This window comes from Pinus tabuliformis, chromosome Q, assembly GCF_031772625.1.
Source record: "Pinus tabuliformis cultivar Carrire ecotype Pingquan chromosome Q, CPIR1, whole genome shotgun sequence".
Lineage (NCBI taxonomy): Eukaryota > Viridiplantae > Streptophyta > Pinopsida > Pinales > Pinaceae > Pinus > Pinus tabuliformis.
Genome location: NC_142296.1, coordinates 779,269,170 through 779,413,348, shown reverse-complemented (window position 1 = coordinate 779,413,348; position 144,179 = coordinate 779,269,170). Strand labels below are relative to the sequence as shown.

At 38.2% G+C, this 144,179-nt stretch overlaps 1 protein-coding gene across 2 annotated transcripts; it reads right to left on the bottom strand.

Annotated features, from left to right (window-relative positions):
• Positions 1 to 72,848: 72,848 nt before the first annotated feature.
• Positions 72,849 to 136,274, bottom strand: LOC149221799 (uncharacterized). 2 transcript variants are annotated; one of them, XM_089383041.1, is made up of 2 exons: positions 134,986 to 136,274; positions 72,849 to 73,117 (listed from the first exon to the last, which is right to left on the bottom strand). In XM_089383041.1, exons 1-2 carry the CDS (start codon positions 135,622 to 135,624, stop codon positions 73,103 to 73,105), a joined length of 654 nt encoding a protein of 217 aa, XP_089239167.1. In that variant the 5' UTR covers positions 135,625 to 136,274; the 3' UTR covers positions 72,849 to 73,102. The 2 variants fall into 2 exon arrangements, with proteins under 2 accessions (XP_089239167.1, XP_089239166.1); XM_089383040.1 differs by having other exon boundaries at positions 72,849 to 73,183; positions 134,986 to 136,273.
• Between the last annotated feature and the right edge of the window lie 7,905 nt (positions 136,275 to 144,179).

Below are 144,179 nucleotides of genomic sequence, written 5' to 3'. Positions count from 1 at the left end.
ATATATATCTCTGAATAACCCTACATACTAAGTTATGTAACTCATTCATGTGTTAGTATTTGAGGTCTCCATCATTTCATACTCAAAAACAAATACCCAACAATGGATCTCTGTAAAAAAGGTTCATACATGTTAATCTCTATCAACTCATTAGAAACATTTTGAGGTCTAAAATGGGTCTCAAAACAAAAATGTACAACAAAAATTCAATTTATAAGAACCAATATTATTTAAGATGATGATGTCAACCATGGGGGATGATTCACTATTTCTGGAGTAAAAAAGTAAAAACTTTAAAGAAATAAATAAAAAATAAAAATAAAAAATATACTTTTCCAACTCGTATTTTCAACTTATCTCCCTATGGTATTACTCAAATTTTGAGTGAGGTCACTCACTGGAAGTAGAATTTAATTCCTCATGAAAGGAGTACCCATGTTTCATACTTCTGATGGACCCTGCTACAAAAAAAAATGAGAAATACATAAAAAAAAACGTTATTGCAATCATGTTTTTTCATGCATCAAATTTCATCAAAAGTATGCAACATGGGTACTCCTTGGATGAGGAATTAAATTCCACATCCAACGTGTTCTCATGCTTGAAATTTAAGTAAAATTATGAGATAAGTTGAAAATATGAGTTGAAAAAGTAGTTTTTTCTTTTTTCCCTCTAAACTTTGATGATGTAGTCTAATATTATTTTATTATTTACACTATTATTTTATAATATTCCTTAGGAGGCCCATTTTAGACCTCAAAATTTCTCTAATGATAACCCTTGGAAACACAAGTCATTCATGGCATACCCATACTTCTACTACAAGCATCCAAGAATAGATCACAAAACATAGCTTCTACATTAATAATTAATGGAAGGTCCAAATATCTCTCTTTGTCACTAAAAGGAATCAAAATATTATGTTCTACATACAATATTTAGTCACCAAGATCACTATGATTTCAACATATATTTCATTCAAAACTCTGCCTACTTAAGTGCATTCCAGATACACAAAAACTCATATTATTAAGCATGAAAATGATCTGTCAAATATGACCAATAAATTGATTCATTTTCACTTCCATACATCATGCAACCAAATTTGTTAGTGAACCATCAAATCTTTCATTCACACATTTAGGTCACTGAGATTCGGATCTCCTCCTACTCCTAGTGCACACTTGCTTAAACCATATCACATGAAACATCATAAATTACACATGCATTATTATTTGATCAATCCTCCTTATATAGTTCTCGATCCTCCAATACCTTAGGTCACAAACCAAGGTATTTCAATAAGCACAGGTGAAAAACTTGGGTAAAATTGTTGATTGAATTCAACTAGTCTCCTGCACTTTTTTTTTTCATATATAGGCTCAATTGTGCCCACATGATTTCCTCCATGCGGATAGGAGGTCTTTGGCTGCACCCACAAGCTTGCTTCCTTGCAACTAGAGATTGTTGGTCGTACTCATAATCCCTCCTCCAAGAAACTATGGTTTAGGCTAAGAAAAACAACTTCTTCTACTACCAAAACACCTACAATATTTTTCCATTTGTTCTTCACCTCCTCTACCTTCCTATGAAGTCTTTGTAACTCAACGATTCAAACCATTAATCCATGATGACAAGTTCCTATGACCTGATCCTACACTAACATATCCTGCACTCTACCCTAGAGGTTGACACATTAAACATTAATCATATCACTTTTGACACTTCTCTTCTATAGTGCAAATGTTGTTCTCCATGTAGACCTAGTGTGATAGAAACATAAATAGGTTTACATTAGTATAGGTTTCCATCAAGGACAACACCAGAGCCATAATGCCAAAAATCTCCCTCTTTAGACTTGACGGAAACCTTCTTTAAACACCAAGTCTCTCTCCCCCTTTGACATCAAGTGAAATTGGTTGATATAAACCAAGATAAGGACTCCCCCTGTCATGTGCAACCTAAGTATGATATTCTAATGTGAAACAAGATTATAACTAACCATGCTCCCGCTAAGAATGTGTTGGATCTTCTAGAGATATGCAATAAAACTACAATTATGAATGAAACATGCATAAATACATCCATAAGCATGATTAACCATTCATTTCCCAAGGGAAAATGACCATATATCCATCAACAAGTATTATCACAAGACCATATTTATTATCATCATGATATCCATAAATGTGAAGAATTATATCAACTAATCATTAACTAAGATAACCATATCAAGCAAAAAACCATTTTCCAATCACCATTAAGAGATGCAATAAGACTGATCAACAACAATAATCAACCATGGCATCAATAAGAATACTGACAACAATAATAGCAATACATCATCATGAACCAATAATGAACCATTGGAATCATAAGAGAGGCCCCCTTGAACTTATGCAAACTGTTTATCACCAATATAGATCACAATATATGCATCAACAATCACAACCATAATGCCAACAATGAGCTGTTAGAAGTAGATGAGTAGTTGCCCCTAAACATGGCATACCTTATCCTGTTAATCATAGATGCAACATTAGAAGCATAAATCAAGAACGCATGAGATCATTAATAGAAGGCTCCCCTTGATATCATCCACCACTGATCCTATGGACTTGACTGTCATATGAGGCTATTTCCTTTTACTTTGAATCTGGAGAAGAGGAGTTAGACCACTTTTTTATTCCTAGAGTCTTCTTTAGTACATATAATTTATTTGAATTTAGGTAACCTTTTGTCATAACATCTCCAGTGTTTTCTTGTATAACCCTATATCTAGTTGATATAAAAATAAATGCATTCCCTTTATCATCTATTTTTCCTACACTTAAGATGTTTTGCTATATCCCTTTAATCAATAATACATTAGATTCTTCTCTATTCTTAACATAAATATTAGAATTACCCATTTCTAGTACCTTTGCAAATGAACCATTTCCAAGAATAACCTTACCACTTGTTCTTATTAAGAGAGATAGATTTGTACTTATTTCCATATATGCAATGATAGCATACAATATCAATGTACCATTGGTATTCTTCTTCAAATGCACATAGATCAATGCCAAACCTTATGTGTTCTTCTTTCTACTCAACAATGTTCTTGTCTATCTGTGTGCTTGATTGTTTGTATGAGTTCATTGTTTTGTTCCTACATTTTATTGTTACATGTCCAAACTTGTTACACGTATAATGTCTTACATGACTAGAGAATGGAGAAAAATAATCATAATATTTCGGCTTCATATTTCTCCTATTGCAATCAATAGCTTTGTGACCAAATACATTGCATGTAAAAAAAATTCCATTAAAGAAACATGAGTAACTGGGAGTTGATGATTTTCTTGCGAATCTGCTTCTGCAATTGGATGCAATGTGTCCAAAGTTATGATAGATAAAACTTTCAATATCATTGTTAAAAAGTATATAAATGATCATTTTTTCTATTATTGGAAGCAAACGATTTCCTTTGATAATTCACATTTTTTGGTTGTTGGTTCAGTTGACCTTTTGATTATTTACCAAAATTTTCAATGTTTTCTTTGTTAACCTCAAGATTACTTGCACAAGCTTGTGAGATGGATTCTCCCTTTACAGTTTCATGAAAGCCGAGACCATATTTAACAGATGGAGACCTTTGACTCTTAATAAGATTATCCAATATCTTTGAGCTATCTTGAAATCTCAATTGCTTATCTTTGTCTTCTAATTACCTTCTAACATGCTTACCTCAACTTATTTTTCTCCTTTTGACTTTTCTAATTGAGTTCTCAGCTCGATGATCTCCTTTTTAGGCTTGTTTTCTTGTTCTTAAAATTCTTGAAGTATCTCCTCATATCATTTGTTTGAATTTTCAAGATCATATTTAAGAGAGATGATTTATGCTTCAAGTCCTTCATAGTGATTGGTTCTTTCTTTAATCTCCTTGATTGTTGCATCTTCTTCAGTTTCATTGCCTCGTATAGCTGATAGTTTTTATTTCCAAGTTCATTTCTCAATGAAGCTACTTCATCCTCAAGTCTTTGACACTAATATTCCTTTTCCTTATACGCCTTCCTCATTCCTTGTTCAATTTGTATTCCTTATTCTAGCTGGTTCTTTAACTTGATAATATCTTCTTTGTAAGCACAGTCCCTTTCATCAAAAAGTTGAGGTAACTTTCGATGATCTGATATGTGAGCCTTTTAATTTCTGCTTCTGGGACCTATTACCCACCACCTGCGGGTAGTATGGATAGGAGAAAAAGATTCTCCTAGATGGTCCTCAACTAGCAACCAACAACCCCTTGTAGCCACCAGATAGATCGATGTGTCATTATCTCCGCCACCTAAGCCAACCATGTGGTCCCTCGCCCATCTATTATGATTGTATGTTTGAAGGTGAGCTTCCCAACCCCAAAGGTATGCCTTTTCATTGGTATAGTTGAGTAATGTTCCTTACTTTTCATGGACACTTTTGGGCATGGATTGGTGGGGGGGTTCGGCAGAAAGAGTGGGCTAGGTATGTACTCTTGTCTCCTCTACTCGATACTGTGGTTGCCCTTGTATCCTAGACCCTTGGGATCTCATTTATTTTCCATTAGCTTCAGGGTTGACACTACATGAGAAATCCTTATTTTGGTTGCATTTTCCCACTTCCCGACACCATATACATCACTCCCTTCCACTCATTTTGACCCCATTCATCATTTTCCCATCTGGGTCCACATAGGGTTAGCATCCCCTACCCTTGTCCACACTTTGGTTCAGGCCTAGAATGATGCCCCAGAGGTTTATCTAGCTAAAAATAAACGAAAAAGCATAATTTGGCCACTCTCAACAGGAAATGTATCACAAATGAAAAAGATGGTCTAGAAATACAAATTTAGCATGTGTGTTAAAGTCAAACATGATTTCTACCCCTTATACGTGGCCATCACCCTCATTGCTATGGGCCCTCGATGAGCCCCATCCATCTTTAAGAAACCCATGCGTTTCCAAACCCCTGGTGAGAAATGAAATGCCCTAGCTCAAAAAAGGGTTACAGACTGCTACACATCATGCTCTCATCCCTTGTAGCCCCAAGCAGTTATGAAGAAAAATCAATCAAAGTCAAAACAAATATGAAGAAGGGTAGAAAAATAAAGGTCAGAGTAACTCATGAACCATTATTTTCTCCCTCCTACACTCATATACCCAAGTGTGGGCTTCCCTTATTATAGCTACCATTGCACCATGGCATGTGGCTTGGAGCATCCCCCTTATCCCCACTTCATTCCATCACTATATCATTTGCCACCTACCACTTGATGGATGTACCATGGACATGTCACTCCCTTTAAAGGTTTAAACCACCTCGTAGGGTCCTTGATTCACCCCCTTACTAAGCTTAGAGACACTTATACATGCCAAAGCCCGTTGTGGAAGGGCATGCCACTATGAAGTGTATTGTTGATTCCATGACTTGTAAGCTCTTTTACTTTATTATTACTAATTATTTTTTGTATTAGAGGGCAAGGAGATGTTATCACTCAGAATTTTCTCTAGAAGTTATCAGAAGAAAGAAAATGACCGAGGTAACCACAAACCAACTTTTAAGCATAGGCTCTAGCCAACCTATGGCTCAGAGAGGGCTCTCTCTATATGATTTAGCTTTGTTTGCTGGGATTTCAGGCTAGTTCTGAAGGTTCAGGGGGTTTTTTATTTGTATTGAAGATTGGATGGTGGAATCCTTAAAATAGATGGATAGAATGATGTCTTTGGACCATTGGGCTATGGAGTCAACAGAAGGGCAGCAGAACTGGAATTAACTCACTAAAGGGAGTGTTCAAAGGGCAAGCTATCAAAGTACAGTGCAAGTCTTTGGGCCATATGGGTGAAATGGTCTTAACCAAGGTGAGAGAGCACTAAAGAATTCTCAGACCGGGATCAAAACAAGGAACAAAGGATAATCGGAAACAAAGGGCAATTAAGAATCCTTTGCTATAGATTACAGGGAGACAACCTAAAGTAAGGAGAAATTAAGAATTCCTTAACTTAGATAATCAGTAGAAAACATTTAAATGCATAATAGCTAAAACATAGTGCAATGAAGCCAATTCTGAGGTATCATTCCATGTTAAAGCATTAATATACATAAATACATTAAATATTGCGAAAAAACTTTAAGAAAGATAACAACAACAAGAAAAAATACTTGTCTGCACTTCACTCTACACATGAATCCTATGAAATATCTTGTCTTTATTCATTAATTCAGCTTGTTGGTCTAGTCAGTGATACAATAGCTTTACAGTCTTTTGATCAAAAAGTTCTATAAAAATGTCTAAGAATCCACCCTACATATTTCAAATTGTGAAGTATTTATACAAAAATTATTACAAAATATCTCAAACTATCTTGAGATTTAATCTAGGAAATACAAATATCTTCTTGCAAGAAGATAGAGACAGCTATTGAACTGTTTTCATGTTGTCCCTTTTATTGTGGTGTTGCTGGCCTTTATAGTTTGGTTTGTATCCCTTTATGTTGGCTTTCTATTGTGGTCTTTTACGCTGGAATATTCTTTAACTTTTAACTTTCACTTGATACTCTTTGACCCTGATACACTTTGGCATGCTGACCTACTTTCATCTATTTACCTGGCTATTCTACTTTTACTGTACAATAACCCTTTTACTGTAAATTTCTTACAGTAAATTAGTCATCATTTCCCACCATTTATTATCAAGTAACTTGACATTCATCATGCGCCTATATATCTCATCAGCCTTGATATACTTAGCAAAATTGGGCTTGGTGATGAACAAGTGTTTTATCTCATTCTAGAGAAAAAACAAGCTCTCAAATGTATTATACAAAACTTTGCTTGTTGGCAGTGCTTTTATCGCTGAAGTGCTAGCTTGTTCTTTAGCCAACTGCCTGAGTCTCTTATCATATTCCTCCTGTGTCATAAGTTTGTCATTAACGACCGATGGACTGGGAAATCCTTTCTCCCTCAAAATTTGAAATTTATCCATGAATCTATCAATGGCTACCTACATGTTCTGGCACTTTTATTCCAAGTTTAGCATTAGGTTTCTCTTGGAAAGGACCTTCTTTATTTCCAAAATGGTTTCATTTCTATCTTCTATTTCTAGCTTATGAAGCTCATACCTATTTTTGCTGTTAAGGAAGTGGATGAGTCTATTGACATCCTCAGGCATGTCTCCCAATTCCTCCTTGACTTTTTGGATAGCTTCTGTAGCTATCTTTATCAATTTTGTCTGCCCAAAAATAACTTGAATATATGGCCAAATATCCTTGACAGAGTCAATGATATTGGCTCATAACAATTCCTTGGCTTATCCAAGGGGTTTCTCCAATGTTAGGTCCTTCTCCATAGCTTTGACTCTTTCACTCATTCTACTAGCCTTTTGTGCCTCTTCCTTTTGCATAATTTGGGCAAGTTTGTAGTCAGTTTCTAAACTTGCCACCTTTTCTCTTAGTTTGTTCATTTTTGTAGCCTGAATAGACATTTCATTCATGGCTCTGATTAATTTGTTTGCCTCTTCTCCTGATGTACTTGTTGCTGATGTAGACTTTGTTGTGACTGGCAATGTTGTGGTAGGTGGAACTGTAGGTGCTAGTGAAGCTGCTAGTGTGGAAGGGACTGTTGTAGATATTGTTGAGATGACATTTGCCGATGTAGTGGCAATATCACTTTGCTTCAATTGAATTAAAGTGTCTAATTCCTTCTCTGTCTCCCTTAACTGATCATTAAGATTTAAGACCAAGTCCATCAACTCTTCATGTCTGGTTTGGCTCTCTATGACTTCAAGTGTTTGAGGATGTTGCAGCTGGGGTATTTTTAATTGCTTCTTAAGTGCAACAATATCATTATTTTTCTTCTTTATGAGCTGCTTTGTAGCTTTAATATCTTTGGGATCATGTCCCAACTCAATAACTAAGTCTTCCAAAGACTTAATCCTTGTATCCTTGGCCTATGAGGAGGCCTTCTCCAACTGAAACTGTGCCGAGATATTATTCAATGAGTTTTGTAGTTGATGGGTAGCTATGGATTTACTTGTAAGGGTGGAGTATATCATCTCTCCAGCCTGTTTATGCAGTTCTATTTGGTCTATGGGATGAATATCCCTTGCTAATACTTCAAAGTCAACCCTCTTGAAGTCTAATGATGTCTTGGGCTGCTGTGTTGTAGGTTTGATAAAGGACATTTGAAGCTTTCCCTCCTTCATGTCAAACGCTGACATTAGCCTTATTTGATTTGTGGGAGTGATTTTTATATATTGAGCATATGTCTGAGCTTTGAGCTTCTCATTCCTCATTTTGATTTCTTTATATTTGTCCTTTATGTCTTGGTCCTTGTCAGCAGGCCTACTGAACGAAGATACTTCTACACTTAGTTGTCTTTCCAAAATTTGGGTCTGTGATGTGGAGGGCCCCTGTGTTTCTTCAGATAGAGTTGTGTCTTTACTTCTATCCAAATCAGTGTTGGTCACCTATGCTGATCCTTCTGTATCTTCCTGTTTAGAAACAAGATTGAGCCTTTGCCTTTTGTTGTGACTGGTTTCACATTGTACATTAGATGTATCCATGCCTGAAGTGGAAGCTCCCTCTCTGTTCCTCTTAGGATTTCTTTCTTCATTTTGGGGAGTCTGGATGATAAGAAGGTTACTCATGGCAGGTTCTTGCTCTTTAGGTACCTGCAGAAATGAGCTCTCATCAAACTATCTTTCTAAGTTACATAAGGCATTCTCTACATCTATGTTTGTACTGTCTCTGTCTACAAGAGTGTTTTCCACCCACTTAGATTGATTTGCATATCTTTCTATCTCTGGTATGGGGTGGTGGATATAAGGTCCCAACTTGGCCTTTTTTCTCAATCTAGTCATGAATTCTTGAGGGTCATACCTCCACATGAAACTCTGTTGGAACTTCATTTGCTGCAAAATTTGGTCTGCTTCCTTCCCTGCCTCTCTAGAATTGTAGATGAAGGGGCCTAACTGGTTTTTTACTTTGAATTGTGATCTCTTCTTGGCCGAGACAAAATTTATCTCATCAGAGTTCATTATTTGCCTATAGTACTCTAGAGAAAATAACCTCATGGGGAGGTATTTGGGAAGTTTATATGGTCCAAGCTAACAACCATAAATCATTATCTCTGTGTGGTTTTGGTAAAGGTACCAATCTCCCACTTTTCTTTGTTTAGACAACTGAAGGACCCTTTTGATCTCTGGACTTATCCTGGGTGGAGGGCTTCCTTTCAGCATAGTCATGACTGGATGAACAAAAGAATCTATGAAATCTGAATAGGTATATGGTGAGTCATACTTATGGAATAGTGGGGTCCAAAAAATGACAGACTTGGGCTGGCCTCTGGTATCCAGCTTCTGGAGGGGAAAAGGAAATTTGTTTGGTTGATAATATAAGAACGTATGATAGAGGACAGATCAATATTTGAATACTCTTTCATTTTTCATCCTAGTGAACTGTTCATGCATTCTCTTAGCTATGAATTTAGCATAGTTGTACACAATAGGAGGAGGTTGTCCTGTGGTATAGATTGACATGACAGCCAGGACAGGTTCATCAACAAATTCATCAGCGGAGCAGCCTAGGACACATGATATCATGGTGATGATTTGTTTTCCCCTTTCAGAGAACATGGCATAAAGATATGGGGGGGATTTTTAGGAATGTACTGCTCCTCAACAATGAAATCTTGGAATAATTGGCCAGTCTAGAGGGACTTAATTTGGAATATTGGTCTAACAAATCTCCAATTGAGAGTGGAGTTAGGTTTGGTCCAGGTTGGATTTGCAACATTTCATTAATGGATTCAACTGTGATAGTAAACAACACCTTTTGGTTATGAGACATTACGATTCTATGACTAGTGATGTAGCATGCATGGCACATATGGTCAATTTCTAAGAAGATATGTACTTGGGGAACTAATATTTTGGAAAATTTGACTCCCAAAGGCCAATATCATCAGCATGGTTGAGGTATCTGTCCCCACTTTGACAATGGATTTTAAGCAGGTGGCCATGGGTAGATGTATCCTTAATTTGGAAGTCCCTGTCAACCAAGGGAAGGTGGTCGAGGTCCAAATGGGGAGTTGTGATAGGTCTAACGTCCAAGGTAACAGGGGCAGCCATTATTCAGTTCTTGTGTATTTGAATTAGGCGTTGGGGGTTTATTTAAATGTTTTAAATGGAAATTGGAAACTTATCAGAGAGTTTGGCCGCAGGTTTTCAAATTTAAGGTGTTTTTCAATTAATTTTACATAATGAAAATACTTGACAGGATGAACGTTTCCAAATTTGAATGGGGAGTGGTATTCTATGGTGAAATACCTGGAATTGGGCGAATTGGATTCAAGTTGATAGTTTACGGCAGCTGCAAAGGTTTGTACGGTTTTGGTACGGACTAAGAGGTCAGTTGGGTTGTCTATAGCGTCTTCTAGAGTGAATTTGGAGGTTTGTCAGCCAATTCGGCATTTGTAGGAGCCGCGAGGGTTTTCAAAGTTTACAGAGAAAAATGAGTAAAAAGGGCAAAAAGAGGGCTTCATGGTCTTTTGTTAAAAAAACAATTATTTTTGGCAGGTTCATTTATGAATGAATAGTTGGCAATTTTTTTGGTTAAGTGGGGAAACAGTTTTACTTGGTCATCACATTGCTTTTTTGGCGTGGGTGGTTTCTAGGAGGGGTCGCCCAATCTACCTTAGAGTGTGACATGTAGCATTTGAGGGGTGGGGGAAAACCGCTTTATCGGGCGGGTAAACGTTGGCGACCGGGTTCAGCTGATATGGCTGTGGGCCGTCGGATGAGGGGGGTGATGATCAAATGGGAGTCAGGTGAGGGAATTGCATGGGGGATAAAGCAAAGGCTTTCAGGGGGGCCCATGGCTTTAATATTTGGCTGTATGGGATTAGTTTAGGAATTAATCCTGGGTTAAGTGATCGAGCGGGGTTTTAATTGCAGGATTAGGGGATCGAGTGAGGTTAATGGCGGGATTAACTTAGGTTTACCGGGATTAGGTAAATTGAGTAAGGTCGTATCGGGATATGGATAATTTATATAATTTTTATTAAAACTAAGGTTTGGGATATTTAATTTAGGGGTTTAATTAATATATGAGAAAAAGGTAATTATAGAGGATTTATACAATAAATTAGAAATTAATATGAAATGAATGAGCGGGGTGGTTAATATTCCTTAAGCATAACGTAACATGTAATATTTATGCGCTTTAAATACACTTTAATACTTAGGATAAAAATCTTTTGTGGGTTTTTGGATGAAATATGTTTTAACGTGGGGGGTTTACTTTTCTTAGGTAAATGAAGTTTAACCTTAGGAAAAGGGGTTTTATTAAACTAATGAGGGGAAATGAAGGGAGATGAATTTTCATGAAGGGGATTCTAGCACTTGTGTCCATAAGCCATTGAGCTGAGGGTTCGTCCCTCTAAAAGTCAGAGAAATGCTCTGAGCCTCTTTGACTTAAAGGATTTAAGTACTTAGAACTTATATATGGGAAATTAGTAAGTAGAGGGGTGAAATGATTGAGGGGATGTTAATAAAACAAGTTGTAAACCATTGTCCTTGCTTTGTTTATTGCTTATGCACATTTGAAAGATGCATTTACACATGACATAAGTTATTTTGTGTAATCACTTGATATTTCTACAACCTTTCTTCTACTTACCCATTTTACTTACCCTACCATTTTTTCTTCATTTTATTTAGGTTCGTTTAGCCTAGCAAACCCTTATCAATCATTTTTCTTTTACAAAGTAGACTATCTAATTCTAACCTTATATCATACAAGGGCTTAGATTAAACTGATGAGCTCCTTTTATTTTCTCCACCTATCTAATGATCTGCCAAAGATTAAACTGTTTGGTTAGATTTTATTCTCTAACTATAAACATAAAATTCAAAGCATGGTATAATCAAGATTAAACAGTTTGATTACCATGGATTGTGGCATGAATAGCAAGCTACACACAGTCATTATTATGCATAAAAATAAATAGTAGTGCCATTTTGACTTGCACACTTTCATGGTCTTTTTTGTTTTTGGGGTTCATATATTTTCATTTTTTGACCTTTTCTTATTATTTTTGTCCTTTGATTATTCTTTTAAGACATACCCTCTTTACATTTTTAAATTTTTTAATATGGAAAAAATTTGCAGAAAGCAAAGGTATGTACAATATTACAAAGCTTAACCTTAGTCATTCAAAATTATGGCTCCTATTGGTATAGGAACCTAACAGTGGCTCCATTTGGGGATGGAATTTTCTAGTGAAATGTCAAAAACTTTAAAGATCAGTGGCCTTTGAATTGTTGTTGATGTTACCTTGCAAAGTGTTTCTCTATGCATTTGCAATATTGATACTTATGACAGTGAATCATTTAAAGCTTAGGGCCTTCTCTTCGGGCATCAACTTCAAAAATCACCATCCAATCCAAACTAGACTTTTGAAAATAGAATATGTACAAATGGGAAACGAAAATTAGTAACTAGGTTCAAAGTAGTGTTTTAGCATCTGACCATTCACTAGCCCACCTTTTGCTTCTGTACCATCAATTTATCTCAGGAAGAAATCATTATTTCCTCTGTAATCATAGATGACATAGGGACATTTCCATAGTAAATCAAATTTCCTATGTTTACCTTTGTCTTCCCTCCTTGAATCCCACTTGAGCACCTTGTCACCAAGGTAGAAATCTTTAGCCTTGGTTCTCTTATCAAAAATATTTTTAACCCTTTCATGCACAACTTGAGACCTGATGTATACCTCTTCTCTGGTTTGTTGAAGATGAACAGTTTGATTGATTCTTCTTTGGATACTATTTGGTTCAACCTGCAATTATTGAATTATCTTCATTATTGGTACTCCCAAAGAGGATGGAAAGACAACTTCTATCCCATAAACTAGTTGATAGGTAGAAGTACCAATTGATTTCTTAGTAGTCAATCTGTCTGCCCATAAGGCATTGACTAGCTTCTTATTCCAAGTTTTCTTATTGTCTTCTAGTAACTTCTTGATGATGTTTACCAAGCTTTTGTTTGAGGATTCTGCCAGTCCATTTCCTTGAGGGTAATAGGTTGTAGAATGGCCCAAGGTGATATGATACTTATTTCATAAATCTATCATTCTTTTGGATTTAAAGGCTACTGCATTATCAGTAATGAGCTTAGTTGGACATCCAAATCTTGATAGAATATTGGTTTCAAGGAAGGTTATGATAACAGTGTTTGTGGCTTGCCTTGAAGGTATGGCCTCTATCCATTTTGTGAAGTAGTCTGTGGCTGTGAGGATCCATTTGTGCTGGGCAGAGGAGGGTGGGTGAATTTCACCAATGAAGTCTAAACCCCATTGTTGAAAAGGTATTTCAGTAGAGATTGGCTTGAGGGGTAAAGGTAAAATCTTTTTCTTCCCCTCAAAAATTTGACATTTGTGACAGGAGGTCACATATTTTTTGACATCAGAAAACAAGGTAGGCCAGTAGAAACCAGCTCTAAGGATTTTATCTGCAGTGGTCTTCTAGTAAAGGTGTCCTCCACAGTCACCTGCATGAAACTCTTCCAAAACTTTGTCAGATTCATCTTTTAATAAGAAATTAAGAATAATACCTTCATGATCTCTCCAAAATAGAGCACTGTCTAATATACAAAATTTCAAGGATTTCATCTTTAAAAACCTGCTTTTAGTCCTAGATAATTTAGGAGGAGCTTGTAAGTTCTGTAAAACATAAATAATATCAGCATACCAAGGTGATTCAATAAAGGCCTGGCTGATTAGTGGAGTCGCCATCTCCTCTTCATTATCTATTGTTGCAATAAAGTTTATATCCAAGGCCTGACAGTTTGATTCAGCCATGAATTTGGCTAAACCTTGGCCCTTGATTAACTTAGTAGGTTTGATTTCTATATCATACTCTAAAATAGTAGCAATCCACTTTCCCCTCTTTCCATCTAGACCATCCTGAGTTAGGATGTCTTTGACTACTGAATTTGGAACGTAGGCTACTATATGAGAATATAAGATGTATACCCTAAATTCCTTAATGGCTTTGACTAAAGCCAATGCTTGTTTTTCCATTATATTATATTTCAAGGGGGCATCTCTCAGGGCTTTGCTAAAGAAAGCAATGGGTTGTTCATAGCCCTGGTCATTTTTTTGCAATAGAACTGCAACTATTGTGTGCTCAGAAGCAAAGGAAAACAAGATGAAATATCTGTCAAATTTAGGACTGATTAATACAGGTGTTTTAGTTAAGGCCAATTTAATGTCTTCAAAGGATTTTTTAGCCTCAACAGTCCATTTTATGGTCGAATCTTTTTTCAGCATATTGTTTAGTGATCTAATTAATTCTTCCATATTAGATATAAATATTCTAAGAAAATTAATTTTTCCTAAAAAAGCTTGTAACTCTCTAATGTTCCTCAGGTGTTGTATTTTCCAGATGGCTTCAATTCTCGCAAGGTATATTCTTATACTATCTTTTGAAATTATGTGACCTAACAACTTTCCTTCTTCTAACCCAAACAAGGACTTTTTGGGGTTCAAGGAGATTCTAAATTTCCTGCATTTAATAAAAACTTGTCTTAGATGATCCAAATGTTGATTGTTAGACTTTGAAAATACAGTGATATCATCCAGATATATCACAAGGAAATAATGAATTTCTTTTGCAAAGGTTATATTCATAGCCCTCTAGAAAGTGGCTCCTTTATTCATTAGCCCAAAAAGAATTTTCACATACATAAATGTGCCCCAAGGAGTAGTAAAGGCAGTTTTGGGTTGGTCATCTGGATGAACCAAGATTTTATTTTAACCAGAAAACCCATCCAACATGTGATTTTGGTTGATCCATTTACCCTCTGTAAAATGTGATCCATTTTTGGGAGAGGGTAATTGTCTTTTAGTGACACTTTGTTGAGGTTTCGGAGATCCACACAGAGTTTGATCTCACCAGTTTTCTTTCTAGTTGGCACCAAGTTTGAGACCCAATCAGAAAATCTGATTGGTGCAATAAGACAGCATTGATCCTTCTAAGTTTTTGTTTGAAAGGCTTTTGATTTTCTTTAATAGGAATTGTATGCTGGATGATGTTGGTGTCATAGGATTTGAGTTCCTCATAACTCCAAGCAAAGACATCCTGAAATTCTTTCAATAACTCAATGTATTTTACTTTTTCAGTTGGAGGTAATGATTTTGAAAGTTTGAGCAGTTTAGTATTTTCATCAGTGCCTATATTACATTCCTCTATATCAGACCTTAATGGTTCCATCTTAGGTTTCCTAGGAACATCGCTTGAATCAAATAAATATTCCAGAGGGGTTAATCCCTTTGGTAAGAAGTTATCCTTGAGATTAATTACTTCAGTTTCTTCACTGATTATTTCATCAATCTCAATTTTCTCTAAGTTATCTACATCTGATTTAATAAATTTAGTTGGGTTGACTCTATCTAGTTCGTCACCTTCTATCTCATTTATTTCTATCTCATCCTTAATATAAGGATCTATTGATGTATTATCTATATTGTTATTTACAAACTCTTCTTCTGAAAGTAAAAAGTTATTTATCTGTTCGTCATTAGAAAATATTTTCCAATTCTTCAAATTATTTGGAATTGCAGGTTTGTGCCTAACTTCAGCAGTGTACTGATGGTTAGGTTGGAAGGGTAATTTGAAAGTGCTAGAAAACATTGCTAAACTATGTGCTTGCATATTGTGTTTTCTAGGGATTACTACAAGCTTTGTTTCTAGGAAAGTGTTAAGTATTTCTACAATAGTTCCCCTATAACAACTTAATCTAGGGTCCTTTGTCATATATACAACATCTATCTCTTTTAGCACCTAGATTCCTAACTAGCTTAAGACCTAAAATTAATGCTTCATACTCGGCCATATTATTAGTACATTTAAAATTCAATCTATATGCATGGCCTTCTGAGTGATTATTCTCCAAATTATATATCCACACTCCTTCTCCTGCTCTTGCTCCTAGCTTATTGACTGATCCATAAAATTCTAGATGCCATAATATCTCATGCTCATAATTTTCACTATCTGGTGCAACAAACTTTTCATCATTTACAGCAATTTGACCATCTTTTTCATTGAGAAGTTCTGTAATTTGGTTAGTTTCATTTTGTGTAGAAACTGCAATTTCTTTTGGTTCTGTATTAGTATTGTCTGAAATTTCTTCTTGTGTTTGATCAGCATTATACAGGATAAAAGAATTGATATCTGAGTGTATGGAGTAGATGGGAAAGTTTTGAGGCCGATCCTAGCTACTTACCATATATTTCATTAAGGTCTCTCGATATAGTTTCTTAGGTTGTCCAAAAACAGAGATTGTTGCATATGACATATCTAGTTGTAAGGATCCCTGAAGTTTGGCTCCCCATGATCTGGATAACAGCATGACATACTTTGGTGGGATGTTAGCAATATCCATAAGGATGCTTTTGGTAGGATATTGGACTAAAGTGACACACAAATCTTTAATCAATCCTAAACATTGTACCTGACTGGAGTCAAATGAGAATAAGTCTTTGTAAGGCCTCGTAATGTCTAGGTTTAATTTATCCATTACTGATTTGGGCATTAAGTTGTGGGAAGCCCCAAAATCCAACATTGCATTGTGTATAATTTTTTCATGGATACTAAGGCTAATGTAAAACAGTGGAACTCCTTCTAATGGTTTGCCATTAACATCTGGACCAAATATGAGTTCTGGTTGGTCCTCAAACAAGTTGACAAAATCCTCATTTTCAGCAATGTTTAAGGTCTGATTTATCTGTGACTTGTAAGTTTCATTCTTGATTAGTTCTGTTAAAGGACCTGAAATCTTTAGCTTTGTTATCTCTGCTCCCAGATTGAATGGCAAAGAGACTTTTTCTGTTTGAAGGTTTTGGATTTTTGAAGCAGGGATTTGAGTAGGCTTGTCTTCTTTTCCTTTATTGGGATCTCCTTATGTGGATCTTTAGATCTAATGTTTTGAGTTTTGTCCACTAGTTTTTTAGGTGGAATTGAAGCGGATGGTGGATTATCAGAAGGTTGATTAGAGGTTATATCTACAATTGTGGGGCCAGAACGATTTGGGTTCTTCCTAGGGAGAATTTGGAGGATCTTTGAAACAGGGGCTTCTTTTATTTTCTTGGGTTGACTTTGCACTGTTTTCTTGGTTTGGTCAGGGACATCAGCATTCTTTCTTCTTCTTAGATTATACTATTTATGTACTTCAAAAATGGCAGAATCATATCCCTGTTTGTAATCAAATGACTCTCCATACTGGATTTGTAATTGCTGCAACATATGCAGTTCCTGCTCATCTTGGGTCAAAAAAACAGTGTCCTCATCATTTATTCCCAATAGGTTAATTTGTGTATCTTGTTCTGGATCTTCAAAATGGGATGTCTCTGTATAATTTTCTTGAAAAGGAGGCCTAATGTTCTAATCTGGTCCATTTTTCCCAATGTTTTCATTTTGGTTTTTTCTAAAATTCAGGTTGCTAACTGGAGGTGCTTGTTGGTTAACCCATTGGGGTTTCCTTTCTATGTTATCTATTCTATCGATTAATATTTCCATTCTTTTGGCTAAACTATCTATTTTGATTTCAGATGGTGAAGTTTCATGCTTAGCAGTTCCTCTTTTTTCATTTCTAACTCTATCCCTTTTAGCTAACAAATTAGCTTCAACACTAACAGCTACACTTTGCATTTCTTCTAATATTGGGGGGTTTCTTTCCATAAGTTGTTATGCCATATCTGTGTCAAAACCATCAGGGGATTTTATTAATGCTAAGTCAGGTGGGGGTGTTAGATTAACTAGGATGGCGTTATATATACTGTTGAATCTAGTGTAGTAATCTTGAACAGTCTCATTAGGTCCCCTTCTAATATTCTCATATTCTAAAAGGATTTGTAGGGGATTCTTTTTCTTTTCCCATCTGTTCAAAAATTGCTGGTGAAGTGCATCTAAACTATCATACTATTAGCAGGGAATGCTCTAAAGCATTTCCTAAAATCACCAGCTAAAGTCTGGGCAAAGAGTCTCATTTGAACATTATATGTGTCAATCTCATGCAACTCAAGGTAATATGTTATCTTGTTGACATGCTGCTGAGTAGTGTAATGTCTTGTGCCATCAAATTGAACAATTTTACTTTGTTATTCTGTTGGCATAGCACCAATTTGAGCAGGTAAAACAAGAGGAGCATATCTATTTGCCATGGATGTAAGCTCGGAGGCGTTAAGAGGTGGATGAAGAATGGATGAAGAACCCGGACTAGTAGGTGATGAATGGGAGATGATAGGTTGGTGAGGAAGAGTAGATACAAATGGTGGTGAAGAATTGACTTCAGAAGGTATTATTGATGAAGTTCAAGGGAACAATGGTGAACTCAAAGTAATGGACGATTGTTCAAAAAGATCAGGGGCTGTGGCAGTATTGATGGCTGATTGTGGAGATTTCAGAATGTATTCATCAATGGATTTATTGGCCTGTTGAAATTCAAGGTCTGCAATAAAGTCAAGATCTAGAATAGTTTCACTGAGTGCATTTTCAGATTTTTTTCTAAATAATGACTAGTTCAAATGGCACATCAAAGGGGAGTTCTTCTAAAAATAACCACTCATCAGGACATGAATTAGCTTTAACTAATGGTATCTGGCTAACTGAACTTTCTTCTTTTTTGTATTTTATTGAAATTAGGTTGGGATTATCAACTACTAGGGCAGGGTTTGGGTCTAGATTAACCCTAGTAAAATGAGTCTTCATGGAAGCCAGAATTTCAAGCTTTTTAGTTGTTTTTGTGAGATTTTTTCAAGAAAACTTCTAACAAATAACTTTAAGAGGCTTAGAATGAAGATTTCGGATTCTCTTAAAACTTTATTAGGATTGAGAATATGATGTCCCCAGTGGAGTTGCCACTATTTTATCACTCAGAATTTTCTCTAGAAGTTATCAAAAGAAAGAAAATGATCGAGGTAACCACAAACCAACTTTTAAGCATAGGCTCTAGCCAACCTATGGCTCAGAGAGGGCTCTCTCTATATGATTTAGCTTTGTTTGCTGGGATTTCAGGCTAGTTCTGAATGTTCAGGGGTTTTTGATTTGTATTGAAGATTAGATGGTGGAATCCTTAAAATAGATGGATAGAATGATGTCTTTGGACCATTGGGTTATGGAGTCAACAGAAGGGTAGCAGAACTGGAATTAAATCACTAAAGGGAGTGTTCAAAGGGCAAGCTAGTAGAGTACAGTGCAGGTCTTTGGGCCAGATGGGTGAAATGGTCTTAACCAGGGTGAGAGAGCAATTAAGAATTCTCATACCGGGATCAAAACGAGGAACAGAGGATAATCGGAAACAAAGAGAAATTAAGAATCCTTTGCTATAGATTACAAGGAGACAACCAAAACTAAGAACCAATTAAGAATTCCTTAAATTAGATAATCAATAGAAAACATTTAAATGCATAACAGTTAAAACATAGTGCAATGAAGCAAATTCTGAGGTATCATTCCATGTTAAAGCATTCAGATACAAAAATACATTAAAGATTGTGAAAAAACTTTAAGAAAGATAACAACAATAAGAGAAAAATACTTGTCTACACTTCACTCTACACATGAATCCTGTGAAATATCTTGTATTTATTCATTAATCTAGCTTGCTGGTCTAGTCAGTGATACAATAGCTTTATGGTCTTTTAATCAAATAGGTCTATAGAAATGTCTAAGAATCCACCCTACATATTTCAAATTGTGAAGTAGTTATACAAAAATTATTACAAAATATCTCAACCTAACTTGAGATTTAATCTAGGAAATGCAAATATCTTCTTCCAAGAAGATAGAGACAGCTATTGAATTGTTTTCATGTTTTCCCTTTAATTGTGGTGTTGTTGGCCTTTATAGTTTGGTTTTTATCCCTTTATGTTGGCTTGCTATTGTGATCTTTTACACTGGAATCTTCTTTAACTTTTAACTTTCATCTGATACTCTTTGACCCTGATACACTTTGGCATGTTGACCTGTTTTCATCTGTTTACCTAGCTATTCTACTTTTACTATATAGTAACCATTTTACTGTAAATGTCTTACAGTAAATCAATCATCATTTCCCACCATTTATTATAAGGTAACTTGACATTCATCATTCGCCTATATATCTCATCAGCCTCAGTATACTTGGCAAAATTGGGCTTGGTGATGAACAAGTGTTTTATCTCATTTTGGAGAAAAAACAAGTTCTCAAATGTATTATACAAAACTTTACCTGTTGGCAGTGCTTTTATTGCTGAAGTGTTATCTTGTTCTTTAGCCAACTGCCTGAGTCTCTTATCATAGTCCTGTTGTGTCATAAGTTTGTCATTAATGACCAATGGATTGGGCAATCATTTCTCCCTCAAAATTTGGAATTTAACCATGAATCTATCAATGGCTACCTGCATGTTCTGGCACTTTTCTTCCAAGTTTAGCATTAGGTTTCTCTTGGAAAGGACCTTCCTTATTTCCAAAATGGTTTCAGTTTTGTCTTCTATATCCAGCTCATGAAGCTCATACCTGTTTTTGCTGTTAAGGAAGTGGATGAGTCTATTGGCATCCTTAGGCATGTCTCCCAATTCCTCCTTGACTTTTTGGATAGCTTCTGTAGCTATCTTTATCAATTCTGTCTACTCAAAAATAACTTGAATATATGGCCAAATATCCTTGACAGAGTCAATGATATTGGCCCATAACGGTTCCTTGGCTTGTCCAAGGGGTTTCTCTAGTGTTAGGTCTTTTTCCATAGCTTTGAATCTTTCACTCATTCTACTGGCCTTTTGTGCCTCTTCCTTTTGCATAATTTGGGAAAGTTTGTAGTCAGTTTCTAAACTTGCCACCTTTTCTCTTAGTTTGTTCATTTTTGTAGCCTGAATAGACATTTCATTCATGGCTCTAATTAATTTGTCTGCCTCTTCTCCTGATGTACCTGCTGCTGATGTAGACTCTGCTATGACTGGAAATGTTGTGGCAGGTGGAGCCGTAGGTGCTAGTGTGGAAGGGGCTAATGTACATACTGTTGGGATGACATTTTCCGATGTAGTGGCAATATCACTTTGCTTCAGTTGAATTAAAGTGTCTAATTCCTTTTCTGTCTCCCTTAACTGATCATTAAGCTTTAAGACCAAGTACATCAACTCTTCATGTCTGGTTTGGCTCTATATGACTTCAAGTGTTTGAGGATGTTGCAGCTAGGGTATTTTTAATTGCTTCTTAAGTGCAGCAATATCATTGTTTTTCTTCTTTATGAGCTGCTTTGTAGATTTAATATTTTTTGGATCATGTCCCAACTCAATAACTAAGTCTTCCAAAGACTTAATCCTCATATCCTTGGCCTATGAGGAGGCCTTCTCCAACAAAAACTATGCCGAGATATTATTCAATGATTTTTGTAGCTAATGGGAAGTTATGGCTTTACTTGTAAGGGTGGAGTATATCATCTCTCCAGCCTGTTTATGCAATTCTATTTGGTCTATGGGATGAATATCTCTTGCCAACACTTCAATTTCAACCTTCTTGAAGTCTGATGATGTCTTGGGTTGTTGTGTTGTAGGTTTGATAAAGGACATTTGAAGCTTTCCCTCCTTGATGTCAAAAACTGACATCAGCCTTGTTTGATTTGTGGGAGTGATTTTGTAGATATTGAGCATATGTCTGAGCTTTGAGCTTCTCATTTCTCATTTTGATTTATGTATATCTGTCCTTTATGTCTTGTTCCTTGTCAACAAGCCTACTGAACGAAGATACTTCTACACTTAGTTGTCTTTCCAAAATATGGATCTGTGATGTGGAGGGCCCCTGTGTTTCTTGAGATAGAGTTGTGCCTTTACTTATGTCCAAATCAATGTTGGTCACCTGTGCTGATCCTTCTATATCTTCCTGTTCAGAAACAAGATTGGGCCTTTTCCTTTTGTTGTGACTGGTTTCACACTATACATTAGATGTATCCATGCTTGAAGTGGAAGCTCCCTCTCTGTTCCTCTTAGGATTTATTTCTTCAATTTCGGGAGTCTGCATGATAGGAAGGGTACTCATGGTTGGTTCTTGTTGTTCAAGTACCTGCAAAAATGAGCTCTCATCAAAGTGTCTTTCTATGTCCCATAAGGCATTCTCTACATCTATCTTTGTACTGTCTCTATCTACAAGAGTGTTTTCCACCCACACAGATTGATTTGCGTATCTTTCTATCTCTGGTATGGGGTGGTGGATATAAGGTCCCAACTTGGCCTTTTTTCTCAATCTGGTCATGAATTCTTGAGGGTCATACCTCCACATGAAACTCTATTGGAACTTCATTTACTACAAAATTTGGTCTACTTCCTTCCCTGCCTCTCTAGAATTGCATATGAAGGGGCCTAACTAGTTTTTTACTTTGAATTGTGATCTTTTTTTGGCCGAGAAAAAAATTATCTCATCAAAGTTAATTATTTTCCTATAGTACTCTAGAGCAAATAACCTCATGGGGAGGTATTTGTGCAGTTTATATGGTGCAAGCTGGCAACCATAAATCCTTATCTCTGTGTGGTTTTAGTAAAGGTACCAATCTCCCACTTTACTTTTTTTAGACAACTGAAGGACCCTTTTGATCTCTCGACTTATCCTAGGTAGAGGGCTTCCTTTTAGCATATTCATGACTGGATGAACAAAAGAATATATGAAATCTGAATAGGTATATGGTGAGTCATACTTATGGAACAATGGGGTCCAAAAAATGACAGACCTAGGTTGGCCTTTGGTATCCAGCTTCTGGAGGGGAAAAGGAAATATGTCTGGTTGATAATATAAGAACATATGGTAGAGGACAGATGAGTATTTAAATACTCTTTCATTTTTCATCCTGGTGAACTGTTCATGCATTCTCTCAGCTATGAACTCAGCATAATTGTACACAACAGTAGGGGTTGTCCTGGGGTATAGATTGACATGACAATGAGGACAAGTTCATCAACAAATTCATCAGCTGAGTAGCCTAAGACACATCATATCATGGGAATGATTTGTTTTCCCCTTTTAGAGAACATGGCATAAAGATATGGGGGGGGGGGGGGATTTTTAGGAATGTACTGCTCCTCAAAAATGAAATCTTGGAACAATTGGGCCAGTCTAGAGGGACTTAATTTGGAATATTGGTCTAACAAATCTCCAATTGAGAGTGGAGTTAGGTTTGGTCCTGGTTGGAGTTGTAACATTTCATTAATGGATTCAGCTGTGATAGTAAACAACACCTTTTGGTCATGAGACATTATGGTTCTATGACTAGGGATGTAGCATGCATGGCACATATGGACAATTTCTGGGAAGATATGTACTTGGGGGAACTGATATTTTGGCAAATTTGACTCCCAAAGGCCAATATCATCAGCATGGTTGAGGTATCTGTCCCTACTTTGACAATGGATTTTAAGCAGGTGGCCCTGGGTAGATGTATCCTTAATTTGGAAGTCCCTGTCAGCCAAGGGAAGGTGGTCGAGGTCCAAATGGGGAGTTGTGATAGGTCTAATGTCCAAGGCAACAGGGGCAGCCATTATTCAGTTCTTGTGGATTTGAATTAGGCGTTGGGGGTTTATTTAAAGGTTTTAAATGGAAATTGGAAACTTATCAGAGGGTTTGGCCACAGGTTTTCAAATTTAAGGTCCTTTTCAATTAATTTTACTTAATGAAAATACTTGGCAAGTTGAACGTTTCCAAATTTGAACGGGAAGTGGCATTCTATGGTAAAATACCTAGAATTGGGAAAATTGGCTTCAAGTTGATAGTTCACGGCAGCTGTAGAGGTTTGTACGGTTTTGGTACAGACTGAGAGGTTAGTTGGGTTGTCTGTAGCGTCTTCTGGAGTGAATTTGGAGGTCTATCAGTTAGTTTGTCATTTGCAGGAGTCGCAAGGGTTTTAAGAGTTTACAGAGAAAAATGAGTAAAAAGGGTGAAAAGAGGGTTTCACGACCTTTTATAAAAAAAAAAAAGAATTATTTTTGGTGGGTTCATTTATGAATGAACAGTTGGCAATTTTTTCGGTTAAGCGGGGAAATTATTTTACTTGGCCATTGCACTGCTTTTGTGGCGTGGGCGATTTTTAGGAGGGGTCACCCAATCTACCTTAGAGCGCAACACGTAGCATTCGAGGGGTCGAGGAAAACCGCCTTATCGGGCAGGTAAAGGTCAACGATCAGGTTCGACCGATATGGTTGTAGGCTGTCGGATGAGGGGGGTGATGATCAAATGGGAGTCAGGTGAGAGAATTGCATGGGGGATAAAGCAATGGCTTTCGGGGGGGACCATATCTTTAATCTTTGGTGGTATGGGATTAGTTTAGGAATTAATCTTGGGTTAAGTAATTGAGTGAGGCTTTAATCGTGGGATTAGGGAATCTAGTGAGGTTAATGATGGGATTAACTTAGGTTTACCGGTATTAGATAAACTAAGTAAGGTCATATCGAGATATGGGTAATTTATATAGTTTTTATTAAAACTAAGGGTTGGGATATTTAATTTAGGGTTTAATTAATATACAAGAAAAAGGTAATTATAGGGGATTTATACAATAAAATTAGAAATTAATATGAAATGAATGAGCGGGGTGGTTAATATTCCTTAAGCATAATGTAACATGTAATATTTGCGCATTTTACATACACTTTAATACTTAGGATAAAATTCTTTTGTGGGTTTTTGGATGAAATATGTTTTAACGTTTGGGGGGGGGGTTACTTTTCCTAGGTAAATGAAGTTTAACCTTAGGAAAAGGGGTTTTATTAAACTAATGAGGGGAAATGAAGGGAGATGAATTTTCATGAAGGGGATTCTAGCACTTGTGTCCATAAGCCATCGAGATACGAGTCCAATACCTGCAAAAATCAGAGAAATGCTCTGAGCCTCTTTGAATTAAAGGATTTAAGTACTTAGAACTTATTTATGGAAAATTAGAAAGTAGAGGGGTGAAATGATTGAGGGGATGCTAAATAAAACAAGTTGTAAACCATTGTCCTTGCTTTGTTTACTACTTATGCACATTTGAAAGATGCATTTAAACATGACATAAGTGCTTTTGTGTAATCACTTGATATTTTTGCAACCTTTCTTCTACTTACCCTACCATTTTTTCTTCATTTTGTTTGGGTGCATTTAGGCTAGAAAACCCTTATCAATCCTTTTTCTTTTACAAAGTAGACTATCTAATTCTAACCTTATATCATCCATGGGCTTAGATTAAACTGATAAGCTCCTTTTATTTTCTCTACCTATCTAATGATATACCAAGATTAAACTGTTTGGTCAGAGTTTATTCTCTAACTATAAACATAAAATTCAAAGCATGGTATAATCAAGATTAAACAGTTTGATTACCATGGATTGTGGCATGGATAACAAGCTGCACACAATCATTATTATGCATAAAAGTAAATAGTAGTGGCATTTTGATTTGCACATTTTCATGGTATCTTTTGTTTTTGGGTTCATATATTTTCATTTTTTGACCGTTTCTTATTTTTTTTGTCCTTTGATTATTCTTTTAGGACATACCCTATTTACATTTTTTTTATTTTTTAATATGGAAAACATTTGCAAAAAGAAAAGGTATGTACAATATTACAAGGCTTAACCTTAGTCATTCAAAATTATGACTCCTATTGATATAAGAACCTAATAGGAGACACATTGGATCTTATGCAAGATTATAGGTGGGTTTCTATTTGGGGCTTGATCTCCCTATACAGGGTCCTAGACCTTTAGAGGGCCAGATTGGAAATTGCAGGGCAAACATTGAGAGTCATGGGCCTCCAAAATAGCTTAGAATAATTCATGTATCCCCTACACCACTCATTTATTTCTCATGTTCCACCTTTTGGATGAGGATGATCCATGTGGTAAAACATTCCCAACTAGCTCCACACTTGCACCATACACTTAGTAGATGTTCCAAGGTCTAGATGAGGATGTGTCTCAGAATAGGAGATAAATGGAGGGCTTATGTCACCATACCAGACCTTACAAATGGTTTATAGGAATTTTCAATCCACTTGGAGACCCATGAGGATGGCCTTGTGCCCCACACCCACTTGGGAGCACCACAATGACTTGCTTGGGAAACAAGGGGCCAACCCCTTGTCAACTATGTTTGGAGTCCATTTTCTCACCATGACACACATTGGACTTCATTATGCCTCCTCAAAGTCCCAAACGACTCATTTTATTGATAATTTTCCCCTCTTGAGAGGCTTATTTCTATGATAGTGAGCTATCTTGTTGGGCTTGTCACCAAGGGATGTTATTATGGTACATTATTTTATTATTTCGGTTTAATTAGGCCAATTAGATAGCAAATCAAACTCATTATAGATGGTATAAGTAGATGAGAGGTGATTTATTTCTCTCATCGCCACTTGGATTTGGGTTTATTAGCTACTTGAATAATTTCAATTCCCTTTTGGAGGATGAGTATGGTTTCATTGATGAATTTTGATGTATGGATATTATTCTCTTGGTCTTGGAGATTCATTATTGTCATGACTTGATGATTATATATACTCTTTGTATATGTAAGTGGTCTATTTTTCATGTTTATTCGTATGTTTATCATATCACATGAATGTTGTTGGGATTTTCGCTATCTAGATATGACATTTATTGTTATTTACTGCAAAATTGTGGGAATTTTGATCTTTTGAATCATTACATCATTTCATGTATCATATATGAATGGGTGAATGTTCCTAGAGGTTATTTTATTTGAATATATCTTGATGAGTCATCAAAAATTGCACATCAAAGTATAAATTCCTTGGGTAGCTACTCTCATGCCCTAATTGCCATGCGAAGTTGCCCAAAGGCCTCCTTGATTGGGTATAGTCTCTCCAAATAAAAAATTCACCTTGACTCCATCTCTCCCAAAGGAAAGCCATTGATCCAACCATTAGTGGTCACTTAAAAGAATATATTTCTTGTCTTCTCCTTCTCTTTCTAGGCCTACCCCTAATCGGTCACCCAGGGAATCCAATGAAATTTATTATAGCCATCCAAAAACCTCAATTTTCAATCCACCGTTGCACTAGGGTTACCTCTATAGGCCCTCCAAATTTGAAGTGATTCCAACAGTGGGATCCCTAGATATAAAAAACCATAGGTCATATACCATTTCTTGCCCTAGGTTTCCCTTCGCTAGTGTCCTCATTTGGATCATTATATTCAAAATAAGATTTGTCCTTTGATCCTCTTCTCTTCCCTAATTAGGTTAAGACCCTCCTTGGTTGATCAAATCCATACCCTTGACCTAATTTTGGGTATACTTTGTTGTGTGTGGTCCCACAATTTGATAACTTTGATTTCACGAAGATCACATAAATGCCAATTTTCCATAAGGATCCTGAGGTCTATGAATCCCCTTGTTAAGTAGAAACGTCCTATAACACACTTGTATATGCCTGTTTTGCCCCTGTTTTGCCCCTGTTTTGACTTGTAATGCCAATGTAGCTTAGTTTATGAGTAGTTTGATCCCTCAGCTTGGACTCCATGATCAGAGGTACCACCTAGGCCATTCTCTCCATTCCTTTTCCTTTACTGCAAGAGAAAATAACATTACTTTCTTCATTAAATATTTGGAAGTTAGGAAATTACTTAATCTGCAAGTGTGAGTTAGATAAATGATGCTTGAATTCTTGAGTTGTGAATTGGTAGTATAATCTTTTGTTTTCAAGTGAATATGATAGCTAGATGGTTGACTACAATTAGGATAGTTTCCTTTTTGTAGATAGCCTAATCCTTGTGTTATTTCATTAATTGAATTAGTAGCATTTACAAGTTGACAACATTTACAATTTAGAGTTGAAAAGAATTTACTTTCTTTGCATTAGGACTAGCTTTTTAATTATGCTTTAGGTAGTTAATCCCCTTTAGTTCAGTAGAAGAATGGTATTGGAGCCCTAATGATTAAATGACCTGGTTGAGGGTAGCATGAGTATAATTCCATCTACTGTGTATATAGCATTGTCACCTCAAAGTTTGTACATACAACTACAAGAGGGCTTGGAGAGTAAGGATGATGGGATAATGTGATCGAAAGATGGATGAAGGTTGTGGGAAATGTATGGAAGGTGACCAACACCCCTAGCCAAACCCAACACTTTAGGAAGGCTAGCTTTGGGCTAAGATGGTTGCTCACAGTGACTTAAAAATAGAGATCAAGAGCATTGGTTGGAATTCATCTAAAGAGAGTGGAGAACTCCTAGATGGAGGTGGTGAAAATATCCCTTGCCTGCAGATCCAACAGTCCCGCAACATCACATGCACCTGTTCTTATTTTCATTTGAATTTGGAAATTATATAACTAATGCTAATAACTTGATCAATTTAATGAATTCACTTCTAAGCTACAACAATAATATTTAAAGCAAGATAAAAAAATGTATACTTTTCCAAGAAGTCATAAACAAGAAATCACACAATTTTTTTGGGCTATGATGGTTGAGTCCTCTAATCATGCTCCCATGAGAGATATGAGATGGAGGCCACAGTCACAGACTTTTTGAGGAAATATACTCTATTGAAACATAGCAACTAATCAAACATTACAATCTAAAATAAGTATAAATACATAAGAGGGACCAAAGTTATTGGGGTTGGACCCAAACCCAAGAGCTTCAGCCCTCTTTACTAACTCGATGATGGATCAAAATGAAACTTCTCATTATCATTCCATAAATGTCAAATACGTCACATAATAATCAAAAATATCAATCACAAGTGCTTGAGCTCAATAGCCCCTTATCTACAATAAAAAATTGAATCCTAATTAGTTCCTTAGCATTTTATTTATACAAAAGTGTAGCTACCAACAACTCCCTAGAAAATAGAGTTGTTTGTCTCCCAAACTTGAGAAAAGTGGATCTATATCTTCCTTAAACTACACTGGCTTGGCTGCCAATAACCTCGGCCTACTTGGTTGCCAATTACCTCAAGTTGATGAGAGATAGAGTGGCGATATTTGACTTATTGGAGGAGTTAAGGAGGTGGAAAACCTCCTAAAATCTCTCCTTGTTGTATACTCTAAGCTCCTACACTCAAATTATCTCAAAATAGCCCCAATTCCTACATTTAAGACATATTAGGCCACATGACATAGCAACACATCTTTTACTCATCACACTAAGCATAATATAACAAAATTTGTAAATAAATGTGAGAAAGAGATGATTTTAAAGCTGGAGGATGGCATTGTGACCCTTATGATATACCTATTGATGAGCCTCATCATCACCCCCTACTGAAATTGTTGCTCATCCTTTGAGCAACTTAGTCATCTATGTCCATGTATTTCATGGCCCTGGTGGCCTCTCTAACATCCCAAGGTTTTGTAGATGGTATGCCTTCTTGAGGATAGAAGCATGCATCCTTCTCTATGTTTTCCCACTATTACCTTTACCCTTCTGCATTCCTTCCTTCCTATAGACCCAGCAATAAAGGTGGACTAAGATTGAGTCCAATCCAGTTGACTTTTAATCTATGCATGAGCCTTTTATACATGGGTGTCCTTTCCAATTCACTCCTCAACCTTTCAAGAGAGTGATACTCCTTGATCTAGAGATTGTGGAGTAAGGCCTTCCATATTCTCTGGCATGCTTGTTGGATTTTGCCCCTAACAACCTTAGTGTGCCTTCAAAATTTGAGATGGCCTACTCTTGGTTCGTAAGGTATTTAGGTGCTAGATCAACATCATTGGAGATGATGTTATGAGTACTAACTACATCCATTGGGATTATCTGCTCGACCCTGATATAGAGTGATTATTTTTCTTCCTTTTCCATTACTTTCTATACCTCCTCAACTTTGGCATCCTCATGAGTCATCCAAGATGCAAGGGCCATCAGTTGCAGGTCCCCCAACTTTTCATTGGGATCCCAAACGTTCATATTAGTCAAGGTGAGGTTATGAATGTAAAATTCAACCAATTTGGCTTTGTCTGCTATGCTACTTTGGTCACACAATTCAATGAATTGTTTGTAGTCCTGAAATGACATGGATCCATGTTGTGCTAAGGTATTTGTTTGGAACTTCACCCACTACTCTTTGATAAAGAGTGCATAAGACCTGTATGGTTGTTTGGACTATAGTGCCTCCATGGAGAGGCTTTCCATTGTGGCTAGTTAGGTATCCTTCTCTTGCAATTTCTTCCTCAACCATATATTTTATGCTTGCAGTTGTTCTCTCATTATGGACTTTTTCTCCCTTAACTCACTTAATTCCTTGCTCATTTAAGGTACCTTCTCTTCCATGAGGCCCACATATTCCACCTTTTTGGATTTAGCTATCTGCATCCATATGTGGGTTCTTCCTATTTCTGCTTCAAGTTCAAATAAAAGTGGGATTGAAATTTTTTGTGGAATAACTCTCCCTCCTTTAATGAATTTATAATAGGATCTCAAAATAGGTTGTGGACTAGGCTCCTGTAGCTCTGGGAAATCCTTTTCAAATTTTTTTGGGGAAGCTACCCCCTCATGTTGCCCATTCTACTCTTCTTGTAGCACCTTCTGTTCTTCATGTAGCACACTCTATTTTTCCTATAGCACACTCTATTTTTCCTGTAGCATGCTTTGTTTTTCCTGTAGCTTCCCTTTTCCTTTTTGTTGGAGTGTGGTAGGTGTCTTGGGTTGTTTAAAGGAGGTTGATCTAGTGGTGGGCCTCCTTACATATGTTATAGGAGTCTTTGATATGATTTCTGGAGAGGTGACATCCTCAACTTTCCTTTCAGTGGGCCCTACCTCCTCTTTTTTACTTGCGGACTCCTCAACTGTGATAGGGGTCTTTGTGGGAGTTTGAGGCCTTCCTTGCTTAATCCTGGTGCTTTTCTTGGTTTTGAAATAGAGGGGAGTTTTCCTTTGCCTTTTCTTCTTGGGTTTGAATTGTGTGCTCAAGGCAGCTAAGTTGGCAGCTACCTCTTTTTCACTAGGTCCTGGAGACAAATCTGTTTGCTCTGGGGATACCCCTTCTTCTCTAGATGAAGTAGTTTTCTCAAGGCTTCATTTTTTATGTTTCTCCTCTTCTTCTTCTTTATCTTTCTCTTTCTGTACTTCTACCTCTAGGTCTTCCTCTATTTTATTTTCCTCTATCTCTCTTTCCTCTTCTTCCTCTACCTCTTCTTCTCTTTCCTCTTCTTCCTTTGTCTTCTTCTTCTTCTTTCCCTTCTCTTCCTCCAACACTAGAGGTTGGGGTCTCCCCTGGTGTGAGGGTTTGAGTGTCAATGAAGGCCTCTCTGTCCATATCCATGAATTTGGACCAAAGGACTGGGATCCTTAGTTTATTCAAAGCATCTACCACTATCAGTTTGATGAGGCCATGGTGGCCTAGGTGTTGGTGCTTTCCCTCTCTCACCTTTTGGCTCATGTCCCTAATGGACTATAGGAGGAAATATGGTACACTGAGTCTTTGGGCTTGGGGAAATTCTGCTTGAAACCTTAGTTCATGGAGTAATCTAAAATGGTATCCATAGACTACACTCAACCTTCCTTCATAGGAGATATATTTTAGGATATGGTAGGCCACCTCATCCCAGGGATAGGGTAGGCTTTCCCTCCTAACTCCATTTTTGTCTTCAATAGGTTTTTCATCAGCAATGAAGAAGTTATTTTTGGAAATGGCACCGCTGGTCTTGTCTTCTCTTCTCCATTGTATCCCTCAGGGAACGGTTGTCAACCTGCTAATTAGCTCAGGATTTATTGAAATAGCTAATCCCCTCACCACAGTGGTGGCACTAACTCCTATCTGAGAGTTTAGGGCCATGGAAAATTCATATGTAATGTCATCATCATATCCCTTCAGTAGTTCAAAGAATCCTAACCATTGATGTCTTCTGAAAATGTCTAATACAAGAGGGTGAAGATGAATTATTTTAGTGTCTATAGGCTCCCTTCTATTGAATCCACCTCCCATATCTTTCCTTTGTTTTAAACTAAGTGAAGGAGGTTTGCTTCCTATAATATCTCTGATGTATAATTTGGTGGAAGTAGAGAGTTGGAATATTTAGTTGATGACAATTTTATATAGTCCCTCTAATATATAGTCAAAAGAATTCGTGCAATCCAAAATTTCATTGATATTTCATATGGACTTTAGGGTGCACCAACATACAAGTTATGGACAAATGAATGAGAGGGTGCACTTACTTTTACCACATGGCCTGAGATAAGGATAATTGGAGACCAAATCAACCCTTGGTAGAGTTCTTTCACCCTTTGAGGCTTCTTGTAGCAATTTCTCGAGCTTCCTATAACATTTGCAGGCTTGTTGTAGCTTCCTTTTGTAGAAGTAGTAGTGCAGGGTCCGACTCTCCTCGATGGCTCCCCAAACTTGTCCTCACCTTAAATGTCTTTGAAATTAGTGTAGATGCAAGATAATTCGAGCCTCATTGCATTATTTTCGACTTTTGGCTAGGGATCAGAGCACTGTGATGACTTGGCAGAGGTTCAAGGTTTCCTCTTTTAGACCGTTGTCCCCACGTGGAGTAATCATTCCCTCATCCCTCGTAATCACCACCCACTCTTTATGATCTAATATTGATTAATGTGACACCTACAAATTGCATGAGGGCACCAAGGGTGGCCAAGTTAACTAGCCACCTCCAGCTTATAAAACTACCTCTTCTCGACATTCATATATTTTTCATTATTTACACATAGGGAGGAGATGAGAGGTTTCCATACCTATGCCTACCTTGAGATTGACTGATGCAAGGGTGTGCATGCTAGAGTGGTGGACCTTTGTACTGTACCTATACCTGTACCTGTACTCTATTGTAACCTTTGCATGATCTCTATGTATTTGTCATCTCGTTGTCCTGCCTGGAAGATCCTATCCTATAACTTTGTCCCATATGAGATTATAGTTGTTATATTATTTACCAGTACCTTCTTGCTAATAACATCGACAACCCAGTTCTCCTTCCCTTTGATGTATCTGATCTAAAATTTAAACTCGTTAAGGGTAGCCAACCGTATAGCTTGCTTGGCATTTAGATTTGGTTGGTCAAACAAATACCTCAAGCCACTATGATCGCTCATCAATGTAAACCTCCTGCCTAGAAGATAGTGTCTCCACATATTTAATGCAAGTATAATCGCTTCTAGCTCAAGATCATGCGTTGGATAGTTCTACTCATTCTCATTCAATTTCCGTGACTCATAACACACTACCTAACCTTCTTGCATGAGAACTCCACCAAGTCCCCTCTTGCAAGCATCTTTAAACACTACAAACTCTATGTCTTGATCCACAATCTTTAGCACTAGTGCATGTGTCAACAATTGCTTGAGATGCTCAAAACTATCTTCACATTCTGTTGTCCATTCAAACTTCTTACATTTCTGCTGCAATGATGTGATAGGATATGCAATACATGAGAAGTTCTTGATGAACCTCCTGTAGTAACCTACCAATCCTGTGAATGATCTCACCTCACCTACATTCTTAGGAGTTTCCCATTCCATGATGGCCCTTATCATTTCTGGATCTATTGCTATGCCTTCCTTGGAGACAACATGTCCCAAGTAGTGTAGCTCAGTCTGAAAGAAGCTTCTGTTACTAATCTTAGCATACAACTGATGCTCTCTTAGCAATCTCATTACTACTTCTAAATGTTCGGCATGTTCTTCCTCGTTCCTAGAATATACCAGTATTTCATCAATGAATACAATAACAAACTTGTCCAAATAAGGACACAACACATTATTCATCAAACACATTAATGTAGTTGGATCATTAGTCAAACCGAATGGAACAACGACAAACTCATAATGCCCATACTTGGTCATGAGTGTAGTCTTGAAGATATCCTCTTCCTTGATGCATACCTAATGGTATCTCGATCTCAAGTTGATCTTAGAGAACACTACTACTCCCTTTAGCTGATCAAACAAATCATCAATCCTCAAAAAAGGGTACTTGTTCTTGAAAATTACCTTGTTCAGCTGCCGGTAATCAATGCACAATCTAAGAGTACATATTTCTTCTTTATGAACAACACTAGTGCGCCCCAAGGTGATACACTGGGTCGTATGTATCCTTTTTCCAACATTTGCTTTAGCTACAACTTCAAATCTACCAACTCAGGTGTGCTCATCCTGTAAGTTTATTTCGATGTTGGAGCTTCCCCTGGCACCAACTCAATATAAAATTCTACCTCCTTGTGAGGTGGCAATTTTGTAATGTCCTCACGGAATACATCCTAAAACTACTACAAAACTGGGTACCTTCTTAACACATCTGCATCCTCAACCTCCTTACCCTTGTCACTAGAAATGTGTATTGTAAACATCACACAACCTTTTCTGCAACTATGCTTAGCCTGCATAGCAGTAACCATCCTAACTGATGTAGGCTTCTTCTTTCCCTGCAAGGTCCTTTTTTCCCCACAATCATCCACACACTCAATGGCCTTTCTGAAGCATTCCAATTTGGTTCTATGAAGGTATAACCAATCCATACCTAAAACCATACTATACAATCCCAATGGAAATACATTCAAATGCATTTTTGTAGGCATACCATTTAACTCAAATGCACAAGCTCTTACCCAATGGTGAACTCGCTTCTTTGTACCTGTAGCCAACTGTACCAACCAAGATTCGGCATGCACTTATTTTCTCAAACCACACTTATCCACCAAGTCAAGATTCATATAACTTTAGTTAGTCAAGATTAAGATTAAAATACAAACAACTTGATCATAAATCTTACTGTCCATCTCAATGATCGATGCCTGATGACCCGCCTCCCTGTTGTCCACAACTGCATAAATCTGAGGGATGATATTAACAACATCACCAACTATATGTGCCTCCTAAGAACTCTAGATATGGGGTCTACCACCACTCCGATACTATGTAAAATCCCTCTTACGGTGATCCTTACCAAATATCCAACACTGTAATGGTTCCCCACCACTGCCTCTAGCCTGCTACTCTACATGTCCCTTCTCAGCTGCATTAAATCTCTTGTAAGAAACTGCACTATCTTTCTCACTTTCATCTTGAGGTATTCCTCGCTTTGGTGGCCATTTTCCTTTAGTTTTTTCATTTCTCTTCAAGTCATGTTTTGGCTCAACTTTGTGCTATGACTACTCGTAACAATGCTTGAACTTTTAGATGGCCTCTTATAATGATCTAGGATCATCGAACTCAATTTGTTCTCTATATGCAACTAGAAATCCATTGATGAATCTCTGAACCTTGGCCTTCTCCTCTTTGAGGTAAGGCACATATCTCAATAGCTCCAAAAATCTTCTAGTATACTACTCATATGTCATAGACCCCATCCACAACTAATAAATACCACTCAAAAAAGTACTTATTCTTTAAGGGCATTTAAAATGCATGCCAAGTCAAATCATCCTCATGTATGTCCTTGACATTCTTCACATCTTTCCACCAAATATCCTCTTTACATTTGAGACTGAAAAGGGTTATCCTTACTTTCATGTTTTCTGAGGAATCATGCAATCAAAAGAATTTCCTCATGCCAAGCAACCAAGCCTCCGCATCTTGTGATTTCTTCATCTATCCATCAAAGGTAGGTGGCTTTTCCTTCTTGAAATCATCTGGAAAGTATCCCCTATCATTCCTCCTGTATGGATGATAATGATGATGATCATGACATCTATCAGAACTAGAACTAGAGTAATACATGTGTTTGTCACTCCTCCTATCCGGAGTGTCCAACATCTTTCCATCTCTGATAGTGTTAGATCTATCTTACCTATGTCTACTATGAGACCTGCCACCATATGACCCATTATTTTTGTCCTCGTGTCCATGGTTGATCCGAAGAGGTCCCTATCGGTGCAAATATCACAAACACTGAAGTAATATTACATTCACTTTTGCTTGTTTCTCTTATGCCTGCATAATTTTGTCATTGTCTACTTTGCAACTCCTTATATCTTACTTTAGACTTCTCAATGTGTCTTCCAAGTTAGAAGAGTGCCCCACACCACGCGGCCCATCCAATGCATAGGGAGATTCTATGTAGTCTACCATCTTGCTAGCCATTTGATCTCTTTCCTACAAGGCATACTATGTCAGCTAAAACAAATCACCATAAATCAATGTACCTTAGCATAACTCGGGGAGGATACCTTGTCTGCAAGATCATCAAATCAGCGGGATGCATGTACAACATAACCATAATAACATATAGACATATATCAATAATTGCATCAATGCCTAACCATCATACTAACTAGGGTCCAATCATCAACGCAAGGCCATATCAACAATGCCTTCTATGACCTCATGCATGACAACAACCAATACTCCAGTATACACATTGCCTTGTTCAACTATCCACCTGCATAAGCAATGCCTAATAAACTACACATACGCATAACCGTGTGTAGTCGAGCATAAGCGATTAATTATTGTAATTAAACTACAAGAGTGATGCATGTAATCAAATAACCAAGAATGCAACCCAATGTAAAAGGATGTAATCAAGCTGCATATAATCGTATAACCAGTTATATACTCATGACGATGCATTCCATTAAATCAACATCAAGTTTCTCATGATAACCTTACTACTACCATGATCAATATGATGTAGTGTAACAAGCACATGGAAAGAAATTGTAAGAGCCACACACGCAACTGAAATGCATGCATGACCAACACATTGACCCATATTTGTAGCACTAGATATGACCCAAAGAGAGCACAACCATGCTCTGATACCAATTTGTAGCACCCCCTCCCAGTTCTATCCAAAATAACCATGCCAACCAAGGTAAACATGAGGAGAGATGCTACTACAATCAAATTCGACCTCCTATGTCACCTTAAGGAAGTGGAATCGATGAAACATCACATGAAGTCATCCAACATCATCAACAGAACCTTTAGGAGACAAGTCAGCCACTCAGAAAACATGTCCCTAGGTCCACCTAGTTTTCTAAATCTCTTAGGCCATAGTCGCTCTCATGTTGTGGGAAATGGAGCGACCAAAAACCCAAAGTCGCTCTCACGGGCTTGCCTACCAGTGATTGTGGACCAAAATTGCTAGTTTTGTGCTAGTGACCCTGGGATTTAAGCCACTTTTCTAACCTAGAATCCTAGCCTCTTCCCAAAACTTATTCTAACTTCCAAAATTCACTAAAAAACATAATAACAATGATGATCAATCAAAAATCACCCTTAGGACTAGGCTTGAGCATCCCCAACCGGGACTGACATTCTGTCAAACACCTAGTATCAATGCAACCTACAGGTCTAGGATACAAGGCAGAGCATAAATGATTGAAACAACTTATGAAACATAATTAGAAGGATCACATCCTTCTCCATTGAACTACTACATCATCAATTAGGTCTTGCATCCATCCATTTAACAGTTACAAGTATATATATGAAATAACCATGACATAACTAGTCATTCAACCATGATTATAACCATCATAAAACCATATAAATATCATAGATAGGACATCCATTAAATCCACATATAAATTAGTGAAAAAGTAAGGGAACTTAGCTTTTATTAATCATAGGAAAATCCAACCATGTTTGGGACTTCCATGTACCACCCGACCATAGACATGGTTGAATCAAATCTCTCTTTAAACCAATCCCTCATGTGCCATAGTCCAAGCATGAATGTGGGATTTCATTAAAAAACCAATCCAAGAACAACTAAGGGAATCCAGAGGTAAAAACCACCTCCACCCTCACCTAACCATGATCACACCAAAACTAGTGCTCCGATCACAACCAAACAGAGCTTGGAATGTCATATGGAATCCATCGCTATCCTTGAGGAATTTTCCGTCTCCTTGTCTCTCAAGATTTACCATAATCCAATCCCAAATCACTAGGCCCTAAACCGAGACCACTCCCTCAGGCTTTTACTGTGTATCCTGCCAAAACCGATCAAGTGATTCCTAGGACTTTGGGAATGAACCTTGAGACCACCTCGGCCCCAGATTCTGAAGTCCATCTGGAAATTCCAAAGCTCAAATACTAAAATAAACATCCCAACACTCCATGGCATCTAGAAAAAGGCTAGGCTAGGCTGAAAACCATTGTCATAACCTAGAAAAACCATGCCACTGACAACAAGAGAACCACGCACCAACATGCAAATCCATGCATGTCCAAACCAGCTAGGAAATCACACATGTAAAAGGTTACCTGCAAGTATTCTTGTTGAAGCTACTTGATCCTGCTTTTCTTTCCTTGTTCCTTTCCTTCCTTCCTTTGCTTTTCTTGCTTTTCCTTTCCATGCTCCAAACTAGAGTGCTCCAAGAAAACTCTAAGTGACCAAGAGAGTGAGAGAGAGAGAGAATAATGAGAGAGCTCCAAACTTGAACTAACAAAAGGTTACAAACTAATCCTTAGAAGCATTTTTATGAATGAGGCCTCTATTTTCTTCATTTTCCTTTATTTTCCTTCAATTTCCTCCTAAAATGCAGCCTGTGACCTTTCACCTTACTTTTTTCCTAATTTCCATTATTTTCATAAATAAATGTTCCAAAAATGGATTTTTTCCTTTTAATGCCTTTGCCTTTGCCTTTTCCAATTTTCCGTAGCCAAAACACACATCCAGTGATACCCACTAGGATATATTTTCCAAACATTCATCTTAGAATACAAGTCCCTTACCCATGGTCTTATTTTGTCTTTATTAACTTTTATTACATGAACTTTTCACCAGGGCTGTTACAAAACCATCCCCTTTGGGGAACACCATCCTCAGTGCTAAAACACACCAAGACCTCAGCAAAACCACTGAAAAGAAAACATACTACCTATGGAGCTTTATAACTTAACTTGTTGTAGTATTTACAATGAAGGACCTGCTCAAAAGCAAAACATCATGACAACATGTCAAGATAATAACCATACTGATTATTGGAGCTTTATAACTTATATCATAGCAGTATTTACATCCATATACATATACATACACAAATAACAAAACATCAAAAAAACATATGCTAAACATAAACCAACATCAAATCAAAACTGCTTTTCCTCAACCGGCAAACAATGAAGGATATAGGGCCCGCATCTGATCTGCCATCTCCCATGTAGCTTCTTTAGGCCCAAAGTGCTTCCACTACACTTTAACTTGATCTATGGCTCTGTTCTTGAGGATGAGATGCTTCCGCTGCAATATGCACTAAGGCTCCAGCTGGAACTCTCCTTCTTACTACACCTGCAATACAGACCAATCAATAACACAATCAACATCCTTTATGTACTTCTTAAGCAATGAAATATGGATAACATCATGGAATTTGATTGTTGGAGACAGTGCAAGTCGATATTCCACTATTCCAATCCTATCAAGGATCTCAAAAGGCCCACAATATCGTGGTTCCATCTTGGCACATGAATCAATCATCAAAGAGATTTTCTTGGGCTTGATGTGCAAATACACATGCTCCCCAACCTGAAACTCTTTGAACACCCTGCAATGATCAACATAACTCATATTTATATCATGTGCTTCCTTTAGATTCTTCTTTATAACTAGCATTTCCTACTCCATGTCTGTCAACATGTCTGGTCTAATAAGTACCTCATGTACTAGATCACTCCAACTGATGGAAGTGTTACAACTTTGTCCATACAATGCCTCGAAAGGACTCATCCTCAAGGACTCTTAATAACCATTATTGTATTAAAACTCCACCAATGGAATATACTCCTCCCATTTCCTTTGATGTTTCATTATGTCCATCCTTAACATATCTTGCAAGATCCTGCTGACCCTCTCTGTTTGACAATTTGTCTATGGATGATAAGTTTTACTGAAGGCCAACTTTGTACCCAAGCCTGCAAATAGCTCCTCCCAAAACTTGGAAATGAACTTTGTATCCCTGTTCAACATAATCTTCCTTTAAACACCATGTATTCTCACTATCTATCTGATGAACACATGTGCTACCTCACTGGCTGAATATGTAGTCTTCAGTGGAATGAAGTGAGCTACCTTTCTCAACCTGTCAACCATGACCATAATAGAATCGCTTTGCCTCACTATCCTCGGATGAGGTGTGATGAAATCCATAGAAATGACATCCCATTTCCTTTCCGGAATCGCAATAGCATGTATTAGACCACCTGGATGCTTGCATTCTACCTTTACCTGCTGTCAGCCTAAACATCTAGCCACAAACTCTGCCACTTCCTTCTTCATATTCGGCCAGTAGGAAAACTTCTTCATCGTCGTCAATGTCTTATGATATCGTGGATGACCCGAATACAGTTTCACATGAAACTCCCTCAAGATAAGCTTCTTGAACTAATTTTAATTCAACACATAGATCCTGTCTCAAAACCTCACCAAGCCATCTGCCGTGAGACAATAGTTTGCATCCTGATCCCCTATACCTATACTTGTACCTCCACCTGTACCCGTACCTACACCTACACCTATATTTGTACCTATACTCTGTTGTAGCTTGTGCATGATCTCCATGTATTTTTCATCCCATTGTCCTACCTACAACATCCTATCCTATAACTCCATCCCATAGAAGCTTATAGCTATTATATGATTTACCTGTACCTTCCTGCTAAGAGCATCTACAACCTGGTTCTCCTTCCTTGTGATGTATCTGATCTCAAAGTCAAACTCACTAAGGGTAGCCAACCATCTATCCTTCCTGGAATTTAGATTTGACTGGTCAAACAAATACCTCAACCCACTGTGATCGCTCATCAATGTAAACCTCCTTCCCAAAAGATAATGTCTCCACATCTTCAATGCATGTATAATCGTTTCTAGCTCAAGATCATGCATTAGATAGTTATGCATGTGCTCATTTTGTTTTTGTAACTCATAGCATAATACCTGTCCTTCTTACATGAGAAATCCACCAAGTACCCTCTTGCAAGAATCTATACACACTACAAACTCCGTGTCAAGATCCACAATCTTTAGCACTAGTGTATGTGTCAATAATTGCTTGAGATGCTCAAATATATATTCACATTCCACCATCCATTCAAACTTCTTACCTTTCCGCTGCAATGATGTGATAGGATATGCAATGCGTGAGAAGTTCCTGATGAACCTCCTATAGTAACCTATCAATCCCATGAATGATCTCATCTCATCTACATTATTAGGAGCTACCCATTCCATGATGGCCCTTATATTTTCTAGATATACTAATATGCCTTCTTTGGACACAACATGTCCCAAGTAGTGTACCTCAGTCTGAAAGAAGTTGCACTTGCTAAGATTAGCATACAACTAATGCTCTCTTAGCAATCTCAACACTGATGCTAAATGTTCGGCATGTTCTTCCTCGTTCATAGAATATACCAGTATGCCATCAATGAATACAATAACAAACTTGTCCAAATAATGATGCAACAAATTATTCACCAAACACATGAATGTAGCTAGATAATTAGTCAAACTGAATGGAAAAACAACAAACTCATAATGCCCATACCTGGTCCTGAATGCAGTCTTGAAGATATCCTCTTCCTTGATGTGTACCTGATGGTATCCCAATCTCAATTCAATCTTAGAGCACATTTTTGTTCCCTTTAGTTGATCAAACAAATCATCAATCCTCAGCAAAGGCTACCTATTCTTGATTGTTACCTTGTTCAGCTACATGTAATCAATGCACAATCTAGGAGTACCATATTTCTTCTTTACAAGCAACACTGGTGTGCCCCAAAGTGATACACTAGGTCTGATGTATCCTTTGTCCAACATTTCCTTTAGCTACAACTTCAACTCTACCAACTCAGGTGTACTCATCTTGTAAGGTGATTTCGATGTTGGAGATGCCCTTGGCACCAACGCAATAGAAAATTCTACCTCCCTATGAGGTGGAAACTCTATAATGTCCTCAGGGAATACATCCTTAAAATACTGCAAACCTGGGTCCCTGCTTAACACCTTAGCATCCTCAACCTCCTTACCCTTGTCAATTGAAATGTGTGTTGCAAAAATCACACAACTATTTCTGCAACTACGCTTAGCCTGCATAATGGTAACCATCCTCACTGGTGTAGTCTTATTCCTTCCCTGCAAGGTCCTCTTTTTCTAACTATCGGCCACACACTCAATGACATTTTTGAAGAAATCCACTTGGGTTCTGTGAAGGTATAACCAATCCATACCCAAAATCATACTATATGATCCCAATGGAACTATATTCAAATGCGTTGTTGTAGGCATACCATTTAACTCAAATGCGCAAGCTCTTACATAATGGTGAATGCGCTTCTTTGTACCTGTAGCCAACTATACCAACCAAGATTTTGCATGCACTTATTTTCTCAAACCACACTTATCCACCAGGTGAGGATTAATATAACTATAGTTAGATCTAGGATCAATCAAAATAGAAACAACTTGATCACAAAGCTTACCATCCATCTCAATGATCGATATCTGATGATCTTCCTACCTATTTTCCACAACTGCATAAATATAAGGGATACTATGACCAACATCACAAATTGTATGTGTCTCCTAAGAATTGTAGATATGGGGTCTACCACCACTCTGATACTGCAGAAAATCCCTCTTATGATGATCCTTACCACATATCCAACACTGCAATGGTTCCCTACCACCGCCTCTAGCCTGCTTCTCTCCATGTCCCTTCTCAACTCTTTTGAATCCCTTGTAAGGAATTGCATTATCTTTCTCACTTGCATCTTGAGGCCTTCCTTGCCATGGTGGTCATTTTCCTTAGCTTTTTCTTTTCTCTTCAAGTCATGTTTTGGCTCAACTTTGTGCATCGACTACTCATAACATTGCTTCAACTTTCGGATGGCCTCCTCCAACGATATAGGCTCATCGAACTCAATCTGGTCTCTTTATGCAACTGGAAATCCACTGATGAATCTCTAAACCTTGGCCTTCTCCTCTCTGAGGTAAGGCACATATCTCAACAACTCCAAAAATCTACTAGTATACTCCTCATCTATCATAGACCCCATCTACAGCTCATAAAACGCCTTAGCTCTATCATCATAATACCTCTTAGACAAGTACTTCTTCTTGAAGTTACTTTCAAATGCATGCCAATTCAAATCATCCTCATATATTTCCTTGAAATTCTTCGCATCTTCCCACCAAATATATGCTTTACCTTTGAGACTGAAAAGGGCTATCCTTGCTTTCATGTTTTCTGAGTAATCATGCTATCTAAAGAATTTCCTCATGCTAAGTAACCAAGCCTCCACATCTTGTGATTTCTTCATCTCTCCATCAAAGGTAGGTGGCCTTTCCTTCTTAAACTCATCCATCAAGTATCCCCTATCATTCCTCCTATACAGATGATAATGATGACGATCATGATGTCTATCAGAACCAGAACTAGAGTTTTACATTTGTCTATCACCCCTCCTATCTGGAGTGTCCAACGTCCTGCCATCTTTGACAGTGTTAGATCTATCTGACCTATGTATACTATGATACCTACTACCATATGCCCCATTAGTTTTTTCCTCATGTCCATGGATGATCCAACGAGGTCCCTGTCATTGCAAATCTGACAAACTCTGAAGTAATATCGCATTCTCCTCTGCTTGTTTCTCTTGTTCCTGCATAATTTTGTCATTGTCTTATTTGAAACTCCTTATCTCTTCCTTTAGACTTCTCAATGTGTTTTCCAAGTCAAAAGAGTGCCCCACACAACGTTTCCCATATGATGCATAGGGAGGTTCTATGTATTCTACTACCATGCTAGTGATCTGAATCTTTCCTACAAGGCATACGATGTCAACTAAACCAAGTCACCATAAATCAACTTACCTTAACATATCTCGAGGAGCATACCTTGTCTGCAAGATCATCAAATCAGTGGGATGCATGTACAACATAACCATAATAACATATTGACATATATCAATAAGTGCATCAATTTCTAACCATCATACTAACTAGGGTCTAGTCATCAACGCAAGGCCATATCAACAATGTCTGCTATGACCTCATGCATGACAACAACCAATACTCCAGTATACACGTTTCCTCATGCAACTATCCACCTGCATAAGTAATGCCTAATCAACTATTGTTATAGACATTTTTGGGCACTACAATCCCAAGCATAAATGTCCATAAACCAAGGGCTCCTAAGTCCCTAAAGGTGTTGTTCCAACCCCTAAAAGAACAAGGTCAACTAATTATAGCATCTCCCAGAAGTTCTCCATGAAAAACAACTCAGAACTGGTCAAAATTGGACCATTTCACCTGTTCCATAGGTAAAGTGCGTTGCATCCCACCTGAATACACACAGTAGGTGCGATGCATGTCAAAAAGCCCTTCTATGGGGTGCGATGGGCGAGAAGGGACAAATGGCAGGGTCAATCCGCAAGGTGGAGGAGCATGGAATCTTCCAGAAGCCTCTCCTGTGACACTTGCCTCTCTGAATTCGACCAGGGATGAGTAAGAGATCATCAATCTCCAAGTGGAATCAAGAACTATCAGAGAGATGACACTAATCAAATCTCAAAAGTTGACTCACCTCCCTTAGAGACATCTATATATGGATCCCTCATCCCAGAGATCCAGAGGCTGGAATTTTGTATCTTGTAAGGAAGTGTTGTTGGTTTCTTGGTGCAATATCATAGTGTTGGGTGATCTAAGCTTTTCATGAGGTGAAGAAGGGCTTACTTGCTGAGAGGATGATGCTGGGTTAGAACAATCGGTTGTAATCCTCTTTGCTCTTTCTTGATTATCAATAAATCTATTCAATTTTTCCTCCATATTCTTGTATGATTGATGATTTATGCATTTGTGTGGTCAATGTACATCTGATCCTATATTGTTTCTGATAATAGATCTATGTTCTTGGATAGTGTTATGCTGCTTTGATTCTACAGGTACTCTCTGAAGCTGGGTAGACAAGGAAGCGAGTGGCAAAGACCTACCAGAAGAGAGAGGAATCGAGCAAGGAACCAAGCGCAAGATAGAGGTTGGTCTCCTTATTCTTCTCTCATCTATTTCTCATAAAGGAAAACGAAAGTAGTTTTTAGTGTGTTTGTTTCTAAGGTAGCTACCAGCCTTAGTGGGATTAGCAGCTCTGCATAGACACTATTCCCGATAAAAAAATGGCGACTCCACTGGGGAGCAGGTAGATTGTTTGTTCATCTACATTTGTTTACTTTATAAACTTACAGACGGAGCCTGAAGTCAAGCCAGCTAGCCTTCGAACTTCATTTTCTATGCAAGTGCAAAGTAGATCAACGTTGCTTCAGTCAATCTCCGGGTTTTGTTTATGAATTAAATGATTGATTTACAAGCTTTCCAATTGCCCTCGTGGTGGCTCTAGTAACCTCCTTAGATCTACCCTTGTTATTGATTTACTGATTACCACTTGCTCGGCCTAAATCCCTGAACTGAACTGCAAACTGTGACCCAGAACCCAATCAAAGTCTTGTCCCTGGTCCAGCGCACTGTATGTTCTGTGAACTTCAAATGCAGCACACTTCCCGAGTGTAGTAGGTGCGTTGCATTTCAGTTTCACTGTGTTACAGGTGTGCTGATCAGACAAGGCCTTGTTCCTAAATTTTGGTTTCTGTGTTCACTCTTTTCAGCTCTATTCAGGAGTTTTGCTGCCTATAGTCAGTACACCTCTGTTTGAAACCCCTTTCCTTGCTGTTATTCTGCCTCCATTGTGCAAAGAACTATAAATGTTTTTATGTATTTTTGAGTCATTTTCAGTTCTCCTTTACAAAGAAGTAGCGTAATTGTACTGTCGTTTCTTGATTTGAAAGTGTCGCAAGTGTCGTTTTCAGTCATAGAAGAGAATCTGATTGTTCTTGATAGTCGATTACACTATTACTCTTGTATTTAATCTGAATTAGTAGTTTTTCTAGTGTCGAAAACAAGTTTTCAATTCAAATTGCAAAGTGTTGTCATTGTCCTCATTTTGTTTTGAAAAGAAACTTGTTAATAATTGTCGCTTTGGAAAATAATTCAGATTTGCGCTTAACTTTCTTGTTATCATTCACACATTAAGAAGGCTGAAAAAATTACATGCATGTGCATTTGCATTTAGACTGTTTGTTGGTTTGATTTAGGACAGTGCATATAGTGTGTGCTCTCTACTCTTTGTTGAAAGAACGTTATCTCTCTTTCCTTAGTAGCTAGGATTTTCATTGCAAAAATAAGATTAAACGACTGTTTATCATCTTAGATTGCATTTTAGGAATTGTACATCTACATCACGCGATGAACCTGAAAGGAAAATTTCTTAAGCAAGATAAACCATAAAATAAATTTAATTGAATCTAAAAATGCTTTGGAACCTAACGCACAACATCTAGAAGTCTAGGCTAGAGACGTATTCCGGCGTCGTAGAGCCTGGCAACTGTTGTTTTCACTGTTGGTTGGGTGATTCCTCCACTTTGAGACGATAAGTGCCAGTACGGACTTGTGCTCCCACGTATCGTCGAGTATATTTTGGGAGACCACAATAGGCTTTATCTTTTATCCATAGGAAGCCGTGTCTGCCGCCCTATTGATCGCAATGCACTGAACACAACATTCGGGAAGATTGACTGTCGTACCGTAAAAAGTATTCTGCAGTTTTGCGATCGGTTTGGTAATCCCTCTGTCTAGATTTCCAGAGCAGTCCCTTTCGTTCCTTTTTAGACTCCTTAACGGAAAAGGTCCATCTAAGAACTTGTCACTTCAGGCTCATTAAAAATTGAAGGCGACTAGAGTCATCTTTTGTTTTTTCTCGACTCTTAAAAATTGAAAAAACAAGTTGTGTCAAAGCGTCTAAAATTTATTTTAAGCGGAATAATCATCACCTTTCCTACGTTGATCTTAAGTTGAGAAAAATGGAGTCCACCAACCAAGGAGTTCCCCTTGGAGGAAATCCTAGTCCCTTCTCCTCTTGGGGAGATGTTGGTGCACCCCATATGGCCACATTTTCTCTTCCAGGATTGACAATCGGCTTGCCCGTATGGCTCTTCTCGACTTCTGTCGTTCAGAACACGGTAATTCCTGAACAATCAGGTCAGCAACTAAACGATATTAGAGTTACCCTCCAACCCTCTACTTCATCCAATTCTTCCTCTACTCCTTCCTCTTTGCTTGATGAAGCTGGTAAAGCCCAAAATCAAGTAACTAACAAGAAGAAGGAGAAGAAGAAGAAAGAGAAGAAGAAGAAGGATCCAAAGGCGAAAAGGGGCAACCAAGCATTGTCTAGCGAAAATCCACACACTGCACCGACCAAGCCTAAATCACCATGTGTCATTTACAAAGGAGACCACTATCATCGAGATTGTCCTTTCATCCCTTGGATCTTAAGGGACTAGCCTCCTCGTTTGCACAATCCGGTGTCATCAACCTCTGACGATCATGTTGAGCATACACTGTCAACTAGTGAAAGTGAAGCCCCTGGACAAAAAGGACAGTATAAATTTCCTTGTAAATTGTGTGAAGGCGATCACACTGTCCACCATTGTCCCTTCTTAGATGAAGCTAAAAGAGTCTTGGACGACCGTCTGGTTTCACCGTTATGGCTTCCTCCTGGATACAAGAAACTCTTGCAGAGTCCATCACCAGTTGAAACTCCGGCTGACACGCCCTTGTGGTCGACCGAAGCGTTTATCATTGAAGATAAACCATCTGAATCCATACCAAATGAAAGTCAAAAGGTCAAGGCGGCAGTTGTCCCGGTCATGCCTTCAGAGGATCAATCTTCAGATGATACAGTCACCGAAGAGAACAAGAACGACACCGTTCAAATTCTCTTCATAAACACAGACTTCGATGAACATGGGGGCAGTCTACCCATTCCTTTACCGCAGGAAGGAAGTTCATCAGAGTCATACTTGGTCGTCTATTCGGTCCCACCTCCAAGCAACCTGGTTGTTTCCTTTGAGTGGAATCTACTAGGCAGACCCTGTTTACCAGCTAGTGTACCATTCTGAATCATTGCTGAAGTATATAGAATGGTTATGGCCGGTACCATCATAGATGAGGGGGCTTCTGTGAGTATCCTTTCCTCAACTACTTGGAAAGCGCTTGGTTCGCCATTGCTTTTTCCTGAGATGAGAAACCTAACAGGCTTTGAAAAAGGAACCAATCGACCGGTAGGGATCCTTCCCGATGTGCCGATAACATTGAGAAGGAAAATCATTCACATGAACGTAATGGTAGTCCAAGGACCTCTGGATTATAATCTACTCCTTGGACGAGACTATATTTATTGCATGGGAGCCATTGTCTCCTCACTCTTTAGAGTAATGTGTTTTCCGCACGAAGGAAGAGTGGTCAAGCTCGTAGACCAGCTTTCATTCCCTGGTTCACACATAGAAAATAGTCATATACCAACCCTGAATGGTATTTTCACGCAAGGAACGTCTCATCAATCCCCAGTCCATCCTCCTGATGAATGCGAGTGATTCGGAGGGCATGACTGAAACCCAGGGGGCATGCACCCTGGTCTTCTTCGCAGGAAAACTTCAAGTATAGGGTAGGTTTCCGCGAAGGATATCTGACAAGTCTGACACACCCGTCCGTTTAGGAAAAGGGGATTAGGCTAGAATAAGATTCCCTCGTCAAAGTTATGTGAGTGGAGGCGTCTGCGCCACTCACCTTTGTCTATTTCAGTAGACATCGCCGAAGAAGTGTTTTGTTTATGGCACAAATAGAACAATCTTTGGTAACCTGAAAAAGGTAGGCCTTTCCCGATAAAACAAATGTTTTGTCTGCAAATTGAGGGGTAACCTGAAAAGGTAGGCCTTTCCCGATAAAACAAATGTTTTGTCAGCAAATTGAGGGGTAACCTTGAAACTCTATTTCACTATACCTGGGGGCATGCAAACCTTTTGGCATGCAAGCAAAGAGCGACCATTTATTTTTTTAAATTTATAGGCCCTCTAACCCTTTAAACTCGTAGGATTGGTCGTTTCCTAACTTGCATAAAGAAAGGATGCGGGGAAAAGCTTTGAAATAATTCCGTTTTTAGATGAGACCTCCTTATTATGCGACTGGATTAATCGAGCAGTGTTAACGCGGAATTCAAGCTCATTAAAAAATAAACATAAGCAATGAGCAAGTGTTTCCCCCAGTGTTTAAGCTCATTAAAAAATGAACCAATTTCTGGTAAATAACCATCGTGAATGTAGTACTTCAGCCTTTGAAGCCTTGGTCGTGTTCTCATCATCACCTCCACTCTGTATTGGCCGATCATTCACCTCCACTTGATTGTTTACCCCTTTTGAGGAATAGCTGCGAAGAGTGATCTTGTTAGCCATCCTTGTGACACTTCCATGATTGGAAAATTCCAAACCTTACCTGGAATCAGCTACTACCCAAATCTATCACTCGTTCCTCAAAAACGAGTCTCCTTTAAGCTCTTTTCAACTAACTCATAGAATATGAAAAGATTGCCGATCCATTGGCCTCTCCAAATAGTTAAAGTGACCGGAAGTGCTATCCATCCTTTAGATTTTAATCTTTTTGGACCTGAGGGATTATTACACAAAAATATCGAGCGCTTGTTTTGTTCGGCTCGTTAAAATTACCGAAATTCATCCCTTTTGTATTATTTTATACTTTTTCAGAATTAAGGGATTAGATGACGAAAAAGGATTTTCGGAGTTTCCTTTACGTCCCTTTTCAAACTCTCTAAAATTGAAAAGGACTGAGTTATCTTTGTCGTTAAACTCGTTAAAACCTAATAGCGACAAACTTGTCCATAACAAGAGAAGAACGAGTTTCACTATCGCTAGGCTCGTTAAAACATAGCGATGGATTTGCCCGAAGGGCAAATTATAGAACAAGCATATGTTATCCTCCTCAAGCTTGACAAAAATAAAGAGGTACTGGTCAGCAATGACTGGGTAAAAATTGGGAAGAAAACTTGAAGAAAGTTTGTTGGTAGCAAGTCGCTCTTGAACATGACACTTTCACTCCGCATCCGAGTCGGGTTGGGTTGTTCCATTCACTGGTCACATCACCATGGTTCCATCACACCATCCACATTTGGGGTTAATGCTACCAATCCATCATGTCAATGTCGCCGATATGTTCAAGAGAAGTCGCTCAGAGAATTCACCTGTATCTCACCCACTATAATACATTTTCGCTCCATTCTTTCATGACCGCCACCCTGAACCGTATATCACCAGATTGTTTTCACCTCCATTAAAATCATTTGCTCCGTTCCGTGTCATTGGTGTGGGATTCACTAAGGCCCTCCTATGACAGATCGCTTCTTGTCGACATCAGCTCATTATCCAAGAAGTCAATCTAGGAACAACCCTTTCAGTACTTTAAAGCTTGCATGCCTCAATGGCAAGTTTCTCACTTCCGGCGATAGGTTTACATCAATGGCCTTCGACCGAAAGATTTTGCGTGGTGTTCGACGCCAAGTCCCTTATTCACACCATGTGAATTGTACTGTAGTGCCTTGAGGGTCATTATCATTATCGGTGATTCCTCTCGCGCCTGTTAACAACTTACATCATTAGCTAGTAATCAGGCGATGTCTTTCCATGTTCGACTCCAGAACATCTCTCACATGGATCGACTTGTACTTAGAGTGAAGATCGAACGAGATTGAAGACCCCAGATCTAGTTTCATCCATCCGGGCTGCGATATATATTCAGGAAAATAAAGACATCAAATGTACATCATTGCTGCACAGATAATCATCCAATCTAACGAATGATGGCTCTACCAGAATCATCAGTCTACACTCAGACGATTGTCTGTCCTATGTACATGAAAATGAATTTATAAAGCTGAGCATGGGAATGCCCGCCTCAGCTAGATCATGAAAATAATATGAAGATAATGTATTGTATTGTATCTTATTATAGGTCGCCTTCCAGCTCGAAAAAACTTCGGATCCTCATGATAAAGCATTTCACCTGACATCAAAAAGATTAACGAACTCATGCTTTAGGGGGCAACTGTTATAGACATTTTTAGGCACTACAAACCCAAGCATAAATGTCCATAAACCAAGGGCTCCTAAGTCCCTAAAGGTGTTGTTCCAACCCCTAAAAGAACAAGGTCAACTAATTATAGCATCTCCCAAAAGTTCTCCATGAAAAACTACTCTGAACTGGTCAAAATTGGACCATTTCACCTACTCCATAGGCAAAGTGCGTTGCATCCCACCTGAATACACACAGTAGGTGCGATGCATGTCAAAAAGCCCTTCTATGGGATGCGATGGGCGAGAAGGGACAAATGGCAGGGTCAATCCGCAAGGTGGAGGAGCATGGAATCTTCTAGAAACCTCTCCTATGACACTTGCCTCTCTGAATTCGACCAGGGATGAGTAAGAGATTATCAATCTCCAAGTGGAATCAAGAACTATAAGAGAGATGACACTAATCAAATCTCAAAAGCTGACTCACCTCCCTTGCAGACATCTATATATGGATCCCTCATCCCAGAGATCCAGAGGCTGGAATTTTGTATCTTGTAAGGAAGTGTTGTTGGTTTCTTGGTGCAATATCATAGTGTTGGGTGATCTAAGCTTTTCATGAGGTGAAGAAGGGCTTACTTGCTGAGAGGATGATGTTGGGTCAGAACAATCGGTTGTAATCCTCTTTGCTCTTTCTTGATTATCAATAAAGCTATTCAAGTTTTCCTCCATATTCTTGTATGATTGATGATTTATGCATTTGTGTGGTCAATGTACATCTGATCCTATATTGTTTCTGATAATAGATCTATGTTCTTGGATAGTGTTATTCTGCTTTGATTCTACATGTACTCTTTGAAGCTGGGTAGATAAGGAAGCGAGTGGCAAAGACCTACCAGAAGAGAGAGGAATCGAGCAAGGAACCAAGCGCAAGATAGAGGTTGGTCTCCTTATTCTTCTCTTATCTATTTCTCATAAAGGAAAACGAAAGTAGTTTTTAGTGTGTTTGTTTCTAAGGTAGCTACTAGCCCTAGTGGGATTAGCAGCTCTGCATAGACACTATTCCCGATAACAACTATACATATGCATAACATTATGCAATCGAGCATAAGCGATCAATTCTTTTAATCAACCTACAATATTGATGCATGTAATCAAATAACCAAGAATGCAACCCAACGTACAAGGATGTAATCAAGCTGCATATAATTTTATAACCAGTCATATACTCATGACGATCCATTCCATAAAATCGACATCAAGTTCCTCATGATAACCTGACTAGTACCATGATCAATATGATGTAGTGCAACAAGGACATGGAATGCAAGTGTAAGAGCCACATGTGAAACTGACATGCATGCATGACCAACACATTCACCCATATCTATAGCACCAGATATGACCCGAAGAGAGCGCAGCCATGCTCTAATACCAATCCATAACACCCTCTCCTAGGTCTACCAAAACTAACCATACCAACCGGGGTAAACATGAGGAGATATGTTACTACAATCAGAGTCGACCTCCTATGTCACCTTAAGGAAGTGGAATCAATGGAACTATTGAAAATGGCAACAAGAAATGCTAAAAATAGCATTGCTACAAATAGCAGTTCGGGTACCAGTGTTGGACATAGCAACACGGAATGAAAAATGGAAGTGCTAAAAATAGCATTGCTATAAATAGCATTTCGGGATGGATTCCAGTTTTAGTTAGTCCCTGAACTAAAATTGAGAAGTAAAATTCGAATTTGATCTTAGCAGCTATTTGTAAAATAATTAATTAATTCACCATCAGTTAATTAGTTAAGGAAAATCAAACATGAAGTCTATTGAGGACATGCAACAGTTTCTCCATTAATTAAGGAATTTATCCATCAGTTAAAGAGATAAGGATGAGTTGTAATATTGAGTTGTAATTAGTTAGCTCAGTTGACTGAGTTAAGTCTAGTTAGATTAATTCTAACAGTTTGTTGAATTAATTGTGAATTCAATTAGTTAATACTTGCATGCATGTAACTGCTGCACTTCAGATCACTGAATATTCTCTCATAAATAACTCATGCATGTCAGTTCAGTCAAAGACCCAGTTGAGATCAGAGGAGGGAAAGTGTACTATCAATTGGATGAATTTTTTCCTATAAATGAAACTCATCCATGTAGAAGGAATTATCTCCTTCAGATTTGTGCAGTTATTTATGAGCCAAGTGAGCAGTGTGAGGTGGGAATTCACACAAGTGGAAGCACTGGACCTTAGGAAAAACTGCGCAAGGAAACAAGAGGCTTGGAGGACAGAGGAGAAGGTTTGTGAGAGGCCCTTGATTGTCTATGAGCAGCAGAGGGATTATACTGAGAGCTGGATAGCTTCCGAGCTAAGGCTTTGTGTAATTTTGTGACTATTTTCCACTTGTATGATAATACAGAGAGTGGGGTTTTAGGCTGAGGCTTTCCCCGGATTATATTTCTGTGTTATGTGTGATTGATTTCTCATTCTCAGTTATATGTGTTCTCTTGATATTTCTCAATTCGATTAAGCTTCCACAAAGTGTTGTAGAAGTAGATCTTGTATCTTGTTTTAGTGTATTGCATAATCTGTTGATCTACAATGGGAATTTCTACAGGAACATCACATACAATCATCAAACATCATCAACAAAACCCTCAGGAGACAAGTCAACCACTCAGACATCTTGTGTCTAGGTCCTTCTGCTATTATGTAGCTCTTAGGCCATAGTCGCTCTCATGTTATGGGAAATGGAACGACCAGAAACCCAAAGTCGCTCTCACAAGCCTACCTGCCAACGACTGTGGACCAAAATTACTAGTTCTATGCCAGCGACCCCGAGATTTAAGCCACTATTCTAGCCCAGAATCTTAGCCTCTACCCAAAACTTATTGTAACTTCAAGAATTCATTAAAAAACATAATAACAATGTTGATTAATCAAAAATCACCCTGAGGACTATGCCTAAGCGTCCCCAACTAGGACTGAAATTTTGTCAAACACTTGGCATCAATGCAACCTATCAGTCTAGGATACAAGAAAGAGCATAAAAAAATGAAACAACTTATGAAACATAATTAGAAGGACCACCTCCTTCTCCATTTAACTACTACGTCATCAATTAGGTCTTGCATCCACCCAATTAATAGTTACATGTAATTATATGAAATAACCATGACATATCCATACATTCAACCATGCTTATAACCAGCATAAAACCATATAAATATAAGAGACATGACAACCACTAAATCCACATATAAATCAGTGAAAAAGTAAGGGAATTTATCTTTAATTAATCATAGGCAAATCAAACTAGGTTTGGGACTTCGATGTACCACCTGACCATAGACATGGCTGAATTAAATCTCTCTTGTAGCTAATCACCCCCGTGCCATATTCCAAGCATGAATGTGGGATCTCATAGAAAAACCAATCCAAGAAAAACAAGGGAATCCAGAGGTTAAACCACCTCCACCCTCACCAAATCGTGATCACGCCAAAACCGGTGCTCCGATCACAACCAAACAGAACTTGGAATGCCATCCGGAATCCATCACTGTTCTTGAGGAATTTTTCATCTCCTTGTCTCTCAGGCTTTACCGTAATCCAATCACAGATCACTAGGACCTAAAACGAGACTGCTCCCTTAGGCTTTACCATGTATCCCGTCAAAACCGGTCAAGGGACTCCTAGGCCTTTGGGGATGAACCTTGAGACCACCTCTGCCCCAGATTTTGAAGTCCATCTAGCAATTCCAAAGCTCAAAAACCAAAATAAACATCCCAACATACCATGGCATTCAGAAAAAGTCTAGGCTAGGTTTAAATCCATTGTCATAACCCAGTAAAACCATGCCATCAACAGAAAGACAACCATACACGAACATGAAAATCCATGCATGTCCAAACGAACTAGGAAATCACACATGCGAAAGGTTACTTGCAAGTATTCCTATTGAAGTTGTGATCCAAATTTAAAAAGGAATGCAACAAATTACATAAATAACCATAAATACAGAGATGCAACAGAAATAATACTTCATTTCATTAATGTAAAATATTGAAATATGCTTACAAACAGAAATGGAAATAGACTAGCTAGGGCGATGGTAACTTATCTATGAGAAGAGATGTGGTGGCTACATGCCTCTGAACTATCTTACAATGAGGTTTGAATGCATATTTATTGTTGAGGAACAATGGAAAACCCTAAACATCCAAAAACTGAACCCTAGGAGATGAAGCTCCAAACTATGGGCCTCGTTTGGGTATATTGGTGCATCAACTTCCCGGGGTCATAAATTTGGCATACGATCTTTGTTTAACGTGCACAATACCTCTTTAGAAAGATCTATCTGAGGGCTACAACTTTGGGATGAGTAACTTATATACATGGACCCATGTTGCTCCCATTTTTAAAAAAAAAAAAACATCGCTTAGGGCCTCAAAATGGCTCCAGAAGTTCAGTACCCGAAAAACTGCTAAAAATAGTAAATTGTGCTACAATTAAGGAAACTGAAAAACTGAAAGAAACAGTTTTGGGGGTCCGAGTGGGATAGGTGGATGGCCACCAACATCCACATCGATCATTCCTCCCCCCTTAGGAAGCAATGGTCCCCATTTTGTTGAGTTCCTCCATGAGATGAGGAAGCTTCTGCTGAACTTGGTCCTTGGTGAGTTGTTCTGCAACCTCTGATGTGTCCAGTAATGGTGGGAAACATGGTTAACGGCGGTCCACATTGAACACTCAGTGTAAGCGAAGGAATGGGGGAATGATGTGCTCCATATCATTTTTTCCCATAGCCTTGGTAATGGTGTAAGGACCATATCGGAGTGGTTTGAGCTTTTGATGGGCTCTTGTAAGGCGTTCTTTCTACAGATGCAACCAGACTTTGTTTCCCAATTGAAACTTGTGTGGTACCTGATGTTGATCATATCGCTACTTTTACTTGGCATTTTCCATAATGGATCAGTGATATATTGACCCGTTGGGTGGAGGTGCCCTAAGAGTTAGATCGAATGAATGCTTGACCTGATAGTGCAACGGTACCCATATGGGTGAGGAGAAGATGTTCTTGTATTCTTTCATGACCGTATCCATATGTTGCTGCTGCGAGGAGGAACCCTTCGTGGGGGTCATGGATGTGGCGATAATCTTCCCCTTACTTTGGGAGCGAACCAGACAGAAAATGAATTTCCTAGTCTGGGAGATGATCTTGCTGCATTTCTTAGCAGAGATCAAATAAGTGGTGATAGGTGGGGCTACCTCCGGTATCATGTATAATGTTTTACAGAAAGAAATAATAACAACGCGAGGTCTTGACTCATACATAGCATGTCACTTCCACAAGTATGGTTGGCCTAATAATACATCACAAACATCAAGTGGTGCAACATCACACAATACCTCAACTGTGAAGGGCTTGATGCTGTAGGGAAGGATACACTGCTGGTGGGCTCATGTAGGTTTTAACCCTATACAGAAATTAACTGCATATGAATTCTAAGAAAAAATAAAACGATGCGAGATCATAACACGTAAAACACATATACACAAAGATTTTCCCCTAGATCCCAAAACCGGGACTACCAGCTTGATTTTTCATTATGTTCCTTTCGACGTTACAATACATATTTATACATGTCGAAGCATCCAGTACCATGGACTGAAAACTATCACGTCCAAAACTATGTGCAAAAAACCATGCACAAAACCGTAGGTAGGTCTGCACAACCAAACAACTTGGGGATCTCGTCCTTAGTGAATCCACCTGATGTTGTACGGTTGCGGGTGTGGTATGGTTGGTAGTCCCAGTCGCTTCATGACCTCTACTGAAATGAGGTTCTTTTGGCTGCCACTATCGACAATGAATTGCAGCGACAAACCCTTCACCCACATTTGTGAGTGGAAAAGACGATCCCACTCCTCTCGATCTTCGAGCTCATTCCTCTGGACCTTGGTGGTGGAAACAGTGGCACTGGGCTCCGCATCAATGATTTGCTTCCCTTTGCCATTCCCATTGTTGGGCTCTGACTCAGGGTCAGAACATGCACCTGATTCTGAAGCCTTCAACTTGGTCACTAGCGACTACTTGGTCCAACACTCACTTGTGTTATGAGTGGGGCTCTTATGGAAATCACACCACTTTCTTGTGTCCTTCTTTGACTTTGTTTTGTTTTTCCTTTCTTGCAGCTTCGACAGTTTGTCTTAGGTCACCCCACCTTGGCTTTGTCCTTTGTTCTTCGGATTCGTAGATCCAAAGTCTCGCTTCCTTTTTTTAAACTTCTACTCGATCTTGACATCATATCGGTACATCGTGCCGAACGAGGAGATGTTCAGGAACTCCATCTCGTCTTAGATGTACCTGTGTAGGAAACCATGGTACTTGAGTACCAAATGCAGCTCAGAATCCTTGATACCCAACTTTGTGCGAAGGGTATGAAAAATATTTGTGAATTCTGGCACATCTTGGTCCCTTCCCTGCCTCAGTGTGGTCCACTTTATGTATTTGTCCTCATAGCTCTTGATATGGTAGTACTGCTCGTTGATGGCATCCTGGAATGAATTCCAAGTGGATGCGGCTGAAAATAGTGAGCCTGTACTTTCATGCTTCTTCCGTAGTAGGTTTCCCACCAGTCCTTAACGTGTGGGGTTGCTTTGAGAAGAGCGAAAGTAATCTTTTCCCAGCTGGAAAAATCATGAACAGAAAAATAACCTTCTAGCAAATTTAACCATTTATCTACGGCATCTGTGTCTATCTAACCCTTGAATATGGGGATTTCAAAGTTAACTTGTACCTTAAAGGGTGTGGCGTTTCTAGAGTAGTTGTTGGAAGCAGATGTGTTGCCCCTAGGTAGCCGCTGAAGGATCTGGGCAAATTTTTCCATCATCGCATTCCTTTGTTTCTCGAGGGTCTCTTCAAGAAAGATTTTTATAGGATCTCCTGCCCCCTTGTCATTCTTTTCATCCACCATGGGAGGTCGTCAGGATTTGAGAGGCTGGTCTTGCAAAGGTTTGACCATTTCAAGCCCTAACTCCTTATATCCCGACCTCGTTGGGGACATGCAAAGAAAAACAAAGAAAGAGTAGACTGATCTGATACCACTGATCCGGATTTAAACAGGAATGCAACAGATTACAAAAATAACCATAAATATAGAGATTCACCAGAAATAATACTTCATTTCATTAATGTAAAATATTGAAATATACTTACAAACAGAAATGGAAATATACTTACAAACAGAAATGGTAGCTTATCTCTAAGAAGAGATGTGGCAGCTACATGCCTCTAGACTATCTTACAATGAGGCTTGAAGGCCTATTTATTTTTGAGAAATAATGGAAAACCCTCAACATCCAAAAACCTAACCCTAGTAGATGAAGTGCCAAACTATGGGCCTCGTTTGGGTAAATTGGTACATCAACTTCCCGGGGTCATACTTTGGTATACGATCTTAGTTTGATGCGCACAATACCTCGTTAGAAAGATCTATGTGAGGACTACAACTTTGGGATGAACAACATAGGTCCATGGACCCATGTTGCTCCTATTTTTCCCAAAACAACGTCGTTTCAGGCCTCAAAATGGCTCTGGAAGTTCAAGACCCAAACAACTGCTAAAAATAGTAAAATGTGCTACAATTAAGGAAACTAAAAAACTGAAAGAAATAGTTGTGGGGGTCTAATTGGATAGGTGGGTGGCCACCAACATCCACCTGGATCAAGCTACTTTATCCTACTTTTCTTTCCTTGTTCCTTGCTTGCCCTCCTTTGCTTTTGTTGCTTTTCCTTTCCTTGCTCCAAACTAGAGTGCTCCAAGAAAACTCTAAGTGACGAAGAGAGTGAGAGAGAGAGAGAGAGAATAATGACAGAGCTTCAAAAGTGAACTAAAAAAAGGTTATCAACTGATCCTCATAAGCCTTTTTATGAATGAGGCCTCTATTTTTTTCATTTTCCCTTATTTCACTTCAATTTCCTCCTCACATGCAACTTGTGACCTTTCACCTTACTTTTCTCCTAATTTCAATTATTTTCATAAATATGTGTGCCAAAAATGCCTTTTTACCTTTTAATGCCTTTACCTTAGGCTTTGCTAACTTTCCTTAGCCAAAACACACATCCAGTGATGCCCACTAGGATCTATTTTCCCAACATTCATCTTGGAATAGGTGTCCCTTACCCGTGGCCTTACTTTTCCTTTATTAAATTTTATTACATGAAATTTTCACTAGGGCTGTTACAGAGTGGATGGGGGGAGAAGTGGATCGAACCTTGAGGATGTTGGCCCTATAGATATGGAATTTTCCACTATCCTCAAACCTAGAAAATGACAAAAATTATTAATAGACATGTGGATCCATGTCCTGAGATTCTCCTTTGTTTTTTTTTTCTTTTGTTTTGAGAGACACACAAGCTACCTCAAGAGAATTTTTCAACCTATATGCCTACCTTGAGTGCCTCAAGGGAGGTTTTCACATAGGGATCTTTATTTTTTCTTTTTCTTTACTCATAGGATGCCTCAAGGAGGTTTTCAACCCAAGAGTTGGCCTCAGATGCCTCATAAAGGTTCTCATCTAGGCCTTTTATTGTCTTTTTCCTTCTTTTTTTCACAAAAAACAGTATCTAGGAATCCTTTGTCTTGGAAGCTATGACACTTCCAATCACATTAACCTCTTTACTGATGGTGTTGATGAATTCTTCCTTGGACATAAGCTTTATGTATACCTTCAATCTATAGCCATTGATAAGCAAGGGAATCCCTTCCTCATCAATGGTCTTGATTTGAATAGCTCCATTGTCATGGAATTTCTCTATCAGGTATGGACCTAACCATCTTGTCATCAATTTTCCTTTGAAATCCTTGAACCTAGAGTCATATAGTAAGGCCTAATCCCCTTCTTGAAAAAATTTATCCTTGATATGCCTATCATGCCAGACCTTCCTCTGCAATTAGATAACCTCGGTGTGTAGGAGGGCCTACATTCTGAATTCATCCAATCCATTTAACTAGAGTAGCCTCTCCTGCTGTGCTTTGGTGACATCTAAATCCAATTGGGTTTCCATTCTCAAAGTATTGTACTCAAACTCAATAGAGAGCAGAGCTTTCTTTCCATAGACCAAATCATATGGGGTAAAACCAATAGTTGTTTTCCAAGTTGTGTTATAGGCCCAAGTGGACTCCACTAATTTGTCTGCCCAATCCTTCCTGTTGTTGCTTAAAACCTTGGTGAGCATGCCCTCTAATGCCTTATTTGTGACCTCTAGTTTTCCATTGGCCTAAGGATGATAGGAAGTAGATTTTTTGTGCTTGATATGATGTTGTGTTAACAGATTCTCGATCATATGTGATGTGAATTGAGCTCCCTAATCAGTGACTATCTCTCTGGGGTACCCAAATTTGTAGAACACATTTTCCCTTAAGAACTCATCCACTTTCTCCTCTGTTGCTGACTTGATAGCTTTGACTCAACCCACTTTGTCAAATAATCAATGCACACAATGATGTACTTTTTCTATGTTGATGGTGGATCAATTGGCCCAATGAAATACATGCCCCACTTGTCAAATGGCTCTAAAGCCACCTGAGGTTGGAGGGGCTTTCCATTCTTGGGTGTAGGTTTCCCCATCCTCTAGCACTGATCACATCTGCTAGTATACCTTCTTGCATCCTGGTGGAGAGTGGGCCAATAGTAGCCAACTTGTAGAGCTTTGAAATTTGTTCTCTTGGCAACAAAGTGACCTCCACATGGCCCATCATGATAGGGTGAGAGTATGTAAAAGACTTCCTCTTCCTTGACACATCTCCTCAAGATCTGATCTAGTCGCGGCTTAAAGAGATTGCCCCCAATCTAAGTGAAATGGGCACTCTTCCTTACAATTATGCTCTTCTCCCTGGATGATAGATTTGGAGGAAATTTTGTGGCAACTAGGTAGTTTCCTATGTCAGCAAACCATGGAGAGAGCACTGAGATAAAAAATAAGTGCTCATATGGAAGTTTATCATCAACCATCCCTTCATCACCTGTAGGCAAAGCAAGTCTAGACAGAAAATCTGCAACTACATTTTCTTTTCCTGGCTTTTCAATGATAGTTAAATCAAATTGTTGTAACAATAGAAACCATATAATGATTCTAGCATTCACATCAGGATTGTTCATCAAGTATTTGATAGCTGCATGGTTAGTATGCACAAAATTTTGATATCCAGTGATGTAGTGTCTGAACGTGTTCAAAAAGCGTACAACAGCTAGGAGTTCTTTATGAGTTATAATGTAGTTCAATTCACCCTTAGACAAATTTTTACTAATGAAGTAAATGTCATAAGGTAAATTACCGTCTATTTGGCCTAAAGATGCCCCTACAACTTTGTCAAATGCATCAGCATGTATATGGAAAGGAAGATTCCAATTTGGGCCTCTAAGTATGGGTGCAATGATTAATTTTTCTTTCAGGATCTCTAGGGCATCTTGGAAGCTATCTGTCTAGCAAAATTATGGGTCCTTGGCCAGCAATCCAAACAATGGTGAGGCTACTTTGCTGAAGTCCTTGATAAACCTTCTATAATATCCAAATAAGCCCAAGAAATTTCTAACATCCCTCTGCTTTTGAGGAGTAGGGACCCTTTTTATGATGGAAATTTGTTTGGATCCACTTGTATTCCCTCCTGATATATTGAATGGCCAAGGACAGTCCCTGCATTCATTAAGAATTCACACTTCTTAGGACTAAGCAAGAGGTTCATTTCAATGCACTTCTCCAGGACTTTCCCCAGATTAGAGAGAGCCTCCAAGAATTCACACCCATAGGGAGTGAAATCATCCATGTCGATCTCTCCAGAGTCATGGACCAACCCAGTAAAGATGCTTAGAACTTCCCTTTGAAAAGTTGCACAGGCATTACATAATCTGAAAGGAAGGACCCTATAAGCAAAGGTACCCCAAGGACAGATGAATGTAGTTTTGTCTTGGTCCTCAGGGTTGATCTAGATGTGATTGTAACCACTGAATCCATTCAAGAAAGAGAAGAAATTCTTCCTTGAAAGACCATCTAAAACTTGAGCAATGAAAGGTAAATGGAAATGGTCTTTCTTGGTGGTTTTATTTAGCTCTCTATAATCCACATAGATCCTCCACTTCCCATTCTCTTTGGGACCAAAACTAGAGGGGAATCCCATTCACTATCTGAGATGGGATATATGAACCTTGCATTCCTTTACTATGTATTTGAGGGCTAGGTTCATTCTCCTCTAAGGTTGGCACATAGGTTTGTATCCCTCCTTGATGTAGATGTGATGAGTACAAACTGAAGGATGCACCCCTTTCATTTCTTTATAGATCCAAGAAAAAGCATCTAAGTTCTCTCTCATCATTTTGCACAACTTCTCTTCTTGGTTGGATGAGAGAGAGGAATTAATATTCAAGGTTATAGATGGACCAAATTCTACAAATTTGACATGTGAAAGACTTGGGTCAACTAGGCATAACTCAGTCCAAGGATTACCCTCAGATTCCTTCACAAGCTCATCAAGGGGCAAGGTATTGGTTCTAGAGGATTTGGTCAATGAGGTTATCTTCATCAGGTTTCCCCCCTCCTATAACAGCATTTAGGGTACATTGGATGGGATGTTGTATGGTACACTTCATCTTCCTCCTCCTCCCCCAACAATAGGGGTAAGTCAAGCTCATTGGATGGCTAAGCAAGAGGGTACAATACCAACTGTTTGGATAAATGCCCATTCTTAATCGTCATGTTCCAAACCCTGCAACTTATGTAAGAATCAACAGTGGCTAGTCACGGTCTTCCAAGGATGAGAGGATAACCATTGAATTTGGTTTTGGGCTAGAGAACTAGGAAGTCAGTAGGATACTCCCGGGAATCAATAGATACCATTACATCCTCAACAACTCCCTTGAGAGCCACTGTGGACCTAGCTACAAGTTGTTGCACTGTAGTGGTCTTTCTCAAGGATCCTTGGAGGTTTATCTTTAGCATGGTTTCTTTATTCATCACATTGATGGCAACCCCAAGATCAATCAAGGTGTGAGGGACAATGATGCCATCAATGTGCACATCTACCACAGGACTTCTAGGATCTAGATATTTAGGGAAAATCACTCTCCCCAGCGTCAAATAAGATAATTAACTAATAACATTGATGGTAGGGGTGTATTTCTTTCTCCTCCTAGGATGTTTGAATAATTTCCCTCTGATAAGCTTATTGTAGATGGGAACATCCTTGATAGCTTGGAGGAGGGTAGTTTTAACACACAGGTTCTTCAATTCTCCCATAAGTTCAGTCCCTTCTAGAGTGTGATGGTTAGGATGGATCAATCTCTCAGGAAACAGAGGTGGATTTACTTGAGGGCTACTCTCTTCCTTTTCCTCTTCAATCTCCTTAGGTGGAGATGGAGGTTGGTTATCTGGGAGAACTCTTCCAGAACTGATGTTGATTTCTTGAATATCCACAACATATGCAGGGTAATATGTCTCTCCATTATAGACATGTTGTGCCTTCTTGTTATTCAGGTTCGGATTGGGTTGAGTAGGCATATGAGGTTGCTTGGGTGGATCAGGATGAGTGAGTTGTGGTTGAGATGGAGGTAGAGGCAGTAAAGAAGGAGGTTGGTTGAGTTGATGCCTCCACCCTTGTGATGGGTTATTCCACTGAGGATGTGGAGAAACATATGGTTGAAATGATTGATTGATAGGGTGGGGAGGATACTGGGGTGCATAAGGCCAGGAAGGAGGTGTGGACCATGATGGATGAGTGGAACAGTACAAAGGTGGTTAGGGTTCATTCTCGATGGGATGGTAATAAGAGTAGGATTCATATTGCATGCCCTGTTGGTATGGCCAAGGTCTTTGAGGCCTCCTTTGATTAATGAAATAGAATTGCTCGGCCCCACCTTCTACCCCTTGGTATACAACTTTCAACCCAGGCAAAGAAGTACACTTATCTATGGCACGGTTTTCCTCACACTCTGAGGAGACCACTATAACATTTAATGGACATTCATTTATGGGGTGCCTTCTAGCGAATTTAGGGAAAAAGATAGTTATGGCCCTTTTTGCTTCCTCTTGTCTCCTCTTGATCTGCATGGTATCCATTTTCAAAGCAAAGGTATGCAACATTTCACTTTTAAATTCCTCCAACATGTTTCCAATTTCATTCTTGATGGATGATGTGGAGGGAGAGGAACTAACCAAAGCTTGACTATCCCTACCCTTCTTCCTAGCAGCCCTAGCATGGTTTTTTAGCACTGTTTTGATTTTTGCATAGGGTACTAATAAATATCTCCCCCAGACATCATGTTGAGGGTTTCCAACATGTCCTCTCTAATCCCTCGGAGAAGGACTAACTTGAGTGATTCAGGATCAAGGGTGCATCTGGCCCTCCTATAACTGAGCTAGAATATTTCCTCATAGTCTTCTAGGGATTCATCAGGTCCAAGAGTCACTCTAAATATTTCCTCTTTAGTTTATTTCGACCTACAGTAATCCCTACACTTGTTGCTAAAGGCTTGATGCATTTGAGCCCAGGTAGTGATGCTATCCCCAGGTAGACCCATAAATCAGTCCAAGGCTACATCCTTAAGGGTATATGGGAATAAATTTAGCTTCTGGTCATCAAAAGTATAGTCATAAGTTCTACAGACAACAACCAACTCAAACATAAAAGTATGAGGGTCCTTACAAGTTAAACCATGGAAGTGAGAAAGGGAAGTAGGGCTTATATTCTTCATTCGAGCATCTCCATTAGTTTCTCTGATAGAGAAAACCTCCTGATTCCTATTTTCAGCCATGGTGTGGGTATGTGGAATGGGTTCTTCTTCTTCCCCAATAAGTTCTTCAAAGATCTCAGGTTGTTCACCTAAGGGTTCTTCTAACTCCCCTGTAGTCAGAGAGGGAAGTTGACATTCACCGAAGAAGAGTGAAGGTTAATTGTTTGATGGTGTGGGGGTATTTGGCAAGAATTTTCCTATAGTGTCTCTACTCCTACAAGGCATGAAAGAAAACATTTTTCCTTTTATATGATTTTTTTTAAACTGATTGAAAAACAAAAAGAAGAGAAGAAATAAAATCTACGTAGACACCTCCCTAGAAATGGTGCCAAAAAGTGGTGAGCCCTGGTATTGCACCAAGAGTGATGCAACTCCCAGAGGCTCCTCAACTCTATTTATCAACCCGAGGTTCGTACAAACTTCAAGGTGACAAAGTTATATACACAGCAGATTGAATTCTGCTCATGCCACCCTCAACCAAGTCATTTTATCATTAAGGCTCCAAGACCATTCTTCTATTAAACTAAAGGGGATTAACTATTGAAAGCATATTTCAAAAGCTAGTCCTAGTGCAAATAAAGTAAATGTTTTTCAACTCTAAATCGTAAACGCTATCAACTTGTAAATGCTATTGATTCAATTAATGAAAGAACACAAGGATTATGTTATCTGCATAAAGGAAATTACCCTAATTGTAGTCAACCATCTAGTATCATATTCACTTGAAAACAAAAGATTATCCTACAAATTCACAACTCAAAAATTCAAGCATCATTTATCTAACTCACACTTGCAAATTAAGTAGTCCTAATTGCCAAATCTGTAATGAAGAAACTAATGTTCTTTTCTCTTGCAATAAAGCAAAGGGAATGGAGGGAATGGAATAGGTGGTACCTATGATCATGGAGTCCAAGCTGAGGGGTCAACCTACTCCTAAAATAAGCTACATTGGTATTATAGGTAAAAATAGGGGCAAAACAAGCTACTACAGGAAGTTGCTATAAGATTCATGTATTGCTCCAGGAAGTCCTAAAATGCTACAGGAATTTTGTTGAGACAGTTTGGAGGGTAAGGTTTATGAGATAAAGTGATGGCAAGATGGATGAAGGTTGTGGGAAATGTATGGAAGGTTACCAACACCCCTAGCCAAACCCAACACTTCAGGAAGGCCATCTTTGGGCTAAGAGGGCTGCTCGCGGTGACCTAAAAATAGAGATCAAGAACATTGGTTGGAATTCATCTAAAGAGAGTGGGGAAGTCCTAGATGGAGGTGGTGAAAAGATCCATTGCCTACAAATCCAACAATCCTACAGCATCACATGCACTTTTTCTTCTTTTCATTTGCAAAATATTACAATCAATGGTGGAAAAGATGAGTTGAATTTGGAAACTATATAACCAATGCTAAGAACTTAATTTATGCAATGAATTAACTTCTAAGCTACAAAAATCATATGTAAAGCAAGATAACAAATGTATACTTTTCCAAGAAATCATAAACAAGAAATCACACAATGTTTTTGGGTTGTGATGGTGGAGTCCTCTAATCATGCTCCCATGAGAGAGATGAGATGGAGGCCATAGTCATAGACTTTTTTAGGAACTATACTCTACTGAAATGTAGCAACTAATCAAACATTCTAAGATAAAAGAAGTATAAATACATAAGAGGGACCTAATATAATAGAGTTGGGCCCAAACCCAATCGCTTCATCCCTCTAGAGTAACTCAGTGATCGATAAAAATGAAACTTCTCATTATTATTCCAGAAATATCAAATACATCACATAATAATAAAAAATAGTAGTCATAAGTGCTTGAGATCAATAACCTCAATAAAACTTTGAATCCTAATGAGTCCCTTAGCATGTTTATTTATACAAATGGGTAGCTAACAACGGCTCCCTAGAAAATAGAGATGTTTGTCTCCCAAACTCGAGAAAGGTGGATCTAGACCTTCCTTGAACTACACTGTCTTGGCTGACAATGACCTCAGCTTGCCTGGTTTCCAATGACCTCAAGTTGATGAGAGATGGAGTGGTGATATTTGACTGATTGGAGGAGTTAAGGAGGTGGAAAAACTCCTAGAATATCTCTTTTTTTTCTACTCTGAGCTCTTGCACTCAAATTATCTCAGAATGGATCCAATTCCTACATTTAAGACATATTAGGCCACATCACATAGCAACACATATTTTCCTCCCACACTAAGTATAATATAACAAAAATTTTAAATAAATGTGAGAAATAGATGATTTTAAATCTGTAGGATGGCATTGTGACCCTTATGATATACCTATTGATGAGCCTCATAAAATACGCCTTAGGAATCACTCTCTATCCATTCATAGATCCATCATTCCTAGTGATTCCCCTATACTGGGTCTCCTCTCATGAATGAAAGTTTGTAAAGAGTAGGGAGCAATATTTGAGGTGACAGTGGGCTATCACTCCATTGTTTCCCCATGACATAATAATTTCTCTATAGGATCCCCTCTTAGGACCCATACTATTTTGAGCGGTAATAGGACCATTGTTTTTTAATCTGGTTTCTCTCCAGAATGATTAATTTCATTTCTACCCAACAAAGAAATCTCATTTGATTCATTGTCATAATCACTACATGAGAAGGAACATGTGCAATCATTTTTACATGGTCATTACATCCATAATTAAGACAAGAATCGGTACCTGGTAATTCCTGATCACCATCTTCGCTATATTCCTCATCCTTGACCAACTGAATACTGATGTGCCAACCATTGAATGCCAATAATGAATCACTGAAGAAGACTGAATACCAAACCCATCATAAACCACTAGATATCAACAATATGCCAGTCAAATCAAACCAATATCATTTTTCCAATCACTACAACCAAATCAAATCAATATGCCAATGATGCCAATATCAATCACTAAATACATTCACTGAAAACCAAGTAGACCCACTCAACAATACTATCAATATTGTCTAAGCTAAATCACCACAACAATGTCTAATGAGATCATCTAGCAAAAAAAAGTGTCATAGATGAGTTGTGCCAATCAAGACCAAGTCAAATCAATATTATTTTCATGCCAATTTGTTAAATTCCAAGACAAATGTTCATCCATGGATTCCCAAACTATCAAATTTCATGCCCAAAACCAAACCATCTATAATATTAACATTATGTGCAATCCATCATCATGTATCATGGGGACTGAGTGCAATATTCAATTAGATCATATCATCATAATGAAGAATATAACAAACAACAACATATGTGACATTTCTTTCATTGTGGCTCGTCATGTAGCAAAAAATCCTCCACTAGGTCACACAGTATTAAGCAATATAGATCTTTGTCACAATAGATTATTGAAGCAAGACCCTTCTCTCAACAATAATGAGTTTCAAATACTAAATCATCAACCCCATTCATCAACATTATTCACAAGTCATTATTTTTCTCAAAAACCTAAATGACAACCAACTTCAAATGGTAAACAAGCATCATTATGTATAAATCATTTTCATCCTTGTTATAGTCATCAAACCAAGCATAGATATAGGAGGACAAACTTTACTAGTTTCAAAAAGAGATAATACGCAACAATCCAACTAGTAGCCCATAAAATACTTTTTGTCAAAACTCTTTCCATTCAAGTCTAACAACACATTATATATATTTTCAAAATGCCTGTTACTAAAGCACAAAGATTCTACTTTAGGACAATCAAAGGAAGATATACAAATTATTCCAACAATACATGAGCCAAAAACATATTGTCATGTTATTCTCTGCATAAAACAACCTTTGCAATAGATCTGCATATCTCTGTTATATAAATCTATGAATAACTCTACATACCAAGTCATGTAACTCATTCATGTGTTAGTATTTTAGGTCTCCATCATTTCATACTCAAAACAATTACCCATCAATGGATCTCTATGAACACGGTTCATACATGCTAATCTTTGTCAACTATGACCCCTGCAAACACAAGTCACTCATTGCATTCCCATACTTCTGCTATAGGTATCCAAGAAGAGATCATAAAACATAGCTTCTACATTCTTAATTAATGGTATATCCAAACATCTCTCTCTGAAACTGAAAACGAATCATAAGATTATGTTTTTCATATAATATTTAGTCACTGAGATCTATGTGATTGCAACATATATTTCATTCGAAACATTGCCTACTCAAGTGCCTTCTTGACCTAAAAAAACACATATTGTCAAGCATACAAATGATATATGACCAATAAGTTGATTCATTTTCCCTTCCTTACATCCTGCAACCAACTTTTTTAGTGAACCATCAGATCTGTCATTCACACACTTATATCACTGAGATCTATATCTCCTCCTACTCTTGGTATGCACCTGCTCAAACCATAGCACATGGAACATCATCAATTGCACACACATTATTATTTTTTCAATCCTCCTTATATATTTTTTGATCCTCCAATACCTCAGGTCACAAACTAAGGTATTTCAATAACCACAAGTGAGAAACCAAGGGAAAATTGTTGACTGAATCAAACTAGTCCCGCACGCGCACTTGTTTTTTTCATTTTGTTATTTTTCATCTAAAGGCTCATATGCACCCACATGAATTCCTCCATGCGGATAGGAGGCCTATGGCCACAGCCATAGACTTGCTTCCTTGCAACTGGATTTTTTTGGTCACACTCATAAGCCCTCCATGTGAGCATGATTTAGGCTAAGAAAAACAACTTCTTCTACACTGCCAAAACACCTCCAAGATTTTGCCACTTTTTCTTCACCTCCTCTACCTACCTATGAAATCTTTGTAACTCAACCATTCAAATAATTAATCCATGATGACATGTTCCTATGACTTGATCCTACACTGATATATCCTGCACTCTTCCCTAGAGGCTCACAAATTAAACATTACCCATGTCACTTTTGACACTTCACTCCTGCACTACAATTGTTTTTCTTCATGTAGACATAGTGTGATAGAAACATATATAGGTTATTATTAGTATATGTTTCCATTGAGGACAATATCCAAAAATCTCCCCCTTTAGACTTGATGGCAACCTTATGCAAACACCAAGTCTCTCTCCCCCTTACAAATCAAGTCCAAAGATCTAATCTAAACCAAAAGAAGGACTCCCCCTGCCATGTGCAACATAATTTTGATATGTGTGAAACAAGAGTTTATCTAACCATGCTCCCCCTCATCATATGCTAGATCTTCTAGAGCTGTGCAATAAAAGTACAAGGATGAATGAAGCATGCATAAATAAACCCATAAGCATGATTAACAATTCATTTCCAAAGTAAAAATGACCATATATCCATCAATAAGTATTATCACAAGACCATATTTATTATCATCACCATATCCATCAATGCAAAGAAGTATATCAATTAATCATTAATTGATATAACCATATCAAGAAGCAACTCATTTTCCAATCACCATTAAGAGATGCAAGAATACTGATCAACATCAATAATCAACCATGACATCAATAAGAATACTAAAAGAAATAATAATCATACATCATCATGAACCAATAATGAACCATTGGAAGCATAAGATAGGCTCCCCCTGAACCCATGCCAATTCTTTATCACCAATCTAGATCACAATATATGCATCAACAAACACAACCATAATGCCAACAATGATTTGTTGGAAGAAAATGAGTAGCTCCCCCTGAACATGACATGTCTTATCTTGTTCATCACAGATGCAACATTAGAAGCATAAATAAAGAACATATGAAATCGTCTATACAAGGCTCCCCTTGACATCATCCACCACTGATCCTGTGGATCTGATTGTCATATGAGGTTATTTACTTTTACTCTGAATCTTAAGAAGAGAAGTTAGACCTCTTGTTTCTGCCTAGAGTCTTATTTAGTACATATAATTTATCTAAATTTCTATAAACGTTTGTTATAACTTCTCCATTGTCTTCTTATATAACCTTGCATCTAGTTGATGTAAAAATAATTACATTCCTTTTATCATCTATTTGGCCTACACTTAAGATGTTTTACTTTATCCATTCAACCAATAGTACATTAGTTTATTATCTATTCTTAGCATCAATATTAGCATTACCCATTCCTAGTAACTTTGTAGATGAACCATTTCCAAGAATAATCTTACCACTCTTGTTTTTCTTAAGAGAGATAAATTTGTCCTTATTTCCAAACATGTGATGAGAGAATCCACTATCAATGTACCATTGATATTATTCTTCAAATGTACATAGATCAATGCCACATCGTACGTGTTCTTATTCTTTTGTCTCAACAACATTCTTTTCTATTTTTATGCTTTGTTTCCTGTATGAGTTCATTGTTTTGTTCCTGCATTCTTTTGCTACATGTCCAAAATTGTACACGTATAACACCTTACATGACCAGAGAAGGGAGAAATAAAATCCTAATATTTATGCTTCATATTCTCTTATTGAAATAAATATATTTGTGACCAAATACATTGCATGTAAAACAATATTCATTAAAGAAATCTGAGTACCTGGGAGATGATAATTTTCTTGCAAATCTTCTTCCACAATTGGCTGCAATGTGTCTAAAGTTATGATAGATAAAGAATTCAATATCATTGTTCGAAGGATAAAAATGATTGTTGTTTCTATTATTGGAAGAAAAGTATTTCCTTTGATAATTCACTTTTTTTGGTTGCTGGTTTGGTTGGCATTTTGATTCTTCACCATACTTTTCATGGTTTTCTTTGTTAACCTTAATATTACTTGCACAAGCTTGTGAGTTGGATTGTCCCTTTACAGTTTCATGAAAGCCAAGGCCATATTTAATAAAGGGATACCTTTTACTATTAAGAAGATTATCCAATATATTTGATCTATCTTGAAATCTCAATTGTTTATTGCTTTATGCTAATTTACCTTCTAACATGCTTATCTCAACTTGTTTTTATCCTTTTGACTTTTCCAGTTGAGTTCTCAGCTCGATGATCTCCTTTTTAAGCTTGTTTTCTTGTTCTTCAAATGCTTGAAGTATCTCCTAATATTGTTTCTTTGGATTTTAAACATCATATTGGAGAGAGATGATTTTTTCTTCAAGTCCTTCACAGTAGTTGGTTATTTCTTTAAGCTCCTTGATTGTTGCATCTTCTTCAGTTTTTGTTGCCTCCTGTAGCTGAGAGTTTTTATTTATGAGTTCATTTCTCAATGAAGCTACTTCATCCTCCAATCTTTGACCCTGGTCCTCCATTTCCTTACACACCTTCCTTATTACTTCTTCAATTTTGCTTCCTTCTTCTAGATGGGTCTTTAACCTGATAATATCTTATTTTTAATCATAACCCCTTTCATAAAAAAAATGTAGTAACTTTTGATTATCTCAATTCTCATATGTGAGCCTTTTAATTTCTACTTCTAGGACCATTATTTTTTAATATGGTTTCTCTCCAAAATGGTTACTTTTATTTATACCCAAGAGAGTAATCTCAATTGATTCATTATCATCACTACTACATGAGAAGGAAAATGTGCAATCATTAATACAATGCTCATTATGTCCACAATTAATACAAAAATCAATACTTGGTAATTCCTGATAACTATTTTCATTATCTTCATTATCTTCCTCATGCTTGATCAACAGAAAATGGGTGCTTCTGAATCTTTGACTTGCTTCGGTATAGTTTTTCCTTGGCCCTATGGTTGTTGATATTTCCACTACATTATATACCTCACTGTCATTGCTTTCCTGAATTGACATTTTCCTTTGTGTTGATTTCTTATTGTGCTTCCTTCATATTGTCCTTGATCCAATCTCAAGTGGTTAAGCTTCTATTGGAGAAACATTTATCTGATACCAATTTCCAGAAATATTAAGAGCGAGTGGGGGGGGGGGGGGGGGGGGTGAATCAGTGTTTCATGCCCAATTGAAATTTTACTTAGATTATACTTTTATTTTAATGCATATGATCCATTAGTTTAGTATCATCATTATGTGATATATATTTGATATTATGAGTAGAATTATTCATAAAACATGTAAATCATAGAATGCAAGGCACATCAACAATTAAAATTAGGACACATAGGAACATCGAGATTTCAGGTGGAAATCCAATCTGGGAGAAAACCACCACTATTGTCATCTTTGTCTTCTTCTTTTATTATAATGAAAAAATCATTCATTACATCATATTCTTGTACTGGCGCGGAATCTTACCAGCATGCATGCTCCTATCTGCAGGAGGATACAACCTTCACTCATTGTCCAACACCCACTGGAAGGGAGCTACAACCCCCTGATCAAATTTATCAGCTTCTACCAGAAGGAAGCATCGACTCCCTCACTAAAGGATACTACCTTCAGCACCTCGTGGACCATTTTTCACAATCTTTCACACTAGATCCACCTGACTCAATCAACCATCAAAACATGTAGGTCACCTTTCATCAAATTTTCAAACTAGACTCACACCCTGCAATAAGCACAAAATAGGATACCAAAACCAAACACTGATCAAAATGAATCATTGAATACCAAATCTCTGAACATTGAACCATTGAAGAACCAACTAAATCATTGAAGCAATATTGAAGACCAAAACTAATACCAAATATTGATGTACCAACCATTGAATGCCAATATTAAATCAGTGAAGAAAACTAAATACCATGCCAATCATAAACCACTAGATATCAAAAATATGCTAGTCAAATCAAACCAATATCAATGTACCTATCACTGCAACCAAATCAGTTAAATATTATAATAATGCTAATACCAATCACCAAATACATTCATTGAACATGGAGTAGACCCTCTCAACAATATTTTTAATATTGTCTAAGCCAAATCACCATAACCATGTCTAATGACAATATCTAGTAGCAAATAGTTTCATGGATGAGTAGTGCTAATAAATTCCAAGTCAAATCAATACTACTATCATTCCAATTTGTTAAATTCCAAGACAAATGTTCTTCCATGGATTCCAAAACTATAAATGTCATGCACAAAACCAAACCATTTATATTGTAAACACTCTGCACAAGCCATCACCATGTATCATAAAGAATGAGTATAATATTCAACTAGATCATATCACCTTAATGAAGAAGAGAAAAACAATCAAATATGTGACATTTATTTCATTGTGGCTCATCAAGTAGAAAAAACTCCTCCACTAGGTCACATAGTCTTAAGAAATATATATCTTTTCACAACAAATCAATGAAGCAAGACCCTTCTCTCAACAATATTGATTGTCAAATACCAAATCTTAAACTCCATTTGTCAACATTATTCACAAATCATTATTATGCTTAGAAGCCTAGATGAAAACCAACTTCAAATGTTAAACAAGCAACATTATGTATAAATAATTTTCATCCTTGTCATAGTCATCAAATCAATCATAGATCTAGGAGGATAAACTTTACTAGTTTCAACAAGAGATAATATGCAACATCCAACTAGTAGCCCATAAAATAATTTCTAGCAAAACCCTTTCTATTCAAATCCAACAACACATTATAGATATTTAAATAATTACATTCACTAAAGCACAAAACTTCAACTTTAGAACAATCAAAGGAAAGTCTATAAATTATTCCAATAGTCCATGGGCTAAAAACATATTGTCATGATATTCTCTACATAAAACAACCTATGCAATATATTTTCATGTCTTTATTATATAGATCTCTAAATAACCCTATATATTAAGTTATGTAACTCATTCATGTATTAGTATTTGAGGTATCCATCATTTCATACTCAGAAAAATTACCCATCAATGGATCTCTATCAATAAGGTTCATCCATCCTAATATATGTCAATTATAACCCCTACAAACACAATTGAGTCATGGCATTCCCATACTTCTACTAAAGGAATCCAAGCACAGATCACAAAACATATATTCTACATTAATAGTTAATGGTAGATCAAAACATCTCTCTCTCACTCAAAATGAATCATAAGATTATGTTTTGCATACAATATGTAGTCACGAGGATCTTTTTGATTGCAACATATATTTCATTCAAAACTTTGCCTACTCAAGTGCATTCCAGATCTACAAAACCACATATTGTAAAGAATACATCAAATACGACCAATAAACTAATTCATTTTCCCTTCCATACATCCTACAACCAAATATCTTAGTGAACCATTAGATATGTCATTCACACATTCAGATCACTGAGATCTGGGTCTCCTCCTACTCCTGGTGTGCACCTGCTGAAACCATAGCACGTGAAACATCATCGACTGCATACATGTTGTTCTTTGCTCAATCCTCCATATATAGTTTTTGATCCTCCAATACCTCAGGTCACAAACCAAGTTATTTCAATAACCACAGGAGAGAAACCAAGGGAAAATTGTTAACTGAATCAAACCAGTCCCATGCATGCACTCGTTTTCTTTTTTCATCTCCAAGCTCAATCGCAGCCACAGGCTTTCCTCTATGTGGCTAGGAGGCTTATGTCCGCACCCATAGGCCTTCTTCCTTACAAGTGGAGCTTTTTTGCCACACTAATAAGCCCTCCTCCAGGCAGGTGGGGTGTAGGCTAAGAAAAACTTCTTCTACTGCCAAAACACCTCCAAGATTTTGCCACTTGGTCTTCACCTCCTCTACCTGCCTATGAGGTCTTTGTAAATCAACCATTCAAACCATTAATCCATGATGATATGGTTTTATGAATTTATACTGCAGTGAAATATCTCACACTTTTCCCTAGAGGTTGACACATTAAACATTAATCATATCACTTTTGACACTTCACTCCTACACTACAACTGGTGTTCTCCATGTAGACATAGTGTGATAGAAACATATATATATTTACATTAGAATAGGTTTCTATCAAGGAAAACACCAGAGCCATAATGCCAACAAAATTTCCATAACAATAGAGATATGGGAGAGTTGTAGCATAGGAGGATGGGTCATATCCATCATGGAGCACTTAATTTGCACAAAGAAATGGTGATATGTATTCCAGAGGTGAGTACAGAGCACGATAACATATGTAAATGGTGTGTACTTGGAAAATTTTCAAAAGCAACATTTCCAAGGAGTGACAGTAGAACCAAGGGTGTTTTAGAGTTGATACATTATAATATTTGTGGTCCCTTGTCCACATGATCTCTTAGGGGTTATGAATATTTTGTGACCTTCATTGATGATTTCTCAAAAAATACCTAGATATACTTCTTGAATACAAAAGATGAAGTCTTCATTCACTTCCAAGAATTTAAGGCTCTTGTCGGGAACTCGACAAGAAAGAAGATAAAAGTACTCTAGATAGATAATGGGGGTGATTCTATTGACAAATCCTTCAAGGAATTATGTGCCAAGGAAGGAAATAGGAGAGAATGAATAGCTCCATACAACCCGAAATAGAATGGAGTTGTTGAGAACAAGAACAAAGTTATATTTGGAGCAGTAAGGACCATGCTACATGATCATGATACACCTAGATATATTTGGAAAGAAGAATGTAGCACTATAGCATGCATTTAGAATATGTTCCCTCATAAGGTGTTGGGAAAGATGACATCTGAGGTATTTACAGGGAAGAAGCCAAAATTCATTCATTTCAGGTTTTTTGGTAGTATTTCTTATTGTCATGTGCTAGTTGAGAACCTTAATAATTTGGATTTGATTGCAGAGAAAGGGTATTTCATTGGTTACAATGAAACATCCAAGGAATATAAGATCTATATGCCAGGGACTCAGAATATCATTATGAGATGGGACGTTAAGTTTTAGGAGAAGAAATCCTTTAGGAGCCCTCATGAGTTGCCATAAGTTAATCATATTCAGCAGATAGATGCTCCAAGGGTTGAAAAAAAACCTCGGGTACAAGGCATAAGTACAAGTATAATTACTAGTATAGGTGTTGAGGAGAGTTCATAGAATATGGAGAAGTAGCACGATGAGGAGCATGAAGCTCTACCCACTTCAGTTGGTAGGAGAAACTGTGAGGTTCTTCAGACATTCATAGATGCTCAAGACTTTTTGGAAGCTCCTACATCGATCAGAAGAGACATAAGACCACCAAAGAGATATTCAAGTTACATGGCATTGATGATTAGCTCATTGACAATGTGCCTTCTAACTATCAAGAGGATGCAGAGTGGCAGGTTTGGAAGGATGATGATTTGAATTTATGAAGGGATAGAATGAAATACAGATATAAACAAAAACACATAGGTACAATAAAAACAAAACTTCAATTCATTCATAACAAAGCACTGAAAATTGTTTACATGCAGAATAGAAATAAACTAGTTTAAGCGATGGTAGCTTATCTCTGAGAAGAAATGTGGCGGATACATTCATAATAAACTATGTTACAATGAGGCTCAAAGGCCTATTTATCATTGAGAAACAATGTAAAACCATAAACATCCAAAAACCTAACCCTAGGAGATGAAGCGCCAAAAGTTTGTGGACCCCGTTGGAGTAAATTGGTACGTCAACTTTCCAGGGTTGTAACTTTGGCATACAATCTCCGTTTGATGCGTACGATACCTCATTAGGAAGATCTATATGAGGAATACAAATTTTAACTATGAACACCACCAACAAGCCTTCAATTTACCCATTTTCCAAAAAATGTCGTTTAGGGTCTCAAAATGGCCTTGGAAGTTCATAACCTGAAAAACTGCCAAAAATAGTAAATTGTATTAGAAAAAAGGAAACTGAAAGAACAATGGTGGCAGTCCAAGTGGAATAGGTGAGTTTCCACCAATAACCACCTAGATCAGAAACTATGATGGAGGAGTACAACTCCATCATGACGAATGATGTTTGGGAGGTGGTGCCTAGACTGTTGGATAAGACAATGGTTGTTTCTCACTAGATTTATAGGTCAAGCACGTTACAGTTGGCATCAAAGAAAAATTCAAAGCTAGGTTCGAGGCTAAGGGATTCTCACAGAAAGAGGAAATATATTATGAGGAGGTATTTTCTCTTGTAGCCAAGTATACTTCCATTAATTCCATGATCTCACTTACAGCATAACATCATAGCAGATTCATCAAATGGATTTCAAGTCGATGTTCTTGAACAGTGCCATAAAAGAGGAGCTATAAATCGAGCAACCAGGGGGGTTTGAGGCATACAGTAGGAAGACACACATATGCATATTGAAGAGATCATTATATGCGTTCAAGCAAGCTCCCAGGGCATGGTATGGTCGTATTGACAACTACTTGTAGACGATGGGATTCCTAAAGAGTGAGGTAGATTCTGATCTCTACTAACTTATGGTTGTAGGTGAACCACTCATTCTTTTTTATATGTGGATAATCTATTTATGATTGGGTCAAGAGGTACTTAGCAGCAAACTTCAATATGAAGGATTTTAAGTTGATGCACTATTTTCTAGGACTAGAGGTGTGGTAGGGATATGGGAAGATTTCCCTTCGTCAATGGAAATATACTTTGGAGATCTTGAAGAAATTTAGAATTTTGGACTATATACCCATGTCTGCACCTATGGTGACCAACTAGAGGATTATTGATGCATCAAAGTAGAAGGAAATGAACCCCACTCTATATAGATGACTTATTGGCTTTCTTATGTATTTGATCAATACAAGGCTGAATAATTGATTTGCAATCAATTCTCTTAGTCAGTTTATGGTGGAACCAAAGAGAGTGCATTGGACAACAATAAAGCATGTGTTGTGATATCTACGAGGTAAAATTGAGTATAAATTGAAATTTACTTAGGGAGATGGTGTCATGTTGATTGACTACACTGAGGCAGACTGGAAAGGTAATGCATGTTGGGCTCTAAATATGTCATATTATCCCTTATATAAAATCTTCATTCATAAGCCATATTCTTGCATTTATGAAACCTTCCATAGCCATTAAACCACCAATTTCTAGTAAATGCACCTTTTCTACCTTATGGTTAATTATGATGGATGTCTTATCTTTTTAATGATTAAACATGTTTTAACATGGTTTATGATGGTTTAACAATGTGTTTATGTGTCCAAGCAACATGTTCTAGTACCAGTACCAAGTTTTGAAACATGTTCTAGTACCAGTACCAAGTTTTGAAATTAATATTTGGCAACATGTTTTTTGTGCTCTATGTGGCTAATATGCTTCTATATGTCTCGAAATGCACCTAGGTTATACAGGTAAAGTGGTGGCATTTAAATTATTTTCTCCAAATTCTTAGAAGTTTGAAATTTCCAACTTACTTTTCACCAGATTTGACAAGGTTTGAAAACTATTGTTGGTTCTTCAAAGAAAATATGTCCAAATTTTTTTTAATGTAAAACCCGGATTTATAGAAGTATCCAAACAGTCCACTTCAGGTGTGAGTTTTGAGGTAATGGAGTTAAAACTGTAAATTTTAAGACATGGGTTTTGTCAAAAACATTGACAATTAGGTTCTCGCTGACGCGTTTTCCAAAATACATCATGGTTGAGGAAATAAGGCTAGTTCTTTATCGCCAATTTGTCCAAAAGTACAACAAACCAAACATAGCCTCATAGGACTGAGAGAGACACCATTATTATGAATATTTCATATATGTTACAAAATAAGAGCTTACATGTTATTGATGTAATTTGAGTCTTCCAATAAATGGCGGGTGTTCACTCTTAGGTTTTGATGCATTATTCCAGCTTGATTTGAGCTTTTTCTAGCAGCATTGACATGAAGGACCCCTCAGTGTGGGTAACTGTTTTTGTGCTTTATTTTTCTTGTAAATTAGCATTACATTTAGTTTTCTACATTACTATTTGATTTGAATTTTGGATGTTGGTCACACTTACATCTACAATTTGGTTTTATTTTGCAATTTATTTATGATCAAAACTCAGTCTTCTAATTACATACATCACATACAACGTACCCTTGCATGAGAGATCAATGTCATATAGGCATTAGTTTGTTCTTTTATTATACTACTTGCAAGAGCATATTAAATCAAGGTGTTTGTGATAACAATACATGCATAGGTTTTAGCGTTGCCCTGAAAAAGGATAATTTGTTACACAAGGATCAACTTGTATTCATGCACAGTAACCTGAGATCTAGACTGAAATTCGAAGTCTGATTTAATCTAATTGCTTCAGAAATCTCAATTTTGAGTCTGCAATTATTTGAAATATTTTTATAGAGGAGCTTGAGATAAAGCACTTTACCTCTTTTCCATACTTTGCCTTATATTTCTTTGAACCTGCAAACATAGTCTTCCAGGATACAAACAAGATTGGTAATGTTGACAACACATAAAGAAAATTATATTAAAATATTTAATTAACTCTGGGAAACATATGCTTGTTCAAACATATTTCGATTTGTAGTAGTGTGTTAGATCTTTGTGCTTTCGATTCCATTATACGCAGAGGCTTAATGAATACTTTGGGGAGTGTTTATTACAGAGAATTTTATTTGCATCTTTATATCAGATTCCTAAGACTTACTTGTTGATCTTTAAATCGATTTAGTGTGATTATATTCTCACAATCATGATTCGCTATTGGTAATCTTTGATCTAAGATTATCATTGCTTGAAAAACAATTCTGCTCCCAGTTGAACATACATAAAACAAAGTACTCTTCCTTTCATAAAACAGTGTGCCATAACTTTGCATGGTTGTGTGCAAGATTCGATACCTTCCTCTGAGGGTTTATGTGAAGTCAATTTTTCTTTTATTAGCAGAATATTGAGTTTGATATCGAGTTATTTATTGAATCCTTGTCTCTTGTTTTTTATTTTCAATCTCCAAATATCACTCATTAATGTATAAACTGGGTGTTTGAATGAGAAGGCTTTGTTCTCATATAGTCTTGGATTGATGACTACTGTGTTTGGCTATTCATTTGAAAAATTTATATATATTTTGTTGAGATTGGTGTTATGGTTCCCGCTAGTTTTCTTACTCGAGCAATTAGTAACTAGCAACTAGTATCAGTACTTCAACATACATTTAATATAGTTTTAGAACAATTTTTCCTTTCAGCATTTGCTTTATATGCCTTCTCTTTTCTTGCCAGCATTTAAGTTTTGACGAGATTTGGGACTAGAACTATAATATTTTTATCATTTGATGTAACTTGCCTTGAACACTTGAATGCTTTCCATGAGCAGTGAAAGATAGTATTTTAGAGCTAAGCCAAGAGGTCAAGGGTAAGGGCTAGACTAGACAGGCCTAAATCTCATGCACTTCTCATTTCAATCTTTCAAAGTTTGTTTTGTATTATCAACTAGATTAGATTAAGTTTGGGCTTTGATCTTGCATTTCCTGTGCTAGAACCTCTAAGTTCATGAGCCCTAGTTCGATAATTTAATGTTGTAAACATATATTTTGACCAATAATGCAGTGGACCAGAAAATCACTTAAGGGTGTTGCTTTAGCATGAGATTAAGGGATGTATCTTGGTACAATAGGAAGCATATGTATATAGAATTGAGCTCTATAGAAGTAGATCACATGGCAATGAGCATGATAACATGTGAGGCCATATAGGCTTTGGAAGTTGCTAGTGTCATTGTTTGGTTGTGAGATAGATTCGACCATCATTCACTATGACAATTAGAGTTGCATCAAGCTATCTGAGAATCCAATATTTCATGATTGGTCAAAACATATCGAAACAAAATACCATTTCATCAGGGATTTTGTACAACATGGATTAGTTCGACTATTGTATGTTCCTAGAGATCATAAGGTGGCAGACATTCTGACAAAGGCCTTGACAGAAGGGAAGTTTTTTTTCTTTAGGGACAAGTTGGGTGTTGTGGAGAAAACCTTCCTCGCTAAGAGGAAGTGTTAAATATTGTAGCTCATATAGGTGTTCTAGCCTTGAGAGGTGTCATTGAGGCTAGGAACATAGAGAAATGATTTATCTCCAAGCCCATGTAATTATTCCTAAATTCCACCTAGGGAAAATGTCTTAATTAAGTTAATTAATGATTTTTAAATATTTTGTAGGTTTTAACCTCGTACAAAAATTACCTGCATACGAATTCTAAAACACAGAAAATAAACAATGCGAGATCATAACACATAAAACACATTTACACAGAGATTTTCCCTGTATCCCAAAACCAGGACTACCAGCTTGATTTTTCATTATATTCCTTTCAATGTTATAAAACATATTTATACATGCCGAAACATCCAATACCATGGACCGAAAACCATCGCGTCCAAAAAACATGTGCGAAAATCATGCACAAAACCATAGGTGGGTCCGCCCAACCTAACATAGGGTCCAAAATCAAAATTTTCTGGGGCGCTGCCCCGGACCCCATAAAGTGGGGTTACAGGTACCCCTCAAACCCCTTGTTAACTACGTGGAAAGAATATAACACAATCCAACATATTTCCTAAGTTAAAACCTAGGAAATTTGATTAATTAATTGGAGTTAGTAGAGATAAGGTCGATTTACCTCGAGAAGCATCTTGAATTTTCTAAGATGATCTTAGCCATTGATTGTGACAAGATAACTTCTAAAATTAGTGGTTCATTTGTGAATGAGAGATTATAAATAGAAATTGATGTGAAGCATTGGAGCATATTGAGTTGAGTTGTTGGGTGAGTTTTTAGTGATACACCAAGAGGGTTTCAATAACAGTAATTGAGAAGTATTTGATGGGATTTATTCTTCATCCGAGAAGACTTCCATCTTCCAAGTTTCATATGGAGGTTTTGTTGGCCCAGATTATCTTTCGAGAGGCAGTGTCAATTGCTAGAGAAGGTCATGCAATTTGCAGGAGGGTGGTGTTATAGACATTTTTGGGCACTGCAACTCCAATCAAACATGTCCATAAACCAAGGGCTCCTAAGTCCCTAAAAGTGTTGTTTCATACCCTAAAGGAACAAGGTCAGCTGATTACATCATCTCCCAGAAGTTATCCATGAAAAACTACTCAGAACTGGTCAAAACTGGATCATCTCACTTGCTCCATGGCCAGGGTGCGATGCATCGCACCTTGTACACATGGAAAGTGCGATGCATTTCAAAAAGCCCTTCTATGGGGTGCGATGGACGAGAGTAGACAAATGGTGGAAGCAATTTGCTAAGTGGATGATCTTGGAATTTTCCAAAAACTTCCCCTCGGACACTTGCCTCTCAAAATCACCCAAGGATGAGTAAGAGATCAATGAGATCTCCAAGTGGAATCAAGAACTATCAGAGAGAAGACACTAATCAAAAACCCAGAGCTGACTCACACCTCTGCAAATATCTATATATAGATCTCTCATCCCAGAGATCCAGGGAGGGAGGCTGGAATTTTGCATCTTGTAAGGAATTGTTGTTGGTTTCTTGAGACAACATCATAGTGTTGGGTGATCTAAGATTTGCATGAGGTGAAGAAGGGCTTACTTGCTGAGAGGATTATGCTGGGTCAGAACAACTGGTTGTAACTCTCTTGGATCTTTCTTGATTATCAATAAAGCTATGCAATTTTTCCTCCATACTCTTGTGTAATTTATGTTTTGTGCATTTGTATGGTCAATTTACATCTGATCCTAGATTGTTTATGATAATAGATCCATGTTCTCGTATAGTGTTATGCTGCTTTGATTCTACAGGTACTCTGTGAAGCTAGGTATACAATAAAGCAAGTAGCAAAGGATTATCAGAAGAGAGAGGAATCGAACAAGGAACCAAGCGCAAGACAGAGGTTGGTCTCCTTTATTCTTCTCTCATCTATCTTTCATAAAGGAAAACGAAAGTAGTTTTACTTTGTTTGTTTCTAAGGTAGCTACCCGCCTTAGTGGGATTAGCAGTTCTGCATAGACACTTTTCCCTGTAACAAAATGGCGACTCCACTGGGGAGCGACTAGGTTGTTTGTTTATCTACATTTGTTTACTTTATAAACTTACAGACGGAGCCTGAAGTTGAGCCAGGTAGCCTTCGAACTTCATTTGCTATGTAAATGCAAAGTAGATAAATGCCGCTTCATTCAATCTCTGGGTTTTGTTTATGAATTAAGCAATTGATTTACAAACTCTCTAATTACCCTTGTGGTGGCTCTAGTAACCTCCTTAGATATACCCCTGTGATTGATTTACTGATTACCACTTGCTCGGCCAAAATCCCTGAACTGAACTGCAAACTGTGACCCAGAACCCAATCAAAGTCTTGTCCCTGGTCCAGTGCACTGTCTGTTCTGTGAATCTCAAATTCAGCGCACTTCCCGAGTGTAGTAGGTGCGTTGCATTTCAGTTTCACTGTGTTACAGGTGCGCTGATCAGACTAGGCATTGTTCCTAAATTCTGGTTTCTGTGTTCACTCTTTTCAGATCTATTCAAGAGTTTTGCTGCCTGTAGTCAGTACACCTCTGTTTGAAACCCCTTTCCTCGCTGTTATTCCGCCTCCATTGTGCAAAGAACTGTAAATGTTTTTATGTATTTGTTGAGTCATTTTCAGTTCTCCTTTACAAAGAAGTAACGTAATTGTACTGTCGTTTCTTGATTTGAAAGTGTCGCAAGTGTCTTTTTCAGCCATAGAAGAGAGTCTGATTGCTCTTGATAGTCGATTACCCTGTTACTATTGTATTTGATCTAAATTAGTAGTTTTTCTAGTGTCAAAAGCAAGTTTTCAATTCCAAATCGCAAAGTGTCGTCATTGTCTTCATTTTTATTTTGAAAAGAAACTTGTTAGTAATTGTCACTTTGAAAAATAATTTAGATTTGCGCATTAGCTTTCTTTTTATCATTCACAAATTAAGAAGGCTGAAAACAAATACATGCGTGTGCATTTGCATTTAGACTGTTTGATTGGTTTGATTTAGGACAGTGCATATAGTGTGTGTGCTCTTTGCTCTTTGTTGAAAGAATATTGTCTCTCTTTCCTTAGTAGCTAGGATTTTCATTGCGCAAAGATAAAATGACTGTTTATCATCTTAGATTGCATTTTAGGAATTGTACATCTACATCACGCGGTGAACCTGAAAGGAAAATTTCTTAAGCAAGATCAACTATAAAATAAATTTAATGAATCTAACAATGCTTTGGAACCTAATGCACAACATCTAGAAGTCTAGGCTAGAGACGTATTCTGGCGTCGTAAAGCCTGGTAACTGTTGTTTTCACTGTTGTTTGGGTGATTCCTCCACTTTGAGACGATAAGTGCCAGTACGAACTTGTGCTCCCACGTACCGTCGAGTATATTTTGGGAGACCACAATAGGCTTAATCCTTTATCCATAGGAAGTCGTGTCTGCCGCCCTATCGATCGCAATGCACTAAACACAGCATTCGGAAAGATTGACTGTCGTACCGTAAAAAGTATTCTGCAGTTTTGTGATTGATTTGGTAATCCCTCTGCCTAGATTTCCAAAGCAGTCCCTTTCGTTCCTTTTCAGACTCCTTAACGGAAAAGGTCCATTTGAGCACTTGTCACTTCAGGCTCATTAAAAATCGAAGGCGACTAGAGTCATCTTTTGTTTTTTCTTGACTCTTTAAAATTGAAAAAACAAGTTGTGTCAAAGTGTCTAAAATTTATTTTAATCGGAATAACATCACTGTTCCCTCGTTGGTCTTAGAATTTAGTCTCCCTTCATCGCAAGTTCTTGTAGAATCGCTAGGAAATCTTTTGGATAGACTAGATATGTCTAAACAACCGTCTACATCCAGGACTGTGTCATCTGACGCAGCAGTGGTAGAGCCTCCTGCTGCTACTCCAACGATGTTCGTCGGTATACCATCTGTCCCGGCAAGTTATCAACAACAAGCCAGAGTCCAATCAGGGATTGTTTCGACGACATGGTCAGTTACCATTTCTTCATCCGGATTATCATCTGGTATTTCTTATGTTGAAACTCAACAAATTGATCCAATGTGTCTTCAAAGGCCAATCTACCCTTTAAGTACTGGATTGCCACCATATGCAGGGCAGTATGCCTTTTCATTGTTCCCTCCCAGAGAACAACCATATGAGAGTTTACAACAAAGTTCAGGTCAAACTGGAATTACATCTAGTGGTTGGGTACCAATACTGCCTCAGCAACCAAGGGTTGTATATTCAATGCAACCAGTCCACCCTGTGTCGAATATTCCCACTATACCTACTATGGTGACTGCGTCGCAAGTACAAGTGCTACCTGTTGTATGTCAACCCCAAGTTTCTCAGGTTTCAATACAACAGCCTCTTGTCTCAACGACTCAATCACAACCTCAGGTTAGTGCCTCCTTATCTGGAGCTACTCAGGCTCAAACAAGTACTATGACTCCTCATCTTGGTCAATCATCCAGTATTGGGCAACAACAAATGGTCCAACAACCATGGCTGATTCAATCTCAACAACCGCCATTCCAGCAATCATATCAGGGACCTGAGCAACAAGTCTTTGTAAGTAATGGGAAACCGCATTTCCAAAGTGGTTATCAACAACCATATTATAATGGTTATGCCCATCAACCTTATCAAATTTACCAGCGTCAAATACATTATGCTGGTATGAAAAGACCCACTGCTCAGGCGATTCCATCTTATCCTGGGTATGCTTCGCCTAACCTGAATCAATAGTTGCCCTTTGTAGCAACTCTAAAATTACCAGATCTAAACCGGCTGACGAATGATCCAATTGCTTATGCCCCTTGGTGGTCGGCGATTCCGCATAAACTTCCGTCAAATATTCCTAAATTTAATGGAAATCTGGGTGAAGACCCGTCGAATCATGTGATGACATTTCATCTGTGGTGTTCATCAAACACCCTGAACGATGATTCGATTAGGCTTCGCCTTTTTCAGAGGACGTTAACTGGTCCGGCAGCAAAATGGTATATTGAATTGCCCAGAGCTTCATTTGACAACTTCAGCACCCTAGCCACAACCTTTTTAACCCATTTTCAGTTACCAATAAGGTACGAAACAAGAACAGAGCTTCTTACCAATTTCAAACAGACAACGACCACTCACATATCTGATCATATTCATGAGTGGCGACATCGTCGCAGAATGGTAAAAACATATGTTCCTGATCAGCTGCTAGCTGAATGGTTTATTAAGTCATTATTACCTTCTATCACAGAAGATGTGGCAAAGGGAGGAGTCATCACTGAAGAGCAAGTTATTGCTCATGCACAATATCTAGACTTGATCTATACTCAGTCTGGCACGCTCTACGATAAAATACCTGATTCTCCTAGACTGGAATTTTCTGTTCCTCCCCCTCCTAAATCAAACAATGACTCTCATGCCGGCGATGGCGTGATAGGTATGACAAGCACGAAATCAACAAAGGCTACATCTAAGAAAGCCCGTAAGATTTCTGATCAAAATGCAAATGAAGAACTTCTCGCCTCGGAGGTAAATGCCGTGTCGACCGACAAGGGCAAACAACTGAAGCAACCAAGGGGCAAGAAGAAAAAGAAAGGGAGAAAAAAGAAGCAGGATAAGTCATCTCCTGAAAAACCTTCCACAAACCCTTCTGGGCAAAGGAAACCCCCTACGGGGTGTCAGATATGCGATCAGGATCATCGGACGAGAGATTGTCCACATAAAGCTGAAGTTAAGAAACTCTTTAAGAGTTCAAAAACCTCAGCAGTATTGACTGATCCGTTTCCAAACCCGAGAACCAAACTAGTTGCTAATCAAAATGCTTCCCGATCCCAAGTGCTTATGTTGTCTATCTCAGAGCAGCAAAATGATGCTTTGACAAGGAATAAAGATTACGAGAATCCACAACTGTCGAATAACAAGGCTAATGAACGACCTAGTAGTTCGACAACAACTTTGACCGAAGTTGTGCCACCCATCATTCCTGAGCCAATGATAAATCCGCCAAAGGGAGTAGTACACAAATCGACATTTAATCCTCGTGCCAAAGTAGCACAGAATTATAATATAGTAGAGGACCTGGCCCAATCGCCATCCGCTATGTCGACACTTGAGGTACCGCAAAATTTCCCCTCCCAAAAGCAGGATCTATTATCAGTAATAGGTGGGATTGACCCAACAGATTCCAATCTTGTATCCTTTAATCATAAAGGATATGACCCTTAGTTACCAACTCAACTAACTTTCCTTATTCAAGTGAAAGCCCTCAACAAAACTATTCATCGAACAATTATTGATCAGGGGGCATCTACATGTATTATGTCGATGAGTTGCTGGAAAAATTTAGGCTCACCACCCTTGTCGGGATCGTCAACGATGTTAAAAGCATTTGATGGACAATCATACACTCAATACGGGATTTTAAGTAACTTGCAAGTTTAACTGGGGAGCAAAACAGTAGAAATTGATGTTGAAGTAATCGAAGGAAACCTCGATTACAACATCCTACTGGGAAGGCCTTGGATATATGCCATGGCCGCAGTTGTGTCGACCTACTTCGGGAAGATTTCATTTCCCTTCCAAGGAGGAATTACAATAATTGACCAAAAAACATTTCTCCCCAACAGTTCACAAGTTACGGGAAGCATTCCAATGATCCATGGAAGCAATCATTCGCTTCAAAATATTGGAGTAGGCCTCCTAAAAGACCCTGCCTTAATGGATATTTTTGCCCTACTGCCTCCGAGTAATTTGGCGGAAGTGGCCACAGTGGAAACCTGCAATATGAAATCTTCTATACCTAATGGATTCGGAAGATTCCTAAACATTTTGTCAGCATGGATCATCGCCATTTTAGAAATATTGTAGCAATCAATTTTCTTGGCTTGGGGGGCAAACCCAAATCAATGTTCATCGAGTGTTTGGATAGATATATCTAAGGAATATGGCACCTCTTTAGATCCTTGGTCGCATGTACATACTACAGACGAAGGAATCATTCAATCAATGATGATAGGAGAGGCACAATGGGAAGATTACCACCATCACTCCCATCTCCCAGATTACCACGGAGATTATTCCAGCAACCTTAAGCATCCTTCAGTTGTTGATTTTCTATCAAATACTGTAAATACGGTGGATTCCGAGGACGGTTCTTATCTCGTGTCGACCTCGTTAAAAAATGAAACAAGGAGTCATGAGGATAGTTCTTTTACTGTGTCAACCTCATTAAAAAATGAAATGACTCCCTTTCCAAATCGAGTCTTTGATTACGAGCTTGTAAAATCAAAGTCGAGTCTTTCGAAGATCTCGAAAGTAAACCTTCATTCCAACCACCGAGATGAATGCAATGAAGCTTGGGGGGCATGCACCTCGATTTGCGTTATTATGCTGGGGGCATGCAAACTTATCACGAGCAGTGTTACTGCAGGGTTCAAACTCGTTAAAAAATAAACCCGCATCGAGCAGTTTTAACGCGAACTTCATGCTCGTTAAAAAATAAACATAAGCAATGAGCAAATGTTCCCCTAGCATTTAATCTCAATAAAAAATGAACTAATTTCCGGTAAATAACCATCGTGAATGTAGTACTTCAGCCTTTAAAGCCTTGGTCATGTTCTCATCATCACCTCCACTCTGTATTGGCTGATCATTCACCTCCACTTGATTGTTTACCCCTTTTGAGGAATAGCTGCGAAGAGTGATCCTGTTAGCCATCCTTGCAACACTGCCATGATTGGGAAATTCCAAACCTTACCTGGAATCAGCTGCTACCCAAATTTATCACTCGTTCCTCAAAGACGAGTCTCCTTTAAGCTCTTTCCAACTGACTCGTAAAATATGAAAAGATTGCCGAGCCATTGGCCTTTCCAGCTCGTTAAAGTGACCAGAAGTGCTATCCCTCCTTTAGATTTTAATCTTTTTGGACCGAAAGGATTATTACACAAAAAGATCGAGCGCTTGTTTTGTTTGGCTCGTTAAAAGTATCGAAAATTCATCCCTTCTGTATTGTTTTATACTTTTTCGGACTTAAGGGATTAGATGACGAAAAATGATTTTTAGAGTTTCCTTTACATCCCTTTTCAGACTCTCTAAAATTGAAAAGGACCGAGTTATCTTTGTCGTTAAACTCGTTAAAACCTGATAGCGACAAACTTGTCCATAGCTGACAAGAACGAGTTTCACTATTGCTAGGCTCGTTAAAACATAGCGACGGGTTTGCCCGAAGGGAAAATTATAGAACAAGCATATGTTTTCCTCCTCAAGATTGACAAAAATAAAGAGGTACTGGTCAGCAATGACTGGGGAAAATTTGGGAATAAAACTTGAAGAAACTTTGTTGGTAGCAAGTCGCTCTTGAACATGACACTTTCACTCCGCATCCAAGTAGGGTTGGGTTGTTTCATTCATCGGTCACATCACCATGGTCACATCACACCATCCACATTTGGGGTTAATGCTACCAATCCATCATGTTAGTGTCGCCAATATGTTCAAGAGAAGTCACTCAGAGAATTCACCTGTGTCTCAGCCGCTGCAATACATTTATGCTCCATTCTCTCATGACCGCCACCCTGAACCTTATATCACCAGACCGGTTTCACCTCCATTAAAATCATTTGCTCCATTCCGTGTCATTGATGTGGGATTCATTAAGACCCTCCTATGACGGATTGCTTCTTGTCGACATCAGCTCATTTTCCAAGAAGTCGATCTAGGAACACCCATTTCAGTACTTTGAAGCTTGCATGCCTCAATGCAAGTTTCTCACTTCCGACGACAGGTTTACAACAATGGCCTTCGTCCGAAAGATTTTGCATGGTGTTCGACGCCAAGTCCCTTATTCACACCACGTGAATTGTACTGCAGTACCTTGAGGATCATTATCATTATCGGTGATTCCTCTCGCGCCTGTTAACAACTTACATCATTGGTTGGTAATCAGGCAATGTCTTTCCATGTTCGACTCCAAAACATCTCTCACATGGATTGACTTGTACTTTGAGTGAAGATTGAACGAGATTGAAGACCCCGGATCTAGTTTCATCCATCCGGGCTGCGATATATATTCAGGAAAATAAAGACATCAAATGTACATCATTGCTGCACAGGTAATCATCCAATCTAAGGGATGATGGCTCTACCAGAATCATCAGTCTATACTCAGACAATTATCTGTCTCATGTACATGAAAAATGAATTTATAAAGCTGAGCATCGGAATGCCCGCCTCAGCTAGATCATGAAAAAATTATGAAGATAATGTATTGTATTGTATCTTATTACAGGTCTCCTTCCAGCTTCAAATAACTTCGGATCCTCATGATAAATCATTTCACCCAACTTCAAAAGATTAACGACCTCATGCTTTAGGGGGCAACTGTTATAGACATTTTTGGGCACTGCAACCCCAATCAAACATGTCCATAAAACAAGGGCTCCTAAGTCCCTAAAAGTGTTGTTTCATACCCTAAAGGAACAAGGTCAGTTGATTACATCATCTCCCAGAAGTTCTCCATGAAAAGCTACTCAGAACTAGTCAAAACTGGATCATCTCACTTGCTCCATGGCCAGGGTGCGATGCATCACACCTTGTACACACGGGAAGTGCGATGCATTTCAAAAAGCCCTTCTATGGGGTGCGATGGACGAGAGTAGACAAATGGCGGAAGCAGTTTGCTAAGTGGATGATCTTGGAATCTTCCAGAAACTTCTCCTGGGACACTTGCCTCTCAAAATCGCCCAAGGATGAGTAAGAGATCAATGAGATCTCCAAGTGGAATCAAGAACTATCAGAGAGAAGACACTAATCAAAAACCCAGAGCTGACTCACACCTCTGCAAATATCTATATATAGATCTCTCATCCCAGAGATCCAGGGAGGGAGGCTGGAATTTTGCATCTTGTAAGGAATTGTTGTTGGTTTCTTGAGACAACATCATAGTGTTGGGTGATCTAAGCTTTGCATGAGGTGAAGAAGGCCTTACTTGCTGAGAGGATGATGCTAGGTCAGAACAACTGGTTGTAACTCTCTTGGCTCTTTCTTGATTATCAATAAAGCTATTCAATTTTTCCTCCATACTCTTGTGTAATTTATGTTTTGTGCATTTGTATGGTCAATTTACATCTGATCCTAGATTGTTTATGATAATAGATCCATGTTCTCGTATACTGTTATGCTGCTTTGATTCTACAGGTACTCTGTGAAGCTGGGTATACAAGAAAGCAAGTAGCAAAGGACTATCAGAAGAGAGAGGAATCGAACAAGGAACCAAGCGCAAGACAGAGGTTGGTCTCCTTTATTCTTCTCTCATCTATCTTTCATAATGGAAAACGAAAGTAGCTTTACTTTGTTTGTTTCTAAGGTAGCTACCCGCCTTAGTGGGATTAGCAGTTCTGCATAGACACTTTTCCCTGTAACAGGTGGTCATGGGGTCTTCCTAGTGATTTGATTAACAGGGGTGAAGATTTATTTTCCAATATAAGGTAAGTAGTGAATGTGATTTTTCATTATCAAATATGTTAAAATTTTGATAATAAAAACCTCATCCTAAAAAAAAAAATTCCCCTACTTCGGGATTTTTCTAGAGACATTTGTCCAAAAATATTTGTGTTATTTGTGTTTTTAGTTTCTCATATGTTCTGTTGCATTTTAATTTTGTGAATGGTGATGTTCATGTTTTTATACATTACTTTTAGGTGAAAAAACAATTTTACAGTGTATAAGTAATCATAACAATTTATTGCGTTAATAGGACCTTTTGGGTAGTGGAAATTTCATAAGAAAGCATGAGAATCAAGCAGGCTCTAGTCATGAATCTGATGAAGAAGAATCCAAGTTTACCAAAAAGATAAAAAGGGGAACAAGAAAGTTCAAAGGTTAGCTTCCTTTCAAATGCTTTGAATTTGGAGGAATAGGATATTATGCTTCTAAATGTCCTTATGTAAAAATGAATGATAGTAATGAAAAAGTAAGATTCAATTCGAGAGATCAAAAGAAGGAATGAAATGCCAAAAAGAATAATGTCTTCTCAAAAGAAGAAAGTGATTATGATAGCACTGAAAGTGTGACTGATGACGAAAGAGGTGAAATATTGTTCTTTGTTAAAACAAAAGAAATTGAAGCAGAAAAAAATTATAAAGGAAAACTCAGAAGTGCATTGAAAGAAATAAAAACCATTAGAAAGAGGGTGGGACATATAAACAAGCAACTCAATAACAAAGATCAAGATGCAGATTCCTTTATCACTCTCAAGGATGAGTTAGAAGAAGCTAAAAGGATGAAGGAGATTTTGTTTAAACAATTGAACAAGAAGGAAGAAATTTGTGAAATATTAGAAGAAGATAGTATGCTTTTGAAAGAAGAATTGGAACAACTCAAACATAACTTAAAGATCCTCAAAGGATTTGATTCTTCGGATCATATTCAAAACATTCAAAGATATCCTCTCATCAAAATAGGTCTTGGTTACCAGGAAGGTTGTGAGAAATCCAAAGTTAGAGCTCTTTCAAAAACATCAAAAGAAAATCATCCAAAGAATCATGATCATACATTCATTGGGTCCATTAGCCACTCATTTGAATATTCTAAGATGAATCATCCCAATTATGTTCATTTCAATATTTCTGATGATTCTCATAATGGTACCAAGAATCAAGAAGATACATCTAGTCCACATAAGAAATGAAATCAAAATGAAAGTATGAAGCCCCCATGATAGAAAATCTTTTATAAGGATTCACAACCAACAATGGAAAAAGAGTTATAAATCAACAAGGAGATGAATCTCTTCCAAGGAAAAACTTTAGAAGTTATGTGACATAAAGACAACCTTATGCCATCAACTATCAAAATAAGTTCTTTGGTCATTGCTTCTCATGCACAAAATTTGGACAAAAAGCACGAGATTGTGGAACCTATGATAATATCAAATATATAGGATATGATTAAGTCCCTAGGCTCAAATATTTTAATTAAATTATAATATCATTGGGTGATTTCCACCAATATTTGAGCCCGATGTAAAATTCTATATATGCCATAGTGAAGGGAATATAGTACATGACTACATGATCAATTGGAAATGGCACTAGGGAGAGGGACTCTCAATTAACTGAAGAATTAACACTAAGGAATGGATAATGAAATAACAAGAACCAATATTAGATTTGAACCCTCATATCTAATCCATTAGTGACAGATTCTTCAAGGATAAGTGAAAATTGAAGAAATAATGATTATGTAGGTGGGATGATCATTTGTCGGAAAGTAGTGATTGATAAAATAATATCAAGGAAACAGATTTTCTAGGAAAATATGTTGGAATTAGCATGATAACAAATATGTAGAGAGCTTTTGCACAAGGGTAATAGGTTCATTGTCATAAACATGTTCACAAACAAAGAAGTAGTTGGAAAATACTTGATCCAACAACCATTGAAAGAAGAAATCAAGTAGTTCAAGGATAGATATTGGGATACTTGTGACTTATGTAGGAGAGAGAGATGAACATAGCTATAAGTCTTTTAAAGGAAAGAAATTATTTACAAGGTGGGGTTCACATAGCAGGAAGCATGGTCCCAGGGGAAGATTCCACTTACAACAAAATCAGGTCCACAAGAAAATTTAGGAACAATTATGGAGCATTGACAAGCAACCATGTCCCTTTTATGTTGATGTTAAAGGGGGAGAGAAAGCAAACATTGAATTCCTAAGAGGACCCTAGAGAAAAAGAAAATATTGAAGGATAGAAAGTAGGATCAAGAAGGAAGAATCTTTGCATCTAGTCAGGGGGATTCCCTAGTAGTAGGTCAAGGGGAGTTTATTCCATTTCCATCAATGACTATCAATATCTGGTGGTGTTGACATCAATGACAAAGGATAATATTGTTAAACATAGTGTTGTAAAAGATGAAAACTAATGTCATTGATGTCAAAGGGGGTGTCTAAGGAAAAACAAATGTTATTCATGAATACAAGGAAGTAGTATGTTAGTATTATTCCTTGTATGCCTTCATCACATGATCTAAATTTTATTGAGTTTTTTATCAAATTCATGACACTTAGAATAATCGATGGATGACATGGTTGGATATTCCTCCCCGATTTCTTTAAAATGGTATATCACATTATGAAAAACTCCTCCCAAATAAAAAGTTATGATCATTTGAAGTTGCCAACAGTAATGAGAACCAAAAACACCAAATTTACTTGAAAATAACCAAATTTGTTAAATATCACGCATGTTAAGGGCATAACCAAACATTGGAAATTAATCAACAAATTTAGGCACACGAACATGTACGCTGTTTAAAATCGTTAAACGTCATGCACCTTGATGAAATATGGTATTACAAGAAGAATGTTTCAACTCCCAAGGCTACCAACTTTATTTTATCAATCTAGGATTCATACAAACTTGAGAGGTGACAATGGTGTATGCACAGTAAGCAAGGTTCTACCTAAGTTTCTCTAAGGTAGTGAATCAAACCAAGGTGTACAGAGACTATTTTGTAAGCTCAACAAAAGGTAGTTTATTGAATGTAACTTTGTAGAAAAGGAAAATATTTCTTGCCCTATTGCATAAGAGAAAACTCTGATCTACTTGTAAGGAAATGAATACTTGGAAATTAAACCCTAATTTACTATACAAAATAAATGACAGGAAAATATATCTAGTCTAACTACATGAAGTAAATACCATTAAATCAGTCCTAAACTACTGCATTCAAATTAAATCTTGTTCTAATTACAAAATCCAGCAAAATCTTCAAGAAAAAAATTGTAAACTACTCCTATGCTATTGAATTCATGATCAATAAAACTAACCCTAATTGCAGTGATGAAAAGAAGAGTTCTAAGTGGTATTTAATCTTCCTCAAGATTGTTTCCAAGGTCTAGAAGACGTTGTGAAGGGTTAAGAAGAAAAAAATAGGCTTAAGGAGTAATTCTAGTCAAGTTTTGATGGATTATGCGTGGTGCTACAGGATGCTACAGGATGTCTTGTGTTGCTACATGATTTCATCCGAAATAATTCCTAGGGATTTAAAAAGGATCTGAAGGTGGAGAAAAATGGTATATGGTTGGAGAAGGGTATTCAGGACCTTCCCAAGCTTAGTTCTCCTAAGTATTCCATCTTGCACAAGGGGAGAATGCAAACCAATAGCCCCTAGTAAATCTGTGATGTAATTTTTGTGTGCAGACCATGTAGAAGAATGTATGAGAATGGAAGGAGGGTAACAGGGAAGAATGTGGCTATGCAAATGACAATCATGTTGCTTTTCCCTACAAGCTAGTAAGCATCACTTGCACACAAGAAGGTTATTCAAATAGAAAAAAAATCAAAATATAAAGAATATCAAAAATATTAATTGTAGAAAACTAAATTGTAAAGAAAAGGATGAGTTGAATTTAAACCAAGATATAACTATTGCATCAAGAGAAGAACTGTATTTTTATGCATGCCATTACAAAGCCTACAACAACACTTTGCAAGAGAAGTGACTGATAAATCTATAGAGTCAAACGTTTTCACATAAATAGATCTTCCAAAAAGGAAACTCTACTAAATTAAGTGCAAAAAAAAAAATGAATACCGGAATTGTACAAGAAAGAGAGACTGGAGTGCTTGGGATGGGCCCTAACCCAAGGGAACTCAGTCCTCTAAAAACACACTCAGACTAAAGGAAACAAAAAAAAATTCATTGATCTCAAAAAGTGTTCAAATACATGACATGGGAATTGAAATGACAAGTAACAAGCTATATCTCTAACAGTCACTATGCTCCTCCAAAAATTTGAATCCTATTGAGCTCTTGGGATCATTTATTTATACAACTATGAGTGAGGGGGAAAACTCCTTGGAAGGAGGCATGCTTCCCTCCAAAATCCCTATAAAAGTGGATTCATTCTCTTGACATCCTTGCAACCACTAAGTGTAGTAATTGCCCAATAGCTAGCCAAGTTGTTGGTGAGTTAATGCAGGGAATGGGCCTCCTACATTTCCTATAGCTAGTTTCCTATGTAATTCTGCACAATAAATGCACCTCTTGCTACGCAATTTACATGTTAGGCTATAAGATATGGAAATTATTCCTTAATCTCGCTAATGAACACATTATAGTAAAAAAATATGTCATCAAATTCAAAGAGAGAGGTAAAAGTATGATAAAGGATGGCTAGATGGGCCTTGATTTGTACCTATTTAGGATGCCCATCACACCTTTCAACTAATCTAAAAATTGTTAAAAGCATGTATGGTGGCTAGAATGTAGAGATGCATGACATTTAATGCCCCCACCGAACCAATGAAGTGTTTAAACATGGCAAACATCCAATGAGTGTACATGTCACAATATTAGATTGGACAAATGGTAGTGGCACATGGTGATCTAATAATGATGACATGGCATTCAATGATGACATGGAAGCTCGAGAATGGCTAATGTTGATGATGTGACTTAGTGACAAGATAGATCAATGACACATGGAAGCTCATGATAGGTTCAAAGGAGATGACATGGTAGGAAATGATGATATGGAAAGTTATGATGATGTGGCACGATGAGGATGATGTGTCATCCTATCATGATCCCATTTGGCATGCTAGTATGGCATGTTCATTCAACTAATAGGAACAAGATTTGGTAACATATGGCCCACTTGGAATGATCCATGTGGAAAGGATGACATCATGATGATGTCAACACTTGGACACCAAATGACCCTTAGATCCTGATCATTTGACATGGTCCCATGCAAGTCTAAAGGTAGGTCCATTCCCTAAACTAACTCTCTCGTCATGTATATATATTGAGGTTTCGTCGTGTCAAAAACATTGAATGAGAATGTGGTGAATAACATGAAGGTTTGGCCTTCATGACTACTCTGACGCAATATGGTTTGGATGGTTGCAGGGTAAAAAATATCTAGTGTGGTGAGGGCACATGTTTTGTTGATTGGCTCAATCCTAGTGATGTGGAGATATTTTTGTTGATGGTTCTTCTTGGAGTGTGTTGAGGGAACATATTTGTTGATTGGCTTGATGCCTGGTGATGTGAAGATAGTTTTTTTTATTGGTTTAACTTGGAGTGTGCCAAGGGCACAATTTTGTTGATTGGTTCAACCTTGGTAACATGGAAATAGTTTTGGCTCAACTCAATGACTTGAAATTTACCAAGGGAACAGTTTTGTTGATTAGCTCGGTGCTTAGTGAGATGGAAATAGTTCTAGCTTAGCTCAATTACTTGGAGTGTGTCGAGGGCACAATTTTATTGATTGGCTTAGCACTTGATGTGGAAATAGTTTTGGCTCAAATTGATGACTTGAAGTATGTTCAGGGCACAATTTTATTGATTAATTAAGTGCTTGGGGACGTGGAAATAGTTCTGGCTCAGCTAGATGACTTGGAGTGTGTCAAGGACACAATTTTGTTGATTTTCTTGACTTATAGTGATATGAAGATCATTCGGCTGATTAGTCATCCCTAATGATATGGGAATTTAGTTATGTCTTAGCTAAATTACTTGGAATGTGTCGAGGACATAATTTTTTTTTATTGGCTCAACACCTAATGACATGGATATAGTTATATTGATTGGCTCAACTTTGGTGACGTGAAGATAGTTTTCTTGATTGGTTGTTGGGATCTGATGTGGTAAGGACCTATGGATTAATTGAAATGAAATTGGTGACTCCATCCTTTATGACATATGTTGTAGCACAATTGGTTGGAATATGATTGGTCTCTCATGAGGTCAAGGGTTTGAACCTGACATATGGTTGATTATTTTATTAGTTTTTATTTTTCCAATGGATATCCATTTTTTCAAACATGTATGCTGACTAATAGTAGCCATTTTGTAGAACAACAACTGTACCTTGTGCATTTTGTATAGCATGACTCAGAAAGAACTATTTTGTAGAACATTTCATGTTTTCTAATGTTTTGGGGGTCAAGTTGAGTGCAAATTGATATTGAAAAGGGATTATTGGTTGGATTGTTTTTTAATTTGATAAAGAGAAGTTGGAAATAGTTTTTGAGATCAAGGAAGTCATTATTATAGACAATATAATTGTGAATAGGTTTTTGACATACAAATTGAAGGTAAGTAGATTTGGTTATGATTTAATCTTGTGGACCCAATTTGAAATATTGTGAAAAGTGGTCCACACCAAGTTGAAGAAGGAGGTGGGTGCCTCCACTAAGATTTGTGCCTCAATTAGGTTGAAGTGTACGACAAGTCAAAGCTTGCACATTTTTTAGTTTGGTGCCTCAATAAGGTTGTAGCCTGTTACAAGTTCTTGCACATTATTTGAGGTTGGTTCCTTGACCAAGTTGTATCTTGTTGCAAGTGGGTGCTTTCAACTTTTGGGGGTTAGTGTCTCTAGAAAGTCAATTCCTGCAAATCTATGTAAACAAATTGAAGAAGATAAAATAATTTATGGTTTTCTCCCATAAGCGTTTACACATAAAAGTTGGTGTTCTCATGTGTTGATGTGATGATGGTTTTTTGATGCACAATTTTATTCATTGCATAATGCACTTTATTTTTTTATGCACTGCTACATAATCAATTATTGATGAAATGTTTTGAATTTTCCATTACACTGATTCACCCCCCCCCCCCCCCCCACAACTCTAAGTGTGACCTTTGGTCTAACTTGCACAATTAGGGCCATGTCTTCTCAGGGTGCTGAAAAATAATTCATGTTGAACTCGCTCCCTTTTCTCACCAAACCCTCTCTTGTTTTGAGATTTTTTTACAACAACTCTAACTTTGGAAATTTTCTTAAATTACCAATTCTCTCCAATTTGTGGTAGCTCAGATACTTTATCTATGAAATCTTCATTTGAGTACACCACTTCTCCCATCAGCATAGACTTTGCATTCTAGAAATTAAGTGCAAATTAAAGTGTAATGGCATCATTGTACCCTTATAATTGCTTGGCATACCCAATCCATCATGCACCCTAAAAGATTTCCTAAATATTGTCATAATCCTATAAGAAGAGTGTTTATGTGGGATCTTCGTGATTGAATGAACCTCCCATCATTCTTGCTCATAGTTCAAATAGTTTACTAGCTGCTAGTTTGAATGAACAATTCATTGGGCTAAAAATTTCTAATTAAGTTAAGGAAGTCATGGATTGATGGTGTAAATTGCGTCAAAAGATTACAATGGGGTGGATTGTTATGGAGGGTGATGGATGAAATATTGTAAAGCTAGGTGTAATCATGCCAATTAATGTCACTCATTATGAAAAGAAAAGATGTACCCTCCACTACTAACCATGAGTTTTCATCCTTTTCTAGGTTGGAAATGATAGGTTTTCACATCCAATACCCCTTTATGATGTCACATTGTCCCCCAAAATAATTGTAATCCTTGCTAACAAGGGAATTGTAGCACTTATGTTGTAGTAGTGGGTGTTGTAGCACAAGGTTTTGCAACATGGTTTTGAACCAGCATCCCAGAAACTATTCCAAGGCAATTTTATAGCAACGGTCATTACATTGGCCTGGTTAAAAGGTTTGTGATTGTGTTGTAGCACAAGTATGGGGTCCACTTGTTTAAAATGTGGTGTAGTAATTTTGTTACATCATCCTTGTTGGTTCTATCCCATGGAAGGTGTTACAAAATTGTGTTGCGTGGGTGTTGCAACAACAATGCTATATTGTTCCCTGCATCCTAAGCAACCCAAGATCATGATTTATTAGTAGCTCAAAAAGTACAAGGAACCTGAAAATCATATGAGTGGGAGGATCCTGACATAACCATCATGAAACTATGAAGTACCCTTCTACTCATGAGTTATTTACTTTATTTATTTATCTATTTATTTATTTATTTATTTATTATTATTATTATTATTATTATTATTATGATTATTTGGATTAACATGTCATGTGCCAATCGAGCTAGTTTTCACCTGTCATGTTCCTAAGTGTGCCTTAAGAGTTTCCAAAAGTGGGTTTTAATTTTTAAATCTTTTTGGAACAAAAAAAATGTAGGAATGAATCTTCCAATGGGGATTTCTCCCTTACAGACAATCAACATATCATTGTCGATTCATCTTTCATTGATATTGCTTAAGAATGCTTGATTTAACATGGGTTTGTGATATAGTTGAAGCCTATGTCCATTTTTCATCAGTGAAGTTCTTTCCTCATCGATGGTATAAAGCTTGTTGGCCCCATTGTCATATATAGTGTTAATCTCATAAGGTCCAAAATAGTAGATGTGACATTTTCCTCTGAAATTATTAAATTTTGAATCAAACGATAAGGCATAATTTGCAACTTTTAATATCTTCTTATTTATGAACTTGTAAGCAAACCGAGCTATTTAATGCTTGATCATGGTTGTTTGATGTCGGGTAGTTTGATGAAGTTCATCTTGTTCATTGAGATGAATAAATATCGATTGTTGTGGCTTGGATAAATCCATACCAAGTTTCATTGTTTTCTTTAGGGTTTTTATTTTTGTCTCTATTGGTAAAATAACTCTCTTTCCATATACCAACTCATATGGAGTGCAACCAATAGTACTTCACCATTTTTTCTAGTAGGCCCATAGTGCTTCAAGAAGTTGGTATGTCCAATCCTTGAGGTGAAATCAGACATTTTTTGTTATAATGGCCTCAAGGATCTTATTTTTTCCTTCTACATATCCATTAGCCTGTGAATGATATGGTGTTGTTTCCATATGTTTGATCGTATATGCATCCATGAGGTTCTTCATGAGCCTTAAAGTAAATTGTGTTCCTCCATCAGTGATGATCTCCCATGGTATCTCGAATTTGGTAAATATTTCCTCATGGTGAAAATATGTTATTGATTGCTCAATTGTAGTCAAGAGTTCCTTTTCTCCCATCCAATTTGTAACATAGTTTGTGCCAACAAAGATATAATGTGTGTCAAGGAGGGTCGATAGGTCCAAAAAAATCAAGAGCCCATTTCTCAAATGGTTCTATTACTAGCTATGGTTGTAACAACATTTCATCTTGTTGTACTGTCCTTCCCATGCATTGGAAATTGTCACATATTTTCACATATTGTGTGGCATCTCAGAAGATTGTGGACTAGTAGTATCCTTGATGGAGTACTTTATATCCGATCCTCCTTTTTGCAAAGTGGCCTTTACAAGGGCCATCATTGAAAGACTTTAATATGTCATAGATCTCATCCCATCACACACGTTGTTGGATAATGATATTTCTTCCTACATAAAAGAGGTATATGTTGATCCATGAAAATATCTAGATTTGCTTGATCATATTTTGTCGTTATTTCAGAGATAGGTGAGGTGGGATTTTTCCTATGCTAACCATGATGAGTAAATAGATACTATAGAAATATGTTCATCAAGAAAATAATCTTCAACATGTGGCTCTTTTTAATTTGTTGTAAGCCTAGAAAAAAATATTCCACTACATTATATGTTCCTGATTTATTTAAGATGGTTATGTCAAATTCTTGAAACAACAGCAACCATCTAGTCACCCTACCATTAGTAATTGGTATGTTCATTAGATATCTTATGGAAGCATGGTCATTATATAATATCAAAGGATATTCACTTATATAATTCCAAAATTTATTAATAGCATGAATCAACGCAAGAAATTCTTTTTTAGTTACCATGTAATTTAATTATGTGGGAGTGAGATTTTTACTAGAAAATGGTATCATGTATGGATGGCTTTATTCCTATTTCCCTAATATAGCTTCAATAGTAGGAAATAATGCATGTGTAGACATGTGAAAGGGGAGGGACCCATTAGGCCCTCTCAAGATAGAATCCTTGGATACTCTGGATTTCAATTCTTCAAAGGCATGTTGAGCAACTAGTTGTCCACACAAATTTAGCATTTTTACTAAGGAAACTAAAGAACAAGCTATTAGTGAAAAATATTCAATAAAATTTTGATACTATCTAGCATGTCTAAGAAAAAATTGTACCTCTTTGTGAGTTTATGGAGTAGGCAAGTTTAATATTCCATTTATTTTTGTTGGGTCCACTTTGATTCCCTATCATGATACATTCCATTAACATCATTAATAATTTTTCATTGTTGAGGGCTACATGACTTTCCTTACACCTTATTAGTACTTTTATAGATTATCCAATGCCACATCAAATTCATCACCATATTTTGTAAATTCATCCATGCTAATTTCCACAAAATCATGAATTATGTCAGAAATATTCCAACTACAGCTTGTTGGAAAGTTGCAACAAGAGCATTGCAAATTCCAAATGGTAGAGCACAATAGGAAAATTTCCCCCAAGAATAAGTAAACCTTGTTTATTCCTAGTCCTCTTGAGTGATCTAAATCTAGTTATATCCATTGAACCCATTGAGGAAAGAAAATTACTTATTTCCTACCAATGTGTCCAGTACATGATCAATGAATGGTAGTGGAAAGTGGTATTTGTGAGTGGATTTTTGGGTTCTATGTAATCAACACAAATCCTCCATGTGTCATTATTTTTAGGCATGATGATAGAGGGGAGACCCATTAGCTATAAAAAATGGGGTAAATGAAATTAGTTGAAGGGAATTTCTACAACTCTTCTTTGACTATCCCTCTAAAAGCAGGATTTATTTGTTTCTAAGGTTGAAAGATGGGTCTAGATTCCTCCTTGATATAGATGTGGTGAGTGCACAAACAAAGACAGGCTTGTTTCATGTCATTGTAGTCCGAAGAGAAAAACATCACTATGATTTTGTAAAACCTTCATTGGTCATTCCTTCTAGTGTTCTGTTAGCCATTGATTCATCTTCAAATATTTTTTGGGGCCAATTCCTATGGTTTACAAATTTTATCCTTATTCTTCTTTAGAAGATGACTCATGTTCTATAGGTGATGCATCTATTGTGACAACAGAATCCTGGACTTCAGGGTCCATTATTTGGGTGAGAATGTGTGAATTAGATGAGGAGGAGAAGGCAAGCACCAATTTCTTCATCCTCGGGCTTGTCTCTGAGGGTAAAATATTGACTTATGGTAAGTACTCGATGAGAAACCACCTCCTCATCACTTTCCTCTCCATATTCCAAAAATGGAGTTTTAGGATCAATGTTGGGCTTAGAAGGAGGATATAGGGTAAGTTTTTTGGTTGAGATCACATGACAAATTTTCGTGTTACCAAATTTGTGGCCAATATATGCTTCTATAATGTCCAGCCATAGCCTTCCCATGATTAAAGAATAACCCCCTAGGGAGGACTTGGGTTATAGAACCATGAAATTAGAAGTATACTACCATGAATCCATGGATATTACTACATCTTCCAAGATTCATTCTAGTTTAATGGCAGAATGGTTAACAAGTTGTAATATTTTGGGGTTTTCTTAAAACCCAAAATTCCTATGGCTTCCATTGTCTCACAAGTCATCACATTGATATCAACACCAATGTCACTTAAAGTGTTAGGAATAACTATGTGGTTAATTTAAAAATTGACTATCGGGCTAACTATTTAGTAGCAAGGACTTGCCCCATTATAATATTTGAGAATTTTCCCATAACATGCATGGTTTAAGGGTATTTCCTTCTTCTACTAAGTCTCCTTAAGAATAATTACCTTACTTATTTTGAGTGAATAGGAACATATTTAATTTCCTAAAACAACAATATGCGAATACGCAGATTCTTAAGTTCACCTACGAAATTGAATTCAAGTTAGATAATAGGTTTTTGTAGGTTTAATATCTCATGGTAAGGATGAACCTATGGTTCTAGCTAAGATTGATTTTTTCTTGAGGTCTCAGGAGATTGAAATGGTACTAGTTCTTGAAACTTCTGCAATAAACTCTTCAATTTCCACAAGAGGAGTTTCTTTATTCAAAGCATTCCCTAATCGAAGGTGGACATTGTGACAATATAGGGAAGAGATGAAGTGGGTAAGTAGTAATCCCAACAACTTGCACTAGTTGAGTTTCCATACCATAATTTGGGTTAAGAATGAGTTGCACAAGAAGTTGAAGTTGAGGAGGCATTGATGTGGACAGTTGCAATGGTGGAGAAGAAAGAAGTGGCATAGGTGGTTGTAGTAAGTCCTATTGAGGGCCTCTAAAGGCTGGATTCCTCCACCGTTATGGAAAATACTAGTTAAGTGGAGGAAACATCCATGGATGAATATGAAAGCACCATGGTGGAGAAGAGAAATATATTGAAGGGTTAGTCCAATATGAACTATAATATTGAGATTGATCTTGAATCATACCTTGAGGTTTTGGCTACCATACATGATCTTGGGAGATGAAATATAGTTGTTCTAGTCCTTTGGATTCCTAATAGACAACTTTTAATCTAGTTGGGTATGGATAATTAATTTTTGCATGCTCATCTTCACATTTTCATATGCCTTAATGTGATCCAATGGACATTCCTTCAACAAGTACTTTCTTTTACACCTTGGGAAAAATATTCCCAAAGCTAATTATGCTTCTCCCTAGGCTTCTTATTCATGTGTAATGTGTCTAATTTGGAACTCAATGAACTAATTATATTAGTTTTAAAGTCTTCTAACATCCCAATATCCACTCTGGTAATCCCATTACTAGTAGCCTTTCCAATTCTCATTAATATCCCTCTTGATCCTCTTCCAGTCGTTGAAGTACCTCCATAATATCTTCAAGACAACTCAATGATGACATCATAATATTTTTCGGAGACATCTCCTCCACCCATCATTTCTTTAAGTTCAATAAAGTTATCTCAAATTCCCCATAGCAACAAGAAACATAGTGTATCAGGAGCCAAATCTCCCTCTTTCCCTCTGTAGATTGTAATTGAATATCTATTGAGAAATCAATGCTAGTAGAATTAGGGTTTGATTTCTCTTTCTTGATAACTACTTTTGAATTATTTTGACTTCTTTGACTTCTTTATTATATTATCTTTCATCAAGCAGTTACCAAATTATGTGTATAAAGATCACAAGAACAAGAGACACAAGATGTAGGCACTCTGCCATGGAAAAACCCCTATCTAGGGGAAAACCCGGTCAAACTTCTTCCTTTAGTAGTTAAGACGAGATAACCCAAGACTCTTCAACCTAGATGCAGACTTCCACCAACCATCAAGTTAGCCCTTCATTCCAAAAACATTGATCTAAATCTTTGACCTAGTGGCAGCAACACTTTGACCTAGCAAATCCATAATTTCAACCTTCCCGGTAATAGAAATTCAACCCAAAAAATCCAGAACTTCAATCTTCCCAGCAGGAGAACTTTGACCCATAAAATAACCTAGTAACTTCGCATAAAAGAGAGAGAGAGATAGCCTACAAACTCCGACTTGCAATCCTTCCTTCTTCTCCTTGAACTTCACACTTTTCTGCACTTCCTTATTGTGTATCAAACTTGTTGAGTTGGTGATCAAATAGATCAAAATGAACTTGTATACATACCCTATTTTGTGGGTTGAATTGTCCTCTTTTAGGCCAACTTCATCAGGCAAGTGCTAACTTGGTGTGGAGGTGACAAATTACATATTTGACTCAATAATAATTATTTTTACATTATCGAAAAGCCCAATAAGGGTCTCATTAAATGCACAATGACTCTAATGACTCGATATAAAACCTGTAAGTCCTCAATGGGGACTTTGACCTATAAAATGATGACCCCAGCATGAAACCCATGTTGTAATAAGTCATTGTAATAATAATATTTTTTCTTTTTCATTCTTTGATAAATACATTTCATGAAGACCAAACCTAGTTACATTCTTCAACACTCCCTCTTAACTAGGGAGGTATTCATATGTATACACAAATACACAGAATATATCAAAACACAAGAACTACGAAGAACTTAGGAACACATGGTTCCACGGACTAGATTCCTGACTAGGGCAATCTATCTGGGTGGGACAAAGATGGACTAAAGCTTTCAACATCTCTAGGTACCATTAGGCTTACTTGCTAACCATCAACCCAAGGAACTAGGTGTGTAATGCAAGGTCAAATATCTATAACCAATGCCACCCTCCCTTACTTCGGGAACTAGACATAAAAACATATGCCAGACAAATTTCATCCCAGGCATCAACAACATTAACAAGATTATCATCAACAAGATTAGTGACATCAACCAAACCAAGCATGCTTCTCAGATATTCGAACTTCTTATTAGGAAGATATTTCATTAACACATCAACTACATGTTCTTTGGTTGGGACATGTTGTAGCTTCACGATCCCATCATGTACCAAACTTCTAAAGTAGTGGTACTTATTATTGATATGCTTCGTCCTTGCATGGAACATGGGATCTTCAAACATCTTAATGCTTCTTTGATTATCACAATTTATCATAGTAGGAATTAAAGGTTTCTCAAACAAATCTAACAGAAGTTTCCTCAACCATGCATCCTTCTTTCCTACTTCACATGTAGCCACATACTCAGCTTCCACACTACTTAAAGAAATTAGATCTTTCTTTCTACTCATCCATGAAATCATCGCATATCCCAAACTAAAAAATCCACCAATAGTGCTTCTTCCATCGGTATCATTGCCACCCCAATTAGAATCTATAAAACCTATTAAATTGACTTCCTTGCTATCATACTTTAGTTAATGATGTATAGTGCCACATAGATATATTTTTATATGCTTAGTAGAATGATCATGACTAGGCTCCAATTGAAATTGACTAAGAATTTTCACAACAAAACATGTATTGAGTCTAGAGTTTACCAGATACATCAGAGAACCCACCAACTTATGATAGGTGGTAGGATCTACGAGACTTGAGTTAGAGCTTCTCAACTTCTTGAGATTGGTGATCATGGGAGTAGTCATGGGCTTGGAATAGATCATACCAAATTTCTACAACAACTTGACTATATACTTGTCTTGCCCCATATATATCTCCCCAGGTTTATTCCATACATCAAGACATAGGTAATAATGCATCAGTCCCAGATCCTTCATCTCAAACTCGGTTGTCAGCGTCTTCTTGCATTCTTGTATCCTTCACTCTACACTTGTAATAAATATATCATCCACATATAGTATAATAATGATTGGCTCATTATCCACAACTTTGATAAGATATTTGGATTATTAGTACTTTTGACAAACCTGATTCTTAGAAGGTATGCGTCCATTCTTGCATACCATTCCCCGAGATCTTGCTTCAAACCATATAGGGCCTTCTTGAGTCTACAAACATAAGTGTATTTTCCATTTATTTTAAATCCTTCAGGTTGTTCAATGTATACTTCAATGGTTCCATTTACAACTATTGTTTTTACATCTATTTGCTGGATATTCCATCCCATTGTTGCATCCAACGAAACCAAAGATCTTATAGTAGTATTTCTTGCAATAGGTGAAAATTTTTCTTCATAGTCTATGCCTTCCTTTTGAGAGAAACCCCTTGCAACGAATCTAGCTTTGTACTTGTTTATGCTTCCATCAACAATGTGCTTGATATTGTAGATCCATTTAGAAGTGACAACTGATTTGTCACTTGGTTAGGTACAATTTCCCAAACCCCATTCTTCATGATGGATTGATATTCTTCCTGCATAGCCTTCTTTCATATTTCTTGATGAGCAGATTCCTCAAATGTAGTTGGTTCAACTTCTATTCGTTTTTTCATGTATGCAACATATCCAAAATATATTTATGGTCTTTTTCTTTCACCAAAATTTCCTTTCACAACTCCGTGTCCTTCAACATCTTCAAGAGTAGATTTTAAATAATTTGACCTTTTCCTTGTGTCGGATATGATCATAGGTTGAATAGGCTCACTTGGTCCTTCTTCTTCTTCTTATTCTTCTTGATTTGTAGTAGGATTGTCGTGATGCTCTTCTTATTTGAATAGTGGTATGTCTTCGTCATCAGAATGAATAATAATATCTTTGGATATTTTTTAGAAATGATTTTCATCAAATATAACATCTCTGCTTACTTCAATATGTCTTCCGTGATGTAGATTCTATATGCCTTTGAAGAAATATTGTAGCCAATGAAAATCCCTTTAATGCTTGTAGAGTCTAAATTATTTCGTTTGTCCTTTGGAATGTGGATATCCAAAGATTTGAAGATGGTCCACACATGACTTCCTTCCTATGAATGCTTCTTCAGGTGTCATATTATCGAGGATTCTATGAGGACTTCTATTTTGTATATATACATCAGTCATTGCTGCTTCTCCCCATAAAAAATTTGGTATATCTTAATAAAAAATCATTGTTCGTATCAATTCTTCAAGTGTTCTATTTTTCCTTTCTACAACTCCATTATGTTTAGGATTGAGGGGAACAATAATCTCCCTCTTAATTCCTACTTCTTTGCAATAGGAAAATATTTCTTTTGAAGTGTATTTTCCACCATTATTGGATCTCAAAGTCTTTATTCTTCTTTTGGTTAAGATCTCTACTTCATACCTAAATTTCTTGAACTTTTCAAATACTTCATCCTTTCATTTGAGTAGATATAGTTATGTCTTTCTAGAGTGATCATTAATGAAGGTTACGTAATAAAGATGACCTCCAAGTGATTTGTAATACATAGGCCCACACACATCTGAATGAATGAGGTCTAATATTTCTTTAGACCTTGTTTCACTGCTTGTAGATGGCTTCCTTGTATTCTTTCCTAAGGTACATCCCTTGCATATTCCTTCACGGTCTTCTTTGATATTAGGGATTCCATTTACAAATTGATTGAGAGAGGGAATAACCTTATAATGTAAATGTCCATATCTTTTATGCCATAGTTAAATGGGATTGATTTCCATGTGAACTAGGGCTTGAGAAGATGGTGTTATGACTCTATATAGGCTTCCTTCATGTATTCCAATAACCCTAGATTTATCGATGCTTGAATCTTTTCCCCAAGCCAAAAATTTTCCATCTACAAAAGAAATTGTATCACCTTTATCGTATAAGCAAGAAATTGAAAGTAAATTCCTTTTCAAACCTAGAACATAGAGTATATCATTGAGATGTAGCTTTGCTCCATTGTCCAGCTCCAAAGAAGTTGATCTCAAGCCTTTAACAACATATCTTTTGTTGTCTCCCAATTACACTCCATGAGAAGATTGTTCCTTTGATAGAGTGTGAAGCTTTTTCTCTCTCCTGTCATGTGTCTTTATGCTCTACTATCAATAATCCATGCATTGTCATCATTGCGACCTGTGAGTGCAACCAAAAACCCTTTGCTTTTGACCTTATTGAATAAGCTATAGATGATTCTTTTGATCCAACTTCCTACAATGTTGAATCCCATTTTCAAGTATCTTATCATGGAGGGAGCAGCCCTTTCTTGCAAGCCAACAGAGTGATCTCCAATCTTCCTTGACCTTAGCTATGATACTAGGTTGATAAATCAATGCTGGTAGAATTAGGGTTTTATTTCTCTTTATTGATAATTACTTGTGAATTATGTTGACTTCTTTTACTTGTTTAATATATTATATTTCATAAAGAAATTACCAAATTATGTGTGTATAAAGATTACAATAACAAGAGACACAAAATGTAGGAACTTTTCTAGGGAAAAACTCCTATCTAGGGGAAAACCTAGTTAAACTTCTTCCTTCAGTAGTTAAGATGAGATAACCCAAGACTCTTCAACCTAGACTCTGACTTCCTCCAACCATCAAGTCAACCCTTCCATCCAGCAACTTTGATCTAAATCTCCAACCTTGTAGCAGCAGCACTTCGACCCAACAAATCCATAATTTTGACCTTCCCAGTGACAAAACTTCAACCCAACAAATCCATAACTTCGACCTTCCTAGCAGAGGAACTTCGACCCATCAAATAGCCTCGTAACTTCACATGAGAGAGAGAGAGAGAGAGAGAGAGAGAGAGAGCCCAGAAACTTCGACTTGCAATCCTTCCTTCTTCTCCTTGAACTTCGCACCTTTTTGCACTTCTTTCTTGTGTATTGAACTTGTTGAGTTGATGAGAAAATAGATCGAACTGCACTTGTATATATAGCCTCTTTTTTGGGTTGAATTGTCCTCTTGTAGGATGAATTCAATAGGAAAAGGCCGACATGGTGTGGAGGTGACAAATTACATATTTTACTCAATAATAATTCTTTTTACAAGATTCAAAAGCCCAAGAAGGGCCTCATTAAATGGGCAATGACTCTAATGACTCAATATAAAACCTAGAAGTCTTTAGTGGGCACTTGACCTATAAAATGATGACCCAAGCATGAAACCCATGATTTAATAAGTCATTGTAATAATAATATTTTTTTATTTTTCATTCTTTGATAAATACATTTCATGAAGACCGAACCAAGTTACATTCTTCAATAGTCTCAAGACTCTCGTCTTCATTTTGGATCATCCTAAAGAATTCCTCCATCCTTTCCTTGTATTTTTAACAATAATGATACTTCTCCAATAATTTGTGTTTCATTTAACCCCAAGTGTGGATGTTGTCTCTAACAACATAGTGGAACATTCTTAATTGTAGCATGGAAGAGATTCAATTTCTAGGAATCTGACACATAGTTATAAATTCTACAGAGAACATCAAATTCAAAGAGGAAGGTGTCAAGGTCCTCTTTTCATAAGCCACAAAAGTTAGGCAAGGTTTATTACAAAATATCTCTTCTTCTAACTCTTGAATAGGGAACCTTAATGTGGATATATCTTCTTTGGCAGTCTCATGTGCCATCATTTCTTGAGAAATGTAATTTTCTTTTGAAGGTGCCTTGGGAGAGTCAGGAAAAATCATCTCTCTAAAATGGAACAACTTGTTTAACGTACCTTTAGGGAATAAGGCTTATGTATGTGTAGTAGATGAGAATTGTACAATATTAGGTCTTTGAACAAAGGTTTCAAGTTTCTTTTTGTCAAGAGAGCTTGTTGTGGGAATTAAATAGCTCAACTGATTGTCCCCCTTTTCCTCTTGAGATTTCCTTGCATTATTAGTCTTGTGGGGGTTTTTAGTGGAGCTAATGAATCCGCCTTTCTAGTCTCTAACTATGTGCATGGAAAATTAAAAATTAAATATTTCTAAAATAAACTATTGTAAAGGAAAACTTGAATGAAACACATCACACCAGTTACTTAAAATAAATATACTAACTAAATCAAGCAAAAAACGATTCTTGTATTACCGAAAATTCTTTGGAAATGGCACAAAAAATGATGGGCTTTTGAATTACCCCCTAATTACTTAGCAAATAAATGAGAAAATTGTGCATTTAATTGTCAATCTGATGTTCGCAAGGAACTTGCAAGCTATCATGCATTGTATATGCTAATATAAACTTAAGTGCCAATGAGGTTGTAATATTCTATAGAGGTATTATGAAGAAAGATATTAATGTTTTTTTTTACAATTCATTGAGGGATGCACCTCGCACTTGTAGGAATTTAAAGGTCATACTTGCATAATTGAAATAGCACACTTCTACCCAGGGGGATTAGAAAGATTATCATTGTAACACCCAACATAGATATAATTATTAATCTACTTTTGTAGGAAAGGAAATGACACACTTCTACCTAGTTAGATTAGGAAGATTAACATTGTAACCCCAACATAGGTAGAACGAACCACATAGGGATAAAGTAAATCACACAGGCATAAATAAATCACATAGACAATAAAGTGGTGACTTACTCAAGGTTTTTTATCATCCTAATCCTTGCAACAAATATGCATATGGAATGATGGTCTGTTGACAAATTGTAATTTACAAAATCGAATCCAGCAGCATGTATTCAAAATAACATTGCAAATCTAGGAAATTAGAGTAAGTAAATCACAACATGTGATATACTTATGCTAAAATATGTTAATACAACCCGACAAAATTTTTACATTTCCTTTAACACATTTTGTCAAACACTTTGTTAACACACATTTCTTAGAACACTTTGTAAGCAAAGTAATAAACATTTACAACAAAAATGTTTCAAAGGCACAACCAAAATTTTATTAACTTGGCGGGAGGGTTTACATGCAAACATCAATTTGTGAACCTGAAAAACAACCTCTGCAAATAGTTGGTTCAACTCTGCCTACAAGAATGATGATGACCTGTTGCGTCCACAACATCTAATTTTGAATTTAAGAAGTCTTTCACATGAATTCTAATGATGTCATTTTGTTGATATTTTTGTTATGTTCTAGTGTGCTTTTAGCTCCGTTGCATAATGATCTTTATAGTTCCCCAAATATTTTAATAGTCATAACAAGCCTTTAAAAAGCATCCTTCAACAATCATGTATGGGAAATTGAAATCTCCATTGTAGTCTCCTCGTGCCTTACCATCACATTTTACATTTTCGCCCTATGATGACACATTAGAAGACGTTTTAAACTCATCACTATACATCCAAATGCCTCCTTTATATCGCAGAAAGGTGATTGTTATCACTCCAAGAAACTCTCCTAGGTTGTAGATCGGAGATGCCTACTAACATATAATCTTCAATATTTTTCTCTAAGCTATTGGAATAAATGATGGTTTGGATCAAGCTAGATAACCATTTCAACTATGTTTTTACTCAAGACATGCATGAACACCCTCAGCTTACAAGGCTTTAGACCACTAATGCTCAACAGTTTGTAGTTTCAATGAATGGATGGAGAATATTGACCATACCGGCAGATGAATACATAAACATAAATGAATGGCTAGCTACAGGCAGCAAAAGAAAATACTAACTGTATCAATATATGCATATATGACCACATATGAATGGCAAGCTACAGGGAGCAAGGAAGCTTGCAAATCTAATTTATCAAAGTAGAGATAAGATGACAGTTATCTGGCCTTAGACGCAAAAGAGAACATGAACAAACTGTTCAAGTGCAAGCTTAGAACAGAAGAGAAAATGGAATATTGAACATATAACAGCAAAAGAAGCTTGTATTACTAATGAATGAAGATGAGACGCTTGAGTAGCAAAGTTTCATTAGTCTCTAGATGTTGAACCCATATTACATCTTACTTTCAAATATTTATAGCCTGTTTACAATGCTCTTGAGCTTTAAGAGGATCAAAGTCTTAATTTGTCTGATCTGTCTTGTTAACTGATTGATTCCCTTAATAGGAAAGCATGGGCTTGAAGTTTTCTGATTCTGACAGAAGAGTAACCGCTTTCAAATATTTTGGGTAGTTTGTTGCACCGTCTAGGAGTTCTCCCATGCGAGAGATGCCCTATAATGTTTTTTTTGATGAGCTGCGCTGGGTTGTTGATGCTCCATGATCATTTGTTGATGTGGTTGTGTCGTGCTGTGCTGCTCCATGACTGATTTGTTGGTTTGGGGTGAGCTGCACATGTTGTGGCCCTTTCTATTCCCTTTCCAACCTCTGTCCTTGTCTCCCGGCCTCTGCTAGGTAATGAAAAGGGTCTTTGGGCCTGTGTAATCCCTTAAATGTTTATAAATATTGTTTCCTGTTTTTTACACAGAAAACGTTGCACACAGCAAAAGCCTGCCCATCTCTACTTTTCCAGACTTTAAAAAGTCCTTAAACATGGCTTTCTGTTCTATCGGGTCCACCCTTGTCGCCATCGCAAGTCGCAAAAAGCCTGCTCCTGTGTATTTTCCTTGTATTATGAAATACGCAAAAAACATTGAAAATGCATGAAAATGGGCTTTGGTGGACTTGAAAATATATGTATTTCTATTTTGAAACCCATCAGGTCCGTCCTTGTCGCCATCACAAGTCGCATTTGGCTCATTCCCTTTGTATTTCGTTAAACACGAAAATACACAAAAATCATTGAAAAATGGGCTTTGGCGGATTTGAAAGATTATACATTTTGGTTCTGAAACCCATCGGGTTCGGGTTTTATCGCATCGCGCACATATATGAAAAGGCCCTACTCCATGGTGATCGCCGATAGCGATATAGCCATGCGATCAATCGCAATCACATATCGCCAAAGCCAGAGGTCCATGTTTAGCACTCAAAGTAATCCCCGATAGTGATCGCCATCGCAAGTTCCCTTGGGCCTGTGCCGATTTCCGCCGACTCGCCTCTGCCGATCCAATCATCGGTGATCGCTGATCAGCGGTGTCTCGCACCGATTGCCACTGCCTTCCTGTGCCAGTCAGATCCACCGATGCGATTTTCCACTTAGATCTAGGTCGTTGATCAGCCAGATCTAACAACGGTTGTGCCTTCTCAGTTTTAAGCCTGCGATAATGGTTTTTTGTGATTTTGAAGTGTTTTAGCCTCTCGATAGTGCATTTTTGCCCTTCCAAGGGCTCTCCTCCCTCGCTTGTTTCGATCTTTGGATGATCTTAAGCACTTTTGAAGACTTAGGGAGTGCTTTGGAGCATATTTGGATCCCTTGGGATGATTTTTAAGAAAATTTGGAGACTTTAAGAGCATATATGGATCCAATTTTGGGCCTTTTGTCAACGAGGCTAACATTGGCTCCTTCTGGGGATGAAATCCTCCCTGTGAGGTTTCAAGGATCACAAATCAATGCCTTTCTTATAAAACAAGATCAAATCTTCCTCCTAGTGTTGCATTGGGCATGGAGTCTATTTAGAATGAAATAAAAACTTGAAAACAACATATTTACAATACCAAGGCTTGAAAGCCTTAATTGAAATAAAGTTCGAAGAATAGCCCATTGAATGGGCCATCAAAAACATATCCTTCCCTTGATACATCCCTTTTGAGAAAACAGTCACCAAAATGAAAATTGACCCTTTTTACCTTTCTATCAAAGGTTTCTTTCTCTTGGTCAATGTGCATATCAGCAAAATCATCAAAGACTTGCAAAAGCCTATTGATTTGATCCTCTACTTCAAAAACTTTCCAGCATTTGGTATTATCAGGCAGAGATGGTCTATATTTCACCTCATCTCTGTATGCTTTCAGCCTTGGATGTTTTGCTTGGAAGGTTTTGTACACCTGTTGAATGATAAGGTCTACTTCATACTCTGTTGTGTCATTTGTGACCTGAAAAGTTAATATGAAAGATGAATCAATGCATTCTTGTGTGGGGGACACAAGGACTTCACCTATTCCTGCAGCTTCCTTAGAGAAAGCCCCATCAAAGAACATGTCCCAAATCTGTGGGCCTTCTTCCTCTGTGATCTGGCAAATTGGTTTTTTAAGCTGCGTAGAGGCCAACTGATAAGGCTTGGTAATGTCAAGACCAAGCTTATCCATGACAGCCTTGGGCATTGGATTATGGCTAGCTCCAGTGTCCAGAAGGAAATTATGAAGGATTTTATCATGAATAGTCAGAGAGACATAGAATGATGGGGAGTTGTCTTCAGAATTTTCAATCATTGTGCTGAGAATAACAGTTGGTTGGTCATCATGCAGATTTACATAGTCAGGGGAGGCTTGGATGGCATTAGGCTCAAGAGCCTCGAGGATATATTTCTTGAAGGACTCATTCTTCACTAGTTCAATCAGAGGCATAGGTATTCTTGGCTTCTAAATTTCTGATTGAAAACTAAAAGAAGAAGGGGACTTGTCAAGGCCTCTCACCTCTATTTTTGGAGCTTTGAGGATGATAGGATCAATTGTTGGTTGCTTATGTTTATTAGCTTGTTGTTCTGTAGGGACAACAGCTCTTTGAATAGGATCTTCCTTGGTATTATTCATCTTTGACCTCAGATTATATCTTTGTTGATCTTCAGTTAGTAGAACAACTTCACCATCCCATTCTTGGCTAATCTGGTCATTGAATAATGACTTCTCATAGGCAGCTTTGGTTAAAAAAGTGGCACTGCCTTTTTCTTCCATACAATGGATCTCATCATCTTCCTCAAACTGCTTTTCTTCCATGGCTACATTTTGAAAAGGAGCCTTCACGCTTTGGTCTTCATTTGCCTCTTTGCTTCTTTACAAAATCTGAAACTTCTCATTAGGTCTTCTATATGGATTTGGATTTGGAGGAGCAAAGGTGTTAGGAACTCTTCCTTTCCCAGAATGTTGCTCAACATTTAATTTGGAAACTTCATAGGCTAATGACTCTATCATCTTGGCCATTTTATCGATCTTAGGATCTGAGGATGATGAAGGCTCGCCCCTCTGTCTCCTTCTATCAACATTACCTTTGAGCTTTTCTGCAGCCATGATGTTTGATTCTACTTCCAAGGCTGCATCTTGCATATCAGCCAAAGAAGCACATCACCTCTCCCTCAACAGTAAGCAGAAGTCAGAATCAAAGGCATTGGCATAGATGAGTCGAGCATAGGTAGTGGTGGGTTTTACTTCAGCTGGTATCTTGTTGTACATGCAGTTAAATCTTTTATTAAAATCAGACAGCAGCTCACCATTTTCCCTCTTTAAGTTCCCAAACTCAGTGTGGTAGTAGAGGAGATCCTTCTTATCCCCCAATGCTTTAGAAATGCATCATCTAAAGCCTCAATATCTGCTATAGATCTTGGGGTCAGTTCTCTAAACCATTTTCTAGCCTCTCCATCTAGGCTTTGGACAAAGACTCTCATCCAGACATTATCTTCACTAATGTCTAGGTTATCAACATAGCTATAGAATGGCTCAAGATGTTCTTCAACTGAAACACCTTCAGTCCCAGTGAACTTAGGCATATACTTCTGATATTCTCCAGTAGGCATGGAATTCAAAGGAGTGGGCAGTATTAGAGGTCCATACCTAGCACCTATGATTCTTTCCATTTTGGTAGGTGCTGGTGGACCTACCATAGCTGTAGTGGCTAAAAGAGTACTGGCAGTTTGAATGATAGAGGGCTGAGGAGTGACTGATAAGACTAAAGGAGTATGGTGGATAGGAGGTGAGGTTTCCTTTGGGCATACAACAAAAGGAAAACCTAAAGAATAAGGATCTTTATGAATCTCTAAGAGTTTTTCTTCACTGCTAGTATTAGAATCTATACTCTCAACATGTATTTGTTCTATTACAGGCCTTCCTTGAAGAGATATAGGAGATTTTTTAGGTTTACATGAACTGATGCTCCTTTCTGCAATACCTTTCTCTCTTTGATGATTTTTTCAGGGTCAAGTACTAGGTCAGCTTGTAGATTTTGAGGATTTCTCTGAGTATGCCTCACAAACTAAGCCAGAACTATGAAGTGGAGTCGCCAAGAGGTTCGGCCTCCAATAGAGTCACCAGATAGATTATTACAACCAAAAAAGTTCCCATACTTTGTCTATCATCAAAGCTGGATCTATCAGTCATTTCCCGGGGAAGCTGAACTTCAGTTTCCTCTCCCCGGCAACGACGCCAATTAAGTTATCACTCCAAGAAACTCTCCTAGGTTGTAGATCGGAGATGCCTGCTAACATATAATCTTCAATATTGTTCTCTGAACTATTGGAATAAATGATGGTTTGGATCAAGCCAGATAACCATTTCAACTATGTTTTTACTCAAGACATGCATGAACACCCCCAACTTACGAGGCTTTAGACCACTAATGCTCAACAATTTGTAGTTTCAATGAATGGATGGAGAATATTGACCATACCGGTAGATGCACACATAAACATAATTGAATGGCTAGCTACAAGAAGCAAAAGAAAATACTAACTGTACCAGCAGATGCATATATGACCACATATGAATGGCTAGCTATAGGCAGCAAGGAAGCTTGCAAATCTAATTTATCAAAGCAAAGATAAGATGACAGTTATCTGGCCTTATACACAAAAGAAAACATGAAAAAAATGTTCAAGTGCAAGCTTAGAACAGAAGAGAAAATGGAATATGAACATATAACAGCAAATGAAGCTTGTATTACTAATGAATGAAGATGAGATGCTTGAGTAGCAAAGTCTCATTAGTCTTAAGAAGTTGAACCTGTATTACATCTTACTTTCAGATATTTATAACCTGTTTACAATGCTCCTGAGCTCTAAGAGGCTCGGAGTCTTAATATGTCTGATATGTCTTGTTAACTGATTAATTCCCTCAATAGGCAAGCGTGGGCTTGGAGTTTTCTTCGTCTGACAGAAGAGTAACCACTTTCAGATATTTTGGGTAGTTTGTTGCACTGTCTGGGAGTTCTCCCGTGCCAGAGATGCCCAATAATGTTTGTTTTGATGAGATGCACTAGGTTGTTGATGCTCCATGATCATTTGTTGCTGTGGTTGTGTCGTGTTGTGCTGCTCCATGACCGCTTTTTCGATTTGGGGTGAGCTACGTGTGTTGTGGCCCTTTCTATTCCCTTTCTGGCCTTTGTCCCTGTCTCCTGACCTCTGCTAGGTAATGAAAAGGGTCTTCGGGCCTATGTAATCCATTAAATGTTTATAAATATTGTTTTCCTGTTTTTTACACAGAAAATGTTGCACGTAGAAAAATCCCACCCATATCTACTTTTCCAGACTTTAAAAAGTCCTTAAACATCGCTTTCTATTCTATCGGGTCCGCCCTTGTCGCCATCAAAGTCCCAAAAAGCCTAATCCTGTGTATTTTCCTTGTATTATGAAATACGCAAAAAACACTGAAAAAATGCATGAAAATGGGCTTTGGCGGACATGAAAATATATGTATTTTTATTTTGAAACCTATCGGGTCCGTCCTTGTCACCATCGCAAGTCGCATTTGGCCCATTCCCTTTGTATTTCATTAAACACGAAAATACACAAAATTCATTGAAAAATGGGCTTTGGTAGATTTGAAAGATTATATATTTTGGTTCTGAAACCCATCGGGTCCGGGTCTTATCGCATCGCACACATATATGCAAAATCCCCGCTCCATGGTGATCGTCAATAGCAATATAGTGATGCGATCAATCACAATCGCATATCGCCAAAGCCAGAGGTCCATGTTTAGCACTCATAGTAATCCCCGATAGCGATCACTGATCACCATCGCAAGTTCCCTTGGGCCCGCACCGATTTTCGCCGACTCGCCTCCACCGATTGTGGCCCGCCGATCCGATCATCGACGATTGCTGATCGGCGGTGTCTCGCACTGATTGCCACTACCCTCCTGTGCCGATCAAATCCGCCGATGCAATTTGCCTCTAATTTCTAGGCCGTTGATCGGCGAGATCTAATGATGGTTGTGCCTTCTCAGTTTTAAGCTTGCGATAATGGTTTTTTTGTGATTTTGAAGTGTTTTAGCCTCCCAATAGTGCATTTTTGCCCTTCCAAGGGCTCTCCTCCCTCGCTTTTCGATCTTTGGATGATCTTAAGCACTTTTGAAGACTTAGTGAGTGCTTTGGAGCATATTTGGATCCCTTGGGATGATTTTTAAGCAAATTTGGAGACTTTAAGAGCATATATGGATTCAATTTTGGGTCTTTTGTCAGTGAGGCTAATAGTGACCTCACACTTTGATCTTCAAGAAACATAATCCTCACACCATGTATCACATCAACTTTTCTCTCTCGTCGCAAGTATAACTGTTACCTCAAGTGATGAAATGTTCAAAAAAATATATATACTAGCCTGTGACCACTTCTTACATAGATTTCTGCAATCAATTTTACATAGCGAGAACATATGTTAAAACTATGACATCGTTTGAAACCTTAGTCAAATTATAGACTCAAACTTTTCCTGCGCAAGGGATCAAAGATAAACCGTTTAGGATTCAATATTTACATACGAATCATCCCAATTTGTATGACTTCTAAAAACAGAAATAGTTGGCATCCCTCCTTGCGTCATTGCAATCTTACTCACATCGTGCTACGATAACTCTCGATGCGATGTCAATCACATTTTAAAACAATCACTACATTGCATTTTCCCTCGTCCTAATTGTGATGGCATCACCTTTGTAATTATTTTTAGATTTTGAGCCTAGAGATTCATTCTACAGCTAGGGGATGTGTAAACTTGTCGGTCCATCGGTGCTTCTTTAAAATTAAAATTAAAATTAAAATTAAAAATTATGTTCTAAATAGAAAAATAATGTCGCCTATAATTAAAAATAAATGAATAAATCGTAAAGTAATTAAAAAAAAACGTGTGAATCAGATGTTTAAACTATTTGAAGATGTATTTTTACTAATTTATGTTTTTGTGGTTAAAAATTTTATTTGGTCCTTTATATACTTTATTTAGCATTTAAAAATACAATTTAAACAATGAAAAATAACACATTGTATTTTTCACTCTAAAAATGTTTGCAGGTGAAAAAATTTGATGTTTCTCGGCTCATGTTAGATTCGTACTTAAAATGGATCTATGTTGGTTACATAACACACGTCTTCACAATTATATTGGTCCGTGAAAGTCCATGATACTCGCTAGAAAGCACCACCAACTAACTGGTGAAGGATTTTTTCAAGAATGCAAGCATTATGTTAAGCAAGGCCAACTAGAGTGAAGAGGCGACGAAGAGGAAGAGGAGAGGAAAGGGAACATGGAAGATGTTTTTACTAGGGGCATATGCAATAGAAGCCTTATTGCCATAGACATAATCCTTTTTCAGCAGAGGACAATATGATTCAACAGAAAGAGACGTTTTAACTTGTTTTTGGGCGACGCAGGTGATAGGTCAAAATACTGCAATAAAGTGAACAAGAACAGAGGGTCGAACAAAAACAACAGATGGATGTTGGGATAATGTTGAATATGAGGGGACTCTTGATAATCTTGGTCTTGATGTAGGAATAATTCTTCGTGAGATGGGACAAACGAGATACTGAACAAGATATAGCTCATAAATAGGGTATTTTTGGGGTTTTTTTATTGATATAATTATTACAGGAAGAAGAATGGAGGATCACAAAGGAGAAGTACAACATATTTAACTGAAAAAAAGCTGGGAAAGAAGCAATCAAAACATATTTCAAGATACATGAGATTGGGTCTAGAGGAGTGTGAAGGAAGAAGAAAGAGGAGCATGAAGAATCACATACTTCCGATATTAATTTGTTGGTTTTTCTCTCTATGTGACACTGGCTTAGATTCAAGATTATTTTGTGGGAGATCAACCTTTTCGATCAGTGGATGCTGGAAAACTCCATAACCATGGAAGTTTGAGGTCAGAATTAGGTTCCTACCATTGACAGGATTTTTGGGTGTTAAATTGAATGTACATCCTATCGGTTGTGGTGACTTGGCAATCGGTCGCTATCGGACTACTAGGTTGGAGTACAATTCTACGTCGTTGTATTTAATTTTCCTATCCCCGAGGATCTGATTGTACCTTAGCACTACTCACTTCACATGCTATTTCTTGACATCTAGTGTTTAATTGCTAGTTGCTAGACATCTTTCCCTCTTGTCGTCGCACCTTTATGTTTCTTGGTCCATTTTCTTACCTATTTGCTACGGTCTACCTATCGATCTTGACATCTATCCACCATGCATATACCATTGTCCCCGGATTTTGACACTATCTGTAAGGACATATGGTTCTTACCACGACCATCGGTGCGAAGTGTGACTTGTTTTGTGGGCAAACGAGTTGGAAACATGAATGAGCAAGCAGTGACGACCGAAGTGTGTGAGGTGACACATGTATAATGTGCATGAGGAGGTGGAGCAAAGATGGTTATATAGCATGGGGAGAATTTGGACACACCCACGGGCCGACTTACATATAATGGCGACTTGAACGCAGGCCAACCAACAATTGGAGGGCAAGGTGCGATGTGTAAGGGGTGTTTCACATATGGTGGACGAGTCGGCTTGGGCAGCTCGACTTGCCCCACCATCCATGTAAGTAAACGAGCGTTAGAGCTTGGGAAGGCATGGAAAGACATTCGAACTCGATCATTCAACAAGCAATGTGAGTGAGTAGCATACGGTGACAAGGAAAAGTGTGAAGGGTGGCGCAAGTCGCAAGGAAGCGCAGGTTGTGATCTGCCCACTCTTGAGCAGGCATACACGGTAACATCGCACAGGTTTCGGTTATCGGGTGAGGGCACGGGTGAAGGCGCCGATGTTCGATTGACATGGGTGTCTCGGGTGACTCGGGTAGGTCGCCTACCCGTTGTGCAAAGGAAATGCGGTGGTGGTGAACGGGTGACTTGGGTGAGGTCGCCTGCCCATCGTGCAAGGAGAAACGCGGGGTGACTCGGGTGAGGTTGCCCGCCTGTCATGCAACAGTAAACGAAGTTCGATTGTGGAGTGCGGTTGGCAGCTCATGTGAGGGTGCGCCCACCCAACTCGAGCAAGGAACTCGGTTGACACACGGTGGTGTGGCAAGTTGTAAATTTGGCTAAGTATGAAACTTGGGGTTTCCAAGTATTCTTGTAAAAGTTGAAAGTTGACTAATATAATAATTTCGGGCAGAATCATTGTTCAAGGAGTTGCCTCTCCCTTTATACTATTTCAATTGTCTTGTTAATTATAATTGTTGTGGATAATGAATGTGTATGGGTGTTCATTGGTATAAAGGAATAATAATAATAATACTTGGTTGAGAAACACAAACTAAGTAGGACAAGTGGTTAGGCGTAGTCCATGAACATAAGTAATGGTGAAAAGAAAGTGTTCAGTGGTGTTGCACCTCGCCAAGAGCGGTTGAAAGACTACCGCAGGCTTGGGGGTGTGACAATTGGTATCAAAGCTGGTCTGAAAACTTGGTGAGAAGTTTTGCAGGAAGCTGAAGGTGATATGCACTTGCCAGTTGGTGAGAATACCTATTTCCACTAATAATTACAGGTACTTGCAGGTGAAGGAAGTTGGTTTCACACAAGTGAAACAAGAATTGGTTCGGTTTGCAGGGTACAGGTGAAGTTGGTGGATGGTCGATACTAGATCACAAAGAAGGAAGAAGGAAGCAGAGATGGCAGGTGAAACTCATGTTGTATCGGGTGAATCTAGCCACAATGCGACTGAGGCCTTTATAAACAGGATACTAGAGAGAATGGAGGCATTGGAATCTTACTGGACTACAAAGATGGATCTAGTCATGAAGGAACTAGAGGATCATGTACAGATAAGGGAAGAGTTTGATGAACTCCGGACTCGGCATGAATACACTGATCTTAAGTGTACACAACTTGAAGGGGAAGTCAAGGAGATTGGAGAAGCGAGGGATCAAGGTCTAGCAAAGATCTTGAACTTGCAGAAATCTCTTGATGATGCAAGTGATGAGATCGCGGTGTTGAAGAAGGCAGTGAGACATAACTTAGGTGGAGTAGTGTCTCATGTGAAATTCAAGGAACCGAAATCTTATGATGGTACAAGAAGCACGAAGACTCTTGGTAACTTTCTCTGGGATATGGAGCAATACTTGGGACACTTGGGTCTATCTGATGATGAGACAAGGGTGAAAATGGCTGCTCAATTCCTGACGAAAGATGCTAAGATGTGGTGGAGAAGATGGATGGATCAGATTACCAATGGTAGTGCTGATGACATTACTTCTTGGGATGATATGAAGAAAGCTTTGTAGGCTCATTTTAGTCCTCAGGATGAAACGTGGGAAGCAAGGATGAAGATTAAGTTCATTAAGCAGACAAGGAACCTACAGACATATCAGTGGGAGTTTGCAAGTGTGGTTCTGGAACTTCCTGACATGGTGGAGAGGGACAAAGTGTTCAACTTCATCATTGGATTGGAACCTTGGGCACGCAATGAAGTGAAGAGGCAGAAGATAAAAACACTTGAAGAAGCTTTTGCTGCTGTGGATCGATTGGTGGAGCATTATGATGAAGCTTCTGATGGAAAGAAGAATTTCGATAAGCCGAAAGAGAAGAAGAAAGATGATGCTTCAAAATTGGATGACAGGACGAAGACGAAGAAACCATTGAAGTGTTGGATTTGTGCTGAACCACATACAGTGAAGAATTTCCCTTCTAGACCAAAAGTGGCTACTATTGCATAATCTCATGCGAAGAAAGAAGAACCTTCTATGGGGATGATGCAGATTCTTGGAGCTATCGCTACTACAGAAGTGGACTCTCGGAGAGATCCTGAAAGGAACAACTTGGAGTATGTTCGGATGAAGATTAGAGGTATGGAGGTACTTATTGTTAGCGCTTGAAATTTCACCTCAGGCTGAGAAAGGAAAACTCCAAGGCAACATCAAACCACTTAGCCTCATAGCTAGCCCTACGAGGCAGGAGAGGGCTCTCTCTGGTATATCTCGGCAAAGATCTTCAAAGGGCGGAGATAACCAATAAAGAACACTGATTTTAGGCTAGTAAACTGATAAAAGGTTTGATTTGAGATTTTTAGGATTTTGGTGGAAAATCGGGGAAAGGCAATTTTTGGGTGCGGGGATTGGACACAGTTTTCGCAGGGGCCTCTTTGGGGCAAGATAGGAGATTGTATTGATGCCTTTGAAAGAGTTGGATGGATGAGAATGACTGGTGAGGAGCTAAGGAGAGCAAGCAATCACCTTGAATTCCCCTTAAACAGATGAAAACATTGATATTAAGCAAACTTAAAAGCATAGCATGGCAATCATGAATTCTACTTTAACACTTCATTTGCCTAATTTGCAGAAGGAAAAGTAAGAATATGATTCACATAACAAAATTACAAGTACAAATAGAAACACACCATCAATACATGTAACCACAGGAATCCCAAAAAGGACTGCAAAACCCTGATCTTTCTTCCTTTGCCAAAATTGCAGAGATACAATGTGTAATACAATAGAAGCTTTCTCCCTCAAGAGTCCAACCATGAAAATGACCAAGAAAGTACATAATATAAGCAATCTAACATCTTTCCTTGCCTCTAGGAGTCGAGCTCACTATCCTAGGAGCTGTTTCAACCAATTCCAAACTGAGCACTAGAATCTAGGCAGTCAAAACAACTTGCCTCAATAAGCTAGGAAACCAATTCATTCATTAAATTTTTTCCTATTTCATGAATGAATCTTCTAGAAGAGATAAATAAGTGTCAAAATATCATAAAATTACATCATTTACATCAAGGAGGATCAAAACCCACTCCAAAAAGTCAAACCTAGTCAAAACTGCGTTTTGTTGAGCTGTAGGTGCATTTCTGTGAAAATAGCCTGATGCGTAGCGCCCTGAATCTCAACGCGTAGTGCGCCTTTGGGCCTGCTTTTGAGGCACTTCCCGGAGTCCAAATGACGCAAAAGTGGGCTTGTTGGAAAGGTCTGGATGTCTACTTTCCAACCCAAGTAGAATTTCTGAATTTGGTGACCATTTGCCCCTCCAAAATTGCAATCTCCCAAGACTGCTTCCTGTGTGTCAAAAAAGTGGCAGAAAGTCATTTTTTGCATGTTTTTTGACCTTCTGGAGGCTCAAAACTCGGTGAAATTTCTTGGCAATTGCTGAGCAAATGTGTTTTTGCATGACAAATCCAAAAATGCTGAGTTTTCATGAAAAGGAGTTGCCCATCTTCAGGTCAGCGCGCGGCGCGCTACGCATTGGGGAAGAAAACCTGTTTTTTGCCCAAAAAATTTACAAATGACCAAAAATGCTCAAAATTTTTTGAAATTTGTGCAGAAGGTAAGTCATTTAGCACCATCTCCTTCAAGGAAGCCTTAGCCAAGATGTGGAGGGGATCGGGCCTTTTTCTTCGTTTTAGTGCCTTGGCCAACCGTCCTTTGAGCACCTTCATTTTTGCCTTACATACGTGCATTCGAGCCCAATAATGGTTTTTCATGTTCCGGAGCATGTCCTTATCTTTGTTAGCCTTGTCCAGCAACCTCTCCAAATGAGCATTGACCCGGAGAAGCATAGCCTCTCGCTCAATGGGTACCAAATCACTGGGTCTCTTACAAGCCAAGTTGCGGTCTTCATGGATCCTCTGCAACTCATCGAGAGTGTGCTCATCCTCTAATTGCTTATTGCGCTGCTCTAAATATGTGATTGTCCATTGTGCCCTGTCTAATTTTTCTTGCAACAAGTGATTTTCAGCCTCCCGTTGCTGAATGATCTCCTTAAGCTCCGAGCTAGGAGAACGGGTGTCAAGATCAATGATGTCAATATCTGGATCACCTGACAATCCCTCCTCAATCATGGGCTGCTTGCCCCTCTCTGATACCTGTGCTGCTGTCGGAAACGAGGCCCCTTCCACCTGGTGTGGAGATAACACTCGCGGTGCTGATGAAGAAGGCGAGACCCCTTCCACCTGATGTGGAGAAAATACTCGCCGAGCTGATGCAAATAAGGCCCTGTGGCCTCTCTGATATGTGACCAATGGAGGGGAGCTGACATGTCTGGGCTCAGGGATGTCATACTGCTGTGAAGGTCCTCCCTCCTTATGAACAACCTCAGAGGGTGGTGGCGTTGTGAAGAAATCTCGAGAGATGAAATCCTCCCATGGAATACCCTGCTGGGCCAACTGATGCATGACCACAATCTTGATCAAAGCATAATGGTAGATGCTCCTATGTTGCTGTTCTGGGCTCTTTCTCTGCACCAAGGGCACCATCCTCTCAATATTTCGACACATGAAGAAAGGAATGTTCATCATCCGTACCCGTGTGAAATGCATCAACAAGCGGATATGATACGAATACAAACGTGAAAATCTGCCCTCACAGGTGAAATAGCGAATGATGAGCCTCATCAAGGGCGCATACTCATCCCTCAAGAATCTGAAAGGAAACACACCAGTTAGGTGCCTCACATATACAGGTTTAATGTAGGGCTCATACTGGAATCTGTCCAACAGCTGGCACTTGTTCCACTCTTCTCCAACATTGGGTATCCCTGTTGCTTGAGCAACAATCTCAGGTGACAATGTAAAATCCACCCCTGCAAGATTCACATGCCCGTTGTGCAAATGCAAAACAAACAAGCGGACCAATTCCCTGTGGTGCTGAATTTGGGAAATTCTCTCGCAATATCCATAGCATGATTAATGACGGAAACATGTGACTGCAAGTGGACAAGCTTGCAAATAGGCCAAAGAGGTGGGCTCCTCTCTCACATGCTGACCACCCTTACCACCCCTGTGAGGCCTCCTTGGCACCTCAACCTCTGGTGTTGACTCACGGTCATCACTTTGCTCATAGTCTGTTTCGGTTTCTAACATGGTTTCAAGAGCAAAATGGCTGAAATGTACTGCTGCTTCTGCACAAATGACCTGTTGTTTTGACTGTTTGAATGCTGCTCCAAGGGGACAAAAAACACAAGGGAGATGTTAGGGAGGGGGACTTTTGAGGGGATTTAGGGAAAATATATAAAAAAGGGAATTTAGGGAAGGAATTATGACACATACATCATCACATAATCATAATTTGTAGGGGTTTGATAGGAGGTAGGATTTAGGGAGATTTTATTGAATTTTAGGGATAGGGGTAAGGTTTTAGGGCTTTTGATATTTTTGTTAGGGAAATTGTGTGAAAGTGACAAGGGAAGTGATAATGGGAATGTGGGGAAATGAGGGAGTGAAAAAGATGACCTTGGGCAGCGAACTCAAAACCCTAGCTTCACTTGCAATTTGAAATTTTTAAACATAATATATATGAATTTCATGCTTCACACTTGATGGCATTTGACACATTTTCCATGCTCATTTTTCTTTAGCAAGCAAAAAACATTGATGATTTGAGGCCTACCTGTAAAACTTAAGAGATTTGAGGTCGTTTTGAAGCTTGTTGGCAATTTGTTGTAGGTGAAACCCAACGCGTAGCGCGCGGGCCCTGACGCGTAGCGCGCGCCCAACGCGTAGCGCCCGACCAATTCTTCCACTGCAGAGTGTGCCCTGACGCGTAGCGCGCGCCCAACGCGTAGCGCGCGGGCTCTGATGCGTAGCGCGCAGGCTCTGTTTCTCAATTCGCCCAGTTTCACACTAAATCGCCTTTCACACTTGCTCTTGGAGTCTTGGAGGCAAATGAATGACAAAATGAAGAGAGAGGGGCTTTTATAAGCTTGATTTAAATTTATTTCCCCTCAAACTCACTTTATAATGTTTATAAAATGACACTTTTTGAAACTAATTGCTGCTGACTTGTGGTTTCCTTTTTGACATGAAATTGGTTGAAATGATGCTTTTTCTTGCAAATTTTTGCAGGGATAGCTTCTGAAGAGTCTTGGCAAAGGAGACCAAGGCTGCATGCCAACTTCTGGAGAGTTTGAATTTTTTACACATTTTTACAAAAAATGAGAAAATGACCTTGCCTTCAAAAACAGGGTTTTTGAACTCAAGGTAAAAATTAGTTGTACAATATGAAATCATTTGAAGTGATGATTTGCTGGACATCCCTCTGGCCTGCTGGGCATTTATTGACCTCAAAAGACAAAATTGGACTAAACCCTAGACCTAGGACCTTGATTTCAAGACAAGACCAATGACCCTGTAAGGAATTTATTAACTGAAACAAACTTGATCCAGCAATGCCAATAGGGGAATAAATGACACAAGCCCCTCCAGCAGGGTTATGGCATGCCTAATGGAATGCAATAAGATGATACTGATGAGACACCTACTTATGCAAATGAAAAGAGCTTTGATCACTGATGGAGGGCTACTAGACCGTCTCTAACACTTATTATGGTAGATAGTGGAGCTACTCATAACTTCATGAGTGAAGATGTTGCAAGAAGAATTGGGCTGAAATTTGTCCCAGTGAAGGCACAAATGAAGACGGTGAATTCTCCTCCTGAATCGGTACTTGGTGTAGCTGAAAGAGTGGACACAACACTAGGTGAGTGGACCAGGAAAGTCGACTTCACTATAGTGCAAATTGATGACTATGAGGCTATGCTAGGAATGGAATTCTTGAAACAATATGATTCAATATGATTCTATGATAGTTCCTCATTTGAAGAAGCTGTACATTTACGATGGAAGGGAAGATGTACCCATTGGTGTTCCAACCATTGGTGTGACAAAGTCTGATTGTAAACTAGCAGTGATGCAGATGGAGGATGAGAAGAGATTGGATGATGTATGTAAGCAGTTGTCTACTGTTGAGGCAAAGCTTACCGAGCAATCATTGGTTATCAGGTCACTTTCTGATAGTATCTTGGATTTGTCAAGAAGGCTAGAAGAAGTGGAGGATGATGATGATGAGGAGGTTTATGTGAGACCAAATGTCCATGAGGAGGATTGGGTGGCATATCTGCAGAGGATGGAGATAGAGAATCCTGACAAATAGATTGAGCTTATTAGTGAGGGTGAGCCTTCAGGCTCTACTCCCTCTACATCTTCTTAGATGACATAGAAGATGGGACTCATTGTTAGCTGCTCATGGCAGTGAGTCCTTAAAATAGGTTGAGCAGGTATGACAGATGGTGTAGGAATGGTTTGGCATTAGCATCATGACATGTTGCAGATGGGATGGAGTTTCCATGGACCTGAGCATGGGAGAGATTCTTGGTGAGTCCAGGATGTGGCAGAGTCTGAGAAAGACTGATGATGGCATAAGGATGTGCATTCTTATGGTTTGAGCGTGACAGTTGGACTGATCACCCGACTAGTTCATATCATGAGGTCCGAAAGTGTACAGATGTGTGTTAGCATTGGGGAGTATCTGATGACAGTTCACAGGATGGGGACGACACATGATGGAGACAGTTGTTTTACATATGTTGCAGGGATGTTTGCAGTATATGGACTGGTTGATATCATGACCAAGGATGAGACAGTTGAGATGATGATCTTGGTGGCAGGATGGTTACTGGGATGGCTTATTGTCGAGGATGACAATGACTTCAGGTGGAGGAGGATGTAAGGACCTGCAGTTCTTACCACGACCACTGATGTGAAGTGTGACTTGTTTGGTGAGCAAACGAGTTGGAAACATGAACAAGCGAGCAGCTACAACGGAAGTGTGCGAGGTGACACATGTACAATGCACATGAGGAGGTGGAGCGAAGATGGTTATATAGCGTGGGGAGCGTTTGGACACACCCATGGGCCGACTTACATATGATGGCGACTTGAACGAAGGCCGACCAACAATCAGAGGGCGAGTTGCGATGTGTAAGGGGCGTTTCACATATGGTGGACGAGTCGGCTTGGGCAGCTCGACTCGCCCTACCATCCGTATAAGTAAATGAGTGTTAGAGCTTGGAAAGGCATGGAAAGACATTCGAACTCGATCATTCAACAAGCAATGCGAGTGAGGAGCATATAGTGACAAGGAAACGTAGGTTGTGATGCGCCCGCTCTTGGGCAGGCATACACGGTAACATCGCACAGGTTTCAGTTATCGGGTGAGGGCACGGGTGAAGGCGCCAGCGTTCGGTTGACACGGGTGTCTCAGGTGACTCGGGTAGGTTGCCCGCCCGTCGTGCAAAGGAAATGCGGCGGTGGTGAATGGTTGACTCGGGTGAGGTCACCCACCCGTCGTGCAAGGAGAAACGTGGGGTGACTCGGGTGAGGTCGCCTGCCCATCGTGCAGCAGTAGACGAAGTTCGATTGTGGAGTGCGGTTGGCAGCTCGTGTGAGGGCGCGCCTGCCCAACTCGGGCAAGGAAGTCGGTTGACACACGGTGGTGTGGCAAGTTGTAAATTTGGTTAAGTATGAAACTTGGGGTTTCCAAGTATACTTGTAAAAGTTTAAAGTTGATTAATATAATAATTTCGGGCAGACTCATTGTTCAGGGAGTTGCCCCTCCCTTTATACTGTTGCAATTGTCTTGTTAATTATAATTGTTGTGGATAATGAATGTGTATGGGTGTTCATTGGTATAAAGGAATAATAATAATAATACTTGGTTGAAAAACACAAACTAAGTAGGACAAGTGGTTAGGCGTAGTCCATGAACATAAGTATTGGTGAAAAGAAAGTGTTCGATGGTGCCGCACCTCGCCAAGAGCGGTTGAAAGACTACCGCAGCCCTGGGGGCGTGACACTATCGCTTTTGCGATCGAGGTGGAGGCTCGCGCCCATCCTCATTCTAACTCTGATTGTGACTCGTCCCCTCCTTCTGACATTTCACCTGGGCACCTTTCATTGGGCGATTTTCAGACCCTCCCTCATAGGAAACATGGTGGAAAAGCTACATGACCTTTGAAGGTGAATGACGCTCTAAGGACTCTAAACATGCGACTCGTGACTTACTGGGAGAACTTAGAACATTTAAATATCCACACTCTTCTTTGACGGTGGCAATTCTTGCACCTTTCGGGTGAGAAAATCAAACAATGGATGACAAATATCTGGGTGCAAAAGCTTCGATATCGGCCTCACATCAAATTGCTTCCGAATGGTTGGGTATGCTATCATTTTCTCAGTCCAGTGAATGCAGAAACCATTCTACATTCCCCCTGGGTCAAAGGTAGAGGTTTATGCTGCTCCAAGCTTGGCATTCTGGTTTTGATCCTATCTCAGCATCTCCCCATTGGAAGGTAGTTTGGGCCAAGATTCTGGGTCTTCCACTATAATTATGAACCTGTCCTGCTATAATTGACATAGCCAATTCGATCGACATATTTTACTATTGGGACAAGGGAAGTATAGGTCAGATGGATAAGGAAATTGCTTGGGCCTTGGTCGAGGTCGATCTTGGATGCGGACTCATATCTAGTCTGGACATAAATTGGGGCTCTTTCTCTTATTGTCTTACTATTTACTATTGGAGCATCCCTCACAGATGCCCCATTTTCCATTCGACAGGTCACCTTTGTGCTTCCTGTCCGGGATGTTTCAACACGGTTCGACATCCTCACTGGAGGTGTACTGACACAATTCCATCGTGATCACTGGATGATAATATCTCGCATGATCCATTGACGATTTCTACAGGTAATCCTAATCCCCCCCTTTCTTTTTCCGCCTCCTACACAATCTTTCTCCCAATTTTTTTCTCCTACTAATTAGTTGGTAGGGTCTCGTATCACCGAGTCAGTAGCTTCTGATATTTCACTATCTCTCGAAGTTCTTCCTCCCTAGACTAGGCCCTTTCCGCCACCTATTAATTCCTCTCTCGACACCTTTTCTCCCTCCACACCCCTCGACTCTACACTTTATCCTGGTTTCTCCTGCCTCTCCCTTCTGCCTGGATAGAGAACTGGAGGCATTGTCTTTTACAGACTCATTCATGATGGAACCCCTATCAATTAAAAAATCACTTTTCCATCTTCAGGTGGGTTCTAACCCTCCTCCTACCCCTCCCCCATCCTCCTCAGCCATACCCTCTAACCCTCAGAAGAAGAAGCCCCTAAAATTCAAGAAATTATCTTTTGTCTGAGACCCTACCTCTCTCATTGTTGATTTCTCTGCTTCTGTCGCTTCTATTCAGCGGGTCCTTAGAGTGAACATGCTCGAACCTCTAGTTTCCCTATGATCATCATTTCCTATAATATTAGAGGACTGGGGGCCTCTCATAAATCCCTCTACCTTAGAGGCCTTTTTCTTAGATACCACCCAGATTTGCTTCTACTTCAGGAAACCATGATTTCCAAGGAGAGATCATGGGAAATTTTGCTCAAAACATGTCCTGGCTGGTACGTCTGCGCATACAGCTCATGTGGACTATCTAGGGGATTGGCGGTGGTCTAGAACCCATCCTTTCTCAAATTATCAACTTTCTCGACTCCTGCAGGGATTTTAGTCTTGGGACAATCTCGGGGCTCAACCACTCAGCTTCACATTATCAACATGTACGCGCCTTGTTCTGGTAGGCGATCATTTTGGGAATAGGTCTCAAATTCTAGAATTCTATATTTGTCTTCTCTTATCATGGTCAGTTACCTTAACTTGACGGTAGACATTAAGGAGAATTGGGGTTAGAGAGCAAAGGTTGATTAGTTGGAATCCTATTTTAAAGATCTTTTCTACTCCTTGTCTCTGCACGACATTGCCCCATCAAGGATTGTACCTACCTGGAGTAACAGTAGAATAAGGAATGACCACATTTCCAAGTGGTTGGATCGATTCATGATTAAAGTCCTATTGGCGGTGGGATTGACTGATCTCTCATCTTCAATTATACCCTCATTCGCATCATATCACCTTCCGATCACTCTCGCATAGACTAAGGAATCTGGGTAGAAGGCCCTACCTTTCAAATTTAACCATTCATGGTTAGAGCATGCAGATTTCTCGGACATGGTTCATCAGGTCTATTAGGAGTCACGACCTCAAAACAGTCCTATGGAATATTTTATCTATATATTAAATCGACTAAAAAAGAGGGTTCGCACTTGGGTTAAGAAGCTAAAAGAAGAAGAAAATCGGCAATTGGCCTCCATAGAGGCTTCCCTAATAGTGCATTTTGATCCAAAAGACCCTCTTTACAACTCTGTTGCTTGCAAATACAGATCATGGAACTGGAAGCTCGAAAGAGTTTATTCTATAAAACTCAAGAATTGAAATGAAGATTAAAAAGCAAGGCCTTATGGATAGCAGTCAGTGATAAGATTACCAAGTTTTTCCACAGATTCACATCTATGTGAAGGAAGGAAAATGGCATTTGGAACATATGGGATGCTGAGAATTACAAATACACTACACAAAAGGAGATCGAACAGGTTGCCTATCGCCATTTTAAAGGATTTTTCTCAGCAAGAGAACAATCATTCTAAGAACAAATGGATTTTATTTCCTTGTTACCCTCGATGGTAAACGAAGAAGAAAATACAGTCCTAGGCTGGCCTGCTACAGACGAGGAATTTCATAGTGTCCTTCTTGCATGCACCAAGGACAAGAGTCCTAGCCCGGATGGTTGGGGGATTGAACTGTACTTGAATATCTTTGATATTATGTCAAAAGATCTTTTGGAGGTAGTCGAGGAATCTAGGGTGAATGGCTATATTTTTGGTGCCATAAATGCTACGTTTTCCTGGCTCGAACAGTTGGGGGGTTGAACTGTACTTGAATATTTTTGATATTATGTCAAAAGATCTTTTGAAGGTAGTCGAGGCAGGGGTTAAATTTGACGAGTGACCCTACCCGTCAAGGAATTTTTTTATGACGTTTTTATTTTTAAACTGCCCATCATATTACTTTTAAAATTTATTTGTACAAGTTTCAACTGTGCTATGTGAACTGGTTTGTTAAGAATAAAATCAAGCATAGCATATTTTTTTAATGGATTATTTATTTATTTTTAAACTGCTTCAAAGAACCTTTCACAATTAATTTATAAATTGAACCAGACTAAAGTTGACTGGGCTGCCCCGTGGAATAGTAAAGAGCTTGAACTATGTAAATGTTCAAAAAGTATATACAATATCACCATGTACAGAAATTAAATTTTGGACAGTTTCACCAAAAGAGGTAATTGTCAAAACACCACTATTACAAACATAAAAATAAAAGTATCTATTTATTTATGTAGGTTTGTATTTTTTTTTTTTAAATCAATGGATGAGATTGAATATTCAGAGAATATGCTTCTCATTCATAATAACATGGAGGGTGAAAATTGAAATAATAACATGGGGTTGTGATTTCACCCTGCCCTCTTTTACCCCTGAAAATCGAAATTACCTTTTCAAATTTACTATACACATTATTAATATAACAAATAACATCTTGTAAATTCATCTTTTCAAATTCACCTGAAATTACCGTATTCAATTATCAAATTCATAAATAATATCCCAATCTACATAGATAAACATATACCAAGCAATTTTCACTTTTTTTATTTGTCCGCAAACACAGCACAAATGCTACGTTGCGGTCAGGCTACTGATATAGTACCAGAGGCTAAAAAAAAAAGCATAACCATTGAAACATGCGTTGCAGATAGCAAGCAAGTAAAATAATATGTTTCTGGCCTTACCAGATAATACATGTCGCTCACCCGCAACCGCGCAAGTCCGGGAAGCCTCTCGAGCAGATTATCAACGAGAACAACCATCTGGTTTTGTCTTCCCCACCAGTCATCGATGTCGAGCTTCTTCAATGTTTTGAAATCCCCTACTATCTCAACAATTCTCTCTACTGAAACTTGCAGTGTCTCGACATAAGTCAAATCCAACGACAATTCAGTAACATTGCTCCCACGCTGCATTTTAATTTTAGAGACTAAATGTGAAAGTTCGTGAAACAACACTCCATTTATTCTCAGATCACGTATGCTACTTAACTCCATCTCCACATTTCTAAGCTTCGGACAGTTCAACGTTAAAACCTCCAGCTTACCACGCCTCCTACGATGTATATAGAAATGTGTAAGGTTGGGAGCGGAGATAACCGGCTTCGTTAGGCCAACGTAGAAGCGTAGGGTAAGTGTCTGAAGAAACGGGCTATGAGAGATAAAGCTGGATAAAGAGTTGTCTGTGAACTCCGTGTCTTTGAAGGAGCAAGCAATGAGATGGTTGAATCCGGAGAAATGGGAAGGAAGATTGGTAAGCTTGTAGTGGGAGAGCCTGAGAGTAGTGAGACGAGTGCATGAAAAGAGGGCAGGCGGCATTTCCATTACAGGGGTATAGGAATCAGAATCACGGTTAATATCTGGCGAATCACAGAGAGTGAGGTGTTGGACATTCCTAGAGGCTGCGTATCTCACCCATTGCCATACGCTTTCGCGAGTAAACTGTAGATAGTCATAAGGGGTAAAGTTGTTGAACAAATGAAAAGCCTCAATATCTGGCGAATGCAACAGCAGAAGGTTGGAGATTATTTTCTCCACCGTTGCAACAAGGAGTGGATAAGGATATGGGTCAATATTGGACACAAGAAGAATGGGAGAGAGGGTGAGTTGGGGAATTTGGGCGTAGACAAATCTCCATCTCTTCGACAGAACGGAACATCTGACAGCTTCTCTTATTGGAATTTTAGAAAGGATGAGGCCAAGCAATGGGTCTGGAAGAGCGAAGCAAAGCACAAAGCAAATGACTAAGCCTCGACCCGGTGATTAATTCCTCGGAATGTCTGGAGGGCAAAGGGCGCGGAAGCAATCGTTGGTGCCGGGACTCGGACTCATTAATGGAATCTGATACATATTAAAGTTTACAGGTGGTAGATTGAATGTAAAATCCGCAGGACCGCACCGCAGATCTGATACAGTGATACATCATACGGTGATCACTGTCACACGGTACACTATGCCATACGGTGATAGGTTGATAGCCATCCGATCATGTCACACGGTACACCATGTCAAAAATGCCATAGGCCCATAGGTTATAAACTTATATATATATAATTTATAAAAAAAAAATTAAAACTTTTAATTTTTAAACATGCCCTATGACGGTTTTGAAAATGAACTACGGGCATACGGGCGTCAAATTTAACCCCTGAGTCGAGGAATCCAGGGTGAATGGCTAAAAATAATTTAACCCCTGAGTCGAGGAATCCAGGGTGAATGGCTATATTTTTGGTGCCATAAATGCTACGTTTTTAGCACTTATACCGAAGATGAAGCATCCTGACTCTTTTAAGGACTTCCGACCTATCTCTCTATGCAATGTTGTTTACAAGATTATATCCAAGCTCATAGCTATCTCGTTCTGATCTTATCTGAACGCTCGCATCTCGCTAGAACAATTCGGTTTCATTGAGGGGCGGAAAATCCAGGACGCGGTGGGCACTGGATAGGAATGTTTGCATTCTATTAAGGTAAGGAGCCTCTCAGCATATCTAATGAAAAATTATATTAGTAAGGCTTTTGATAATATAAATTGGGAATTTCTGAGATTGATCCTCTATAAAATCGAAATTTTGCAACATAACACCAAATGTATCATGACTTGTGTTATCACTGCTAATTTCGCTATTAACGTAAATGGATATCCCACACCCTTCTTCAAAGCTAACAGAGGAGTGCGTCAAGGGTGCACTCTGTCACCTATCTTCTTTATACTTGTTATGGAAGCGCTCAGTAGGAAGATTGTAGATCAGAGGGACCGAGGCTTAATTGCTGGCATAAAAATGACTCGACCAATAAATGTCACCCATTGTATGTTTGTGGATGACCCTCTGTTTGGAGGTGCCAAAAATATTCTAGATTGGAACCAATTTTATAATATCCTTGACTCTTTTGGTGTCACGTCTGATCTCTTTCTTAATTCACATAAAACAGAATTGAATGTTGATCAGGTGGACAAGGCTGAGGTTGTACAGATCAGTCAATTATTCAGAGTCACAGTTCGACCAATGGACTCTGGATTCACATACCTTGGATTCCATATCATACCAAATGCCTATCTGATTTCGTATTGGGGATGGATCATTAACAAGATATAAATCAAGATTAATCACTGGTATCATGGGTGGCTTACTTTGGGTGGAAAACTGATTCTGATTAAGTTAGTTTTTCAATCCATATATGTTTATTAGATGCACCTCTATTCGTTGCCGAGGCCATCATTAAGAACACTGATGCGATCCTGGCTAGATTCCTTTGGTCTATCATAGTCACTCATAGGAAAATCCACCTGGTTCGACTGTCCACCTTGGCAAAAGCCGCAGATTGTGGGGGATGGGGGATTGTAGACACTTCATCTTTCAATAGAGCTCAAATATGCAAGAGCCTGTGGAGAGGGTCGACTGGCAAGGGCATCTAGTCATTAATTATCCAAGGTAAATATATGGATTATAAAGATTTAGAAGACTGGATTAGAAATGGAGCTAATTACACAACTTCATCCTTTTACATATGGCGTAGTATGATAAGCAATGGGTACTGGCGAGGAATAGGTACTGGCTATTCCGGGTACTCTTCTAGGAGGTTGGAAATGGTAACAGGACCGTTGCAGGTCTTGATCTCATCAGAGGGATTTTGGGCACACATTCCCTGTCGGCGCCTCTTCTCCAACATCTGCACAACAGAGGTATGTTTTCATTATCTGATATTGTTTCTAACATGATTGTTTCTCCACACATTCAATCTTGGTTTCGGGTTGTAGACTTGGATCTAACAGGTTCATTGGCAACAGAATGGGATAATTATATCAAACAGGTTGAGGTTGCGGGGATACACCTTACGGAAGAAGAGGATCGAATGACATGGATTTGGAAAATCAAACAAAATCATATTTCGGTCAGCGAAATATACAAGCACATCTCCTACTCTATCCTCGTTCCAGCAACTACTCATTGGCTTCATAAGATTTGGAAGTGGGAGATCCCACTGAAACAAATTTGTTTTGGTTGGTTGGCTCTCCATGATAAAATTATTACATGGGGAATCTCTCTCAGAGGCTACCATGGCCCTAGAATATGTTCTCTTTGTATGCAGAGCTCGGAGGAGGTGTCACATCTACTTATCAACTGTCCTTTTGCCACAGAAATTTGGAAATTTGTTCTACATTATTTTCAGATTGAAGGGAACTGGACACACCTTTCCCTTGAGGAATGTTTCAAATTATGGTTCACTACTCAGGAAGAGTATTATTTCTTACCCTTCTACATCACATGGGTATTTGGAAATGTAGAAATAGAAAGATTTTTTTTAGCATAAAAAGGTGAATGTCAGATACATTGTAATGGGGATTGTTGCATATTTTACTGAGATCAGACCTAAGAAACATCAGATCAAACAGAGAGTCTATCAAAAAGGACTTATGGAATAAGTTTTTGGTCGGGTTTTTCGATGGCGCATGTAACAACAGTCTTTGTGGATGCGGAGTCCTCATAGTTAGAGAACCGGGACAATATCTACATTTTTGGTGAGAGGGAGGTAAAGGCACGAACAACCAGTCTGAAATTATTGCACTTTGGGGCCTCATTTTCTTGGCACACTTGCTCGACATCAAGGATATATAGGTATTTGGGGACTCTAAAGTGTGCATTAATTGGATCAAAGGTCACTCCTGCTTACAACCACCAATAATGTCCCACTGGATGAAGCGTATAAAATCTATAGAACTTACCTTTCAAAAAATCACATATGATCATATATATCGGGAACAGAACACCATTGCAGATATACTCTCCAAAAGAGGTGTTTTTGGTATACCTAGGGTCATCCACTATGCTTCTTACAATCAAGATTCCAGAATTGATTCTGGCAGCATTCCCATCTCTTAAATGCCACATCTTACTATTTGATCCATGGAGAAATCGTGTTTTTTGAAGAACTGTTTACTGAAAGCATTTTTTTTTTTGAAAAACTTTAAATGAAATCTGTTGAAATAGATTCACGGAACAAGTTCCTTTTTTTTTTAATACGTTCTGGATGTTTTAGATGAACCAGAAAGAAGCATATGTACTCTTTTTTATTATATAATAGAAAACGTATTTTTCTTCTAAAAAATTATATTTATTATATAATAGAAAGTGTATTTTTCTTCTAAAAAAAATATAAAGATGATGAGATGAGATTTAATAAATGTTTTCCTTCTGATCGCTGAAAAAAACGGTGAATCCACGACGTGAAAGAAAATAAAATTCCCATGGCGAAGATACCTCCATCATGGATTTTCATTCAAACCACCCTAACCTCCCTTTGCCATTTGCTATTTCATGTGATCATGATGTTTTTGTTTTTTGGGCATCGAAGAATGTTCACGTCATATGTTGGCAATTGAAGCAGGCTTTGTGATGAACATTAGGATGAGAATCTGATACAAGCCCAACTTCATGATACATGACAACATATACAAAAATGCTCCCACTCATTCACCACACCTTCCACGCCTAAAACAATCATAATTAAATATAAATAATTCGGGTTTTAAATGCGTTTCACTTGAACCTTGTTATAAATTGTCGCAATATTGATATTCACGCATGGGTTGGCTCATCACATTTCTGATCATTCACGTGCGAAATCAATATTTTGTTGATACAAACTATTATTATGTGCAATATTAAACCAAATAAACTAATCGAGCGTTATGTACATACAAATTGCAGGTATATTAGTCATCAATTGTTGGCACACTAAGGAAACAAATTGATTCTTAATCGAACAAGTTCACTACAAATTTTATATTATGAAAAAAAAAGTGAGTTACATCATTTTGTTTTTTATATTTACATCAATATTACTATCTTGCTTTTTATCCTTGTAATTTTCTCTCTTTTACATAGTAGTTCTATATGTCCAACAAAATACTTTCATAGTAGTGATTTACATTTTAAAATGTAACCAAAAAATAAAACATATTTTTCATCATTTTGGCACTCGATTTGTCACTTATTCTACCTTCTAGTAATAATCTATCTTCCAGCATTGGTGAGGATATCCTGCTCATAAACAACGAAAAAAAACTTACCTGGAACCATAGTGATGCCCCTTTTTGATAGGTTGTTTGCAATCATATTTTGTTCTCTATATATGTGCTGGAAAGAGATGTCCTGGAAGGAGCTTACTAGTGACCTGATGTGTGTCATCCAATTTGACAGAATTGGAGGGTTAAAATTTGTATAATCCTTTACCCAGTTTATAATTCCCATTGCATCCCCATAAATTTGAAGATGTTCCAGATCCAACCTTTTTTCGAGTAAAAGGATGCCCCATAGTGTAATGATGTCAGCCCTACTATTTGTCCCTGTAGCCCCCCTCCCACCAGTAGTGATAGAAATGGTCAGTCTCTATTATGATGTATGCACCACATCCACATTTCATCTATTTGCAGACCCCATAAAAAAACATAAGGTTAAATTTCTGCTAATATTCTTGTATATCGACATATTTTCTGTGTTTTTTATCCTAATTCCAAATTCTTCGTAGTATGCCACAAGTTGTAGAGTGGCTTCCCTTACCACTGACTCTTTCATCTCAAATATTTTACAGTTTTTGAACCTCCAAATAGTCCATATAAGGAAGAATGGAAGGTATCGATGTGTAGTCTGGTTTTTTATCCAATGTACCATACATTTTTCCAATGTTATATGCACCTTCAACATGCCAATGTTTAGTGCATCCAACGGTCCATCCCATACCACCCTTGCAAAAGGACATCTTAATAGTAGATGATTTGTATCATCAACTTCCATTCTACACATGTGAAAAATATTAGGACCATTGAAACCCCTATGATATAGTTGATCCCATCTGGGGCTTCAACCATGAATGGCCAGCCAACCAAAACATTTGATCTTTTGAGGTATTCCCTAGTTCGAAGTAACATTGAGCCATTTGTAACTAGTGTTACTTATGTTTGCTCTTGTAAAATTATGATATATCTCTTTTATCATTGGTTGTCTTTTCTTATTCATGTCATCCCATATCATCTGATCCTCCCTTTTTGTAATGTGTATTCCTGTTGCTTGTAATTTGTTGGTATATGTTTCCCATTCTATCACTCAATTGCCCATGAAGCCCAAACTTGTCGCCCTTACCAGTTTTGAATAAAAGTTAATTGATTGTGATCCTTCTTGATCTGTGAATTGTATTTGATATCCTTGTTATGGAGGTAATGTATTATGTTTATTGATTAAGAGTGATTCCCCATGATTCCCTTAATGGCATCTAAATTGATCTCAATCATTTGTCTGTTCCCTACTTTCCACTTCAGAAAAATCATCAGCCAATTACAGTTCTTTAACATGTTGTTCTAGATATATGAATTTTTCTTCTGTCCCTTGGCTCCTCCACTGATCCATTTGGTAAAATGATGCCCATTCATATATTTGTCTCTTATAATCCTTGATCATATGTTTTCTTTTGACATCACCATCCACATGTTTTTGATGATAAAGGCCCTATTAAAATGATGAGTGTCCAAAATGCCTCACCCTTCCTGATCCACAGGCCTAGTTATATTTTCCCATCTTACCAAATGAATCTTTTTCTCTTGGTAGAGATCCAACCATAGAAAAAAAAAGCCATGATAAAATCCACCTTCTACACAATAGATTTAGGTAACATGAACAAATGCATCCAATATATGGAGATGTTTTGTAGAACAAATTGGATGAGAGTCAATCGCCTTCCCATAGTCGGCCATTTTAGCAGGGAAAATTTTAAGAACCCCCCCTAAATTTATAAATATAGTAAATGGGCGAATATCCATGGTATACAGGAAAAATGGAAGGCGATTTTATCAATTATATAATATGTATATATAATTTTTTGGCGAATCTCTCACCAGGCATGGCGAATATTTTATTCAATTATAAAATCTTGTAAGATCTTGGCGAGTCTTTCCCTAAATAATAAAACTTTGTAAAGTCCTAGTGAATCTTAGCATAGGCTACATGCTGGTTTAATTCCCCCATTTAAATAGGCTACATTCCAGGTGAATACCATGGGTCAATACCATGTGCCATTTTGGTGAATACCATGGGTCAATTGATCCAGGTGGATATTGGTGGCCACCTGCCAAGTCCACCTGGACCCCCACCATTGTCTTTCTCAGCATTTTCAGTTTCCTTAATTGTAGCACAACTTACTATTTTTAGCAGTTTTTCGGGTCTTGAACTTCCGGAGCCGTTTTGAGGCCCTAAACGACGTTTTTTGGGAAATCTGGGGGCAACATGGGTCCATAGACCGATGTTGCCCTTCCCAAAGTGGTAGTGCTCGGATAGATCTTTCTAACGAGCTATTGTACGCGTCAAACGGAGATCGTATGCCAAAGTTACGACCCCGGGAAGTTGATGTACCAATTTACCCAAACGGGGCCCACAGTTTGGCGTTTCATCTCCTAGGGTTAGGTTTTGGAATGTTAAGGGTTGTCCATTGTTTCTCAACAATAAATAGGCCTTCGAGCCTCATTGTAACACAGTTCAGAGGCATGTAGCCATCACATCTCTTCTCAGAGATAAGCTACCATCGCCCTAGCTAGTTTATTGCCATTTCTGTTTGTAAGCATAGTTCAGTATTTTGCATTAATGAAATGAAGTATTATTTCCGCTGCATCTTTGTGTATATGGTTATCTCTGTAATTTGTTGCGTTCCTGTTTAAATCCGGATCAGTGGTATCAGAGCGGTCTGCTTTTTCTCTGTTTTTCTTTGCATGTCCCCAACAAGGTCGGGATATAAGGAGTTAGGGCTTGAACTGGTTGAACCTTTGCAAGACCAGCCTCGCAAATCCCGACGGCCTCCCATGGCGGACGAGAAGAAAGACGAGGGGGCAGGAGATCCCATCAAAATCTTGCTCGAAGAAGCGCTCGAGCGACAACGGAACGCGATGATGGACAGCTTTGCGCAGATCCTTCAGCGGCTACCCAGAAGCGGCGCATCGGCTTCCAGTAGCTCCCCTGGAAACGCCACACCCTTTAAGGTACAAGTTAATTTTGAAATCCCCATATTCGAGGGTCAGATAGACGTCGATGCCGTAGATAAATGGTTAAATCTGCTAGAGGGTTATTTTTCTGTTCATGAATTTTCGAGTCGGGAAAAGATTGTTTTTGCTCTTCTCAAAGCAGCCCCCCACGTCAAGGACTGGTGGGAAACCTACTGCGAGCAGAAGGATGAAAGTACTGGCTCACTATTTTCAGCCGCACCCACCTGGGATTCGTTCCGGGATGCCATCAAGGAGCAGTACTACCCTGTCGGAAGCTATGAGGATGAATACATAAAGTGGACCACGCTGCGGCAGGGAAGGGACCAAGACGTGCCGGAGTTCACCAATCTTTTCCATACCCTTCGCACAAAGTTGGGTATCAAGGATTCGGAGCAACATTTGATACTCAAATACCGTGGCTGCCTGCACAAGTACATCCAGGAAGAAATACAGTTCTTAAACATCCCCTCGCTCGGCGTAGCATACCGGTATGCCGTCAAGGTCGAGCAGAAGTGTAAACAAAAGAAGCGAGACTTTGGATCTGCGAATCCAAAGCAGGGGAAAGGTGCCCCTAAACCACAGAACAAAGGACAAAGCCAAGGCGGGACATCCCAAGACAACCAGCCGAAGCTGCAAGCAAAGAGCAACGCCGCGAAGCCGAGAAAGGACACTGGAAAATGGTGCGAGTTCCATAAGAGCTCCACTCACAACACAAGTGAGTGTCGGGCCAAGCAGTCACTGGTGGCTGAGCTAAAGGTTTCAGAATCAGATGCATGTTCTGACTCTGAGTCAGAACCCGATAAGGGGTATGAAAAAGGGAAGCAGATCATTGATGCGGATCCCAGCGCCACTG

Coding starts and splice junctions, on each gene's coding strand:
- LOC149221799 (XM_089383040.1), bottom strand. CDS start 135,624: ATGGAAATGCCGCCTGCCCTCTTTTCATGCACTCGTCTCACTACTCTC.